Source organism: Prinia subflava, chromosome Z (assembly GCF_021018805.1).
Source record: "Prinia subflava isolate CZ2003 ecotype Zambia chromosome Z, Cam_Psub_1.2, whole genome shotgun sequence".
Lineage (NCBI taxonomy): Eukaryota > Metazoa > Chordata > Aves > Passeriformes > Cisticolidae > Prinia > Prinia subflava.
The window spans coordinates 62,639,502-62,761,397 of record NC_086283.1 but is presented as its reverse complement, the minus strand read 5'-3'; the positions used below and the strand labels follow the sequence as shown (position 1 = coordinate 62,761,397).

Here is a 121,896-nt window from a genome sequence, read left to right as displayed (position 1 = left end):
ATGCTACTTCGATTCCCTTTCCCTGTTTTTCTGCCCCTGTCCCTTGCTGTTCTGGCCAAACAGCAGGGTGTCCCAAATCCCTCCATTTCCTTCCCATCCCCATGAAGTAGTTTTACAATTATGCCTTTCTAGTTTTGTGTGTGTAAATATTGCAGATTCCCCTGTTTTCTGTTTTAGAAAGCAGAGGCCTTTTCAGGTCACAAGTGTAGATCCAAGGGAAGCAGTTTTTGAATTGTCTTCCTGTAAGGCGAGATTCAGTAGTGTAGACTATTGAATCTGTAACGCTTTTGGGTTTATGCTGTCCTCAGTTAGTTCTGAGGGTGATTGATAACCTAAATTGGTGTCTGAGAAAGTATTTGACGGTTTTTGTAGTTTTTTTTCTTTTGTTTCTCTTTTGATGACCTAAAACTGGGGGTCTTTTGTTTTGGTTGAACCAGTTGGAAAGTGAAAGGAGTGATTTGGCTCAGATCCGTGAGTGTCGGTGACTTGCTGTTCAAGCCTTACGGGAATTCCGTGACAGATCAATGGCAGCTTGAGTTGATTTAAATTCCTCACTGCCCCTGCCCGGCCCCAATGGGGGAACTGCAGCAGGCCACCTGGAGAATCTGAAGCCGTGTGTGGAGCCCGGGGAACTCCACGTGTTTTCCTGTCCCTGGAATGGGAGCAGAGGTCAGCGCCTCAGCCTAAGCTGGGGGCTGTGGTGGTCTGAAAAGCCAGTTGGAAAAGACTAGACACTATTAGGCCAGTCACGCTGGAAAGGCTCAAACAAATTTGTTAACTTGTTTCAAATCTTGCAATATAAACTCACATAACCCGTCTACTGCAATTACAAGGTCAGATCAACTGTTCACCTTATAACATAATCCTTACTGCAATTGTATTTAGTTTCATGCTGCAAAACTGTGTAATTACTGTTTCATTTTTTAAATTGTTAATTGTCATATGTCATATTTCTCTTCTCACATTTTAAAGAAAAAAAGGGTGACTTGTGGGATTGCATTTTATGGAAATGGTTTGCTCTGGCTCACCCTTGGAAAATGTATGGTTTATCCCCAGTCTGTACCCTCCCTGCAGTATCCTGTATCTGTAACCTCATTGGCTGGAGAATGTTACCGCGCCCCTTTGAACCTCTGTGATAAGAATGCTAAGGCAGAAGGCTCTGCCCCTCTTGCCCCTCTACCCCTGGAGGCGTCCGGACGCTCCTCTCTCCTCTCCCCCTCTTCCCCCTCCCCCCTTCCCCGCTCCCTCAGTGAATAAACCCTCACCTCATCAGCATCCCACCGGCATCTGAGTCTCTTTGCCTGCCAGCACGGGAACACCACGACCCCAAAAGACCCCGGGGGTCTCCGGGGAGCACTCCCCGGGGACCCCCCATAAATTTAAACAACAACACATATATGCTCACCTAGACACCATATTTTGAGCTCCAGTCTGCAGTGTCAGTTGCTTCTCTTGCAGAGGCCTAGAGGGGATTTTTCTGCACCAAGGACTGACCCAATCTAGCCGCAGCTATTCAACATCCAAAAGATCTCTTTTGATTTTATTGGCTGACCTACTTAGTTACTAGGAACTACGCCATCAAATGCATATTGTTTTCTTCTTTGAAGATTGACACCAGCTTTACAGCTTTTTTAAACACTGACTTTGGTTTGCTATGCTATTTCCAAGGATAGATACTTAAAAGGCATCTCTGCAGCGCTCACTGGGCCGTGAACTACAACTTCCATATTTTAGCACAGAGCTCATCAAAAATATCTTACTCATATCCTAATATTCCTCATAAAGTAATAACCAGATGAAAGAAGGGAAATCCATCCTTGGATAAAGAAATAGAGATACTTGGAACTTCATGTTCATCACCGACACATTAAGTTTCATGCAAAAACATAATGAGAGGAAAAAGCATAACTGGGCAGATTGGAGTCACCTGCAACTATGTCTTTTAATAGTCCCCAAATTCTAGATCAGCCTCACTTACAGGAACTTTCCGTCCTCACTTATTATTTGTTGCATGACTGTAAGCTACAACTCTTTCAAACATCTTAGTGATTACAAGGTTTTTTGTGTAAAGATGTAATTATTTCTAAACTCGTTTTTTAAAGATAATGCAGAGTGTAGACTCTTAGTAATTTTTGGCATGGTTAATATTAAATTAAATACCTGCAAAATATATCCTACTTGTAGTCTGTAACAGTCTGCCAAACTATGTGACTGCCCCTAGTGCCAGAACACCAAAGAAATTTTAAGACTAGAGAATGCTTCTAGCTTACCTGAAGTGAAAAAAGAGCAAATTAAGAAGGTCTGCAGTAACAAGGTCTCACTTAGGTAAATGATATGACTCCCTCTTGTGACTTTAGAAAGACAAGTCAGATTTTTAAAATGTAAACTAAAAAAAGATCAAGAAAGGAGAGCTGCAGAACAAAAATATTAATAAATTCCAGCAACTGAGAAACAACATAATGATATTAGGATAATAGAAGTCCATAGTTTGTAAATACTTATTTATCAGCACTTTCATTAGCTGAATTACCATTGACTCACTTTATACATGTAGGCAAGATTTTTAAAGTTGACAGAATAATGCAAAGATGAGAAGGAGTAGCATTTCTGGTGTGGCCCATTTGGATCCTGTCTGCAGCCCTAGGCAATTCAGTAAAATGGCTTTTGACTCAGTGAAATGGACCATGATCTTACAGCCATCTCTGCTCCCAAAGGTATGCACTTTTGGTTGTAACAGTCACTACTTTTCCAAATTTACACTAGGGCACAAGCATTTGAACTCCTTTTGGTGGAAAATGTAACATCTTTATCATCAGAGATGAGTGCCTGTCTCTCTGGAGGAAAAGAAAGGTTAAACCTCTGACAGAGATAGACTGAACTCAAGTGGTAAATCACTCACTCCAAAGGACAGGAATAACAGAAAGGTAACCAGCATGCTGTCATTCCCTACACAGTTATTCCAGGCAGTGCACAGACCTGTCTACAAGAAAGTCAAGCTAAGATGAAGCATATTGTGTGTGACTCGAAAGATTTGAATTCATATCCAAAGCAGTCTAAAAATGACTGATTGACCATTTAATGAACACGTGAAGAGCTACCAGGGTGTTTGTACTGTAAGACATAAGCAAATGTGATTTTGAGCTGAGAAGACTGAGTTAGCAGAACTAGACACATGGTAAATGAGAGCTGTGGAAAAGAACCCCCACAACTCAACACTGAAATTATCCAGATTGGTTATGTACTTATTTTGCTTCCATACAGTGAAAATAAAGAGATATGTGTGCATCTGTATTATACAGATAATCTGTAAAAGGTTTAATTTCAGTTCTTAGCTGTCTTGCAATTGATCTACAAGAAACTCATTGTCTTATTATTTATTTTTCTCCTTTTACCACAGATCACAGATTCCCATTTTCGTTTTTCAAGGAATATTTATCCTGCCAGACATCTTAATGAATAAGCATTGCTAGAGGAACAAAGTTAATGAGATCTATCCTGCTAATTTCCTGTCATGGTCTTTAAAAATGCTTTATGTTCCGAACATAAAGCATGAACATGCTTTATGAACATGTATTCTACGTAGGATTATCTCCTTCTCTCTTTGCCCTCATGAAGTGCTCCAGAAGGGAACCAGCTGAGTGTACCAGGGCCAATACCTCCTGCTGTGAAGGATTTTCTATGACATCATTTTCTATTATTTATTTTCTTGTTTTTTCCCAAAAGAAGTACCAGAGGAGGCTGTTGCTAAATATCCCCACAAAACCACACATAAAATCCCCAACAACACCTCCAAAAAGCAAAGAATTAAAACTCCAGAACAGAATAGAATATGAGGCACTTCATACTAATCTAGAAACTAATTTCTCCTCATGAATTTCTTTCTGTCCATCAGTTACAGAATTAGGTTTTTAGTTAAAGCCAGCAAATGCAGTATGTTGCATTCCACTTGGAAAGAAAGCACTGATTTTTCCATCTCATAACTAAAAATACATATAATGATTACACAGGACCCTTAAAGAATGCGAGTTCCAAAGCCGTTTCTAACATGATGGTTCCTTGCCACAGCTTTACTCTGAACAGAATTTTAGCAATTCACTTTCATGGACTTGGGTTTGACATCCAAGAAAAACGCTTACGGACTTTAGCTTACAGAGAGAACAAGACAAAAGGATTTAGACATTTCCTGATGTGTTGGTGGTTTTTTTTTTCGTGGGTTTTTTGGGGGTTTTTTTTTTGGGTTTTGTTGTTGTTTTGGGGGGGGCGTTGTTTGTTTGTTTGTTTTTCTCCTCCTCCTAGACTTAGGACAGAAAGCCTAAGGCAGAGCCGCAGAGATGTTTAAAAAACAAAAGAAAACCAAACCAAGCAACTCAATTAAGCACCCACCCATCGAACCAACCAACCAAAATAAAAAATGAAAAAAAAAAGAAACACAACCTGAAGGGTTCAAAGTCTATACAGTAAAACAACTATGGAAGAGGCAGTCTTGTTTTCCATTATTTAAATATAAAAGTACATGGGCAACAGATGATATTTTTACTTTCACATAGGAACTAGAAGAGTAAAAAACAAAATACTGTTTCAGAGTTTGGACTTGGAAATATTTAATCAGTAACAGTTCCCAGATGTTTACTAGGAAAAGTTAAATACCCTATCTCTGTTCAGCGTCTTTTAGTCTTTTATTAGTTCAAACAAAGAACTTCCTCATTCACTCACTTGTGCTGTGGGTTTCTCTGCTCTGTACATCTCTCCTTTTGAGAAAAGGAGAATATCCAGTTCCGCTGTAAAAGGGGGAGTTGGGGAGGATTTTTTTTTGGTAGATTTCTCGGACGAAACTAAAACGCAAATACAGCAATATTATACCTGAGAACCCTTTATTGAGACTAAAAAAGGTAAGTGTTCCTACCAAAAGGGAGAGAGAAAAAGGATCAGAGAGGGAAAAAGAGAGAGATAGAGAAAGAAATAGAAGAGAGGGACAGCGTTACCACAAGCCTGGCGCTCTGTCAGCGTCGGCTTGGCAGACGGGCCATGCATGCTCTCAGCCGTGATGTGTCTACAGAGCTCCCGTGGTGGGCTGGGCACGATTTCCTAACAGCAGCAGGCTGTGTGTCCCTTCCGTCGGCGGAGAAAAGGCTACAGTGGTTAAGGGTGCGCTCCAAGAGCAGCTGCAGGCGCATCCAAGAGCAGGGGACGGCGGCAGCAGCGTCCGGGAGCGCGGCAGGGGCAGCGGCACCCGCTCTGTCGGGGAGGCAGCGGAGCATGACGTCCCTCTGATGAGCTGGTTCGCTGAAAAGGTGAAGCAGAACAAAGCAGGTACGGGTGGGGAACCAGGACCACAGGGAGGAAGAGCGAGAGGGGGGAAGAAGGGCCAAGAGGACCCCCCGAGTGAGCCCCTCATCCCTTCAAGAAACGTAAAGCACAAATGGCTGGCCTGGTGCCGCAGCTATCTGCTTTTATGTGCTAAGGCTTCTCCCACAGCCCGACCACATTGGCTTTTTAGGTGGGCTTTCTTTGCGGCCATCCGAGCATTTGCCTCACCAGCCTGTGGGGGGTTTGCTCGCAGCCCGATCGTGGAAGTCTTCTCTGCCATGATCAGCTGTCAGGCGAAGCTCTGCGGAAACAGGGCTGTCAGCACATGTCAGCCCTTATAGGAATCCTTCACCTCATGTGTAACATACGTTGAGGCATAAATAAAAATCAGATTGGTCCCCCTCCGGGAAGTATCTTTCATCTTTCAGAATACGGCCCATAACTGGGCTAGCTCGATCAAATAATGAGCCTTTGGCTGTGTCATAGATGCAGGAAACAGGCAACCTGTTAGGGTAACTGTTTTTATTAAACGCGTTAGGTCCACCTTGAATTCTGCAAAACCACCTTCAAACTAAGAACAGGAGATGGCAGTAAAGTTCAGTCCCATTTGTCATTCCAGTCAGTGAATGAGTGAATGGCTCTAAGAAGGTTTTTATACCACTTTCTATTTAGAGGTCAAGTTTTCAGCCATGAGTTTGGTTTCAGGTGTGAGTTTTGAGTTTCATTATGTTCCCATTATAGTAGTTTGATCCCTTTTCAGAGACCAGTTTGGATAATGGCAGCTTGTAGAAATGCAAATGCCCACAAATCAGAAATAACAAACATGAGATTTTTTCCCCAGCACGTGAAGTGACAGAGAAAAACAACAGCAGTACAGGCTGGCCTTCAACATCACTCTCAAGGCCTGCAGAGTAAATCCATCAGCTTGTTTAGTTGTTCTGCTCTTTTTTTTCCTCTGCTGTTCTTTTTATTTTAGAATCGTTTTTTTCCAACGGGCTGGTATAAAGAATGATTTATATAGGTCCATTGAATGAAATCAGCTTGTGAAATGCTGCCTAATAGCAATAAAATGCTATGTCAAACTAAGGTAGCAATTTGTCACAGTTCCTGCATTTGCAGGAGCATTCAGGTTGTTTGAGATAAAAACCTTGGCAGACACTCAGGCATTCATCTACCAGTAAAATTGAGTTTTCTGTGTGTTATTTGGAACAGACTTTTTGAGGATCAGACATGCATCACAAAGCTCAGTATCATGCACTTGTAATATTAAAAGTTGATTTTTTTGAGTCAACTCAGACTCTTCCTTTAGTTCAACCTTCCTCCCATTTTTATAACTATATGTCATGTCCAAGTATTCTCAGGCAGAAACACAGACTGGGCAGGTCTGATTGCATTGCCATGGATGATCATACTGTAAGAAAATGATCAGCATATTGGTTGATCAATGGGCTCCAAACAACTCTATTAAAACAAAACAGTACTCTTTGTGCAATTTTCTTCTTTTTGTTATAAACGTTAAGCCAATTCCAGATTAATAAATACGTTTATTAATTATCAAGAATCAACAAAACAAAATTTAGAATAAGCCAACAATCGGAAGTTCAGTGTTGAGTTCCCGAGATTGGCACTGGGTAAACCTTAGCTATGGCCTCCAGCACACTGTAACTCCCCCTTTCACAAATCCAGTCTTTCCTTAACAGTTTAGTTAGCTGGGGGCAGAGTATTTCTCCACATCTTTGTCTTTCTTCTTTTCCTTCATATTCAGGGGAGTTCCTCTCTGCCAGCTGGTCTATTAAATGGTTCTGTGAGTATTAATTCAGTTTCTCAGAAATTGTGAATAGAGAGGCGTCTCCCAGATGATGGAGCGAGATCCATATTGGTCCTAATGGCTGGATCCACCCAAGAAGACCCATCTGTCTCCGGACCCACCTTCTTTTCTATTGCTAATTTTGTATTTCCTGGCTTCCCGACAGGGGTATTGTTCATCCCAAATTCCCAGCAAAGGCAGTTGTCCATCCTAAAAATCTGTCTGCCCCAAGCCCGACCGATTTTTTCATACATTTTACAGAACATTTCTTAACTTGTATTTTATATGCACAATAAACACAAATTATCCCATGTCGTTTATCACATTTTTGTACCGATTTTTGTTTTCTGCTAGGAAAATCTAGCACAGGAATGCTTAATAAAATGTCTCCTGTCAGTGAGACCTGCTTATTTACGGAAATCAACTCTCCTTCCTAGGCACATGCACTCCCTCAGAAATTTAGTGACAAAATCTGCTGCGGTGCCTGCTTGAGGTGCCTTCTCATGCCTGCCTGGCTAGCTATGGCACCACAGCGGCTTTTGGTACGGCCAGCAAGGCATGCAAGTTGGGCCAACCTGCTGAGTCCTTGTCCTGAACAGCACTGGAGGACACAGACAGAAAGGTAGTGACAACAGCAAGGAAGAGAAGGAAGGACTCTGCAGAGCTGTCACAAGAGTGTACTGGAGTCTCTTCTGAAACCTCCTCACATCCTTCGACCTGCTCAAGCAGAGCCAGCTTACAGCAACTTTTATGGAGGGGTGGGAAAGCGGAAGGAGAAAGGTATCAGCCTATCTATCAGGGGTGACTTGGGCGTGGCTCTGAGGATAAAAGGCATTTCCAGGAACCAACCCAGTAGGAGAAGGAGGTACTTCCTCTGGTCTTGACCTGTCACTCGGTGCCTTCCTCAGAACTTTCTTGCTCAAGGGAGGGGCCCCAAGATGATGGGCAGACTCTAGAGGAGGGGAAACAGAGGAATGACAAGCAATCCAAGGAGGGGGAATTCCGGGGTAAAACCAAGTGAAGACAGGCACAGGGGTATATGGAACAAACCATTCAACTTCATGAACATACATGAAATAAATGAACAAAACCACACCACAACAAAAATCATAGATGCATATTGGAATAAGTTAGCCGAGACTCTCTTATCTTCATGAAGGAAAAGCCAATTTTTTATTATCACAACACATTTTATACAGTTTTTACAGACCTCATGTGCAACTTTAATTGGTTAATAGCTTTCTTGCCAATTACTCTATTGGTTAGTAAATGGTATTGTCCATCAAATCTCTATTCATGGATTGTTATCTTTACTGATTCTCATGGGACAAATCCCTTGTTATTGCAGGTGCATTTGTTTTTCAGGAATAGGTTATTATGCTAACGAGTTTTCATACTAAGATTGTTTTGGCGTGGCAACTTGGAAATTACTTAGAAATGACAGGCTAAATGTGGCCATTTAGCAGAGCAGGCCTGATTTTATGAGGCCTTTCATTTATAAATCTTTTACCTGTCACGACAGAAGCAATAGAATGGTTTGGGTTGGAAGGAACTGTAAATGTCACCTAGTTCCCACCCTCCTGCCATGGGCAGGGTCACCTCCCTCCCTAGAGCAGGTTGCTCAAAGCTGCATCTAGTCTCTCCTTGAACAGCATCCCTGGGCAAACTGTTCCAGTGCCTCAGGAAGCTGATAGAACCTGTCTTCTTTCAGTTTAAAGTTATTATTCCTTGTCCTATCACTACAAGCCCTTGTCCAAAGTTTTCTTGTAGGTCCTGTTTAGGTATTGCATATCATCATGTTTAAGAAGGACAAATGCAGTATATTAGATTATTAGGATTTTAAGGGTTTTAAGAGTTTTTCAACTAGTAAATATCATTTGTTGCTTCAACTTGATCATAGTTCCTTAAAAACTAGGCAATCAAATAAATAGATTACTTTGCCATAGTACTGGTATGGCTGGGAGTGGCAACTGGGACATCAGGTGACTTAATGCTTGGACTTAACTCTGCATGACTCACCTGTGTGTGTCCCTGAAGCTACTGGTTATGAGAGGTCTTGGACTGCACTGTTAGCTTATTTCTCTGATTATTTTCAAAGACAAAGCCTCAGAAAGCTTGAACAGGTGGTGGAATAGTTAATAGTTATTTTGTTAACATAATGTCTTGGTTTGAAAGACAGATATCTGCTAGGAAGGGGCAGGACTTCTCTAGAGGTGGAGAATTCAAATCTCTTCCTTTTAAATTATTCTGATTAAAAGAAACTTAAAGGAGCTTTCAGGTAGAGGTATGGGGGTAGGAATAACAGTTCTTTACTAGTATATATGACAAAACGACAAACAAACAACAACTACAGTATCAATAATAAACAGAACCAAGAACCTTGAGGGCTTTCTTTTACAAAAGCCCAGAGCAGTTTGATCTCGGTGCCCCTGCAGGGCTCCGAGAGGCTGAGCTGGAAGGAAGGAAAGTCTCGGGCCGGTGGATGAGATGAGGAGCTCTGCGCTGGCAGCTGGAGCAGCAGGGGTGTCCCGGCAGGGCTGGGCAGTGCAGGGCTACAGAGTAGCAGGAGAGCCTCAAAGCTCCGAAGAAGCAGCGGCGGTGGGGGGAGAGGCTGGAGAAAGCGAGTTCAGGATTCCCGGGTACACAGCAGATGACGATAGATTTCCCAGGACGAGGCAGAGGCAGAGGGCAGCCTGACCGTCCTCCTCGGCGCTGAGAGCAAGAGTGCCTCCCCCTCCCCCAGATCTGTCTTTTTGCCTTTCCCAAAGCTCATCATCTCTCCTCTCTGAGGGACACTCCCAGGGACTCATAAACAATAGGTGTAGCCTCGTGCTGCTATATCTCTCAAGTACTCCTTTTTGTTCTGACTAAGCAGTCATCAAGGCTTCTTGGAAACTTATGGGAAAAAATTCTGTGAGAAGAAAAAAAAAAACAAATCTAACCCCCAACACATAATATAAAGTGCACATACATTTAGTTTACTAAACACTTGTCTTCTGGGAGAACAATGGAACAGTTTGTGGAAACATCTGATTTTCACAGCTTGAGACCAGGGGAGGCTGAAAGACAGAGACCATGAGTGCACTCCAGCACTCATGGTGAGACACGGCTTGGATAATCCCTCACAGCTGACTTTAAACCTATCTGCAGACTCAGGAGGTCTTCCAAACATGGGCCAGAATCTTTTTACTATCACTGCATCCACTGATTCTCTTTCTACTAATGAACATTGATGCCAGTGTGTAGAAAACAAATTGACAGTTTGTCTAAAATGACAAGACTGCTGAGCCAGAAGCTACCAGCAATAAAGGATGCAGCTTCGTTCAGTTCGGTCCCAGCCACGTTGATGTTTTGCTGCTCCATTCACATAAAGATAGGTGTGTTCAGCAAGCTCCTTCCTTCATTTGGTGAAAGTGATGTCACTTTTTAGAAGCCCATCTCTTGTTATGAGACCTTTCTAGCGCATGAGCTGGTGGCTGCTGCCCATTGCAAGTCAGAAAGTAACATGAAACGTGCTTAACACTGAACAAAAATAAAGAAGAGTCCTGATTTACAGAGCTGACTGACCTGACAAGATTTTGTGGTGCTCTAGGAGTATTCCAGGACACAGCTGATATGTTGTAAATGCCAAATTTCTTCAATGGTATGGTTTTGGTTTTATGTTGTTGTGGTTTTTTTTTTTTACTTTCAATGGATAGAGTGTGATTACACCAATAGAACCCTGCTGTTTATGTACCTCTCCTCCTAACTACTGCTACCCTTTGTGCCATATTAATTACTGAATTGTTAGTAATTACCTACGGTATGGCTTTTAGAGGTGTGAGTAACGTGTGGCTTTTACTCTGTCAGAATAGGTCCACTTCCCAAAATGCATCCATCAGGTGGGTGACACCTTCACATGACCTGTCAATTTACTTTAACTGCTCTAATTGCCATGACATATTAAATACAATCTAAAGTTTCAAACAATAAGTGTCATCTGTTCTCTGTCAGATCTATTTTTTTTTTTTTTTTTTAAATCCGCTTGGTTTTCACCCCATCACCTGCAGCATTTGCCTCACTTTTATTTTATGCTCTCTACAAGGACTGTGAAGAGCAGTCTGGAATAGAAAAGGGAGGCTGAATCCTGCTTTGCCATCATATTGAGCAGCAGCAGGAAAAAATCATCCTATTTATGCTGGTAATGCAGAGCTGAGACAACATGTGCAGTGCAGCAAAGCATGTGGGCTGCAATAGCCAGTGTCACTTCTGCCCAGCTCCTTTGCTTCTCAGCTGATGCAGGGAGGTGGCTTCCTCTTGCTGTTCAGCTTTTACTACTGTATGGAATCAGGATAGGGAAAATGAGGGAAGAGTGCAACAACATTCTATAGGAGGGTTTCCTACGGTGTTTTCCCCTGACAGAACAGGTCTCTTCTGGCCTTGACAAGGGGATTGTCAACAGCAGACTGAAGATCCTCATCACTGCTGGACAGCCTCGATAGGCTGCTGTGGTGGCACGCCCACCAAAACACTGGACTGGAGGCACTGCTGGCAGTCCCTTGTCCAATGTCCCACTCAGAGCCAAGGTCACTTTGAACAGGTTTTTCATGTGTTTAACAGAAGTTTCCTGTACTTTGTGTCCAATTGCTTCTGTCATTGGATACCACTGAGAAAAGTCTGCTTGTTTTCTTCACTCACCTCATTAAATGTTTATACGCAGGGATAACATCCCCTATTGGCCTTCTACAGGATAAACAGTCTCGTCTCTTTCAGCTTCTCCTTGTGGGAGGGATGCCTTGGTTCATTCATCATGCTTGTGGGCCTTTTCTGCATTCCTCTACTCTGTACTTTCTCGTATTGATGCGCCCAGAAGTGGACATAGCACTCCAGACATGCCTCACCAGGGCTGATCACAGAGGAGAGATCAGCCCTTGAACTGCTGGTGACACTCTTCTTAGTGCAGTCCAGGAGGCTTTTTGACATTTGTCATGAGGGCATATTATTGGGTTGTGGTGAGCTTGGTGACCACTGGGGTCCTGGGTCCTTCCCTGCCAAACTGCTTTTCAGCTGGGTGGCTCCTGCATATATAGGCTGAGTCTGGTCCTCTCAGTTGCAGGACTTTCCATTTCCCTTTATTCAACTTCATGAGCTTTCTCTTCATTGAGCTTTCACTCAAACTTTTGAGTGCCCTCTGAATGGTGGCACAGCCTTCTGGTGTACAGAGATGCACATGCTACCCTGCAAAACTTCCTGCTGCCTTTGCCATTGGGTTTCCTTCAGCTTGCCAAGTTCCTCAGTTTCCCTCAGCAGCTGTTTTCCAGTTACTCCATTAGTCCCAGCATCTCTAATCTTCAGTCCTTCCTCATGCCAGAGAGAGACCTGTGAAACCCAGCTCTCTTACTGGGTTGGTCTGGGGGGGGCGGGACTGACAGTGGGATATTGAGCCAAATGATTGAGTTAGCAAAAGAAGATGATAAGATTCATGTACACCTCTGAAAGGAAAAGGACAAGGTTATTGGCATGTGAGCTTATAAAACAAAGACAATTAAAGGGATATTTGCAGTTTTTCAGTTTTGTAGAAACAGCAATGAGTATGTTCCTTTAGATTTTTTTAATGAATGATTGACAAATATATTGACGTTAATTGCTTTTTACTTATGAACACGATGAGCTATTTTAATTAACCAGTAATTTAAGTACACACTTTGTTTAGAAATATATTCTGTACATGCTTTGTTTAGAAATTTATAAAAAGGGAACACACAGCAAATAAAAGAGAAGCTTTTGAGATGCTGCATGGTGTGTCGTGTCCATCTCTTCAATGACAGGTTGTCTCTACAGTGCCATTCTTAACCCCAATGCTCCTGCTCTTCTTGAGCTCAATACCTGACTCATATTAGGTACAGTACTTTTACATGTAATTATGCGCATATATGTGCTTATTTGTGCTTTAGCAATGAGGACAAAGAGAAGAATGCAGTTGAGCTCCCAAGTCTGTATGCTGGAGATAGTTTCTATTGCCCTATTAGACCTCTTTTCCTCTGGGCAGCCAAATTCTAACCGAGGCTCTTGAGTTTTGTTTTTAGGAGACAAAACTTTGCCTTTAACTGGCTTGGTGCTACTTACCTGTCATTCGTGGACACTCTTCGGAGTGTCTCATCAGGAGTCAGGTAAAGGACATCATAAGGCCCGTGAGTTACCCAAGCTCAAATATTTGACAGACAAAAACCAGCAGGCCAGCTTAGCTAAGGAACGGCTACTCACATGCTTCATCTGCTCCCACAGTGTTGGTTAGAGGCTGCCAAGTTCGCACTAGCATGACATTTGGTCCATTTTTCTTGGTGTCACACTGGTGACAGGAGGACTGTGAAGCTGGTTTATTGGCAGTGATGGATCTCACCTCTGAGTCCAGGGAGCCTGCCAGGGAATTCTGCTCTGTGGTATGAAAAATGTGGTATGCATTTTTCTTGCTGAAGAATTAGATGCCAAATAACTAAACAACACTTCTGCATTGTTACGTTTATTCATATTCATATTTGTATTCCATTGCTTCATCCATTATGATTGGTTTGGAAAGTAAACTTTCCTTTTCTTTTAATGACTATAACAGTTAATGTTGGTCCCTCTTCCCATACAGTTGAATTATTTTATAACAAACAGAACAAAAAAAGTCTGCGACAAACATGACATCATTAAAAAAATTACCACACCAAACAGAGCTGATGCATGAAGGAAGAAAGGAATCAACCATGTATTTCTTAGAAGAAGCATTCCCCTTAAAAATTACCAAAATTTTAAAAAAAGTATTTTATGGGAAAGAGCAGGGAGTGTACATGTGCATATGCTGATGCTTCCACATCCATAACCCCAAACACACACATATATATACATACATATATGTGCCCATGCACATACACACATGTATTAGATGGGATAAGTAATTTATTTTTTCTCTGGGAGAAAATTATTATAACTTTTAATTATATTAATTACATCTGTCTTTAAAACAGGAAAACTTGTTAAAACACAGAACAGAAACTACTTTAAGAGCTCTAACATATTTGGCTAAACCTTGGAAATCATTGCTTATTTAGCATAAAACACATGAAAAAAATCATCTTTGATAACTTTTTATTTAAATGTACACCATCACCAGGTTGTTAGTGCTGACTTGGCTTGTTTTGCCTTTGGAATAGTCTCCATAATTATTAAAAATGTCTTGTATTGAATTTTTTTCCCAATATATAGGAAAAATATCTAAATACTGACCACTTGTCTATACTGGGTGCCCCAGTGTTATCCCCTTTCTAAAGCTCATAGAGCATGCTTCACTGTAGCAATCATATTTTTGTTTTACATGCAGTGACTCCTGTTTTGCTGCTCTTGCAAGTACCTCCTGCTCTCTTGTTTATAGTCTTCTGAAGAGATGACAGCCCTTGATAGTCTCTTTTCAGAGGGCAGAGGTGAGAGGTAGCCCTTCTGGCAGGCGAGAAAGCTACTTTTTGTAACAGCGCTGTCCTTGGGGAAGCAAAAGGAACACTTGAAGGGCTGAAGGCTGTCTCTGAGACCTCCCATGCAGAAAATGAGAAACCTCAAGAACATGCAGAGAAGGTAAAAAGTGACAGGAAGGAGTAGCTTTTCGTGAGGGGACCCCAAAATGTGGCATTTATTTAACCCAAAGGTGCTCCAAGATCCTTTTAGTCTGGTGTTAATAGAGACTTGACAAGAGTGGCTTCCCAGCTACCAAGAGTATCGTTCCCTGTATCCTCTCCACAGACAAGGAATTCATGATCACCGGGGGCTCTGTTCACCCATTAAGTTTCTGCACATCTTGAGTTGATGTCTGCAGGTTCCTGTAGAGTTACACGTTATCTGTTTTCGTCCTCTTTCCTTGCCTCATTCTTAATGAATCCATCCATCAGGAGAATCAAATAACTTGCAAAAATGTAGGTTTTGCAGCTTTAGAGCCTGAGATCTTGGAGAAAATTAGTAAGTTTCATAAGTCCCCAGCTTCTGTCAAATCTGATAGAAATCATCAATTCTGCTGTTGTGGATTAGTAAAAAAACCCACACTTTAAAAGACCCTGGGATTCCATTGATCATAAAACCCAAGGGAGGTTATGTTCAGATTTGTTTCTTATTACAACTGTCACTAACCTATGTTCACACAAAACAGAAGTTCATTACAAAATCTCCTATTACAGAGACAATCAATGAAAGCTCTTAAGTCTTCAGCAACTGAAGTCAAGTTTGGTGTCATAGAAACTTTTCACAATCTTTCATTACTTCAGAGTAATGCTGAGTTTCAGTCAGTTGAAATTATTCCTCTATAAAGGCACTATAAAGTGCCTTGAAGCTTAACACAACAGCATCTTTAAAGCTAAGTATCAGGGGGGAAAAATTATGTAAGAAAAACAAAACCTGATTGAAGAACTAGAAAAGGGATTTAAAAACCACAACAAAACAAAAAATCCAAACAATCACCTGTTTTCTCCCTCTCCTACCAGCACCTTTCCCAAACCCAGAACAGTACAGAATGCTGGCATTATTAGGAACATACATAATAATAATAATATCAGGTAGAAAAAGCATTAACAAGCAAAGCACGATTCTCTTTGTGGCCCTGAGTAAATTACCGATGATGCTGGAATCCTTGATCACAAGATTCAAGAGGAAGCAGCCTTTCTGTCTATATGAGAAGGGGTAAAATGATACTATTAAGTAGTGGTGCCACATTCTAAACATTTGTATTTGCTTATCAGCTACCACGGAGTGGAACAGGAGAAACGGCCCATGGCCCCTGACAGCCAGGTGCTGGCTGAATAGTTGTGCTGCAGAAGCAAGAGTACCTGTTGGGAGACTTTCAGCAGAAGGCCACACCTTGTCAAGTGAAAGAAGGAATCTCCATGTTCTTCCTAGCAGAATAAGCAACCAAAACAAGAACATTTTTCTCTCCTTTGCAGCTGGCTCATCTTCTGTGTAATAACAGGCATTTGCCATTGCAGGGATTTTGGCCAGGTCAAACACAAATCCTCTAGGGTTCAACTCTGCATTTCACTCTCTGCCCCATACAGTGTGCCATCTCAGAAAATGAAACATAGGGGGTTTTGGGGAAAAAACAGTTTAAAAGAAGAGGAAAACTCCAACTGATAAGATTTGTATTCACAAAATATATGCATTCACAAAACGGTAACTGAGAAAAAATTCTGTCTAATCTTCAGACTGATCTACAGTGAATAGTCTCAAAACAGCATATGGTAAATAGTGTAATAAAATGAAGACTAAATTATGCATAAACTCCCATGGTTTTCAATTTGTGTTGTGATTTTGATCTTTGTGCACTAAATTCCACACCTTTGCATCTTTCAAGTGCAGCGCTGCCCAGACTGAGAACACCACATGGCAACTGTCCATGGTGGAAATGGAATTCAAGTGCACTGCATCAGCTACAGCTCCATCTCAAACAGCCACAGCCCAGACACTTTGGAGGAGTTCAAGAAACCCTTTATGAGCAATCGAAGTTGTAATTCCAGGCAGTCGTCAGCTACATGAACCACCCCAAAGAAGTCATATTTTTCATCTTTAAAATGAGGTAAGCTCAGAAGTAGCTGTGGCAAAGAATTCCAGAAGCTAGTTATAATCATGCAGAAGTGCCAGAAATCATCAGTGTGTGAATTCCAATCCCCAAAGAATTACCTGATTGCAAAGACTACCAAAGGAGGTAGGAACACTTAGCTCCACCCCCTTGAAAGAAAAGGATAATGCTGCTTGTGTAGTTCTAGAGATGCAGAAAAGACCCCATCATAGGTACACCAAATGCTGACAGACAAAAGCACTTTTCCCAGCAAGAATTTTACAAGCCCTAATTTAAGCAAGCAGGCAAGTAAATCAGAATGTGGTACGACATTAAGCTAGAAGATATTTGCTGTTATTCTTTAGTGTCTGCTACCCCTCTATTTCAAATGTTCCAATGACTGGATATTCCATGAGATTTTCTTCTGTTTCTGTCTCAGAAGATGTAAACATACCTAAACTTATTTGAGGAGAAGGCAGCAACGGGGTTCAGCACTTACTAAGGAAAAAGTAACTTTTTATAATAACCCAAGTGTGCAAAATTCATTACAAGGCACAGAATACATTGATGTGTTCCACTTGATTCCCATTTATTCAGAAGTATTTCTCTTGAGATACCTCTGTTAAGTATCACTTCCATTTCTAATTTTTTTTTCTCCAGAAGAAAGCTTCCTCAGGGCATACTTGGTGTAGAAGACTTGATTTCCTGCAATGGATCCTTCCAGACTGTCCCTACAAGTGCTGATTAACTTGGATTAGGTTCTGGAAAAAATATTGTGTTAGCCCAGTGTACAAAGTAAGTCACATTGCTGGGCATAGTTTAGCTGCAACAGAGACCTTCAATTAGACCCTCTTGCTCTAACCTTTTTTTTACTACTCATCTTTACTGTATCTTCCTGCAAGTTACTTAAATTCAACTTATTTTTCTCTGAAAAGATGCAATTTTAAGGTGATTGAGAAAGATCCTTTTCCAAAGCGGATAGAAGGATGTGAAATTACACGACAGATTGGTGTACTTCATAGGGTACTTCAGGAAAACGATGACTGTAGCTGGTTTTTTTATGTAATATAGAGATACTGTGAACATTTGCTGTCAGTCACAGCATGAATCCAGGGAAAATACCTCAGCACTGCAGAGCTATATCTGGATCCTTGTTCACATAGTTGAGATCAGAAACCTTCCCATTGTCATTAAATTGTGAGTCACAATGAAGCATAAACTGCCTGTTCAGCTGAAAGATGTGGCTGTCTTCCTAGAAACGCAAGGCCTGCTGGCATTTGGGAAGGGTGGGAAAGCCTTGGGTGACCTGGAGTGGGGTAGGAGGCATTAAACGCTAAGTCTTCTTTGATTCCAGACCCTCTTAATAGTTGTTGGAGTTAGGAAAGAAAGCACATACTAAGAAACAAAAGGAAAAGAAAGCAAGATTGCAGATTTCATTTCAAAACAATGTCTGGAGGTCAGCCCAGGGACCTGAATTTCAGTAAAGCTTTAGCAGCAGGGGCACTGTCTGCCATTGTTTGTGGCTGAAGAGGTTTTTATCCCTGATAAAGGAGCTAGAACTGATATGATTCTTCTTTTTCTCAATAATCCATGTTGCTCAGATGAGGTTCCTAGCAGCATATTTAGGTGTAACAACATTGACACTGGAGAGAAGCATTTGTGACAGTAACTGTGGCTCCCAACTTTCCTGCTTTCAGGGATTAACAAGCAGGCTCAGTTCATAGGAGCTGTCAGGTTCTTGAACTTTGCAGTAGGAAGGAAATTGGACTTTGCTTGTTTTCAGTAGGTATTTTTTAGTGACACATCCTGGTTGTCATCTCTTTCTGTAAAACAAGAAGAAGAAATAAAAAAACAAATGGCATTTGTGATAAAGTGTGCACAGGCCTCTTCACTGTTAATATTTCTGCAACTCTGCAAACTCATGTGGTTTTATATGGCACCATGTTTCTGCCCCTCTCTGTCACTTTCAAGGACAATGAACATAACTGGCAAGTAAAATATAGCATTTAGTCACTTTTGACAGCTGTAATAACCTAATGAATCCCTAGCCATGTCAAGTAAATGGTGCTACATCCTGCTTCCCCAAAAAATAAATCAACTATAAATGCCAGAAACCTTTTAATTTAATGTCAGAAAAAGGATTCCAATCATTCTCATTGAATCTGCAGCCATTTGGAGTCCTAGATACACCTTCTCTGCCTAGTTATTTCTGCCTACCCACAGGCACAAAGGGCACAGGAACACAAACCTTGAGTACTTGACCAGAGCTGTGGCATTCATCTCTACGATGGGGTTTTGGACCATTCACAGACTCCATTAGGAACTGGGGTTTGGGATCCACATAGGATTTTATTTGATCTGATTTACAAGCACTCTGATACAAACTCTTTGGTAAATGGCTGCCCCTTTCTATAAAATTTCGTATATTCAGCAAATTTTCTGGAAAGGCATTATCTGACCAACAGCCATCCACATACACCAGCATTTACCTTGGAAAAGCAATTGAGATTTACCAAGTTATCGGAAGTCTCTGAAAAATCTCTTAGCTTGCTTGAATATTTTTTTTATAATTTATAAGGTTATTAAGATCTAATGCAAACGGCTTCATGACACTTTTGTAACTGTATCTTACTCTGTGTTGAACAGACTATTTTTCCACCTAGAATCCTACACATAATCATGGGACTTTTCCCTCCCTTTCCAAACCTTTAACTAACTTTTCTTTCTTGTATATTTATCTGGCATTACTTGTTATTTGTTGCCATGCATATAACAGAATGGAATGTTGTAATTTGTTATAAAGACAATGGTAATTAGTCCTGGAATTTATAAGGTAATATGTGATCTCCACACTGATATATACATTGAGCTGAATTAGTAGTGGCTTCTCTTCCAATTTGTTAAAGATGACAAAGCTGACTGTTCATGGAAAAATCTGTTTCCTTCTCTCCTTAAATGTTTTGGGGGTGGGTTTTGGGTTGTTTTGGTTTTTTTCTTAAATAGTTTTTAGTGATAAGGTTTATTTCATTAGAGCAACAAACACCAAATGCAGAACTAAATAAAATTCAGCACAGTGTTGGACAGCTTCCTACTGAAGATTAATTAGGTGTTAATGCATTTCAAGGCAGCTTTTATCTTTTCTGGCCCTAAATTTTACACATACTCAGTGTCTGCATGTTCCTAGTATACTTCCTATGATCAAGGCTGATAGATCTGTGAGGTGGAACACTGCAACTTCCTTCTGCATCTGCTGCTGAACAGTGATTTTCAGTCAGACTGCATCATCTTACCCTGTTATAAACACAGTCCAGGGACTAATGCAGACCATATTAGAGCCATTGTAAACTGGGCCACCATCCTTCAGACACAGTGGGAGGCAAATTGCAATAGCAGCAGAGGTAGGAGTTTAGATATGCATAAATGTGTCAGGAAAAGGGCAGAGTAGGAACTTAGAGGATCTGTGCATAAGATGTAAACCAGAGCGTTTTGAACCAGTTTGCCATGACAGCCATGAAGCATGAACCTATTATGCCATTTCTAACTTCTCTCTAGAGGCAGAATTTATGTTTTTATGGTAATACAAATTCTCCCCAAACCTCTCTCTCCCTTAATTTCTTAGTTTTGGTGGGGTTTTTTTTGTTTTGGTTTTTGTTGTTGTTGTTTGTTTGTGGTTTTGGTTTTTTTTTTTTTTTGGTGGTGGTTTTGTTTTTGGTGTTTTGTTTTTTGGGTTTTTTTTTGTGTGTGTGTGTTTTTGTTTGTTTGTGGGGGTTTTTTTTGTTTGTTTTGGGGGGGTTTTTTGGTTATATAGTTACATCCACAGTCTTCTCCCTAGATCCTACTTCCCCACCCTGTCAAGTGAACATTACTGCAAATGGGTCTGTAACTTTCTTCCTGCAAGGCCTTCTGTCCCAACAGCTGCTTGGCTACAGTTTTGAAAATCTCAACAAAATTGTAAAGTCATAAAAATGTTTAACCTTAAAAAACATTGATATCTCTGATGCATAGAAACATTCTCTGTATTGATATTTATGGTTACTGGTAAATGAAGGGCACACAAGTACAGTCACATTGCATTCCTGCATATATGTCCTTGAGCTTTTACTGATTTCACCCAATGAGAGTGAATTAGATGTGCTTTAAAAAAAGAAAAAGCCCATGATTCCTGTGAGAGTGAATTGGTGCAAGCCTTGCGGGAGTGACACACTTCTACTTTTTTATTTTCTTAGAGGAATTCACAAAATAACCAGGAAAGGGTTTCTCAGAGATACTGATATAATTTGGATGCTGGCAAAGAAAAAGTTGGCTTCACTCAAAATGCTGGTGAGAAGGAGAGGAAGGGTCATACCTCCAGTGTCCAGTCTTGGCTGGGTGGCAGCATGAGGCATGCTGTGTGCTGCAGAGCCTGCTGCTGAGCCTGTTACTGAACAAGCTGCTCCTACTTGCCAGACTCTGCCCGCTCTGAGATACTTACCTTTAAAAATTAACTACCCACTCTTCACAGAGCATGCTGGCATATCTCTCACTGATTCTGATGGGCACCAGAGAAGTTAGCAGACAGTCCCCCCTCCACTTAACTCTGAAGAACAGTTTTGAAGAACTCTGAAGAACAGGTTTGAGGGAAACCTCACCGAGGAACTGATCCTTAGTTATTCTGCTGCTGCATAGCCTTAGGTGAGCACTATCTTTAACACAAGTTGAATGTTCTTCAGAGTCTCCTGAGTCTTCTAGGGTTTGTGCTTCTCTGAAACGTCACTATTCATTTTAAATTTGGAAAGGTGTAGAAGTATGTTCTTGACTAACAATTATCAATTAAAAGCACGTAAGAGTATTTCCCAAACACGGCAAACAACAGCTAGCTATCAACTGACTACTCTGAGAAGGCAGGAGGACTGGAAATGCTCTTTGCCTTAAGGTATTGTGATACCTAGTCCCAGCTGGATATTGAATGAATATAATTCCCTAGAAAGACTAGGGAATCTGAAAATCAAACACAGAGACACTGGCACACATAAGCACTTGAAAACATACTGAAAACTTTCAAAGTCTTTCTGTGCTTGTTAACAGAAACTCTCCATACCAGAGCTTTTGATAGGAGGTGCACTTCCTCTTGAAAATTAATTACAAGACAGTCCAGGGCATTATTCTACATTGCTACATTCAGACTTGTTCCTGCTCTCAATTCTGGATTACACAGTTAGCTCAAAAAAATGAAGGCAGAAGTAGATGCTGTTTTTCAAATCCAAAATCCAAACCAGAAGCCTAGACCCATTTTATGTGTTGAATATGGCCAAGATCAGTAAGTGAGGAGAATTTAACATGGAACTTACTTCTAAGGAACATAAAGAGAAAAATTTGCTGTTCTTTATGGAGTCCTTGAAGTATCTACTTACTCTCTAGAATTAATGCTAACAAGCCACTCTGTAAGCATCAGGAATCTCTCTATTTTGTTAGTATTTGTGATTTCACAGAAGAACACATTCCTGAATATTTTTCAGGGAGTACCAACTTGATTTCACAGATGAAGGAAAAAATGAAACAATTAAAAAGGTGATCAATATTTATATCTGAAGAATGTCTGTTCCTCTCCCCTCCATAATGCTCCAACATAAATTTCAGATATATTCAGCACATAAATCTACACCTAATTATTTTAATTTTTACTCCTTAGTTCACCTTTAAATGCAGCAGAAGAATGAAAAATGCAACATAGCCAGGAGTAGCTGAGGAAATCTCTATTTAATATGATAAATTTACCTGTGGTAAGATATTGATTGCATCTGAATGGATTACTCAACAAGAAGAATGAGTTTCCCATAAAGAATTATGTTCTTCTAAGAAAATTCTGTTTCTATGCTTATGGGAGTATAATATATAGCTGGCAAAACACAAGGCAAAACCCCTTCAAACAAACATCACCTTTGTACCAGTATGTAATAGAAGCCAGAGGGTCCTCCTTCTCAAAAGCTAACGAAAAAGTAGATGAAGTGAAAAAACAATCTAAATATAGTATTAAAAAAACAGTATAAATAATAATATTCTATAAGGATACTATTCTTATCCCAGCATCACTGGGACACACCTTATATATTACACCAGAAAAAATAATAAATGTGATAATGACCTTCACTAAAAAGCCCGTGTTATTTTAAAGACTCAAATCCTCCTTCAGTGCCTGGGTCCCATCCTCACTTCCAGTTCTCCAAACTGAACCAAAGCATGGCTTGACATTCTCAGCTCCTCCTGCTGCCAGTTAGTGAGCCTAAGGATGATGTGGAAATATCTTGTTTTAACCCTCTGACAACTTTTCTAAACATAGTGAGGTTTTTAAATGTATATACAAGTGTGTCAGCAGATGAGTGGATAGAGAAACAGCACTGCCTGCTGACAGGCAGGGATACCTTGCCTGGAGGCACCCATCAGCCTGGAAGACCTGACCAAGTGACCAAGAGCAAGGATATGCCAGCAGTGGGCACCATGCCAGATCCATTTGCCAAGCTTACTGACTACAAATACTGCAGCAAAAACAAAAAACAAAAAAACCACCAAAAAAACCAAACCACATAAACAAACAAACAAAAACCCCACAAACACCAAACCACCAAAAAACCTGAAACAAAACAAACCCCCATTGCCCAGCGTTAACCATAGTCTCACAGGAACTTAGGATCTGTTTAACCATCCTGTGAAGAAATACAGTGTTGGGCAGAAAGGTGATACACAAACAGGCCTTGCGGTTTATGGACCTGTACCAGCCTAATCCAACCTGATCTGAGATTCATGAGTAGAAGGCTCTGCTGAGCAAACACAAGCATCATTGGGACACATCTTACTCCTCCCTACCCTCATGGACAGAAAAGCAAGCCACAGCCACAGGGATGCTATATGCACACAGAGAGGCCCATTGATGCACCAGTGCAGCCAGTTCACAGTCTTTGTAGTTCAAATCATAACTGCAGATTAAGCAGATGAAGGAGAGAAAGATCTGTTCTTCAGAGCACAAATGGCTATGACATCTGCAGCTTCTTTTGCTGCTTTCTTCACAAACCTCTCAACAGCTAACAAATCATTAACATGTGGACAAAGCACTTTGTATCCTGGTGACAAAAGAAGCTATTTACAAGTGTATGAGGTCTATGATCCCATGCTGCACAACTAATCTGTATTCAGACAGGTTGATGAGGATAGGAAAGCTGACAACAGAATTGTAGCAGTAAAGTCATATACAAAACTCCTTTTTTTAAATGGAAGTTTTAGTTAGAAACATGCCCTAAATAGTAATTTAGAAATTGTTCTCGCCAAAGTTAGTAAAAAAAATTCCTCTACTTCTTCCCTTCCCTTCCCCCTCTCTCTGTATACTGACTGAAAAAACCACCAACAGACTGGTTATTTTTGTCTAGTGGGTATATTGATCATTCAGGTATTTCCTTTGTTAGGTTTCACAATGTCTTCCACTTGAATGAGTCTCAATTATCATGATGTGCAGCATTAAATTAATCTCTCAGACAATCTCTTTAGCTTCAGGGTAGTTATTTTGAACCTAAGGACAGGCTGACAATAATCCTGTTTGGTTTCTCCTGAATTTGCTTGGTAATGTTTGCAGGACATAGATAATACTCCTGTCTGCAAATGTAATGTCTTATCACTGATGGCAAAGGTATTTTATCAACTGACTGCAAGCAGGAACAGGATCAGGAAATTACCCTGCCAAGTACACCTGTGAGTAGAGTTAGACCCAGCTAGATACAAAGAAAGGCATTTGGATGACAGACTTGCTTAAAATTGTCATAGTCCAATGAAGTATTTTCACCTTCTGCATGTTTTTGTCTTCTGTAACAATAAAACAAAACTTGGGTTTAGTGTACTTTAGCTATTAAATGCACTTGAAATGTGTTGCTTTTCACACTGAAGTAAATGCATAGCGAATAAGCAAACACTACAACTATCCTTAACATAAAATTTTGCTTCACATTTATCAGGAGACATGGTAGTTCTCTAATGTGAACTACAATTTTGTTGCATATAGTAGGTATTTTGCATAAATTATTCTATACACTAACAGATCTAATTAAATGGGACAATAAATGCATCTTTCCTACTTTCTTTTTTCTTTTGCAGAACTTCTAAGTTCATGTGACATGAGATTTTTTTTTCCCCTTGACAGTTAGAAAAAGTGGGCTTGCTGTTTCTGTTCTTTGGTTCATGTGGGTTTGGAGAGAATAAAAACAGTTCAGTCCAACACTTATTAAAACTAACAGAGTCACTCAACAAGTACAGTTCAAATTAAAAAAACACAGACTTTTAGTTAAGTAAAGCAGTTTTTCTGAAATTTCTTCTTAATACTGTATTCACGATTGCCTTATGACAGCTAGCCTACTGAAGGGAGCTGTTAAGTGCTGAAGAAAGGAAAACATAGGCTTTTTTTTTAACAGTTTACCAATATCTTGCTAGGAAAGTCCTTCTGTCTTGAGTTCAGCAAGCAAAGCAGACAACGCCATAGAAATAGTCACTGAAAATGTGTGCCAAAAAATCAGAAAATCCAGCATGGCAGTGCACCTTAAGGCGCTGCATTCTTCGAGCATCAGAGTTGAGAATTCTATTGTTTTTAGCAATGTTAAGTCCTAGAGGTCTCAATTTCCTTCTAATTTCCTGCAGGAAATGGAAAAAATGGCATTTATGTATAACTGGTTTCTTCTTCAGTTAGTGATCAGATTCATTTTTTTGAGACATTCTCACCACTTGTACAATGTACAGAAAATCCTGTTGGATATTAACAACATAACTGGACTGGGGCAGGAAATGCTAGGTTGTCTGGATTTTTTGGTTGATTGGTTGTTTTTTTGCATTTCTGAATGAAAAAAACACCCTGTTTTCTAGTTGGCAGCAGTGACTAAACACGTCTGAACAAGACTAAAAGTTACATGTTCCCTGCCCAAAGCTTAAGCCATCCACACACAACAGGCAGCACACACAACACACAGGGAAGTCTGGAAGGATAAACAGCCGGAGGTATCTTTAAAACAATGTCTTAATATTACTGTTGTCTTGCTTCTTCTAAGTGCTGTAACACAGGACACCTTGGAAAGGTCTGAAGGGCTGTACTTTGATGACAATGAGCAGCAGTATAAAAGTAAAACTGGGTAGCTATAAAGGACAGTGACAACAAGAACACAGTAACTATAATGAAATTAGGTCTCCTGTACTCTTGAGCTCAAACTGTCCTCTGCTGACTGGCAGATAATTTTTATTTCAGACTCTACTGATCTGTGCGTACATTCACTGCTTTCATGAAGATTGTTAGTGGATATACAAAGAATATGGACTGGAAAAATGCAAATTCTAATTTTCGCCATAAAGATAAAAAAATAACTAAGCAGACAATGCAGAATTTTGAAAAAAACCTCAGTGAATTAAAAAAGGAATACTTTTATTTTAAAATATATTCTTGAAAATTTTGTCTGCATAAAAAGTCTCTTGTAATCATCCTGTTTTACTCAGCTGTGCTTCATCTGAGTGTGCCTGTGTCAAAATGCCAGTACTTTGCCATGTTTTACTAGACTTGCTACAGCTGAGTTTTCCACTGTGAGTACTGATTGAAGCTAGTGCCAGAAGTGTTATGTTTATAGTATTTCTACTACATCTATGGCATTTCTGGCATTTAATTGCCTGATGAGCGAACTTTTTTTTTGTGGTATAGACAAAGATGCAGCAAAGCTGCTCATAATTTAGTGAAAAGACATTAGACATATACCAGTAGCCACCTTGGCCTCATGTATAGAGGCAGAATGACATGAGTTACAGAGCTGGGGGCTGGTATTTATGAAGTCTGTAACCTTGGAAAAACAAAAAGCATAAAAGTCACTATATGACTACAGTACTGTTAATCCTGAAATAGATACGAGACTTGACAGAACTTGTGTGAAAACAGACTTCTTAATTTGGTTTCTTGACTTCCATGTTATAGTTACTTTTAAGCGGTTCCAAATATCAGATGAAAATGTTTTCAGAAAACAATCATGCTGTGTAGCCAATGGAAGCTTTTACACTGAGAATAATGAGGCAAGAAAATCCTAATGTCCATGTTTATCCTGCAGAATAAGTCCATGCTCATGGTGGCAATTGCCAGCTTCACCATTTTTATACACTCAGCTCTACTGATGGTCACCACTTCCAGCCCTAATTCCAGCCTGTTGCTACTGTGGCTGATAGTCTCTGCATCTAAATGAAACCAACATTTCAAAAGTAAGCACAACAGTGCACATAAACAATATCCTTCTGTACTTTTTGTTATTCAAATATAACTACTACTTTCTGATCTTCCAAAAAAATGTTTATAAAAATTACTTCGAGAAAAAGCTCAATGTTTTCATAGGATGTGATTTATATTTAAAAAACCCCAACAACTTGAATATAAGCAAAGCAGATTACTATTTTCTACTGTCTATTACTCCTGACCTCAGAAGAGAATTTCACTACCCTCAACAGTTTCCAATTATTTAGGAATCTGCTGGGAAGGGAACTGATTTGCACTGCTATCAAACTAATAGGAGTGGGTTGGACTGAGGTTCCCTTCTCACTGGCATCTTTAGTTTAAAGGCCTCCTCACCAACTTGTCAAGACTATGGCCAAAGATGCTCTTCCCCTCCTCTGACAGATGGACCCATCAGCCTGCAGCAGATCAGGTTCCTAAAAGCTCATTCTCTTCCCATTTCAACCAGTGTAACTCCTAGAGCAACAGCAAAGCAAATCAGCAAACACCAAGTTAAAGAACACAGAAAGCTTTGGTCTTCCCATTTCTTTCGGATGTGGTAAGGATACAGTTTGCTGCTGAAAGCAGGAGGTAGAACTAAGAGCAAGCTCTTCTCTTGGTACAATTCTTACTTTGTGGCATCAGTGTACTTTGCAAACACTGTTGAATTCAGGCTCACAAGACTTCTGTCAAATGCTAAATATTTTTTATATTTCTTGTAAGAAGACTGATGAAGAGACCTATTACCCAGAGATAGGCAAAAAACCTAAAACAAAATTAGAAACACAAAGTAAGTCCTTTATTCAAGGGAGCACACATGGCTTAGAAGAGGATGCTTTGTACTGGGCCTTACTGGAAGGGTTTTGGTGGCAGGGGGCTAGCAGGGTGGGTTTACAGTGGCAGAAGGTCATGTATTGTCCTGTGCCAGCCCTCTGCTTCCCCTTGCCTGCCCCTAACACCACTGCAATAAAACCACCATGTGCCAAAATTTCTGCTAGAGAAGCACATGGTGCCTCTGCTCACAGATATTTAAGAAAGCAGCAACTGTTAAAAGGAGAAGACAAATGGTGGCACTGTTGGGATGTGTTGGAGACATTGTTGGAAGCAAGGACCATGTGCCAGAGCAGACGCAGCCCTGAAGGGACTGTGGGTCATGGGTGCACACCAGAACAGGGACACTGTGGAGGGACTATGTCCCACAGTAAACCCAGCATGGGTGGAGAAACACAAGTAAGAAGAAAGAAGCAACAGACACCTCCCCAGTCTCCTGCATTGCCCTTCATTTCAGCAAAGGGATTAGGAGTATCTGAATGTAGCCTAGCAAACTCAAGGTGAGTGGAGACCTGGAAGCAGAGAGAAGTTTTTTACTGAATTAGAGCCCAGGGAAAAAAGGTATTTCTTTGCCAACTGTTTTGTTTAATTATCTTTTTTCTCCTCAATACACAGATCAGTAATCAAAAGTTTTGTTAACTGGTAATAAATTAAGTAAACTCTATGAACCAAGATTGTTTTGCTCATGATATGCTTATAAAGTTACATGGTATATTTCTTAAGTCCTACATACTGTAGAATACATTGTCGGAGGAAATGCATCACAAGAAGGAAGCAGAAGGGCTATACTTGCTGTAGCCGTGCTAATGTTTGAACAACTAATTTATGTGCTGAGGCAGCTGCATAAAGATAGTCACTTATAAGTATATTTAGAGGCTGTGTTTGAATTTTGACAAGCTGTCACCTACAAAAGATGAAGGTGGGATGGAGGTAATAGGCACCCCCATGCCTATGGTGTTTTGGCCATTGAAAGAGGCTCAGAAGCGAATTAAGGTGAACTACTGAGAGTGAGAAATTAAGTTGGCCGCACAGGAAATGGAACAAAACAAGTAACACATCTTAAAGCTAAGTATGTTTCCCCACAGCCTCCCCATGGAGGGATAATTTAAGCGGTCTTCTGAGAGCTCTCATAGTGCTGCCTTGTCAGTCTGTTGGCTGCAGAATAAAAATCATACATTTTGAGACAACTTCTTTTTCCCTAAATTAACCAGATGGACATGTGTTTTTTCCTCAGGACCCTCTGTGGGGTCAGTAACTATGTCAGTTTCCTCATTTGTCCGCATATATAACAACTCTATGAAAGACTCAAGAATCTGTCAAATTAACCTGCTGATGGGTATGGGAAAATGACATATAGCATTTTAAACTATAACCACCTCTTTGACTGCAGAAAGGACAAGTTATGCAACCCCCAGATGGGAGGGAGAACCCTATTTGAATTATTTGCTTCATTGGATTTTATAACTGCTGCACTGGGTTGCAAAAGTCTGATAAAATCTATTTTAAACATAGACCATAAGTCTTGCAGACTAATATTATGATTCATCTACTGCCAACCTCCCCAGTTATTCTCCCTTCCTTAAGTTATGCTGATAAATCAGTTGTCTTTCCATTTATTAAAGCCTGTGGCAGTCTGTTTATTTAATCATCTCCTAGCCCATTTTCTAATTAAGGGAGATAATGCAGGCTCATTTCCTGTCATGGTGAACAGGTTGTCTTCAACTACCATATTAAAAATCAGAACTGTTCGTAATGCCTGCTTTGTTTGGCAATTCCCTCCCTTCTCCTTGCTCAGCTGAAGAGAAAAATACAGGTATGGGGTGTTTTTTTCTGCATTTCCACACTGCTGACACCCACCCAAGTCAAGGACAGGAAGAGGAAAGTGGGTGAAACATTTATTTGGGAGATAGTGAATTCCAGCAAAGTTAATAATCATACAATGATCCCAAGAAAAACTTTGTGAAGAGAGGAATACTAAAGGACAGCTCACACCAATTGGAGCACATTCCCATCTTGCTCTGCTGCTGGATTTGAGTAACCCTCCTGCACCACTCCAGCCCCTTCTTCATGTGTCTTCAAACCTTCACGTGTCAGCTTTGTGCAGGGGTATTGATACCCACTAACTGCAGAATTAAACCATTTTTGTCCCCTCTGTATTCTAAAGCTCTTGTAATAGACTTAAAATCACTCTGTTCCTATCTCTGAGATATTCTGATTTGTATCAGGCTTACGATTCAACTTCAGTATTTAATAGCTACAGGCTAACCTAGCATCTGGCAGAAAGTCTCTTTAGCAGGGCTGCCTTCTACCCCTTAGCACATATTTATACAGCATATTAAATTCTCCTATGCAGAAAATAGCACAGATACATCTCAGCTTATCAATACAGGCCAAATGAAATGTCTTTAAGTGGGCCTTGCAAACTGTTGAAAACAAGGTGATATATTTTTTCTTACTTCACAGACTCTCCTCCCATCAGTGTAAGTATATACAAGAACCACACCTGCAGAAATTCCTGCAGAAATGCAGGCAAACATCACTTTGCCACACTTTCAGAATTGTTTCGTATCAACTGAGCTACACATAGCCTTGCAATGTGCCTTTATGTGCAGCACCTAAAACATGGTGTGGTCCTGGGTACCCTTTCTGGGTGACACAGCGATTTGGACTACATGATATCCACAGGTGCCAGCCAATACCTCGGCTGTCCCGTGATTCTGTGTTAAAAAACAAAAAACAAAACAAAACAAAACACCAAAAAAAACCCCCAAAAACCCCAGTGATTCCAGCACTTTCTAATAGTCTGTATGATACAGTATATTCCAAACTCTACCTATGGAGAAGCGTGTCCCTGATCCCTTTCAAAGTTGGCTAAACACCCAGAGTGAGGATTTGAACAGCTTTCTGAATTATTTCTTACTTTTCTTTCTCTGCTTGTACTTGTTTAATTTGCATTTGCAAGCAACAGCAGAAATGTTTCCATTTCTGGGCCCTTGCTTCTGGAAACAATGATTTTCATTTTAATCTATTTCAGTCCACAAGGAAGTGTCTGGTTTTGTTACACTGCTAATTATCTGAACCTCTGTCTCACTTCATCTGTCTCACTTAGATTCAGAGTGTTCTCTGGATCCAACACACTCAATACCTTCACAAACACCTACTTTAACACTTAAATAACCTCACAATTCACCTTTATAATAATAGCTGTTCCCTTTACATGCATTTAAGCGACTGCTATGACTTACTGCCATGCTGTTACTGACCAGTGAAAACAGAATAAAGTTATATACTAAATATATAGTACAGGAAAAAGCAGAAGACAAATGAACTTCTATTTTCAAATGCCAGCATTCTCCACCTTGTATTTTTCCATCCAACGTACGTTGCACTTCTCTCTTCCTACAGGGCCTACTGAGGATTTCACAAGTACTGCAGCAGAAAGAATGGGTCTATGCAGAGGCAGAGTTCATCCCTTTAAATCATCTGCGTTGAATGACAGATATTGTTCCTAAAGGAGACTCACTGCAACAAGGATGAGAATGTCTTGGTGAAGGGAGGAGGAAAATTTCCTAGAGCTTTTGCCCAGATGCCACACTTACCAAAGGCTCTAGTTCTTTGCGGTCTATGAGGTTGAGCTCTGTCACAAAATAATAAAAATGCTTGTAACAGGTGTTGACATGGGCCTCAGCCCCCATAAGGATGATACGGTCGAAATGATGGATGTAGACATGAACGAACACCCGAAAAAGCCGACAGAGTATCTTCTTGCAGATCTGGAGAAAGTTCTTTGGAAAGGGAACACCTGTGAATAGAGAATGCAAGGTTATCATAACCATCCTCTCTCATCCTCCCAAGACAAAAGCTTTATAGCCAAGTGTGAGATTGTAACTGCAAACTAGGTTATGGCTTCCTAGGCCTCCTTTCCAATCCAGAAGATCACTTTATGCATGCATTTACTTGACAGCTAGCACCAAAGATAGCCAAATACTTAAACAACTTTAGTGGCTCAAGACTGACAGGAACAAGTTCTTTTTTTCCCCGTGTATAATTTAATGAATACATCCAGTATTATAACATTGAGAAAGGTGATTTTTCACGGCACACTGAACTATTCACATCAGTGGATTTACGTCATGCAATAACTGTTCCCCAAAGTGATACATACAGAGAACTTCTTAGAATTAACACACTTTCTGCTCAAGTTACTCAACAGTGGCATTTCACAGCATCAAATTTAATAACAAATTTGAAATAACTGACGGAAGTACCCTTTTGCTTTCAACTTCCTCCCAGTTACATGTACCAATCTGATTACTCCTTTAATAGAAAATCTTTTAAAGAGATACAGGAATGGTCTTTCAAAACACTTTTGACGTTACACTACTTTATACTTGGAGACTCCAAAGCAGCTGCAAAAGCACTGTTTGCTAATAAACTATCAGGCAACAATAATGGGGCATGAAATATTTCTTCAGAACTGCTCTCTATTAAAGACTGATCTTGCATGGAGTTCTGTGCCACTAAGCTGTCCCCAAAATCTTAAAGTTTCATCTCCTTCTATGATTGTCTCTCAGACATACTGACTTTAGTGCCATGCTCAGAACCTTACTGCTACTCTGCTTTGTTGCAGTCTCCTGATTTTTCAGTTATCTAATTCACGCTTCAGTTGGATTTAAACCACATAAATACAGCTATTGATTCTTAAAAAATAAAAAAAAAACCCTCACAGTCAAACATTTCCATACTGCCTAAAAGCCCAGTTCAGGCTCTGAACAAGAAAAACATTTATTACTGGCAGAAAGAAGGTGGAGGGACTAAATTAACACTTTTGCAAGCTTTCTAGTTTTCAAATTTTAGTCTCCTGCTAAGTATTGCTCAGCACTCGTAAGAGCGGTGAATTGATGGACAAATTGTCCAGTTTCACTGAGGGTGATGTGAGGACATACGTACTAAAACCCGATTTTTTGATTACAGATGACCTAAATTATCAACTGTGCTGTAACCAGTTTGCATCTGATCAGCATAAACATGCATTCTTACCAGGAATCCCTGGCCAAGGATCTGTCCACTGTGGATACGAACACTGGTGTGTCCATCAGCATGTGAGTAGAGAAACACATCAGCCTGCAGAAGTATTACTGAACTGCTTCTACATTTGCCATTGTGGAGGTGCAGATAATGTTGGGAAATGTCTTGGGTTTTTTTTTGCCTGTACTGGGTTCACCAGATATTTCAAAATCCTTTTGAAACAATTTTAAGTAGCTTGTAGAGATGCAGTGCTGCTCTTCTTATTCCTGATGTATAAACCAAGGATAGAAAACTAGCTGCATCCACCAAAGCACAGCTACTTTATCTTCTTAAGAAATGTTTGCTTTTTGTTGTCAAATCCATTCATTTAGATGCTAAAGCTGTTATGGAAGTTCACAGAGGAGAAGGCTTGAATGCTCAAGCCATGAACTGAGACATGGCTAAATTGCAGAAATGACAGTATGTACAGATGTCTTGGCAATGTTTAAATCGCAACTCCATACAATTAGCCAAGCACCTGGATTATAACAATTGTTGTTATTTCCAAAGGCAAAATAAACATAATCTATCAAAAACATTATAGAAACTCCAAATAGTTGCTCATTAACAAAGGGGATCACATTCACATTCCAGACATCAGAACATGGCTAAATTCAGGGATGATTATAGCAGCAACATTTTGCTTTACATTTCTGTAAAATATATTCACACCTGTCATGGGCTGACATTAGACAAAATGCCAATGCACCCATGAGTGTATATTTTACCTAATGAACTACTGTGAGATGTGGTCAAGAACAGAGCAGAGCAGGCCTAATACTTGAAACAGACAGACAATTTATTATACTACATAACAATGGACAATAGAAAAGGAAAGAAAAACCCAGCCACCCAAAAGCAGAAGAGAAAACCTCCCAAAAACACTGCTTCTCCTCCCCCCAATTTCCATTCCATACATGCTCACTCAGTTGACTCCAGCACATTACCTTCATCTACTTGCTTAATCCCTCAACAACCCTGGGTTCCTAATCCAAATCATCATCCTTTAAAATTCAGACAATCCACATTCCATCCAGGACGAGAGGAGTCTCTCTCGCACCACAGACCCCCCCCCCACAGGAAACAGGTCCACCATCCCGTGTTCCCACGTCACCCATGGCACTGCCTGGAAGGGTCTGCCAGGGTGACACCCTCCTTTCCATGTCCAGCACTCTCACTGCCGTCCATGGACCTGAACTGCAACAGGGCTCTTTTTAAGGATGTTTTGGCCAAGTACCAAAAACCAGCCATCTTCTCATTTTGGGACTCAGGTCCCCCCCATTTACCCCTGGGGCCGGGGGCTCCAAGAAGCAGGCCAGAACGTCTCTGGGTTTGAGCCAAAAACATCCACCCAAACACAGTCTTATTTATAGTCAGGAGGGTCCAGGGTCCGTCTATGGCTATCATTATGCAGGAAAAGTCCGGCCCAATAGGCCACTCCTCTTCATTCCGGCAATCGAAGGGGCTTCTTTTTATCTCACATTACCCTCTCGGTCCCAGGCTGTCCTCTCTCTTCTAAAACCACCAACTATGAGAATTCAGCGTCCAGGGATAACTCTCTTCTGCCTTAGAAAGAGTTAAAAGCTTTATCTCCCACCACCAAGGTCAGGCACAGGCGATCGCAGACACTGCAGTTCTCACAAGCAGCTCCAACTCGGCACCTTCTCTCTGTGGGGGGAGGAGAGAGACGGGACCGGGGGGGGGGGGGAAGGGGGGGGGAACGGGATGGGACAGGGAGGGGGACGGAAGGCACCTCCAAAGTTCTCCCTCCACCCCTCCATTCTAGATGGAAGCTGGACCAGCTCCACTCCAGCTCCCTCTGTTCCCCACCCCGAGGCCCACCTTGCTCAGCCAGGCCCACCTTGCTCCCCTCCCCCACCCGGCCTAGCTAGGCCTGGGCAGGGGAGAAGAGAAGACGCTCCCTCTCCGAAAGCAGAGCAGGGAAAGAGAGAGTCCTGCTGGGAAATCCGGCTTTTAACCCCTCGTGTCCTCAGAGGCGTGTCCAACCTCTTAGTGGCCAACAAAGGTGCCAATACTCAGACCTAAGGACTGATTGGTTTGACCACTACTTCCAAAAAAACTCACTTCCCTTCAAACCACGACAACACCAGAAATTAAAAAATATACCCAAGAAAATTTCAAGTCTTAAAAAAGGGGGAAGGGGAATGTAATGGTTTTGGTTTGGTAATTTTTTGTTTCCTGGCCAATGCACCCAATAATGTAGTGGGTTAAACACCTGCTAGAATTATTTACTCTTTTTCTGCTGTGAGATAGGATTAAAAGAAAAGCAAAGAAGGCTCAAAGTTTTCAGGGTATAAAGAAAGATTTATTAACAAAACTCTAAGAGGGTAAAATTAATAAGAATCAGAATAAAACATTCAAAATCTTTCCTCTCCCTACAAGCTTCTTTTCTTTCTCAGTGATAATGTGCAGAGACAAAACTTGGAACTTAGGTCAGTTTATCACCTCTAAAATAGTTTTTAACAATTCTTTTAGGGAGAGGAGTCTCTTTCGCTATATCATGGAAACATCTCCACAAGAAAAAATAGTTCTCTCATGACTTAAATTCTCACAAACACCAGCCACCTAGGAATCTGCATTTGTGAAGTCCCTCCCATCTCACACAGCCTTCCCACAGCTGTGTCCATGGGCTATGGCAACCTCATGGGGTACTACTTTAAGGATGAGCTATTCAAAGGCAAAGGTTCTCTTCATCTTTGGGAACAGAAATCTTCTCTTCCTCAGGGCAGATCTTCATCTTCATCTCATCTCTCTCCCTCTCTCTGTTCAAGCTTCTCATGGAATCACTCAAAATTTACTTGCTTTAATACAAATGCCTTTGCTCATGTCTGTAATTGAAAAATTCCATCCCCCCATATTGTTTCCATACTGTTTAAAGGGATATTCTAATAATTCACAGTCCATCACAATAGCCTTACAACAGAATTTCAGCCTAAAACCAAGGCATCTCCTCATTCTCCTCCCATCTAGGACTTGACTCCTTCTTCACTGACCTTGGTGTCTTCATGATGTCTCTCTACTTGTTTTTACTCTGTCCCGTTCTCTCACTAAAGAGAAGATTAGTGCTTTGCAAGTTTCATCTGTGCAAGGAATGAGTTGCTATCTCGCCCAGGGCCTGCAGAGGGTCATTGATGGTTTCTGCCAGGTGGTGGCTGAAGCAGTCATGATGATGGACTTCAGGCTGCACCAGGGGCTGTGCCAGGATCTATGGGGCCCAGCCAGAATGGCCACAACCACTCTGGCTGCATTCAATTTCAGCTGCAGGGCCACTCTGCATGGCTGCAGAGCCACCCCTGATCTCAGCTGCATGATCTCTCGTGGCGCTGGGACAACCTCTCAGCAAGATGACTGGGCAGTGGCGGCTGGAGCTGTTCATGGTGAAGGATTCTTTGGAGGCCACGCTGCAGGGGGAAGGAGGGAAGCAGCTAGGATCTCAGCAGCAGTATGCCATGCGGCTGGGGCCCCCTTCCCCTGCCCGGCAGCCACTTGGGCCCGGCCTGACCCGGCCTGCCATGTGGTGGAGCAGGGCCGGCCCCACCGGCACCCTGTTACCTGTTCTTAAGCTGGAAACAAAAGAGAGCTTTCCTGGGGTTTGCTTGATTTTTAGCATGTGCGTTCACAGAGTTCAGCTTTCTAGTGGTTTAACAAGGTATTCAAAACTGGTCACTGATTGGCGCTGTCAGGCACAAAGGAAGCTGTTGACAGCTTCTCAGAGAGAATACTTCCTTCCTCCCTTTTCACCAAATGCCAATAAATGCAAGCCCAGCAAATAACTGGCACTTTTCATTGCAAGCTGTTTTGCTGAACTGAGAGATGAATTCTTGAAAGCACTGTATTTTGTAATCCAGAACAGATATGTTCCAAAATGCAGAATAATTAGGTTCATCTTCCAAGGGTTGACACGTAATCATTACTGAAGAATGTTGCTGTAATGAAGAGATTCCTAATTCTGTATTAACTGACTAAAACAATCTGAATAAACCAAGCTGAAAAATCCTTTAACTTCTCTTCAGACCATATTCCCAGTTGACAGTGGCTCTCTGATTTCTTTCCCATTCTCGAAAAATTGATTTACAAACTGACACAGTGTCCTAAAAGAGTTAAAAAAGCATCTCCTAGCATCACTGACAGCAACTGATAACTGTGTAGTGAGCTACCTACACTTCTTAGCTTTGGAGAGCCTGTCAGTCTGTCTATCTGCCCCTGGAGCAGAGAAGAGCCTTGAAATCTGGTCAGCCTCAACGTACAAATGCACATATTGAGGTGCATGCATCCCTATTTTAAACGTACACCTGCTGCTCTTTGTGCTCAAAATTAGATAAAAGAGAACAGATTCTGACCTTAATTACAATAGAATTAACTCCAAGTAATGCCATCAAAACTGAAAAAAATCAGAGTAAAATGATTCTAGACTTACAGTCTGAGGTCAGAATTTGGCCTAATGTTTTGTTCCCATTGCAACTCTAACGTTATAAATAAGTCAGCCGCAGAAAAGAGTTATTACAAGTGTCTCTTGGGACTGGACTAACTTAGATATAGATGATTTGATATGTTAAGAAGCCTGTTCTCTGTCCTTCATCTCAGTCACAGCAGTCTTTGCCTTAGAATCATCAAAATTGGAAGAGACCTACAAGATCATCCAGTCCAACTGTCCACCCAGAACAATGACTGTAGTCCCTAAACACTAAACCACATCACCAGCACCAGACCCAGATGCCTCTTGAACACTTCCAGGGATGGCAACTCCACCACCTACCCCAGGCAACCTATTCCCGTGCCTGACCACTTACTTGGCAGCGAAATTTTTTTTTCTAATTACTGATCTGAACCTCCTCTGTCTCAGTTTAAGGCCATTGCCTTTTGTTCTCTTACTGCAGGCACAGCAGGAGCAACTAATCCCCACCTCCAGTCAGCTGGAACTCCTCCAGTTAACCTGGACTGCTGGTAGATGATTGAGAGGGGTTTGGCAAGTTCTTCTTGCCTGTTCCCTCATTACTATGGGGTGGATCCCATCAGGCACCATAGACTTGTGTCTAACTGGCACAGCAGGTCACTAACCTCCTCCTGGATTATTTGGGCTTCATTCAGCTCCCTGTCCCTAACTTCCAGCTCCAGGGGGCTGCATATCCTGAGGACACCTGATCTTGATATTAAAGACTGAGACAAAAAAGGCATTAAGTACACCAGCCTTTTCCTCATTTTTTGTCACTATGCTACCCCTTGTTTTCAACAAGTGATGGAGACTCTTCTTGGCCCTCCTTTTGCTGCCAATGTATTTACAGAAAGATTTTTCATTGTCCTTAACTGGAAGCCAAATCAAGTTCTAGCTGAGCTTTGGCCCTCCAAATCTTTTCCCTCCATCATCTCGCCGCATCCTGATAGTCCTGTGAAGTTACCTGGCCCTCCTTAGAGGACAATAGATTTCTTTTTCTCCCTAAGTTCCAGCTGAAGTTCTCGGTTTAACAAGGTCAGTCTTGTTCCTGACAACTTGTCTTTCTACATGTGGAGAGGGCTGCTTCTAAATATTTAACAGATCCTTTCTAAAACACATCCAGCCTTCCTGGACTCCCTTGCTCTTCAGGGCTGAGTCCCAAGAGACTCCTGTCAATCAATTTCCTAGACATGCCAAAATCTGCCTGCTGGAGGACCAAGGTGAAAGTTCTGCTGGTGCCCCTCCTTACTTCACCCAGTATTGAAAACTAACATTTCACGGTCACTATGCCCAAGACAGCCACTGACCACCACGTCACCCACTAGGTCCTTTTCTGTTCACAGTCAATCAGCCTAGCAGAGCACCTCCTCTAGAAGGCTCATTTACCAGTTGTGTAAGGAATCTGTCTTCCACATACCTCAGGAACCTTCTAGACTGTTTTCTCTCTATGGTATTGCATTTCCAGTAGACATTTGGCAAGTTGAAGTTGCCCACAAGTATTAGGGCTGGAGACTGAGACTTCTGCCAGTGCTTGTAAGAATGCCTCATCAGTCTGTTCATCCTGGTTGGGTAGTTTAACAGACTCCCACCACCCACCCTGCAGATCTTTGCCCTGATCTTCATCCACAGGCACTCAACCTTGTCATATTCATCATCATCACTTTCAATACAATCAAAACACTCCCTACAGTTCTACCCCAACTCCTCTGCTGCTTTGCCCATCCCTTCTGAGGAGTTTATAGATATCTATTGCAGCACTCCAGTCATGGGAGTCAGTCCATCAAGTTTTGGTGATGGCAAACACATAATAGCTTTCCTGCTGGACAGTGGTTTCCAGCTTCTCCTGTTTGCTACCCACATGCATTGGTGTAGGTGCACTTCAGCTGGGCTGTCCATTGCACCAACTCTGGCATGTCACCCTCAGGCTCATCTCTGACGAGCCTGGCCTTATCCCCTTCCCCTTCTAACCCAGTTAAAAGACTGAGTGTATTACTACCTGCAACGTGATACTGAAAAGAGACAGAATGTAAACCCATCAAACTAGACTGCTCAGTTATGGTTGTTAAAAGACAAACAAAGATGTTACTGAAATTTTTGAGCTAGCTGATCTTTCTGAAAGAAGTATTTCTAAGTGAGTGAAATGACAGCCTTGATGCATATGTAGGATGAATGCCAGTGCTGCCATAATGGAAGAAAGTAACAAGAGGATCCTTTTGATTAAGTTGGCATTTGAAATAGTAGAGTTCCCCAATATGTCCCAAGAATGTGCAAGCAGCTTTTAAATGTTCCAGTCACATAGTGGAGGTTCCTTTAACTCAGAATTACATATGCAATTGAGAAATAAATACTGTGGAGCTTAGATAGGCATGGTATTAACTAGTAAAAAGCACAGTGAATATGACTGTAGCAGTAGCTCTCAGGATTGTGGACCCTACATGCCACTTCTGTACTAAGGATGATGTATTTCTGCAGAAAAGCTGCACCCATATACTCTGATGACAGATCACAGAATCACAGAATTGCTAGGGTTGGCTGCCCCAACCTTTATGTTTTCAATTGGTACCTCCTTATTTGTTAATACAAGGTTCAGCAACACACCTTTCTTTGCTGGCTGCTCCACCATTTGCATCAAAAAGTTTATCTTCAATAAACTGCAGGAACTTCCTGGACTGTGTGTGCTGGTCTGTGGTGTCCCTCCAGCAAATACCAGGGTTGTTGAAGTCCCCCAGGAGAACCAGAGCCTGTGACACAAAGCTATTTTTAATGGCTCACAGAAAGCTTCATCAACTTCCTCCTTCTGACCACGTAGCCTATGGTGAACACCCACAAGAGTGCCACCCAAACTGTGTCTGTCCCTCAATTCTTACCTATGAATTCTCAGCTAGATGGATGTCGGAGTCCAGGACATCCCTCTGGCTGCCCTGAAGGGTTTGGAGACCAGACAGGGGGGTCTGGGATCTGTACAAGGGTGTCAGCCAGCCTCACACAGAGCCCAGGAGGACACTGCCTCTGATCCCTGTCCATGGGAGTGAATGCCCACATTGTATGAAGAATCACGAGCTGAGAGAATTCAAAATAAGTAATAGTGAGATAATCACAGAATGTAACTGTAGAATCTAGGATTTTTAGTATATGGGTTTGAAGAGACAAGATGGAGGAATTGAGGAGTGGTCCTGTCCTCCTTGTTCTTGTTCTCATCCCCCATTTTCTGCTGAGTTGGATCTCATGGATTGGTTTACAGTAGAAATGACATGTTAACATAGGTAGTAAGCATTGGTAAAATTTTTTAAATAAAAAGTACATTTTGGATGGTGGTTGGGAGAGGGAGACTGTACATAAAATCTGGGACCCTCTGACCCGCCCAGTCTGCTGCGTGTCCTGCTCTGCTGGGGACGCCTTGCAGAGGTGAGAGATAATGAAAGAATAAACAACCTTGGAGGCACAGACTGGCAGACTCAGTTTGTCTGCTTTGGCTCTGGCGCGGGACCTTTCAAACAAGAAAAGCTCGAAAACTGTATGTATCTCGGGGAACAGCAACCCCGAGGAGAATCTCAGACTCTGTGACCTGTCCTTACTAAAAAGCAGGCTCCCATCATATCCATCCATGGCAATATTTCAATCATGTGTACGATCTCACCATGTCTCAGCAATTGCAATGAGATCATGGCCCTGAGAACACATACATTTCCAGTTCTTCTCATTTATATATATTTATATATAAAATAGATATAAAATAATATAATCAAGAAATCATGTTCCCCATGAGGGATGTAAGAGGATTCACTGTAAGCATAAGCACCCACTATGTTTTCTGCTTCGATACTCAGCTCCAGCAGCAGTCAAGGAACATCTGTCTTTGCACTGGTTGCTATGACCTGCTCCCCAGGAGCAAGCAATGGCGATCATTGCCACGTGGACCCTGCCTCCCAAGTCCTTCAGTTTAAAGCTCATCTCACCAAACCAGACAGCCTGCTGCCAATGATTCTCTTGCCTGTTTTAGCCAGGAGGATCCCCTTGCCCCATAACAGGCAAAAATCATAAAGACACAACCCACAGTTTTAAAAGCCAAAAGTTTCTTGATGGCACCAGCCATGAAGCCAGACACTGTGTCTTCCTCTGGCTGTCCTGCTTTCTCCAACAGGAAGGACAGATGAGGAGATGACTTGGGCATGGGGATGACTTGGGATTTTTTCACCAGGGCTTTATAGTCTTCCTTGATCCCACCTATGTTTTGGTTTGTGGCATCATTTGTACCCATATGAAAAAGTAATGGCGTAGTGGTCCATGACAGGTTAAGTTACCCTCTTGGCAACACCATGGATCCCAGCTCCTGGACGGCAGGATGCCCCTCATGACTGTCTATCAGGCTGGCAGATAGACAACTCAGTTCCCCTTAACAGAGTCATCCAACTACAATTCTGTATTTCTTTTCACAGTAAAGTGCTGCTGGTGAGGTTCTCCTTGTTGGCCTTCATGGACATAAAAAGCCTTTAAAGCATCATATCTGTTTGTGCACCACAGCAGCATAGTAGAACAACCCTATTGTTTCCCCCACACTCCAGTCTCCCCACACTCCTTTGATTTTTTTTTTCTTCTGTTGAATTGCTGGAAAGGCTACTCACAGAAAGCAGGGCTCTCTACAACTTACAAAACTCAACTGGCCCGATACATTTCTGAAGGTCTTAAGAAAGACTTAAGGTCTTTCTTAGAAAGTAATGAGAAAATAGAGGGATTTTCCCTTTCTTTTTGAAATCAGCCATATATCCATGACTCTTAGTGGCTATCAGCTTCATTCCTTACATTCTCTGAATTTGCTGTCAGGTGATCTGCTTCTGTGCTGGAGTGAGGATCCACATCTAATCTATCCATCATCAAACAAACATACAGCACAGTGCTAGGAAAGTGGATCATGACATTGATCTTTTGTCTTATTTCTTTGCATATTCCACCTGCCTAACTGCAGAGAGTGTCTGGCCTACCTCTCATGACTCACTCTCCAAAGGCACAATTACAACTCCTATCTGCTCAAAAAGCTGGTCACAATCACATGGAAATACATGCTGAGCATCTTGCACAGTGATTACCAGTAAGATAATGGTCTGCTGGTTTAAAATACAGATGTTTTAATATCATGATTTTTAGGATGAAAGTACTAATTTAAATCCTGTTGATACAAGAAGTGTTCTTTGCATGATGAAAAAAAAAGATGGATTAAGAGAGAGAGATCAAAAGTTAAAGAAATTAAATTAAGTGGGGATAAAGGAGGGTAACTAAAGGTCTGAGATGAATGCCACAGGCAAACAACTTATTTGACATATAAATCTTGAAGCTTCTTACTTCAATATACATCACAATGTCCCTGGAGTAGGTCAATTGCACAGGTGAGAGAGGAAACAGAAGAGAAGTCATTATACAGCTGGTCTTTGTTGCCTGATTTTCTCTAGGCAAGAATCAGAATGCATAAGGTCACAGAAAGACAATGCTGAGGACCCAGAGAAAACAACCTGACCTTTTATCTGCCACTCTACCTGCAGTTCTCAACTGGCCCACACTCCTGTCCGTAACATGCAAAGAAAATGACTGAAGTTGAACCTTCAGTGATCCAGGCCCATGACAAATTTTACCTCCTGTATTTGTGTGGTTTGAGGTCTTGCTTTACTCAAGAGTAGCTGTTAAGTCCTTTGGCAATTGTGCACAGAAGTTTTGATGCACATTTGAAAATCCTTTTACAGGCCACAATCATAATTCATTCTTTTTAAAAAATACATGTGGTGGAAAAATGTGTTCTCCATTGTAAAAAAGATTGAACACAGGGTCTCTATTGGGATTGGAGACAGAGCAAAACGCAGATACGACCAGTGTGGTTATAACATACGTTCTCCCTGTTTATTCCCGAAATGGCTGGTTTTGTACAGTGTCAGATAGTTTACAGTTGCAGGTGCATTTCTATTGGCATTCAGCATGAGAAAGAATGCAAACAATCTTACCTTAAGGCAGCCATCGTGTTTCTATTCTGTCTTAGCTGAAGCATGCACACACCTTAACTTAATTTCTAACTGCGCCACAGGTTTATCTACTACTACACGGGCCCAAATCTGAGGCCTTGCAGGCCCAAATCTGAGACCCAGTTTGGGATAGCTCAACCTTCATTCCATAACACATCATGCTCTTGCTACAAAAGATTGACACAATTCTATTGCAAACACAGCTTAGAAATGTAACAACCTGGTAAAGTAAGAACTGTTTCCAATTTAATAATAACTATCAAGAAAACAATGTTACAGAATCTAACAATGTTGAGAAGTTAGCTGAACCAAACCCTTCCACTCTTCCTCCTCCCGTGTACCCAAAGCACAAAAATTTGCAAAAGATGCCCTTTGCTGCAAAGGCACATGAGCTAAGCTAACGTGTAAGGTGGTCACAATGTCTTAGTCAAGGAAGCGTCTATCTCAAAGGCCAATGAAAACAATGTTAGTTTTGCTGGACTTTGTTCCTCAAATAAGTAAGTCAAGAGCTGCAAAATATTAAGGATAATCTACACTACCATGTACCTACACTGTCATGATACTGCCCTCCCTTCTGCTGTCAAATCAGAAGGAGCAGAAGGAAGGAAAATACTCTTGAGATTATACGGCTTTCTTAGCAAAGTGGTGTACTCCTTTCTTTTTAAATGGGAATGCCCCTAACAGTGTTACTCTTCAGTAACATAAATCAGCAGGCAGGTCCACTGTCAGTTCTTCAACAAAAGTATTCACGTACTGTCCTGGAGAGAACTCTAAAGGCAATAGCTTACAAATCAGAAAATTGTTGGTAGCACTGCATTGATGATACCAAAATTTGCCATTTAATTGTCAATTTCACCAGAAGACCAATCTTATAATGCAAATACTGTGAAACAGTATGCATAGCACCTGCACTGCATAAGCCACATCCCTTGGACTTTAAGCAAGTTTACAGTGGTTCTTACTTGACTGTAATCTTACCTCCTCCCCTTTACTGATTACTTCTGCTGCTGTTGCTTCAGAGGAACAGAAGAGAAACTCTGCAATGCCAAAGAGCAGAACACTCTTGCTGCCTCTTCCAAGGAATGGTAGTTTTACTCCAGGCAATAATCAGCCTGATAAACCCATCAGAACAGCTCTGTAACTCTTCAAGGCAAAGAGAACACTGCTGTAAAAAGCTGCAGAGTCATAATTACATGTCAATATATACATCTGCCATGGAAGATCCATTTTCGCCATAGTAACAAAATTAGGTTTGTTGGATCGCTGCATTTGAGCAAGTCTGTATGGCATTTACATATATATATATTTTCTAAATTCCCTTGGAAAACCATTAGAATACTTCAGAGAGCAGAAACCATAGTGCAGGTGAACAAAATGCAGCCTCTTCTGGGACAGAAAATATAACAGCTGTTTGGCAGTGTAACAGCTTAGGAAGGGAAAAGGGAGTTCATTTACCGGGTTTATTAACCCGGTAAATGAACATAAGGAAAAAGTATGTATGTTTGTACAACACTGGAGCCTGGCCAAGTTATCAACTGAAAAGCATTCCTCCCTACTTGTTAATAGCCTTGTTCATACAATATTTACCATGAAATGACAATTTCTGGGTAATGATGTGGTTTTGGCTTTCCATGCTGAGTGTACCACAGCACAACTTTTACTTTCCTCAGCTCCTGATGTCTTCAGTAAATAAACAATTTGGTTGCCCATTAATTTCACAGGGACACTGAAAGACACATGCTATTCTAAGAGCTCCTCTCCTGAGGGGCTGCAAGATGCAGCAAAATGAAACATTATCAGAAGTAGCAAGCAGCACAGTCTTGGTGATGCACTCAGAACCAGACCTCCTGTCTGCAGCACACAGATATTCCAGCAGTTAACTGAAAAACACAGACCCCACATCTGACAAAATTCAGCATGATATTAACAAGCAGCTGTAGATGACAGCTTAATATTACAAAAGAAAGTTTTGTTCTTAAGGTGATTACTATGCTAAATTCATTTTCAGCTGGCCGTCAGAAGAAATAGGCAACTCTAACTCCTCACACTGCAGCCATTATGTCCTCTAATGCAAGGTGTTTTCTGACCCTTTGTGCTTACTTAGGATGCCTTTATGTATATGAGAATATTCTCAGTGCATATCAAGAGATGATTCATAAAAGGAAAGCCATTTCAAATCATTCTGGAAAAGAAACCAGAGTACACAGGGCTTTACACTCACAGGTGACAGCACTTTCCAAGAAATTTCAGGTTATATCACCAGGCACACACACGCACACACCCACACACACAGATTCAAACATAGGCATACAGGGAAGGCTGCAGAAAAGCTATCATTGACTGACAGATTTTGAATCCAGCATAATTCCAAACCAGGAACAAAAACTATATAAAGAGAATTGGAATATTTTTATTGCGTATGCCCCATATGACTTATGTTTACTGTTAAAGTATAGGCCAAAGATGCTTGGATTTACAAGGCACTCAAAGCCTACTATTGTCTGTGCAAAAAGAGCTACTATCATTTAAACAGATTATTCCAGTATGTCATTAATAGATAAGATCTGACTTCTCAGATGCCACAGGGTGTATCTGGTACCTGGAAGTCAATGAAAACTTAGCCACTAATTTAATTGAAAATAAGTGTGGAAAATCATTAAGCAAAAATATCCTACCTCTTTCAAAGAAAAAAAACCTAAGCAGAGTAAGAATGTATTAATGTCATTAGCAAAGGACAGTTACAGAAACAATTTCAAAAGATGCAATAACTTAACCTACACCAATGACTTTTGTAAGATACATTAAGGGCTAAGTAATATTTTGAAGCAAAGTAAGTCAATAAATATCAAATGCACAGCTGGATCAAAAGTTTTGGAAGAGAACAAATGGAAGGGTTATTTTAAGACATAACTAGCCAAAAATTAGTTGATTGTCTCTATGATCAAATTCAGCTGAAAAAGAGAGGCACCCTGATTTCATTGGAGTAATTTTTTTTCTGTTTTATGGATTAATTACAGGGTTAATACAAACTGAGTCCTTCTCTAAGTTGGCATCCATCATCCAATTCTAAAGTAAGGCAACAGTAAGAAAGCTAATTTTCCCATTCCCTGCAGTAGCACCTCATTAATAAGAATGCTTAGCTTTTTCTTGAATGACCAATTTCAGTGGCTACTGAAGCTGGAGTACAACCTATTTCAGCATTCTCTGGGTTCTTGCTCTTTATTCTTTTAATTCACCCACTCATAACACCTTGGCCTGCTTGGCCTTCTTTGGCAGTTATTCCTTTGGCAGTTTAGCCATTTTCTGCTGGTTCAACTAAGTGCTCAGGTGTATTGCATCACCAAGAATAATCTGGTGCCCTCGGTGTGTTAAGACTTTCGTAAACATCTCCTCCCACTTTCAAGATCACAGAGAAAACTCTTAAAACTTTCCTACTGCCCTTTACTTTATTTCTTCAGGCAGTAAAGTTTTACCACACTCCTGGAAGTTAATGCTGTGTATGGCCTTAGATTGAGATCATCCATTGCCCTGAATCATGTGCTGCCTCTTATACATTCTCAGCACCCACTGTAAGGCTTATCCAAGGAACCTCATGTTTCTGTCATTCACATAGTCACATGATCAAATCATTAATAATTTCTGAAAAATTAAAAGCTCCAAGCTTTTCCTTTTCCTTTGAGACCACCAACATTAAAAGTAATCATTAGGAGAGTTTCATGCTTCTGCTTAAAAAAGAAAAAAAAAAAGGAAGAACACAATTCAAAATGCAGATGACCTTAAAAAGCAAGTGAAATATAAATTGGAAGCTTTGTGAGTATCTCTTTTGGAATAACCATGTTAGAAAAAAGCATTGTGTGGATTCAAATGTGGCATGCAGATGATAAGTTTAATAGGTATCTTTAAGCACCATTAGGTAATTGTACAGCTTGTCCCTGGTCACAAGCGGAAATGGGCCATTAAAGGTGCAGTACCAAGAAAGAACCATCTGTCAAAGCCTGTAGAGGCGGGCTGTTTGAATTAGTGGCTGGGGTCTGCAGCTGAGAGGCCTCACACTCATGTGTTTGTCTGTCAACAAAAATTAACAACTGGAAGTTTAAAAAAGAAAGCAGTGTCCATTTTGCCCTGCAAAGAGTATTGGAAGTTCCCCTAGGAAGATAAATTACTTGCCTTTTTGGGATCATATTATGACAAATAGATTGTTAGTCAAAACTTTAGTAATTTTGTAACAGAATTGGTGGTGGGAGATAACAGCTTTAAACTCCTATCTCGCTGAATACACCTAGACCAGATGAATATATACATTGTAGAGGAGAATGCTGGGAACATACAGCAGCCAAGAAGAGAGAAAATATAAACAAGAGAAAGACATTATTTCTTGCATTCTAGAAGAAAATATTATGAAGAAAAAGAAAAGCAAAAATAATCTGAAACTAGTAAGCCCGATCTTCAGTATTCTAGGTTTTGTAGTCAGCCATAGTACAGTGAAAGCAATTTTCAGTTTTAAATAATATAAAATTTATCTGTGACTTGATTAACAATCTGTATTTCCATCTCATCTTTTTCTCTTTGCCTAAAAAACGTATCATCCAAATGTATTTTCTGAACAAGTAAGTGTGTTTAAATAGCTGCACTCTGAGAGGTTTTACAGAAATGGATTTTGCATGCTACACCTCCTGTTATCCCTCCCCAGAGCCACCAGACTGTGTCTTCCAGCAGCTGTCACCTCCACTGCCTCGAGGGGTTTTGGAAGAAGGGGGTTGACATCCACCAGATACAACAGAGAAGATTTTGGCAGTCAGATTCAGGCTAGTTTGCCATGTGGGGTTATACCACAAAATACCATTTAAAATGTAGTTACATGCACATCAGAAATTGTAATACTTGCTCTAACTGACCACATTATAAACATTGATGGAATGGTTAGAGGACTGCAATGAACGGATGCAGGCTTTTAAGGAAGGAGAGGCAGGTGTGGTTATGTAGGGAATAACCTGCTGCAGGAGAGCATTTGAAATGCAAACAGCCCTGGGGCCAGGACAGGAGTCAGTGAAGAGCTTCAGCATCAAGATTAATGGGCACATCAACATGGGCACTGTTATGATGGGAACATGTTATGTCTTGCCTGCTCAGGAAAATATAGATAATGCCTTCAGCAAGCAAGCGGAACTTTAAGAATCACAGCCTTTGGTCATCAAGGGGACACTTAACACCCTTAAGATCTACTGGAAGGACAGTCCAGCAAGACTCAAGTAATCTAGGATACTTCCTGAGCACATTGCAACCTCCCGGAACATATAGTGGAGGAGTCAAGAAGGAAAGGTGCTCAGACAGGTCTGATACTTAAAGAATATGGAAGAACTGTTGGGAACCATAAAGTTAGAGGCTGCCTTGGCTGCAGTGACTACAGAGTGGTGGAGGGCAGATCCTAAAAGGAGATAGGAAGGGAAAAATCAAGACCACAGCCTTGGATTACACCAAAAGCCATTTCCATCTCTTTGGGGGTCTGCTTGGAAGAATGCCATGGGATAAAATCCTGTAGAGAAGAAGGTTCCAGTAGGGCTGGCTGATATGAAAGGATCACCTCCTGAAGCTCAAGAAAGGTCTGTTCAGACAAGTATAAAATCAAGCAGGATAATTTTCCAGAAGGGCTGCATGGATGTGCAGTGAGCATCTTGCTCCTAACAGGAGCTGAATCTTGGAAGGTATATGAACAGCAACAATAAAGGATAATACAAGTAAACAAACTGCAAAAGAAAAACAAAGGAAAATACGAGTCTGCTGCTGAATGGAGTATGGGAACTGGTAATACATGACACAGAAAAGTCATAGCCTTCCTATGCTCTATTTTTACTAGTAAGATTTGCCTTTAGCATTCTAAGACTTCTAAGACTAAAGGAAAGGAATGGAAAAAAGAGTAATTACCCTCAGTGGAGGAGAACTGCTTTAGGGGAAGGTTAGGCATATCTGATGGGCACAAATCCATGAGGCCTGAAGGGATGCACCCAAAAGTGCTGAGGGAACTGTTACTAAAAGGACACTCTTCCGTTTGAAATTTTATGGTGATTGAGGAATGTTCCTAGAAACAGGGAAAAAGCAAAGATCACTTCTGTCTTCAAGAAGGGTGAGTTGGAAATGTGGCAAACTCCTGGACACAGAGCCTCACCTTGGTCTCTGGCAAGCTGTTGGGAGAAAATCTTCCTGAAACACATTTTTAAATACATGAAGGACAAGAAGAGAGCAGTCAGCATGTATTTATGAGGGAAAAACACACCTGTCAAACCTGACAAACCTGATAGCTTTTACAAGGAGGTCACTAGCTAGGAAGATAAAATGGGGAGAGCAGGGGATGTTCTTTAACTTGACTCCTGTGAAGCCACTCAATCCCTGCCATCACGGACAAGCTGACAAAGTGAGGGTTAGAAAAGTGGACAATGACATGAATTGAAAATGAGCTCAGCTGCTGGGCCCAAAGTGTTACAGCCAGTGGCTTGAAATCCAGCTGGAGGCAAGTCAGTACCTGTGTATCTCAAGATTCAATACTGCGGCCAATACAGTTCAATCTTTTCACTGATGATCTGGGATACTGGGTCAGAGTACGCACTCAAGAAGTTTGCAGATGACACAAAGCTGGGAGGAGTGACTGATAAATCCTGTGGGTGCAGTGCTGTTCAGAGAGATCTAAACAGGATGGAAAAATAGGCAGGGAGAAATCTCATTAAGTTCAGCATGGGTAAATGCACAGTATTGCTCCTGGGGAGAAACAACTGAGGCACCAGTATATTCTAGCAGCTGAGTAGCTGGAAAGCAGCTTTCCTGAGGAGGGTATTTGGCTTCTGCAGACCAAGCTGACCATAGGTGAACAGTATGCTCTCAGGGTGAAAAAGGCCAACACCATCCTTGGCTGCATTAAGAGCACTCGCAGCAGGTCAAAGGAGGTGATCCTTCCCTCTACTCAGCCCTGGTGAGGCCGTACCTGAGTGCTCAGTCCAGTTCTTGGGCTCCTCAGTGGCAGAAAGGCATGGATTTAACTGAACAGTGTCAAGTGCAGGACCCCAAAGATAATGGATGAAGGAACTGGAGTATCTCTCATATGCAGAGAGGCTCAGAGGTAGGACTATTCATTTGGAAAATAGAGCAGTCAGGAGATCTTATCAATATGTATGAGTAGCTGAGAGAATGAAGATGAGGGGGCAGATTTTTCTCCACGGTCCAGCTGGCAGGACAAGAGACAACCCGCACAAATTAAGACATGAAATACTACCTGACCACAACAAAACTATTTTTTGCTTTGAAGGTGGTCAAGAACTGGAACAGTTTGCCCAGAAAGACCGTGGACTCTCCATCCATGGACTGGACAACCTGCACTACATGGCCCTGCTTTGAGCAGGGAGGTTGGACCAGATGATCTCAAGAAGTCTTTTTGAGCCCAAATTATTCTGTCATTCTCTAATTTTGTCCAGTACAGCCCCAAATGTGAGGATCATTGCCAGAGAGCTCACTGTCTTACCATGCTGCACTCACAGCCTTTAAGGAGCATCTTTACACCAGAGCTGCTAGGGTGTGATTTAAACATGATCACTTTAGGAAGTGAGGAAGCCTGTTCCCATCAACCAACCTGGAGCTGTACTGTACAGCTCCTATCTGGACTTATATGGCTAGAGGAGTACTTTGACAGAGTAACTTAGGTACCAGACCTAGACCAAAAGATTAATTACAGGTATCTTGACAGGTTCACAGAGTGATTCTTTCCCCAACAGCAGGAGAGGAGTGGACACACACTTGTACTTCACTCCAACGGCACAGCCTAGAGACTGGAAACAGATTCAGGGATGCAGACAGCTTGGGTACACGCTCAGCCAGGTACCTTGGTGAAGGCAGAACACGTCTTTGACACTGGACAGTTTGTTTTCTCATTGCTGGAAGAGAGAAAGCTAGTTATCACTGGAAACATTTCTAAGTATCTTATAGTCTGGGGCCAGAAATTTAGCAGGGGACAGTTTACATTATTATAATATGTAATATGCAGCAAGACTGAAAAGACTTCTTTAATTCAAAAATGTAATATCCCAAAAGTCAAACTTTTAAAAGAAATGAGGACTCTGAATTCTCTAAAGGAACAGTATTTTAATAAGACCTTTAAATCCATTTGTGGCTTCCACAGGTATATATTCCCATGATGCTGAAAGGAGCTACAGTTCATTAGTTGTTGCTATTTCCAGTGAGCTTTTATGGGTTTAACTGCAGGATAAAGCAAGAGTTGACATAGCTTTCAAACATGGCTGTATTTTTTTTCCATGATCTCTGCAGCTGCCTGACACTTTTTGTTAAGCAGAAATCCAGTTTTGTTGCCCCATGCATAAACAGGGTTTGGCGAGCACTACAGTGGTGCTGGTGTGCATCTGAGGATCCCACTTGTTCAAGAAGTTTCCTGTGACCTTTAGGACAATTTTGGCTAAGCAATCATTTAGCCAAAGTGCTAAGTGGCACTAACTGTGAGCGGTGGAAAGAACTGCTATGGTTTTTTTCATCTATTTTTTTGTTTTTGCCTATACACTCTGAAATACTTCCAGTGACAAAAATCATTAGTTTAATGCTCCCAGTTATGCCATAAAGAATCAGACTGTCTTAAAAAGGTTTTATAAAAGACTCAGATTTTAAATTCAAAAAGCTCACTGAAAGTCAATGATATTTACAGCCTGACTCTGTTTCCCCTATATTTATGAAACAGACAAAAAATGTCAGTTGAAGTTGCACTACCAGCAAAACAGGACCCTGATACAAAAAATATAGCTTTTGTTTATTAGCCCTATAAAAACACACATACAGAAAAGCCTGCTCAAAGAAATCAAGGAAGGTCCTGTTGTCACCAGCATTCACTCTGAGAATTAAAAGATTTTTATGGTTTATTTAAAGAGGAACTGTTAAGACATATTGTAAATGGAATGAAAAGAAGTTTTGTGTGCTTTAACAGCTGAGGTCTTATAACAGGAGACATGCTATGGTAAGCTTGGGCAGATGACAGGAGAGATTAGCAAGGAAAACTTTCATTTTAACTAAGGCTATATTCCATGTGATAATTTTTCATCTTAAATATATACAACATAGTTTGCTTTACTGTCAAACTTATCAGCTCACACACAAGCAGCTGAATCTTTAGAAAGACATCCTCAGTGTCCTGCAACCCAATTATCTGCAGGAGGCACAAACTATGCAAAACAAAAACTATCACAATGCTGGTGGCAAATGTCCACGTGAATGGAAAACCCTGGTTTCTTTGACTCAACAAGCTTCAGCTGTGTTTGGTTTTTTCTGTCTTTTCTCTTTTTTTTTTTTTGCTGTTGGTTTCTCAGAAGACAATTTTTTTTGTTTTGTTTTGTTTCTTGACACCTTTTGCCATGCCTTGGGACATTCACAAATGTCTGCAATCTCTGTGGCAAAAATATATCTTGTTAGTTAACTGATACTCAACCAGCTCCAGTTACAACCTATATACAACACAATACTAAAATTAGCATTGCTTTTTGTTCAAAAAATTTGGGTCAGCATGTGGCTGCTACTGTGATATAAAATGTTTTCAACATATGCCTGCCCAAAGACAATCAATCAACTGCTCTTCTGTTTGCCAGGAAAATTCATGGGCAGAAATTCTCAATGTAGCCCAAAACAGTAGAAAATTGAAATGCATAAAACAGGAAGTCACCATGAAGATAAAACAGTAAGATTGTCATTTGTGAGATTTTCATTCTTACCAGAATCTCACAGATCAGAGAATATTTTGACTTCTCTGAGACAATCTCTATCATGTGGATTGCTGGAAACTGGGAAATTGCATCTTTCCCTTTTCTTACATTCTTCTCCAATGAACGTCTCCTGTCTGGCTGAATGGACCCTTGCTTTGACCTTTACAGCCTTGCTTCTGCAGATTGTGTGTTGAAAAGCCAGGGATCTGGAGCCAAACGTTCAAAGAAGTGTAATCTTGTAGGTCCTGGGTACATAAACATCTAGGCAAAATCTTTATGTTTGCTCTGCAATTTTAATTCCCCTCAAAACTTCATCAAGCGTTCTTGGAAGACTAGAAATGCATGGGATTGGGAGTATTTCTAAAGCCTTTCAGTTTTCATTCTCTTTGCTATAATTGCATATACAGAGCTTGGAGTTTAGGAACAGATAAAGAGTACACTTGGCACCACTACACTACCATGTGTTTATGATCTGTTTCTGGATCTACAAACTACTGTGAAATTCAAAAAAAAATTTTCACTTAGAATTTCCTACCCGAACAGGTACTGATACACTGTGTAGACTACTTTTAGTACCTGAGATTTGGTGTTCAATGTGACAAGTGAAATAGTAACATTTACCCTCCCTTATAGGGCTGCTGAAAAATTATATCTCATTTAAAAAAAAACAAACAAACAAAACCAAGTCCTAAAAATCCAAAAGAAAGGCAGTCATGATACACAACTAATTTTAAAGCATGTAAATTCTAAACAGATGTATTGTTGTATAATTCCTAAATATTCATTGGCACTTTTCTAAAAGATATGATGTCATCCAGAATGTGGTTTGGACATGTTTCTGCTGCTGAGTGCTATAGCAGCTTCAGGGATTTGTCTACTGGAGGACTGAGTTTTTTCTGTTGAGTCTGGTTAGAGTCAACGCTGTACAAATAATCACTATTATTTCACCATGCTAATGTTGACAGTATACATTTATTGGTAAACTGTAATGTTTCTCAGTTCACCTGAACATAATTTTAAAAAACAATACTTCTTTCCATATCCGGATGAGAGGTTAGTCTGTCAAAGACATGCTGTTCATTGTCCTTCCTTTTCCCCCTCAAGTATTAATTGACTTTGATTATTCATTTCTTGATTATCTCTGATTCCCGCTGATTACTCAGCAATCATCCTTTTGTTTCTAAATGAGTCAATGTGCCACTGATTATGAGAAGGAAATACAAGTCTCTACTGTATATTTTCAAGCATATGAAATGGCACTACCTTCCTGAAATTCCTAGACATGATTCACTGTGAGATGGAAAGAAACAAAAAATCCCATGTGTCAGCACTGTCGATAAAGCCTGTTTCACTCCATACAGTTACTGAGATGCTCTGAGCATTTGTCATGTCTTTTCTAATCTTTGAGTTTACTGCAAGTGTTATTTTCTGCTCAGTCATACAAACCAGTCACTGAACAGGTATCACACACACCCCCTATGCCAAGGATTCTAAGTGTGACTCAGAGGATTTTCCAAGTGAAGCAAACTTCTGGAAAGGGAGACACATGAAACACTACAGAGGTCTGTGTTTCTGGGAAATTCCTATATCCATTTCCACATGGAGGAACAAACTGCTGTGGTAAATCATCTGCTGGACTGCATCTTGGGTGAGTCTTCAGGGAAAAGGGAACAATTTACGCCTTAGCCTCTGTGGTTTTTCTCTACAGTGTCAGTCACTGAAAATTATTTTATATTTCCACAGTCTGTAAGATGCACATGTGAGTTTTTTGGCACTGTAACTGAAGAATTTGTACTATAAGGGTTGTTTATCCCCCTGACACAGAGCTTACAACTCAGCTCAAGAATGACTGTCAGGCTGCAGAGCTGTTCTCTGGGGAGCCTGTCATTAATGTGATAACAGTGTTACAATAGTTGCCTGGCATCTCTCAGTCACTGCTTAGGCACACAGAATACAATGAACATTAGGGTAGGAGAAGTAAAGTTTATTGCTTCAAGACAGCTTATGCAGACCTATCCACATGGCTTGCAGAAGGTAACAGTGAATGCAGCTATTTACATTTCTTTTACTCATCAGATCTGTTTGTAGTTCAAGCACTTGTCCTGTCACAGATCCAGTTATAAGACTGGCCTTCATCTTTTGGCTTTGAATGCCAAAAAACATATGCAGGATGCACATTTTGTTTCCTGTTTCACTGCAAGTAGTTTCTGGAATGTGCTGGTTGATGGGTTTTTGTCAAAAGTGCTCAGTTTACAGTCAGTTACAGCATTAAGAAGAGAATGAAAGAGAATGATTAAATTCCAGATTATGTTGTATATCTACGCAATTCCAGTCAAATAGAAAATAGATTTTTGTGGAGATAACAGATCTACACAGAGGTAACTTATGGGCAGATTGGAGTCTGTAGATGAAGTTCCTCAGTGCTTAAAAACCATGACCCTATAAAGTTGTGCACCTCCCATGAACAGTCACAGGATGAAAGTTTAAGGGGCAAGCAAGCAAGTCACATAGAAAGGCCTGTACTGGTGGACTGAGAAAACACAACTCACAGTTATCAAGGACTCACCACCAACTAACACTCACCACCTACAGACATTGTCATAATTATAGAAGCGCTTGCATTGCATCTCTGAAAACCCAAGACTTCTGCTTTGATTTTTCCAGGACATTGAAAAGGTGTAAGAGAGCATTTTATGCTTTCCTGGATAGACTCATAGAAACAGGAACGAATAGCCTACCCAAGCTTCTAAGTTTTTTTTAGGTTTTCTGAAGCCAGGCAGTCCCCCAGCACATACCAGTTTTCCGTGCTAGAACCAGAGCAGACATTTGTCCTATTTAAGCACAGAGCATATGCTGGTGAGTATTCATTTTTGTTGAGTTGTTCTAGTGTTTTCAGATACTTTATTTTCTACCACTTAGTGCAGATCTATGTATACTTAGAAAACTTTTCTGCTGTTTACTTTTTGAAGTTTTTATTAGCTAGGATGTTGTAGAAAACATGGCTTGGGAGTATTATAGTAAAACCAGCTAATATGAACAATTCTATGTTCAAACCCCATTTTTGACAGGAAAACAATTATCCACTTAAACATACCTGGCTCATTACTGGAACATTAAATGAAGAGATGTGTTTTACAGCAGTGTCACTAGCATTTGTGTTCACAGCACCAGCTGTGAATCGTGTGTGGTGCTAATAGTTTGGCAGCTATGACAAAGACATGAGCAAGCTCTCCTCCCATAGCAAATCAGTGATGACTTAAACATGCTTTCAAGAGTGTATCAGCTCTTCCTGAATGTAGCACATAAACTCAAATCTGTTCTGTTTTAATGAATGGCTGAATTACTCTGTCACCGTCTTGCAGAACATATATGGCAAGCCTTGGGTCCCTTTGCTAAGGGCAAAGGGACAGTGAATAAGCAGGAGGTTTGTGTGTACTGTAGAAAAGTTTTCTAACAAAATGAACATTGTCCTTAACAGTTCAAAGACTGACAATGGTGCAAGACTGACATCTGCTTTTTTCTTCTCATCTACCTCCTAAGCAATCCTACATGTTCATGTTCAGGATTGCATGCACTTACATTTTTCAAAAAGAAAAAGGAGACTGTTGTCCTTCCTACTTGAAGTTATCTGTTAAGGTCCTAAGCCCTCACAACCCTTAATAATCAGTACACTAGAAGAATTATAGCTATCTTTTCCAAGATCACATCATAGTCAAAATTGTGACTTGTTTACCTTGAAGTACTGAGTAGCTAAGGAACAGATTATTGACAATCCTTTGCATAAGGGACTACAGTGGCCCACATACCACAAAAATAGTGAATACAACAACCATAGAGCTAAAGGGAAGCCACTCAGAGTCTCCGAAATAAACTCCCTTCAGAATGACCACCATCATCCCTACTTTTCACTTTTTTCGTATGGCCTTAACACATCCAAACACACTCATAAAGAAAAGAAATACATAAGACACATCATGTGGACAAAGAGTACTCATGTCATGTGAAGCGATACCAGTGAATGTTCAGCTGAAAACACTAACCAAACTAATATGATGCAGAAAAATCTGTCCTAGCGGAAGCCATACTGAACAGCTTTTCTCTGGAAATTCAAGGATTCAAGGTGAGCCTCACCACTGCCAAATACAGAGGGCAGATCACTGCCCTGGTCCTGCTGGCCACATCATTTTTGACACAAAGGCTCACACGTGGCTTTTAGCCACACAATGGTTTTTTATCTATGTATTTTCTACATACAGATTTTACTTTCTTCAAAAAAATACCAATAAAAGACATGAGAACCTAATTTAAAAACAACTAATAAATTTTGTCCTTCCTAAAGTTTCTGATTTTGCTCCCTTTACTTATCATGAATTTAGAAGGCAAAAATTCTATTTGAAACAGGATGGAGAAATTTAAAGATAGTATTGTTATTTCTGATTGAAGCAAAGCCCTCCTCCTGGATTTAGGCCTTCCAAAAGTTCTCTAAGAGCCACACTGTGGCTTTCCAGCCATTCAACAGTGAAGTCAAATTGAGATTGTAGTTTAAACAAATTAGGACTAAATTACTTTGTTTTCTTGCCTCTATGATCACACTTCATTCTGATGATTGGTACCATATATATGGTGCTGCTGATGATATCCTGTCATACATCTCTTCCCTTGGCCAGATTGTGCATAAAGCATGCCCCAAAGTACCAGTGTTGTCCTCAGAAGATTGACCTTAAGGATGCAAATACATTTCTCAAAGTAGGAACTACCATGAATTTTCTCCAATATTTCTGAGCTTAAACGACAATCTAAATTTGGCAAAAAAACATAAGCAAAAAGTAGTCACTAAGAAAACTGATTCCTGTGAATCTTATTTTGTTCATGTTCCAAATAATAAACTAGCAAAGTAGTCATGGTATCTAAATTCTTCTCCTACACACTTTTCTGCCTTGCAGCCTGTGACACAGTCTTCTTTATAAGGTTTCACATAAGAAGCTATTCTTCTTGTTCACCAGAGGAAGGAATTCACACACAACTGCAGAATGCAGAGTACTCAGTTCACAAAAACCCACTTTGCAAGGTAAAGCGTGTTCAAGGTATCACATTTCCCGTGCTTTTTGAGTTGGACACAAGCTCAGCCCCAGACATCGGCTGTGCTGTCAATGTGGGTAAAGAGAAGAGGCCACAAGTTCAGTTAGGTAGAAGCTGTGATCATGGTGTTGCTGATTCTCTGAGAGACTAATTTAAGTAGTGTCCCACAACATATGTAATGACAATGTGCTGGAAAGCTGAATTCCTCAAGAACAAGGGAGATGGCAGATATTGGACAGACCACCCCAGTTCCCACAGGGGATACCACTTCTTGCAGGTGTTCTGTACTTTCTTCCTCCAAAAACAGCATCAGACTGAGCAGAGATCCTGAAACCTTTGCAGAGTCAGTTAACACATCTCTCTCCTCTTAAGTTTTCCCTCCACCACCATTCATGCCACCGATTAAGTTGATTTCCTTTTCTTTTCCCTCAAGTTTGAGAAATGGAGAATGGAAGAACAAAGCCACTGAGATCTGCTTTTTAGTCTGTTAGCAAAAGTGCTTTTTAGCCCTTAATGACTACCATAATACTGAAAACACATCACACAAGGCATCAGACTCCCAGTACACATTGTCCAGGTAAGACATTGTTCTTTAAGACCAGCAGTGCCAAATCCTTCTCATCGAAAAGCAGAGAATACACTAATAGATTTGCACTTACTTTCTACTGCACATATTTTCTTCTATCATCAGAACTAGACTGCAGACTGGGTTAATTCATATGTCTGAGCTGGCAGTGGACCTTCCTGTACCTCAAATGGTACACGTTGCAACAGACCAGTGGGGTACACTGAGGAAGGCGTGTGAAAAGGGTAACAGTGGTACTGCTTGAGGACTGCCTCGCCTCTTCCCAAGCTTCAGTCCCCATTCTTGTATAAGACCTAAACTAATCAAGACATTTTGGATATCAGATACAAATAAGGAATCAAATTCCTCCAAGATAAAATCAGTCAGCAAGAAAGTAATGCGATCCTAAGAAGACAAGATAGCTAGTTTCTAAACTGCATCACTCACCATCCAGATGGACTTAATGCAATTTTCATCAATCTTTTGTGATGATACTCTTGAGGAATACTAGGTTTGTGGGCTGGTTCATCTGTCACCTTAGGTTACTTACAATCACCTAATAGATCCATAACCACAGGCACAGGAAAAAGGTGTGATGAGGAGGAAGCTCAGATGTGCAATCTAGTAGTAAAATATCTACCTGATATTTTCCAAGCACATATATTTCAAGACACCAAACTCTCTAGGAGGATAGCTGTGCTGCTGCTGCTGTAACATACATGTAAACACACAATTCATAAAGTTTAATGACTCAAGAAAAGCTGCAGCCATAGAACAGTCTGTGTCTTGCAGAATTTTCTTTATGCCATTGACACAAAGAACAATTCAAAGTTCTTGGCAGGTACATCCATGTTGAACAAGTGATCAAGAAAGGCTAGCAACAAGGGCAAGAGATAAGCTTTATAAAATAAAACCCTTCTATAGACCAAATTCATCAACAGTGTGACAGGTGCAAAGATCAAGAAGATCTTGGATTTTACATTAATCTTCAAGTGGTAGACTACAGTTATATCCAGCAGTGCGTGTCTGAATTACCGGTTAACATCCAGCAATGGTTTGGTCCTTGGCAAAGCTTTGTCTTAAAAAAAGGACATATTCCAGCTATAGCGATTGTATATGTTTTACAGCAGGGTGGGAGTGCATGAAACAATGGCAGTTCCTAGATAGTGCAATTGCAACAGAGGGGGGAAATGAAGAAAAAGTATATGCAGGAAATGCCAGCAAACACCACTTTTCCCACACTATGGATACTTCCTCATACTTCAGAACAATAATACAGACATAACCATAAGAAAAGGTCAGTGATGTCAAACATGCTCCCCACATTTCTACAGGCTATACTGTGAAGAGACCTTTGCTCAGTAAAAGTAGTTGAGCACAGTCTACTCACTTCTACCTGACTCCTGCCGCTTCAGAAAAGTGCCTCAGGCAGTAACTATTATAACTGGATAGAGATCCAGAAAATTCCTACCACAATATTAGTAGAAATCCATAGAAAAATCGGAATCATATCCACAATGCCCCTCCAGAATCTTGGTCTACTTTTGTGGGTGCATTGTGGTGACATACTGGGCTCCTTTCTTTTTTGAAAGCAGCATCATGCACATGCTCTGTGCAAAAATTAAAGCTGCTAGCTATCAAAATTTACTGGTCAAACACGGAAGAGTCAAAGCATTGATAAAGATACATTAATTTTTCAGATGAAACCCTAGGCTTTAAATATGTTTGAAATATTTTTTATTTTGATCAGCCATAACTAGGTTATTTGATTACATTAATAACTTTTAAAATCTTTTTATACAAAAACTCTGATAGCTTAGAAGTGATTTTCTGCTCCCTTTAAATGTCAACCTGTGGTTTCTTAAACTGCTTAATGAGGTTTTAATCAATTTAGCTCTTTTAGTTCCTTAGGCAGCCTGGCGGTGCTGAAATTTGAATTAAGAATCACAGAATAATTAAGGGTAGCATTGATTTTGAGAAGACTGCATCTCATCAGATTGCGCAAGGCTTTATTCTGCCTGGTCCTGAAAACTGTGAAAGATGGAGGTGGCACAACCTGTGTTCTCTCTCAAGTGCTTTGTTTTCTTCATTGGGAAAAAAAATCATTATGTCAAGCTGTTAATTTCAGGAACATTTTCTGTTGTTTGACCATCTTCTCATATGTGTCTGTGGGTCTGATGAAGAAACCATGTGGTGATGCTCTTTGGCCTGTGTTATGCTGGAGTTCAGATTAGAATATGTGACATAATGCCCTGTGGCCTGTATGTCTTTTCCAGTGACTCTTACAACAGAAAAAAACTCAGCATTCCATTCACTGAAAATCCAAACAAGGCATAATTACTGCCATTTTAAGGCTGCAATGAGTACAGGAAAGAACCTAAAGCAAATTAATTTATCATGCTTGGGTATCAGGATTTAAAGAGAGCACAGAAGAATAGAGATACTTTCTTTCTTAGCTCCTTTTTTGACATTGCCAAAACTCATATGGTGAAAGCTGACAATTACAGTTCAACAAAAGCTGCATCTGTTCCAAGCATCTACTGCTTTGCTCTGCAAATTATTTCTTCAGAATGTTTACCAAAAGCTGAGAAATATATTCCTTGGAAAGTGTTAAACAGTGAGACTACTAGGTGTCCTAAGAGCAGCTAGTATTTACCAAAGAATTTACTCTAAAGCTACATAAACAACAAGCACATTACAAAAATTCATGTTGAGGATGGATGGCTTCACAGTAGTGGCTGAGCAGGCATACATGGTTGTATTACTGCATTCTAATTCACTGAGGACTGAGACAGATCGCTATGTGGTTACTGTCGTAGTTGCGGGGGGAGGTCAATTTTTCCAGGGGGATGTGGGCAGGCCAGTCAGTGATCAGCTTTTCTGCTAACACCTGGATTGGTCACTCGGAGGTTTAGACACGCCTCTGAGGACACAAAGAGTTAAAAGCAGGACTCCAGGGGGGTTCAGCCTCTTTTAGATTCCGGTTTAAGCGGAGAGACGTCTCAGGCCTCCTTCCCCTGCCCAGCCACGAAGCTAAGTAAGAGAGAAGAAACACGTGGTCGGGCTCAGGTAAACCGGAGCCCCGGGGGGGAGAAGAGAGTAGACAGGACTCTGGAACTGAGCTGCCCCGTCCAGGATGGAGGGGTGGAAAACTGTGGAAGTGCCTTCTGTGTGTGCTCACCCCCCTCCCCCCCCAAACTCCAGGAGAAGGTGCCCAGCCAGGTGGGATTTGCCCAGCCTGGGAGTGCCTGAGCCTGCAGCCCTGCCGGGAGCCAGAAACTGTTAACTCTTGCTTGGCAGAAAGAAACTTTTCTTAGACATTGATTCTCATGACTGGTGGTTTTGGAAGAGAGAGGGAAGCAGCCTGGGACCGAGATGATAAAGCACGATTGGAAGGAACCCGATGGGCAAAGAATGAGAGGAGTAGCTTTCTGAGCTGGACTTTTCTTGCATAATGTCAGCCATGGACTGAACTTAAGGCTCTTTTGAACATAAAACTGCATTTTTGGGTGGATGCAGCTGCCCCTGCTTTTGCTACAGTGACTGGCACTTGAAGAGTGGAGCGAGCAGAGAAGAGAGGGGGAGGGTGTGGTGGCGCCCTCTGCCCTCAGGGCAGACCTGCTCCTGGAACCCCGGCCCCTGGGTGAAAAGGGGAGAGCTCGGCATGCAGCATCCTTAAAAGAGCCCTGTATGCAGCTTTAGACTATGGACAGCGGTGAGAGCGCTGGACATAGGAAAAAGAGAGAGTCACCCTGGCAGACTTCTCCGGGCAGTGCCACGGGTGACATGGAAACACATAAGGGGTGGACCCGTGTTTTCTGAGGAACAGTCTGTAGTGCGAGAGAGACTCCTCTCTCCCTTGCTAAATTGAAGCTTGGTTTGTTTTTTTTTTTTGAGTGGTGATTGTTTGATCTAAAACCCAAAGGTTTGGTCTGTGAAGAGTAATGTGTGGGGGGTGGAAACTGAGAGAAGAGAAGAAATGTTCTGAGAAGTTTTTATTTCTGTCTCTGTGTGTGTTTAAGAGTTTTTCTGTCTCTGTTCTTATGTAATATAATAAAGTTTTGGTGTTTTTTTGTTTTCAAGATTTAAGCCTGCTCTGCTCTGTTCCTGATCACATCCCACAGTAGTTGTTAGAGAAAAAACATATATTCATGGGTGCATTAACATCTGGCCAGTGCCAACCCATGACAGTTACCTACAGAGCTTGCTTCCAGAGCTGTCAGCCTCTTACATGCCTTAAACCCACTTAAATAGATAAAGAAGTTGGTAATAATGGAAATGATATAGCGGAATAGAACATAATCATGTCTGAAATCCTCCACAGACTGTGAGGCCATTTTACAAAAACAGTCCTTGGAGTTTTGCTATACAAAGAAGTGGTCTTGATACTCAGCACCTGCTTTTACCACCTGCACATAATTCCTGACAGTTCTTCTGTTTCCCTACAACCAGCTCCCTATAAGTGTGACAGTGTTTGAGGGAAGAGGCTCTTTACCGGCAAATGAATAAACCAGAAGTTCAGGGGAAAGCAGAGAGGAAATACCAGACCACAGGTTGACTGGTAAGAGGCCAAAGGCAATTGTGCCAGTACAAACACTGAAAAGGTTAAATGTAACATTTATAACAATTTATAACTCAATTTAATTTGTGGTTTGTTTGTTTGTTTGTTTGTTGTTGTTTTTTTTGTTTTTTATACCACATAAAAACACCACCACCACACAGCAAAGTGAAGATCCCACCAAACCTGGCTATGCCTACTCTGAAATGATTTTCCTTGAAATTAGCTCCTCAGTGAAAGCTGCACTTAATCAGTTCTTGAAATCTCTCTTTAGACAGTTTGCATGAGATATGCCAAATGAAAGAGGAAAGGTTTAATATGATTAACTGAGAAATGTGTGTTCAGGGTTTCTGTGGACAGGTCTTACTAATCCAATTCCAGATCTCTTCGTCAAGCTTATTTGCTAATGGAAACGTCAGCCCAAATACCATCTACTGGACACTATTTTTTTTCCAGGACAATTATTTTTAGACTAGAAAGATTCAAAGCAATTAAGCAATCTGTAATTTACAGCCATTCAACACTTTAAAACTGTTGCTTATAATAGTAAGGTCATACATACACCTGCATTGTTTCCTGAGTGTATAATCTTTCAAGATTTATTTCAGCTGCTTTGAATAATGAACAATTGTCATATTCATCGTCATTAATTTATATGAATGAAAACAGAGATTTTAATTAGTACTATGCCTATGGTGCATACAACCAAAGACTGCTGCAAACCTAACACAGAAACAAAGGTTCCCTCTCTGATCACTTGTGAAATGCCCATCAGGTAACATACACATGCTCAGTGACTGCATTTCATTCAACAGCTTTAGAAGCTGCACTCAGATAGGCTGACAGGTGTATCACATCCAAATATGGGACTGATGTGAAAATAATCAAAAAGATTCTTTTGAAAGGCCACTTAGCCCAGGAACAGATCCAAACTTCCCTTTGACTGTTTTGCGTCCCTAAGTAGGGACTTGCTCACATGAGAGATACCCAGAACACCAATTCGACAGAGCATATATCTGCTACTGAACTGAAAGATCTAAAGCCTCCCAAACAATTTTATCAACAGTTTCATATGACAAGTGGTAGATCAAAAAGATAATGAGAAGTATGCAGGGGGCCAGCACAGTATCTGCAACAAAGGCTGAAGAGGAGGCGAGAAAGGAATAGGGGTACAAGTGCTGCTCTAATAATGCTCTAAAGGTATCTACAGAATCTCTTGATAGGACTACCCAATAATCTCAGTCTATAATACGAATACAGCACAGTCCAATACAAGCAGACTTGTCCCTTTCCTTTGGGTCAGTTCAGAGTGAGACAAAGATTTTCATGGACATTGAGCTTTCCTGTTTGACTTTTATCAGAGTCCAGCACCATTTAAGAGACTAGATGTTTTCCCCCTTATTCAGTTTCTTCATGTTTGATTTAATTAAATTAAATCTGCTAGGAGGAGAAGTAGACTGAGAACACTTACTGATTTCATGCTTAGCTTACAACAGGTAAACCATCAGGATAAATGTTCCTTCAGAAATATCTTATTATGAATATAATGGGGGAGCATCTAGGGCTGAATACTTGTGTGTTAGAGATTATTAGCTGGTTCAGTAAAACCCATCAGCACACCAGTGTGCTACCTGCTCCCATATCTGCTGACAGACAACACTTTCTACATATGCAAACCACAAGAAAGCAGAACTATATTAGAATACTCCAAGGTAGCAAAGTGTTACAACAAAAGCCTGCAGAAATACCAGTGGAAGCAAAATCACCTATTTCTCTGCAACTTCTACTTCAACTCCAAAAATCATTTACCCTGAAGAAACAAAAAGCAACCAATGCCTGAGAAATTAAACCCATTTTTCACTACATGAAATATATGATATTTCTTTCTCTGATAGTCTCCTTCTTCTTGCCATGTTGTCAAAGTCCAGATTAAAAATGTAGTTAATGCATCCTTTCTACGTATTAGAGTAGAACAGAAAAGTAATAGAAACTATGAGATGAAACACAGGTTTGTCCAGATAAATAGCCATCAAGTCCAACAGGAAGGTATTTCAAAGGTCTGGAAACACTGATAGACACAGCCTCTTGATGCATCATCTACCAATTAGTCGCAGACCCTAGCTGCCTATAAACTCCAAAACATTGGGCTGTACTAATCTAAACATATGGCATTCTTCTTGTTTGTTACTCATCTGGGCCAACTAATGTACAAAAATTTACATTTCTTACAGCAAGCTCCCAGCTTTTCCATTTGAAAGCAGTAAATCAGGACCCATTAATTAAAACTGCTAAAAATCATGCAAGTACATAACATTTCTAAAGTATAACTTTTTGTTGTTGTTGTTGCATGCAGCCACAGATAAATATTTATGCTGTCTACACTACACTTTTTACACTTTTTTACACTGTCTATCAGCAAGGATACTTCAACCTAATTGTGCCGCTCTTCTGAGAGAATATTATAAAAGCAAATTTGTGAAGCTGTTAATAGCTCTCTTATCTGGGCTGTCTGCTTATATAATAGCAGTGCTTATTAGGTATATGTTGTACTGAAAACAATACTTTGAAGAATAATTCACTTCACAACTGGTGCATTTTGGATAAGAAATCAAGAGAGGGTGGGAAGGCTAAGTTCACTGCATTCCTGACTCTCCACTGTCTTGTACATAGATGCATACACTAGGCAAGCACTTCAACTACTTTTGCTTTCCATCCATTCTGTTATCTAAGTAAATGGATAAAGTGTAAAGCCATACAAATTTGATTAGCTTTCAAAAAGGTATTAATGCAATGCTGATAATCCTCAGTGATTAACCTGAGAGGCTCATCGGGGCAAACATTTAAGGCTAACACACTACCATACCTAGCAACCACAGTTAACATTGCATCCACTGCAGACTATTTCTAATCCCTCCTCCTCCCCTGTTAAACCTGCTGTTTAACAGCATTAATGTCCCTAAATATGAGGGAAGCGAACATGCCTAGTACAAGAATGAAAGGCGGTTTATGCTTTAGGGCTTCTTCTTTACACTTACCTACACTTGTAGGAAATATATCCTCGTTGTTGATTTGCACTTCGATCCAGTCCATGAGAAGATTCATATATTGGGGTGCTGGCAATGCTGTGGGCTTCTTGTACTTCAAGTCATCCTGCCACCGGTACTCATACTTGGGGCCTCCAGACATCACTGGGCATGTCCTCTCTGTGCAGAACTCACAGATAGTTCCATAAATGAGGTTGATCCTATTGAAGAAGTCAACAACATGAACAGCCACCCAGTCATTCTGGTCTTCTCCACTGGGCAACTGCACCGCTGCTTTCAAGTCCACACCTGAGTTGAGAGATGCTTGTGCTCGTTTGTGAAGTTCAAACCTTTGGGTTCCAGGTTCAAACTTGCGTTTTGGGCGGAAAGTCTTATCTTTATTAAAGACTTGCTTGAGTGCTATGGACATGTCTGTTAATCTTCTGCACTGCAGCAGCTGACAGGAAAGCACGTCTGAGATTTAGTGCAAGTATCTGAAAACAGCTGCTCTCTATCACCGGCTTTCCAGCCCTGCTCTTTTTCCCAGAGAAGCTTGTATCAACTTCAGAGTAATTTATTAGCTCTTCCTCTTGAAAGCCTCCCTGAAAGGCTTCATTTCCCTAAGGATATAGAAACAACACACATGAATGGCAAGCTCAAGTCTGGTCAGTTTGCTACTGCTTTACCAGAATTTTCTGGCAATTATAAGATGAAAAATAATATATAACAAGATATCCTTAAAAACTGCCCAACCCCTAACTTGAAGATTTAATTTTTTTTAAAAAGTGCCTCATTTTTCGGTGTATTAAGGTATTAATTTCTCCACTCTTTTTAAATATCTACCCAAATAGAGGATATTAAGTTATAAAGATGGGATTTCAATAAATCTTGTATGAGCTTCAAATTTTAAAACCAACTTTTTTACTTTGCTGGATTTTTATAGTCACTGCATGACATTCAAAATGTGTATGTAAGTTCAGTAAAAAAAAAACTATGTGACAAATTAGAATCTTTATCTAACTGCTCCTAGAGCTACCAGAGTGGCCTCTAAGCATTTACCATAGCTTCAGTGCTCATCTCTGTCAGAAAAAGAAATCAGCAAGCAAAATTTATCTATATTTGTTCTCTATTTTAAATTATTGAGGTGTTTGCTTTTGCAAACCACATAAGAAACCTACTAAGAAGTGTAACTACAATACTGCACAGAAATAATTCTTGTTTCCCACAAAACTGTATGAGATCATTACCTTTCTTGACCCACCTTCAGAAATTCAGTAGTGAACCTAAATTTCTATTGGATTGCGTAGGACTATTAGCAATTGTGAAGCTGCCACTTTTTTATAGCTCCATTCATCTTTTTTACAGAGGAATATTTGGCATTGTTCTTACAAAAGCAAGAGCATAGACTTTGTGTTGTTCCATCTAACCTAAACTGGCAGTGAAATGGTTTCAACAGTGAGTCTGACTGAACAAATAAATTACTGCATGACAGCTTTGTTTGCTCTCATATATACATGAAAAAGTATATTATCACTAAATGTATACACTTAAGAGTGACAGGATAGACAGGTGCTGTTTCAATTAGATTTTTGTCTTAGTACTGAAGATGTTATGAATAAATATAGAAAACAAACCTTTAATTCTGTGGAATATTTAAATTAAATAACACAATATGTGTTAAACCTACACAGCAGTACAAAAATACTCCCCTATCAGTTGCCAATTCTTATGAGATTATCTGTTTCCACCGTTTCCCTTAACAGAAATCATAAAAATTTTACTAGGCAGTGTGTGCCTAGCACTGAATTCTTCTGAAGACAGTTGCCTGAGGCTTTGCTGAGGGACAAAAAGGAAGAGAAAAAGGTATTGCTTTCTTCTTAATAACCACAAGAAAGCAACACCTACCTTAGCAAAGAGAAATCGGGTATGCTAGACCTTGTGTCCACAGAATAGGATGTAAATGCCATAAAAAAATTCTCTTCCAAATATGTGAAAGCCTGGCATGCAGGCTAATTTGCTGGCAAGCAGCAGGCACACAGAATCAGCAGAGAAGTGCTTGCTCTAACTTTTCCTTACGGCATGATGGAAGGATATTCCAATCATGACCTTACAAACAGTCATTTTTTCTATTTCTGCAAAATCTTGTAAGTTTTGGAATGAACTCCAGGGAGATGATTGTCATATCTGACATGCTCCTTGAGTAACATTCAAAGACTGAGATCCTGAATATTCCAGTCCAGAAATTGACCTTTGTCAGGGAAAGAAGATTTTAAACAAAAGTAGCCTTGGAACAACTAAGTGTCATTGGCAGGAAAAGAAAGTAGTTCTAAGTAGTCAACTTTGCCCTACAATTTGTTGTTTGTTTCTAAGACCCAAAACTTCCAGCTCTCTGGAATACTCTGTGGCAGCCACCTGTTTATTTAAAAGCCCTTAAAAATATAGGTGAGCAGTGCTGCATAGACTGAATCTGTGACTGACACATTTGGAGATGGCATGGAGCCAATGTCCCAGTTTGCAATAATAAGCAGGTTAGGTCCAGTGTTTTACAGCTCAGCTAACCACTTTCTTCCCCACATTAATACACTTAGTACTCATGTGGTCTGACTCCCTTCATCACCTGCAAATATTCACCAGAACATGCAATGAGTTTTATTTAAAATAACAAGCAGAGCACCAAATAAAACTCATCTTCAAAAGACACATTTTGAAGGATAGTACTCACTGCAATTAAAGCTCCTGCCAGAAAAACAGAACACACTGTATTTTGTAAGCTGTTCTCTACTAAATAAACAAACATAGGTAATCACATTAAATAATGTTTCCCACTCCTCTCCATATATTCAGGGAATCTGTATAAAATCAGTTGATTTAGAGAAAATTCAACCAAAACATTCAGCCAGCAACCCATTATCTCAAGTCTTATGTTGATGTTGAAGGTCTCTGTGGAAGCATACACACAATTCCAGTCAAATTCACCTTAAAGACTCATCCTAAAAGATTACTGTGCAGCCAGGTGAAACTGTTCTTTAACTCACCAGGGCAAAATCAGAATAAACAAGAACTTCCTATACATTTTGTGTCCAGAGAATCTTCTGTTCAGTATCCTGCAATAAAAGCCAAGGCTCTTCCTCGTTCATTTTTCAGTAACTTTACAAAATACAAAAATACAAAGCTACCTTGTATCTCACTGCTTAATTTCTTTTAAGAGATACAGCTCTGCTAAGAGTATATTTTTTTTCCTCTTTCTCTGTTTGGAAATGTGACTGAAGTCTGTGCAATGCCAGAGGATGGACAGACTGGCTTTTTCATGTATTTTCACATTCAAGAATGCAAAATAGGAAAGTATAAGACCTGACCTTCACAAAAATACTGCAGTGAATCAACCCAATGAAATACTTTTTTTTTTTTTTTTTTTTTTTTTTTTTTTTTTTTTTTTTTTTTTTTTTTTTTTTGTATTCTGGTTCTTGATGGTATTTGCTATCTAATTAACCATTCTCTTTACCCAAAAGCTAATAGAAATGAACAATGAAATAAGAATTTAGGCTTCTCTAAACATTCACAAACAACATCACCACTACTTCTTTGGAATAAAGAAGCTTGCCCTTTACTCACAGGAGACAAAGGAAAAGGCTCACCTTATTTTCAGTAGAGATCAAACACAGACATTTCAGGTCTGGACATCCTTCAGAGACCAATACTAATGGGAGAACTCTAGGCAAAGTCGTTGGGCTCTGAGAGCATCTCTTCTGCTTAGGCAATAAAGTGGCAGGTGTTAATGGTAGGATGGCCACTCCTTTGCTTAGGCCTGAATCACTAATCCATTGCAGGAACTCAATTACCTTTAGACTTCCAACACTTCCTGTACTGTGTTTGAATCAACAATCATGACAAGAAATTTTTCATTTCATCCCAAATCACATAGTGTCAATTAAAACTTTGTATGGGGGACTTAAAAACCAAAGCTATTGCTTCAAAACTGCATAACATTAACAAAATGAGAACTCATCAAACAGCTTCAACAACAAATGATAAACAAACTCTCACCATTTTTAAAGAACTGAGACTATAACTTGCCTTGCCAGCCATCACATTCACTTCTATGACAGTTTTCACCTTACAAGAATGACAAATGCTTCCAGTTTCATGATCTCAGCTGGTCTTGGGAGACTTGCTTCAGGGCTGAAACATTGACAGTATGGTGTGGGTCAGACTGAATCACAACTCCTTGAAATCTGTGGTACAGTAGCACCTACCCTCATTCCACATAAAAAATAAATTTGTCTCTTAATAAGAGATACTTCACAGAGTAATGCCAGCAGAATTGTTCCTGGCTTATACCTGTGTTAAAAGTGATAGAAACTGATTTCTAATCTTTTATGACAGGTTCTAACTATACATAAAGGCATAAAGAATAAGGTTACCACTCATGGTATTTGGTTTAACAGTATACTGGGACAGTGTGCTGCATGGGCCTCTGAACTAAATGACTGTTCTGGTATGAGCAGCTCAGAGAGGTAATTCCTCCCAATGATTCAGTTCTTCTTTTTTTTCAGAGCAATGTATTTCTGGGACAGTGACCAACATCGTTTCCTGATGGACTATTTCACAGCATGTATAATGCACTAGGTGAATTCCCTTGCTGGCAGAGCCATGCCTGAGAATGGTAACCACAGATATGGAGTTGATCTCAGGAAAACCAGACATCATAAGCTTCATCCATGGCATCAGCACCACAGCAACCAATGCTGTCCTCCAGATCGTGCACAAACAGAGACAGAAACTTGGCCTAAAATCAGGTATACCGACATCAGGAAATAATAAACCAGTCCTACCCATATAGATACCATGAAAAAAAAAACAACAAACCCACCCACAAAAAGCCACACATCATGACCAGCATCATATCAGAGTCACTGCTGAGTTAAAAGCATGCTATATAATTTCCCTATGTATTTGATATTAAACCACAGGTAACAAGAATGTTAAATGACACGCTGTTTATAGACATATACCTTTCATCATATTCTAAGAAGAGTTACACAAGCTTTAGAGGTCTTCTGGAAAGGTAGCTGATATAAATCCTGTTTCATTAAACCAGACAGTGAGGAAATATGACTTCTCCAACAAAAAAAGCACAGACAGAGATGTCTATCCAGTGATACACAATATGAAAACCAACTCTGCATCAGATGACTCCTACATTTTTATATTTTCCTTTTTAAAATCTAAGTCTTCATTCCTCATTTTTTCAGGAATGATACTGGTTGAGTGGCCATTTCCTTTCCTCTAAAGCTGCTGGGATTACTTTATGCTAACCACAATAATGACACTGCAGACTCAAGACACTCAGGTGGATTAGAAAGAGGTCTTCTCACAGTCAGAAACACTTCTGACATATAACAATATCCATTCATTTGACATGCATTAACTATCCTTTGCTTTGTCTGGGCATGGAAAAAAAGGGAGCAAGTGATTTTGCAAGACTAACAAAACCCCACAGTTGTAAACAATCACAGGAATTAGCATAGTGTTTCCATAATCAAAGTGTTAAGGCCCAAAGAAACAAATATAAATAACCTTTGATACTTTTTTAAGGTACAAGACTGGAAAGGGAAAGCAAGATACAATAGATCTGTCTATATAGCACTGTGTAGAAAACCGTGTGCTTTAAAAATGAATGCAGCTATGTAACAAGAGATAAACAATTGCTAAATTGGATCAGTCTGAAATAAATGATGATTTATGATTCTGCAAAAATACTGAGGTTTTCAAAGGATAAAATTGAAAAAATAATTTTTGCTGAAGAATACAATCACTGTCATGATTGAGTAGGAATGGCTTGAGCTTAGATCAGGGCACAACACATGATGTTTGTAGTCATTTTTACACTAATGCCCTTAAACATAGCATTGTATTTTCCATGAGCATGTTAGATAATGTTAGGTAGAACTACTGCATTTATGTATCCCAATACTTTATTTACAAATATTTCATTCCAATTCTTTCAATTACGTGCCCTTCTATACAGATGCAGAAGCCCCTCCTTCCTTTTAGGAAAACTGGTTATACAAAACAATTAGAAGTTGACTTCAACAGCAGTCATTTGATGAAGTGCATCTGTTCAACAGCAGTAGAATCAGGTATGAGTATTCAAATCTTAGATGATAAGTCCTATTTATTAATGCAACTGAAGCATGTTTTTTTCTCAATGGCCACTCATCTGGTATCATTCTAGTGCCTTTTACAAATCTTAAATCCAATTACGCCTTATCTGAAGTTCTGCAAAAGTGCACTGACCACTATGAAGGTACTGAAAGTACCCTGACACCTAAAGTTTATATTGATTACAGCATCCATGGCATTCTAGTTAGGAATCTGGACTTCCTGTAGCATATAATTTAAGGTGAACTGAAATAAGTATCTCTCAGAACTACAGTAAAGAAACTACAAAAAACACATTACTTAGATTACACTGAAATTCAGCTTATGCTACCCTGTTATCCAGGAAAATGAGATTTTGACCCGTTATAGACTGATAGTCATGCAGGGGTGTGTATGGCTACCTTATTTTTCTGAAAACTCAGTGCTACTTCCTCTTCTCTCATTTCATGTTCCTACCTTCTTGACATCTCCCTTATGATACCTGGCCCAGGAATTTGTACATCCGCTTGCAAGGAGCTGTATGAGATTTACGTGTAAACTGTAATAATTAAAAAAACCCACAGATTTTTCATCCCAATCAACTTCTTTGATCCCATTTGGTCACACAGAACAGGGAAAAGGAGAACCTAAGAAAAGGTGTGTGGAAGGCAGAGGATGAGATAGATTGACTAAAAGGGAGTGGTTATTTAGCCACAGACACTTAAGTGAATTACAGTGTTTGTCACGACAATTTCAGACCTCCCAAACTTTAAAGCAGATTGGGAACTCCCTTTAGCTCAGGCGACTACTGACAGACTGACAGATCACCGTGGAGCACGCAGTTCTGACATTCCCTTTGAATGCTGTTTTTCTAATTGCACACAGGTTTTTCCAGTTCTCTCCCTGGTTCATAGGCTTTTTTACTGGTCTGAGCTGTTGGTAGCACAGCTGCAAGCACAGTGAATCCTGTGCCACTAATCCTGAATCACTAAACCACATTCTTCATTCTTTAAGCACAAAACCAGCCTCTGCTTTCAGTTATCAAGGCCCTGTTACCTGCTGTGTCCCTCCACCACCAATAAAGCAAAGCCTTTACAGCTGTACGTGGCTTGTTTCACCAGCTGCTGTTAAAATCACTGCTCTTGTACACAGCTGACCATATTGTTGAACTGGGTGGGTCAGCTTACTAACTGTGGTATGAAGACCAATAGAACCAGCTCACTAATGCTGCTTCTGCCAAAATCTCCCCATCTCTGTGGACAGAGCGTTCATAACAACAGAGGATGTTCGGCTTTAGTAGTATGCATATTGGAACATCTGCTGCAACAGAGAACAGTTATCCCTCATTCCTTTAAAACCAATATACTGAGATCAGGTGAAAGGAGTAAGAGTATTTTAATAGCCTTGAACGAAGTTACATTTTAATTCTCTATTATAATATAATATTTGTTTCCCCCAGCTGGCCTTATTTCTGATTTCAAGCCATTCCAGAAGATGAAATGTTGACTAAGCTGCATTCAATGGGAGCTGTGATAGTGAATTCAGAAAACAGAGCTAAAATTTTACTGTTACACTCTGAAAACTCTCCTTTACAAAACAATAATATGTCCTTATCAAACTGTAGTTGAACTTCAAAAATCTCAGTTCTGTTCAGCTTAAATCCTAAATCTACATTCTGGCTTTTAAAAGCACTGGCACAACTGAGTAAACTCTGAGAGAGTTAAAATATTATTTCCTGCTCTCTCCAACACTATCAGATCATCCACACAATTCCCATATGAAAGCCCAAAATCAAGTCCACTCAATTGCATTGAAAAAATGCTAGTTAGTTCATATGAGCTATAGGGAACAGAAAAATGTGAAATGAGACCTGATGTCAGGGCCCTTCTGCTAAAAGCAAGGGGTCTACCAAGGCCTATCTGCTAGAAGCCAGTAGCTTATATGCCCTAGAATTTCAGGTGCGCTAGTCTGAATGCCCTGGCCAAACTCAAGTTTTATTTTTGGTCCAAATCTTAGCTTTAGGAAACCACATACGAGTTTTACTTTAAGAAAAATGTCTAAATCATACGTTCCATCTCAGTGGCATTTCAAATACAGACACTTATTTTCTTGTCCAAACAAAGCACACAAAAAAAACCAGGGATACAATAGCAGAGTCAAGTTACAAACACTATGTTGGCAGAAACAAATAGCTAACACTCCACGGTGAAAACAGTACTTCCCACAAGCAAACTCACTGAAAACAAAATGTAAAAAGTTCACTGACACCCATTCTGACGCTTTAGCCTTAGTCTGGCTTCTACCAAAGCTCAGGTTAATGTGGCAAGATGGACAACAGAGACACACTATTGGCGACACAGTGCCTTCAGCAACTGTCCCAAGAAATTCATTATATCAGAGGCATTTTTCAAAGCAAAGATCTGCAAGGAGGCTATGATAACCTTAGTTGGTGCACTGCACCCTTTCTTAACAATCACTGATATATCTGAACATGAACATGATGATTTTCAGCTACAAAAAAATTACCCTTAACTCCATGTTGCTAAGAAATAAAACTCACCTAAAATCATGTGGGATTCAGTGCAGCTCCTCAAATTAACTGCAAATAACTCAAAAGTGATAATTTAATTGTGAATATCTTCCAATTATTTATACCATAAATCTGTAATCCTGTCCCGAAATGGACCTTCAGCAGCTGTAGGACCCAATCTATTAACTTTAAAACACAGCTCTGCACAATTATCAGAAAAGCTAAGTGTATGAACCAACACCAGAAGTCTACTTTCCACGGTTTGGATCAAAGCACTCAATATAGAATACACAAATCACCAGCAAACCACAGCTCATTCTCACAAATCACATGAGTAGGAAGGGACCAATCAGGATCATCATGTCCAGCTCCTGGCCCTGCACATGACATCTCCAAGAGTCACAGCATGACCCTGAAAGTACTGTCTAAACCCTTCTTGAACTCTGCCAGGCTTGATGCTGTGACCATTTCCCTGGGGACCCTGTTCCAGTGCCCTTTGAGTGAAGAACCTTTTCCTGACATCCAACCTAAATCTCCCCTGACATAAGTTCAGGCCATTCCCTCAGATCCTGTCACAGGTCACTCCAGAGAAGAGGTCAGCACCTGCATCTCCTCCACCCTCATGAGGAAGCTGTAACTGTAATGAGGTCTCTTCCAGTCTCCTCCAGGCTAATAGACCAAGTGACCTCAGCCATTCCTCATACGGCTTTACCTCAAGGCCCGTCACCATCCTTGTGCCCTCCTTTGGACACTCTCTGACAGCTCCATGTCTTTCTTATGTTGCGGCACCCAAAAAGCACTTGAGGTGAGGCTGCCCCAGTGCAGAGCAAAGCAGGAATATCTCCTCTCTCGCCCAGTTGGCGACGCTCTCTCCCTGATGCATCCCAGGATGGACATTTTCAACCTTATATCAAGGAGACAAAGGCAAGGTACTTGTACAGATGTCTTTTGAAGAAGATTTCATGATTTCACAGATTAAAGGTCAAGGGCATGGTGTAGTCATAGCCTGCAATTTTGGCAAGTGATACGATGCTTCAGCAGCATGCAGTCACGTGGCATAGACTCTGCAAGTGGTGGTGGGATCATAATTGTCTAGTTGCAGCACTTGTGCTTTCAAAATTCAAAGAAATAAATCATCCACAGTGTTGATTTAATTTTCAGTTTTGTTTGGTCTTTACTTGGAGGACTGAACTGACTTGATGGCTGAAGAAACTTTTCTCTGGAGAATAATTCTGATCCCCACCATGTAAACTTTAGCATGTTCAAGCTTACCATTTGGCCCAAAAGACCTCCTACCATGTACAGGGGGAAAAAAGGAGAATCTGCTAGATGGAAACAGAAATCCTGGAGTGGAGCAACCATCCACACTCGAGAGCTCTAAATCAGTAGTCTTGAAGGACTTACTTGGAGGAAAAACCTGTTTTCCTTGCCACACATGACACGTGAAATATGAAAGCAAGTAAAAGAAGACAGAGACATCATATATCAAAAAACAATATTAGAAAGAACACTTGAGCATTATAACTACCTCCTCTGAGGAGTAACAACCTCCTTTCCAATGACACTACAACTAACTGTTGCTGCAACAAGGATTTTTCACCAGGGGAGAGTTTAGGATAGCAAAAATGTGCTGCCCTTAAATGCAGTTTAGCAGATAGTAACTAGCTAGCATTGTATTGACTGCATAGCTCTGCACAGACCACAAAGTACCAGCACTAGAGGAGCAATGCCCTAGCACTATGCTCCAGGGAACAACTGTGGAATTACCTTTTTCCCCCTACACACCAAAAAGTAATTTCACAGTTTATGACTGCTTTACCTTTCTAGTGAGCTAAACTACTTCAAAAGCCTTTTCTGCATACTGTTTAACCCATGGTGTGCTTCAGACGAAATTTAACAAAGCAAACAAAACTAATCACAAACTGATCTGAATGAACAGTTTGGGTAGTTTTTAATATAAATTGATTCCTCTCGTAAAGTACTTTATAGGCAGAAGTACAATATTTGATTACTTTTTACAGTTTGTGGTCAGAGCAACTCTCACACAGTACAAGCTCTCCTTCTAACCGTACATGCAAAAAATTTACTGTAATAGAGCTATAGCACCAAGCTCTTAAAATGTATAAATACATGAAAACTACCTTCACTGCAAGTTACAGATCTTGCATTTCAAACAAAGTTACACACAGCTGTGGCCAATAAATACCCAATACTACTAAAAAAGGAACAAAACTCATTATTCATACAGCATACAAACATAACCAGCAAGAAGGGTTAAGATGAGTTCTTTCTCCTATAGCAAACAGTTTACTCTGAAGCAAAATAAATGAGTGCTTCTTGTCCTCTGTGTGGCCACAGCTGCCAGCACACAAGGAAAGCACAGCTGACAAGCTCTGGAAGGTGCCATCTGCATTGCACTGGTTCCCCACAGCCTGGCAGTACTCAGTTTAGCTCTAAACCAAAGTAAACTGCTGATTTTTATCAAAAATTGTCTGTAAAGGTGGCATAGTTTGAATGCAGGAGTTGTCAGGTGGCTAAGCTTCCTCCTAACAGAACTCATTTAAGCAGCATGTTTCCCACACTATATCCCCAACAATTTCTGACCAAGAAAAAGGAAAGCCTGGTAGCTTCTTGTTCCTACTTGTACATTTGTGTGCAACACATGCTGTGAATCAACAGGAAGGTCTTTGTCTGTCTCAGATCCCAATCAGAGTACACCATTAGCAACTTCTGTTTTCTGCTCTTATTAAAAGGTCATTGGAGGGCTCTGCAGTGATGTTTTTTCAGGAACCCTTGAAACCTTAAGGCAAATTTCTACCATATCTCATCCTATGGCTTCACAGAAGAATTTTAGTGGGAACTATTACAAGCATCAAAATCTTGGCACTTTCTAAGACAGTGTAGACACTGGGAAAATATACTACAGGACAGGCTGTCTTATCAAAGGCACATCCAAACCAAAAGGTGTTTCTGAGGTGGAAGAATTCACAGCATCCTCAGTATATCACTAAACCATGCATATAACTGATTAACCAGTAAGATTCCTATCCTCTCAAAGTAAGATTTTGAAAGACTGGCATACTCACATGACACTTAAAGACGTCAGAAGCAGAGGTTGGTTCAAAGTAATCACGGCAAAAAAAAAACCCATAGCAAAAACAACCACCACTAAAACCAACAAAAAGCACCAAACTCAAACTGACAAACAAAACTACCCACCGAAGACATTGTCTCCCTGTTGCCATGAATTTTCCTGGTTTGCTGAGCGTTCATATTAAAGGAGAAACGTGCAGTTTCTCACGCTGGTGAATTGTAAACACAGCACCATGTTTTGTAAATATTGGCAATGTTATGAATACTTTCTCCAAGACAAGGGGAGGTTGAATGACAGCCTCCTGGACCAATGTGACAGGAGAGGTGGCGATACCCTTCTCCAATCCATGGTCACCTTGCCACAGGTATATAATGGAAAAATAAACTAAGGGCAGGTCTTCTGCCCTGCTGCTCTGTTGCACCCAGATCTGTGTCCCCAGTCTGTGTTCCTGGTTGGGCCTCCACGGTGATAACTGGCGCCTATACGTGGTCAAGTTGCAAGCTAGTGAGGAAAGAAAAAAGAAGAAAGAAAAGAAAAAAAAAATCTGCCTTCTACAGCTGCAAAAAGAAGAAACCCACGATGTTCTCAGAGGAACGATTGATGATGGAACTGCTCCACTCCTTTTTGTTGTCCTGTGACGCTGACTTAACCAGGAAACACGTGAGAGAACTATTTAGCTGGGGAAAGAAACTTGGAATTTTTTATAGTGCTGAAAAAGCACTCTCAATCAACCCATGGAAAACCCTGGGGGAAAAACTTTTTTTATCCGTTCTGAACGGAAATATGAGAGCTAGCGCTCTCTTAAGGACCTGGGGAACAGTCTTCCCACTTCTAAAAGAGGCTGGGGAGGACTTTGAAGTTGATTCTGGGTTTTCGACACAGAGCAGAAGCTCCCCTGCGAGCTCCGTCGCTTCTGACGAGGATTGCTCTGATGCAGGGTTAGAGCCGATGCAGGAGACCCCCACTCCCATGTCGGGGGTTGGGCGCGCCCAGCGGGGTTTTTGGAAGGGCGGAGAAGCTTTTTTCGGTCCGCTCCCCGCGCGGTTTGCCGGGCGGGGAGCTGGGGTGCCGAGGGGGCGGAGCGCTCGGCATCGGGTCCCATGCCGAGCGCGGGGGATCGCCCGCGCCGCCCTGGGCCGCCGTGCCGCCGGCCCCGCCCCGCTGCCCGCCACCGCTGCGGGGTCCGCCCTGCAGCTGCCGCGCGGAGCCGCGCCGCCTCGGGCCCCCTGCGGGGAGCCGGGGGGGCCGCCGTGCACGCCGCCCCCGGCGCTGCCGGCGCCGCCCCCTGCCGCCGCCTCCCCGGCCCGCCCCGCCCCGCCGCGACCTGCTCCGCGCAGGATTCGGCAGGCGAGCCCGGCGGGGACGGCCCCTCCTTGCCCCGTCCCCCCGCCGCGCCAAATGCTGTACGCGGGGTCGCCGCCGCCGGCGGTCCGTGCGGTGCCCGCAGCGGAGCCGCCGCCGCCGCCCGCCGCGCCGCGCCCCGCCCCACGCGTCCGGTGCCGGTCCGGCGCCGCGGGGGGAGGGCTGGGCGCAACGCTGCCCGCTGCTGCGGGGCCCCCCGCGATGGACAGCCCCCCCGCGCCGCCGCGCGGCCCCGCCGCATGCCCCCTCCGTTCAGAGGGGACGGGGCCGAGCGCTGGAGCCGCAGAGCTGCTGCCGGCTCTGGCCCCGGCCACCGACCCATCGGCTGATGGAACAGGAGCTGAAAGCTGTGGCCGATCGGCCACGCCTCTCTGCCCAGCGCGACAATCGCCCCCCCCGCTCAGAGAGGAGTCTGAGCGAGTCACTGTCCCCGCCCACCCCCCCTACGGGGCCGGGTCGGCTGTGGGAGATGATAACGGGGAAAAAGCGTTGTCTGATGTGCACGCTTTTCCTGTCATGAAATCGGATGAGGTTTTTAGTCCTGCATCCCAGCCAAACCAGGCTGCTGACCTAACGGAGCTGCTGCCTGAAGATGCAGCTTTGCCCGAGCCAGTTCAGGGACCTGTGGACGTGGGTCCACAGCATCATAGCCATGATGACCCATCATGGGCAGTCCCGTTTCCCTTATCAAGGGACGTGGCAGAAGATAATACAAGCTTCACTGAGGCAATTCAATGGATCAGTGCAGAATTTGAGAATCTGATCTTTCCTTATGTAATAAGAGGTCTTGCAACAATGATGCTTGAACCTCAACAGGTTTTTACCTTTGAAAGAAATTGGAAATTCCTAGCTGGACAAATGGCTGTCGAAAATAGCCACCTGCCTCGAGATGATCCCTTGTTTGGGGTCGGAGTTGACCTACTTATGGGGAGGAGTCAATATGCTTGCCCTGATGTGCAAGCTGGCCTTTCTTTCATTGTTTTAGATTCGTGCAGATACATAGGGATATCTGCATTGATAAAAACCAAGTTATCCTTCTCCCCAAAGGAAGACTTCTTAGACATAGCACAGAAGCCAGAGGAAGCTTTTAATGAATTTATATCGCGTCTGATGCATTTTTTAAAGACGAGAGTCAAGGATATAACTTTGACAATGATAATTTTGGAGCAATTAGCAAGAAGCCATGCTAATTCTGCTTGCCAGAGGCTCCTGGAAACCATTCCAGAGACTTCTACTGTCCTGGAGATGGTCCAGACCTGTGCAGTTCTGAACACCTGTGAGTCTATGGTGATGACCCCAACAGCTGCTTCACAGCCGGCAGAAAAGAGGCAGAATGATGGACATGAGACACAGGCAGATATTCAGCCTAGTGGAGAACAGGAAAAGGAGGCACAGAAAGTGACTCCCTTGTTTCTCTGCGCACAGTGTGGGGGTTCAGACCATACTGCAGAAACTTGCAAAGCAGTGGGTCATGCCGAGCCCACGCCAAGCCCGAAAACTCGGAGGCGAAGAAAAAGACGAAGACGTCAGGGGGACGAAACAGTTTCCCAAGCTCTAGAACAAGAGCAAAATTCTCTGGCTGGTTTACAGCCAGCATCTCAAGTGTAGGAAGTGTTGATGTTGCCACATAGCTATGGTCAGTTTTCCTTGGACCTTGCAGTGGGTTTCTACGTCCACATCCTATGTTGCATGCATTCTTTGAGAAAAAGTCAATTGCTCAATTTGTGTTTTTTAAGTTCTCTATCCTCAGGTTCTGGGATCTTTGCCATGGAGGTGGCCGCTGAAAGTCTGCTGAGCTGCCTCAGGTGCATTGGACTGATCCTGAAACCTTGTGCACCCTGTGCCACCCTAGTGCCACCCATCAGAGAAGCCTCTTCGAGATCTGATTAACATGGACACAGACTGGCATCTTCTCTTTTCCTATATGGCCTCCATAGAGACTTTGGATCCTGTGGAGCTGCTGGACAAGGACAGACTGAAGCAGTGTGATGCTGAGAGCCAGCGGACTGTTAATCATGGACTCAGAGGAATTGTTTGCTATGGCTCAGTTTTATGTATGGTAGCCATTGTGACCTCTGTGGGGAAAGGGCACGTTGTTTGGGGGTTGTGGTTTTGGGACAGAACTTTTGGGGTTCAGAATTTTCAATTGAGTGGTTAAATCTTTCTTGGAATGCTCCTGCCTTTTGCACCGTATATTCCCTTGTATCTTATAAAAATTTAAAAATATGAGGGTGTTGGTTGAATTATGTTAGACTATGCTCGAGATATTTTGAGCAGGTTATTGCAAGGGGTTCAGGGTGAAACCCTGGGTAGCAAAGGCAGAATCAGACCAACATGTAGCCCTCACACCGTCACCTAAATGAAGGTCGGTGAACTTTATACAGGTTTTTTTTTCTTTCTTTTTTCCTGTCATAGAATTGTTCATTTTTCTTTTTTTGTTTTCTTTTTAATATACTCAAAAGGGTGAGATGTTGCCATGAATTTTCCTGGTTTGCTAAGCGTTCATATTAAAGGAGAAACGTGCAGTTTCTCACGCTGGTGAATTGTAAACACAGGACCATGTTTTGTAAATATTGGCAATGTTATGAATACTTTCTCCAAGACAAGGGGAGGTTGAATGACAGCCTCCTGGACCAATGTGACAGGAGAGGTGGCGATACCCTTCTCCAATCCATGGTCACCTTGCCACAGGTATATAATGGAAAAATAAACTAAGGGCAGGTCTTCTGCCCTGCTGCTCTGTTGCACCCAGATCTGTGTCCCCAGTCTGTTTTCCTGGTTGGGCCTCCACGGTGATATCTCCCTACTCCACTCCCCTCAAAAAACCAAACAAAACCTCCAACCCCCAAAAAGTTCAAAAGCCAGAAGATCACTGAAGAGAGAAAACATGTGAGATCAGCAGGAAAAGCCACCAAAAGGGTGGAGAAGTCATTGGGGTAAACAGCCCTGTACTATCTGCACTACCTGCACCCAGTCTTCTACCTTACTCTTTTAACAGGTTGTAATCAATTTGAGAATCTGAATATATGGCACCTCATTATGAGTTAATATTCCACTGGCAAAACATTGAGCTAAAAGAAAAACCAGGATGGCTTCAAAATATACCCTCTGCAGATAATTTGGAGAACTTTACAGAAATTGTAATTCATACATTCAATTTAATTGTCTTTAACTGTAGAAAAACAACAACAAATAATTTCCTCCCAAAACATCACTTACTGCCTGATTAGTGCCTGATGTTTCTATCCTACTGCAGTCCTCACTTCTGTGCATTCTTCCAAATGGGAAGCACTTGGATCAGCAACAGATTTTTCACCCGTCCATCCAGACCGTGGCCTAGATGCCATGCCCTGTCTCACTTCGTAACAGAAACAAGAGTTTGTTGTATTTTTGAATGTCCCCATGCCCAAGCTCTTTTCTCTCTTTCCCTCTCCTGCTTCCTGCCAGAAACACACATTCTTCAACACATAAAAATAATGGTGCTAGATTTTTTTTCATTATATATTTAGCACTTCTGTTACACAGCTGTATTATATTTATTCTTAAATTATATTTTATCCATTATAATTTGGTGGAATCTTTAACAACACTGAGGATACTGATTAAATTCACACAGACTTTAGGGCTTGTAATTTATGCCTGGATTGGCACGAACCCAAAACAACCTTAGACCTACTTCCCTCTAGGATGCTTTCATCATTCTAATTGCTACATAACAAGTGGTTAGGAAATTGCATTGCTACCTTGCCATTCTTTATCCCATTTCAATTACATCTTTTGACACTCATGCATTCCATATGTTCATGGTCGTGATACAGTCCCAAATTATTTGAGTATAGCCAGCTGTATCACACACAAGATCTGCTATTAGAGAGGCAGATGCCATCAGAATTTTTGAGGCAGCAATCACCACAGATCCCAAGAGTACTCCCAAATAACAATATATCTGGTCTCTGAAAATAATGCCACCCAGGTGATATACTGAGAAGACTGAATCCCCATTCTAGTACAGTAGGGACCGAGGTTCAAACTTTCTTTAGAAAAATGACTGAGAATGAAGGATAACAAGCCACAAAACCAAGTTTCTAAGCAAGCAGTTTTTCGAGCCACTGTCATTGTATTGAAGACCACCACTCTGGTGTCAGCAAGACTAGAAACATTGGCTATGGGTATTTCTTTAGAAGCCACCAATAATGCCTGAGTACCAAGGTACAAAACACAGGAGGTATATCTGCAGTTGTCATGATTACAGCCAGTTGGATGGTAATGAATAAACACACTGCTTCACATGCAGAAAACACACATCTCACTGATGCTGTAAGGTCAGGCCAAATTTTGAAATGCTTTCCTCCATTGTTCTTTGTGAGAAACTTCTGTACCTTCTATTCCTTTCTTCATTTCAAAACACTCTTTTCAATGCCTTAACACTTTTTCTTTTTTATCTTCTTCACTTATCCAGGAACTGCATCAGACTTTGGTTTAAGTGTCAGCTAAATGACAGCTCAGAAGAATGACAGGCAGACACTAAAGGAAAGGCTGTTGGTCACACCCAATGTTGTCTCTACTGGGTTTCTAACCCTAGGTTCAACTATGGAAAACAATCAGGAATATATAGAAAGTTAGTGTAAACCCTCTACATTTGCTGCCCTTTACATAATCATGTTCAGACAGGTTCAATTATTAAATTATTGCATGTATGTGGGAGTATATGCAATTAGAGGATTCTTCTTCTTGTGGACTTCCTGTTTTAACAACAGGACAACACACTACAAATTAGACAGCCTGTAAGACCAGAACCTATTGTGCAATTCTTCACTTGCTTGCTCTAAAATAAAAGAACATTAGCTCCTTTTAGGTCAGAGCCATACTGGTGTGGCATACGTGGGAATTCAAGATAAAAAACACTACTTATCCTGTTATTCATTCTTTAACACATCTGCTTAAACTGGCATGAAAAGTGTAGTATAAGTGATACATGAATTTAGAGAACATGGTCACTATAAAGCACTGAATATAACAGTTATAATTGCAGTGGAAAATCTACTATTGCCAGAAAATCAGGATTTTCCAAATTCTGCTAAGCATCATCATTCTTCTGTTTTTTTCAGCTCCAGCTTCTTTATTGTAAAACAAATATGGACACTAGCGCTGTATTTTCCACTACTTAGAGAAACAAAAAAAGAGGCAAAACAACAGACAAAACTTGTAATGTCCTAAATATGGAAAAATAAAGACTTATACTTGAAAGTATACATTCAGATTCAAATATATTTCAATCACTGCAAGGAATAGAAACAGACAGATAAGGATCACAGCAGTAAAATGGTCATATCTGTATTTCAACAAAAATAATTTTTAGAAGTCCATCCAGACCTATCTAATGGGTTAAATGAGATTTACTTTATTATAAACATACTTATAACTCTTGTGAATACAATCAAAATGGAAAGTAAGAGTGCTTCTGGAAATCTGTAGGCCCCATGCAAACGATACCATTCCAAGTTAACTTACTGAAGCAGATTCTATCTACACTCACACAGATTTAGCATAGCTGTTCTGTCCCACAGAGATATGGCACATGCCTTTCCATTCTATACATTTCTTGTAAAGCTTGTAAATTTGATGTAATTTCCAGTTTTCCAGGAGACCTACCCCTGGAAGTAGAGCGTAAACCTTAACACAGGTACGCACCCCTAAAGCCAAGTGACACAATATCTGCAAAACTCCAGTGAACAGATGTCATCTGTGTTACCTTGGACACATAAAATATATTTGTTGACAGTTTGGATAAACTGACTCATATTTCAGCTCTGTGGCAGAGATACTGTACCTAGACCATGAAACTGCATACTCCATGCCTGAACTGTGCCTTTCACAAAAGAGATTTCAACATACGGCTGCTAAAGGGTAAGGGGTAACCTTATATGCTCGCTTCTGATCCCTCACATCCATTTGTCATTAGAACTGTTGGATTAATTGCATGGTTTATTCCAGCATCAGGCAGATGTTACAGCACAGCTTCACTGAAAAAATGCAGGAAACATTATGTCAAGCTTTATGCTTCTTGTCTGCTTAAGACTTCATAATATTTTGGTTTCTAAGACATTATCAGATTAATTAGTCTAGGGTGCAGATGGTGCACTGCTGTACTACTGTTCACAGGAGCATCAAAAAATGAGACTTTGATGGAACATATTCCAAAGTGCATGCAGCAAGCCAAACAAGTGAATTTGTTCAACTGCACCTCTTTTTTTTTTTTGTGTGTGAAGGTCTAATGAAATGGACCAAGGAAAAGAGACATCTATGGGGAGTAGAAGGAATTGTTTTACTAATCCAGGCCCCAGTATCCCAGAAAATTAAAATGATCCCTACTGTTATCCTACTGCCTACTTTTGAGTTGAAACACTAGCATGCTGACAGAAAGATCTTCAGGAATAAACTTTGAGTATAAAGACAACTTCTCATTTAAGCTGTAAGTGCTCTAAGCAGAGAATAAGAACTGAGGCAAGCTTTTTTTCCTCAAGACAGCTGTGAAGAGAAGCACAGAACAGCATAAAACTGTCTTGTGAAGACTTAAACTTATGACCCAGTTAACACCTTAAAGTACAGCAGATTGTTTTTTGTGTGTAAACATGTTCCCGCACTAGGTAAAAATTCAAATTAATGTTTTATGTCTGTTTTTGCAGACTGCATATCAGTCTTCTTTGCTATTATACCCATAGCACATTCTGTCATGTTTACAGATCTGCAAAAAATATTTGTTAGTAGTGGAACATTAGCTCCAGAGGAAAACTTGATGACCCTGTAGAATCTAAATAGTAACAGTCCCTTTTACCTATTTCTGTTTAAGGAAAAAAACAACTCTGGAAATACTTTACCTTCAGCCATGAGATGCAATGGGATGTTAAGAACCTCCTATGATGCTTTAAGAAACAGTACTCAAAGAAGAGGATTTAGCATTTCAGAATTGCTCACAATTGCTTCTTTTATAGTATCATTCTAAACCGGTCCACTAATGATAATTCTACCATTTTCTTTCTACATAAGGGGTAAGAGAGTAGTCCGCAGGGAAAACAAAGATTTGGCCTTCCAATATGAAAAATCATGGCAAAAATGTATTTTACGGGATCTGATTTTTTTTGTGTGTGTTTCCCATGAAGTGCTTTTGAAATAAATCTTGGAATTCAAGAGTCTGAGACACGTTTAAAAAACATTCTTCTCATTAGATGAAGTATATGAGACCTTTGCACCTCCCTTTCTCTAGTTTAACTAATAAAACTAGTCTGACCTGTCTAAAGAGAAAATTAGCTTTTACAATGAAAAACAGTGAGTTTATGCTGAATGTAGAACAAATGCCTGATAGTATTACTGCAGCTATATAAAAACAATCATCAGGACATAATTAAATCCCACAATTTACAAATGAAAGGGCAATTTGAACAACACAACAATGTAGTATCCATCAGCTTAATTTACTGCATTGCTGAGCACAAGTCCATATTATGAGCAGCTAATGGCCCTGCCTTAGAAATATAATGATTACGAAGCAGCTCAGCAACTTTACTTTTCTAGACTATGTCAAATTGCGTGACATAATAAGCAATCACACATATTACAACAAATAAATGCATGAACAAAGTTCCTAACAAGCAACCTAAGAAACTCTCAATTATCTATCAGTATTTCAATTCAGTAGGAAACCATTCACGAAAAACAGAAACTAAGACAATTATGCCCCTGGACTAACATGGTCTGAAATGGACTAAACTCTGAAAAGGCATAGGACTGAACAAATTTTGACTGTTTGATTTGAAAGGACAACATTACCAGCCAGGTAGACAATTCCACAGTGAACACAGCCTGACCATGCAAGCCAAGAGACCTAGCCAGCACTGATGCTTCATCACTGCACCCGCAGGACATAAAAATGTATTGGCTTTCTGGTTACCAGTCCAGACCAGATCAGACCAGTTCTCAATGTGTCACTACATTTTGCTCCTCAAAGCATGAAAACCAGGGAAGCCTTCTGGCCCGTTCAAGCACACTGGTCCAGCAGTATGGTCAGGCTAATCAATGCTTCAATAATGTACAACATTTGTGGATCTGGCACAAATAAATACAGTAGTCCAGCAGGACCAAGTGCAGATGCCACTGCCATGACTAGAATATGGCAAAAACTAAAGCTTTCGTATAAGCTATGTGGGTTATTTTCATAGCAAAGTACATAAACCTGGAATATTTGTTTCTTCTTGGATAAAGCATTGGATAGTGGTAAGATAGAGGGGATTACGGTTCAAACCAAGGCAATTAGCAGCTTGAAACGATCTTATGTGGCTTCCACCTGTATCATTACCGGCTCCTATCAGTCACCTTGGTTTATTTTTACTATATTTAATATATTGACATGAGGCCCTAGGCACTAAACTAAAAGGCTCTAACCAGTTGAATTCAGATTCTCAAAGCTAAATTCTTTATCTAATAAATCATATTTATTCCCTATTTTGGTGTGAAGCTTTCTACTGTGGTGTAAATTAACTTCTTATACCTACCTTACTTTGTCTTAGAAGACATTGAGTTTATGACCATCTGTATTGGATTTCTATGGCCTGGTTTTGGGAATGGCAGGGGCAGTGGGGAAAGAAAGGGAGGGATTCAGAGGTGGCTTTTGTGAGAAGATGCTGGACACTTCTTCCATGTCTTACAGAGCCAGTTCCTGTTGGCTCCAGAGACAGATGTGCCTCTGGCCAAAGCTGCACCAATTAGAAATGGTGGTAACACCTCTGTGGTAACATATTTAGGAAGAATTTAAAACAAAAAGGGGTTGTGTAGTAATAAGTGTGACCAGAGATGAGCAGAGTGAGAATATGTGAGAGGAAAAATGCTGCAGACACCAAGGTCAGTGGAGAAGGAGGGGCAGGAGGTGCTCCAGGCACTGGAGCTGAGATTTCCCTACAGGCTGTGGTGAGACCATGGTGCAGTAGCTGAGCCCCTGCAGCCCATGGGGATCCATTAGGGATGCAGAGATCCACCCACATCCATGGAGGAGCCCCACGCTGGAGCCGGTGGATGCCTGAGAAGACCTGAGTAGGTGGATGCCAGAGATCTGACCCTGTGGGTGACCTGGGGAGAGAGGGGCCCTGCTCCCAGGCTGGAGCAGCCTGTCCTTGATGGACTGCACTCCAAGGAAGAGTGACCCACACTGCAGCAGTTTGAGGGGGACTGGTGCCTGTGGCAGGTATTCACATCCAGCAGGTCACAGGGAGGTGTTGCTGATGAGATGGAGCTGCATCAGAGAAGTTAATGGAGACCTGTGTCCTGTGGGAGGGACCCCACTGTGCAGCAAGGGAGCGACTCCTCTCCCTGAGCAGCAGGAGCAGCCTCGGGTGATGAACTGACCATAATCCCCATTCCCTGTCTCCTTGTACCACTGGGGTAAAAGGTAGAGCCGGAAAGAGAGAGAGGTGGGAAGAAGGCATTGTTAAGGGCTCATTTTACTTCTCATTATCTTACTCTGATTTTGTTAGTAATAAATTCAACACATATTTCTAGGTTGAGCCTGTTTTGCATCTGACATTATTTGATGAGTGATCTCTCTCCTGGTCCTTATCTCAACTCAGGAGCACTTTGTTACATTTTCTCTTCTCTGTCCAGCTGCAGAAGGGAGTGAGTGAGTGAATGGCTTTGGTGTGCAGCTGGCATCTGGCCAGGGTCAACCCACCACACCATCTTTTAATCCTAACTAGGTTCCTAGATAAGAACAGAGTAGGACAGACTTAGGAAAACAGAAGCTGTGCTGGTGATGCACAGCTCTCTCTCAGGCCTATATTTATTTGCTACGTTATGTTTTGTTAACATGTTAGGTTACAGTATGATGCAGAATACAGTACATTGAAAGGAGGTTATCAGTTACTGAGGTTATCACAGCAGACTGATTCCTCATGCTATGTGGATTCTGCAGTCTGTCTCAATGGAAAAGCCTTGAGAATTTTGGAGACTCCGGAGACTGCAGAAAACCTATCTGGTTGAGTGGGAGAGCTGGGTTACACAGGCATCTCCTAGCTTGTGCTCCAGTTGCACTGCTAAGAGATTGCTTATTAATAACTTGCAATTCTGCCAAAAAAAAAAAAAAAAAAAAGTGACCTGGGGATTGCAATTGGGTGATTGTATTTTGTAAAGCAGCACACACCAGAACTCAAGATTGCCTGAAGGAAAAAGAAGAAAGAAAGTTCTGCACCCTTCAGACTCGTCATAAAAGAGAGAGAAACTGCTTATATATGTAGTTAGGAAGGAATGCAAAATCCCTTTACTTGCAAAGGATTTTGCAAGTGAAAAACACTAAAGAAGAACATTAGGGGAGGTAAATCATATACCTCCTGTGCTGTATCCTACAGATAACAGCCACGACTTAACTTTGACAATCCTTGTGGGTCCCTTCCAACTCAGGATACCCTGTGATTCTGTTTTTTAGCAGCTTATCCTTGACTTTTCCTCCATTACTGGGGACAAAATTCTTCAGCAGAAGGCTTTTCAACCTAAGCACTTTCATTGCAAGACAAGATCTCTTAAAGATAATGTGAAATAAAGATTTTGTTCAGAGATTACAGTGGACTGCCAGCAATATCTTACATAGCATATATTACACTTCTGGATTCTCTCATTCCATGGATCCCAAGGAAACACACTGCCCCTGCAATCTCCCACATTTGATGACACTGTAGAAACCAGTACATTACTAATGCAAAGCACAACAAAAATGTAGAAGTTAAGAAATTACAGTTGCAAGCATAATGGGATATACAATCCAAGAGAAATTTTCCTTCTTTATAATTCTAGAAAGGTCATTAATGCAATTAAGTTGTGTCTGGTAGCTTTATCAGCACAATAAACAAATCAGTTATGAAAGCTACTTTATTTTAATAGTGACAGATCAGGTTTTCAAATGACTGCTCTTTTTGCCCTAAGATATAACCACAAAATTCTTATCAAAACCACCGTCTCATGTAAAAAATATGTCTCTTCAAGTGCTTTGGGAACAGCAGATGAAAGAAAGAAATATGAGAACAAGTCATTTGTCCAAGGTCACAGGCCTGGCCAATAGCAGACCAAGGAAGGAAAATGCAGTTGCCTCATTTGGAGTTGCCATCTGTTCATAAAGCTAGACTCCAAACACATTCTTTAAACTTGGCCCCTCTGTTTAACTCAGCTTGAACTTGCTCAACAAAACAACATATATCCCAATTTCCACTGAATAATGGAGTTCTTTGGATCTAATTAATTCACAGTGGAAATTAAATTGCTTAACTTTAGGATGCCAAAAAAAAGCATAGGACAGACTTGACATCTTTTACACGTACATTCCATATTCATCAAGGTTTTAAAACCGTCCTTCCAATAGACTTTGAAATAAGCATCACAGTGAACTGGTTCATGGCTTCAGCACATCAAAAGTTATTGTGTTCAGAAGCTGCCCAAAACATTGATCTGTCATATGCAACCCTCTTCAGCTGCCTTTCGTGGCAATTCAAAGCAATTTCAAATTTGGCATGAGTGCCAATGACCAGTTACTAAATGTCACAGATTTAAAAGACTTGTGCTAATTCACCAATTCTGGAAGTGATCGTCTCCCGTATAGTCCAACTGCTTACTTAGCAAAGACTTAGAAAGGGCTTAGGAATCCACGTAAGTTCTAGGTTCTGTTCAAGATCTCCACAGACAGACTTCTGCCAAATTCTAAGTAGCAAGCAAAACAGTACCAGTAGTTTTCATTCTGGAGTCACAATCTACACAGCAAATGAACTGAATATCACTGAATTCACTGAGGGTCTTCAAGCAGGAAATTTGAACGGTTTCTGATACAGTGTGAAGGAACCCTGTGGAACCCACCGGGTCCCTTCCAGCCTTACCCATTCTGTGATTCTGTGAGACTGGATGGTATTGTAGGCACTTCTCTGAACATGGGAGAACAGATACAGTCATATTTTCATGGGGCTACATGAACTATTCCCAAGCTGGAATCCATCCTGTTACAGGAACCTATCTCATGACACATTCCTAGAAAGGTTTATGAGAACCTTCAGAACAACTTTGTTACTTGGTAATACATCAACCACAGAGTGAAGTGTTCCCACAATTATTTGGCATCCTTTAGCCAAGAGCATTAGCAAGGCAGGCTTTTAGAATTGCTGGTTATGTCCATTTTAGTGACAGCTCCCCAGGGAAAACAAAGCTAATCTGAAACACTAACATTTGAGGGAGGGGCAGGACACAGATGCAAATGACACAATGAGATGGGTACACAAGAAAGAAAAAGCAACTAAACACAAAAGCCCCAAACAAACCAAACAACAACTAAAAAACCCAATAAATATGCAGAATTTGGCATTTGGTTATTATGTCTGTTGCCAAGCCAAGCCAGCGTAGACATTCTTGGTTCCCACCTTATTTTACAGTTTTTCACAAAATGTCCACAGCCACAACACTTGACAATAATTGCTTAGACTTGTTTAGTTCTCTATGCATGTTATTAAATTTTAAAATCTTCTTAAGGGAAAAGGTGTAATTATCTCTCTATTACATTTTTTAAACTGATTTCTTAGAAACAAGACTCTACACAGTCCAAAATGTCAGTCTTGCTAAAAATAACTTTACAAACTATCATCCTCCTACAATGATATTTGAAAGAGCCATTTAAACCTTAAAAAAAAAAACCCACAAAAAACCACCAAACAAAACACCACAAAAACAAAAAAACCCACCACCAACAAAACCGCCACACACCCTCAAAACAAACTCAGTCCTCCAGAGCACACAAAATTAGAAGCTGAATGAGGATGAAAACAAGCCTTCTGACCAACAAAGGAAAAACCTAATCACTCAGCACACAGAAACATAAAATAGTTTGGATTGGAAGGAACTTTACAGACCATTCAGTTCCCATCCTCCTGCTGTGGGATGAAACCTTCCACTAGATCATCAAAGCTCCATCCAGCCTGGCCTTGAATACCTCTAAGGATGGGGAGTCCACCACCTCTCTAGGCAACCTGTTCTACCTTCACAGTAAAGAGTTTTTTCCTAATATCTAGCCTAAACCGGCCTTCATTTAGCTTAAGGACATTCCATTTGTGCTTGAGACTACCCTGACCCAGGTGCAGGACCTTGCATTTGGCCCTACTGAACTTCACAAGGTTCAAACAGGCCCCCTTCTGAAGCCTGTCAAGGTTCCTCTGGATGACATTCCTTCCTTCCAGTGTGCCAACTGCACCACTCAGCTTGGCATCACCAGTAAACATGCTGAGGGTGCCCTTGATCCCAGTGTCTTGAGTAACCAACAAAAATATTAAAAAATGTTTGTCTCAATACCAGCCTCTGAGGAATGTCATTCATCACTGTTTTCCACTTGGACCATGAGTTGTTAACCACAGCTCTTTCAGAGGAACCACACAGCCAGTTTTTTATCCACCAAGTGATCCACCCATGAAACCACAGAATCTCAGAATATTTTGAGATGGAAGGGACCCACAAGAGTCATCAAATCCAACTCCTAAGTGAAGGACCCACAGGGATTGAACCACAGCCTTGGAATTATTAGCACCATGCTCCACTCAACTGAGCTAATCTCAGGGTCAAATCCATGTCTCTCCAGTTTAGAGACAAGGATGGCTGTGTCAAATGCTCTGCACAAGTTCAGGGAGGTGATGTCTGGTTTTTTCCCCTCAGCCATCACTGCTGTAACACCACAGAAGGATGTGGAGTTGGAAACTAGTTACACTATGTCCTCTGCTCTACCTTTTTTGACAAATCACAAGGAAAAGGTGTTGGGAGAATAAAATGAAACAGGTCAGGAATTAGGCTTCATTAGTTCATAAAATAAAATTTTAAAATTTATAAACATGCCTGGCACATATAATTTAAGTCTTCATCTCACTATGATAGGGCAGTTCCACGTCACTATTTAGTTAATAGTCTCTTTACAGCCATGCTGCATTGTTAGGACATTTCTCACAAGTTGACATAAAAAGGATTTGTCAGCAATACAAAGATGTTCCCATTATATCAGCATAGTATTTGCTGTCCATCCAACCTGAAATACTGTTATTTGTTATTATGAGGATGATGTAAGATAGCCTATATGCATATATGTATTGTGGAATAAAGTTATGTTCATGATGTTAATATGGAATAACATATGGAATAACACTGGTGCACATTTGTAGTCTTCAAGAGTCATATAGGCTCTTACATACAACACAAACTAACTTCTATGTGCCATCAACCCTTTAAGAAAGAGGTCTGTTGTACACATATAGTAGTCAGGAATCTCAGGTTAAATTGTTATGCTTTTTAGCTGTTCATTAATCTGACTTTAAAAGGTTTTGAACTGCTCTACATTCTGCAGCCAGTTTCACATCCAAGTACTAGAGATGAAGCACTGAGACACTTTGAAATACAGCCAACACTTCCCTCTGTGGATGTCACGATGAGACAAGACCACGTGATTACTTCAGGTTGCCTTCTACACAGCACAGGTCCTAAACTCAGAATTCCAGGTTTCTAGCCTCTTAGTGTCAAGTCTCCTTTTGAAAAAAGATCCTGCTCCCATACTAACAGATATCTTCTTCTGGTCATCCCTATGTGCCAGCTATGAGGTTTACTCTGATTAGCCAGTTCAAGGTAGAAAAACATTTTTTGTTATCACCATCATTCCTGCCCAGAGAAAGGAAAGGTGATTAGCTTTCCAGTCACAGTATTTTTCCAAGTTGGAACAGTATTAATGCCAAATAGGAGAGAAAAAGGACCAGCGCTTTCGATATGAGTTAACCATTGGATCAATTTGGTTGTGTGCAGTAAAACTTCACCTTGAGCTTGGGATCATTCACGGCCTGTTAGAAGCTTGCTCCCAGAAGTAATTTGGCTCATGGAATTCTCTTAAAATACATTCAGTGTGAAGTATTTCCTCTGCAGTTGGGGCTAAACAAGTCAGTGGAGCTTTCCCTATCATGGATTCTGTGATTCAGGCACAAGGGTTTTCCAGAGGAATAAGAAAGTGATGTATGCCCTCTTCCCAGAAACAAAGACACCATTCAGCAGGAAAACCAAGCAAATCTAGTCTGGCATTTAGGTTCCTTTTTTAAACATACGACACCTCAACTTTAACTAGACCAGACCTAACTTGTACAAGTGAGAAAGCATTAGGAACTTCATATCCCCTATTACTGGGGTAGTGTTTTCATAACCACTCTTTCACTAGCTGCCAAGATGACCTTCTTACAGACGGATGCACAATAACATTAGTCTAACTGTTTATTACAATTGATTGTAAGCAGATGAGAACATTAGTCACAAAAATCTAATCCAAAGAGTCAGACAACGCAGCCAGATGGAAATTCCTTTGGAAAGTCAAACAGTCCTTCACCCAGGAAAACACTTAGAAATGCAGTTTATTGGGAGGGCATAATGCTCTTCAGGTCACAACAGAGAAGAGTTTTGACCAGCTGCTGTTTAAACATGACAAGTTCTTTTCATCCCTGTATTTTCACAAGCATTTTCCTTCCCAAACAACCCAGTTCTATTACTTTCCCCACCTTTGATTTCCCCCTAAGCATGATATAATAAGTCCTATGTAACCTTGAAACAGTCTTCCTCTGTACTGCTACGTGTCCTCTATATCCAGGCAGCAAAACCAGGAAGTCTGTGAGGTGCTCCAGAACGACTCATGTTGATGCATTTCTCTCCCATGCCATGGGGATGAGGCTGCCCCAGGACAATGCTGGAAGGGGCCTTTCCTCAGAATCCTCACATTGGGTCTCTGCCTGCCACCGTCCCTTGTGCTCCTCCAGGTTTGAGGAGATACGATTCAGTGATGGGGCTGGGAGCAGCTGCAGAAAGGGTTACTAAGGGCCTCTCCAGAACTGCTAATGTTTCTCTCCACTTTGTGGAGCACAGGCAAGTTTTTGTCACAGTTTATCACTATTACTTGTTATGCAAGCAATGCTGAGGGAAACAAAGATTATATGGAAGTTAAGCAGCATCTCTCTCAGAATTTAGGGTTGTCCAAAATCAAATACGATTTTTCAGGCCTCGGCCTTTTTTTTTGTAAAACTATGTAACACCCCAAGATATGTAGTAACTAGATATATCCACTTTGTAAAGAAAGATGTGTTAAAATATAGGAAAACTAAGAAACTTGGAACCTAGGCGAATTCCTTTGGGTGAATTCAGATCTGAGATCTGAGTGCCATTCAGCTGACTCCTAGTTCTTTGTACTAGACCTTCAGCTCTATCCTCTGGATTTTGTTTTCAGCTCTCACCTGAGCCATAAAATGTTCATATAATCATCTGCTTTGGCACAAAATGGGATCCTCAGTCCAAAAGTTCTTTATCCTTCACTGAAACATGACAGGCTATGTGAGCATAACTATAAGACATTCTGATGCTCACACTTATTACGGACATCCAAAATCTGTGACAGAGAGATTTTAAAAATTATTATTAATGTTGTTGTTGTTGTTGAGAAAAACAAACGACAAAAGGAAGCAACGAAAAATCCCCAAACCCAACAACCATATTCTATCTCACTAGACAAAAGAAAGGGTCTTTCAGCAACTCTCAGTTCATCCACCAGACCTCAGAGAAGTATTTAGGAGGCAAGAACACAATGAAATGCAAAATCCTGAAGCACTGAAACCAAAGCACAGATGCATAGCTTCTGACGTACTCATTCAAGCCACTCTGCTCATTCCCACAGGAAAAGTATTCCTTTACTTACAGGAAGAGATAAGGAAAGGGCCAGTGTGGGGTGCTTGGTCACAGGGTGGGTGGTTTGCACTGCAAGGTAGAATTTGTGCATCTTCCTCTTCTGTTTTCAGGAAAGAAGAGTTCTAATTTAGAAGATGGTACTCTCCATGTGGGTCCTCAGATGTCTCCAAATTAGGGGGGTTATGCATAATATTAGGTAGACACAGCTCAGCTACTCTGAGAAGCAATTGTCCTGATTTGTTCTTAGATAAGCTGCACAAAGCCAACAGGTCTCTGATCCCTAACCCTGACCTGAAGGTTCTTACACAGTATATTCTCTCCTTCATCACCTACAATCATTGCATACTGCTTAATCTCCCCTTGAAATTTTAATTTCTTTTTTCACAACAATCAAACACTTCATGGGTCTCCTATGAAATGACAGTGGAAGGAAAAGAGGGATGACAGTATAAACAGAATACAACCACTGAACAGTGAATCAGATCCACCTTGTCACGCAGCACTAAGCTGTTTCTCATGCTGCTTTAATAGATGAAATGACTGGTCCTTACTTGATTTAAATCAATGTTCCATTTAATGCACAAGATCCATACACATGTACACCAAATTAAAATTAAAAAGACATCTGTGGTAAATCAATGCACTAAATCTATCACAGTTCTCCTGGTTTTCAGTCTTTCAAATACAAAACTATCCCTACCACAAATTTCATTCATAAACTAACTTCTCGGAAGACCTCTGGGTGTAGATGATTTTTGACAACACCAGAATATAACTACAGCTGTAGCATCAGCAGAAGCAAAAAAAAAAAAGAATAATCATGGCAGAGTTCCAATATTAGTAGGATACTACTGTGTAACTGCTGAAGTCAGTCACTGGTTTGCTAAGGAAACTGCTTATCCCTAGCAATCTTTCACTCTGTCAGACTACAACAGGTCCTCCCAAGCATCAACAGGACTTATTTTTCCTTTAACAAAATACTTTCTAATCTCAAGATCATTGTGGAATTCCTTCACTGCTTGCATCTGTCACAGCTTAACCCCAGCTGGCAACCAAGAATCACACAGTCATTCACTCACTCCTCCCCCTCCTCCAGTGGGAAGGAGAATCTGAAAGAAAAGTAAAACACATAGGTTTAAATAAGAACAGTTTAATAAGTGACACAAAATGTAGTATCATCATCATCATCATCATCAACAACAACACAAAAATAGTGATAAAGAGGAATAACCCCAAAAAACCAAAAGTGATGCACAATACAATTGGCCAGTGACAGATCTGCAGCTTGTGTACAACTCCCCTCAGTTCATATAATGGGCATGATGGTCTGTGGTTTGGAATATCCCTTTGACCAGTTCAGGTCAGCTGTCCTGGTTGGATCCTCCCTTCCAGCTTCTTGTGCACTTGCCTTCTTGTGCATTGGCAGAGCATGGGAAACAACAGTCCTGATGGCAACAGCCAAATCATTAGTGTTTTATCAACACTATCTTCTTGCTGAATCTAAAACACAGCATGCAATTAGGAAAAAACTAACCGCATCCCAAACAAAGTCAGGACAACATCAAATATTTCTGAGCTTATATATTTTCCATATTATTTTTCAAATATTCCTGTAATTATGCAGACTGAATAACATAAATGTAAATCACATTGGTTCACTTTTAGAAGTAGCAATCCATAAAGATTCCCACAAGAAGAGCAAATGTGCCTGCTAAATACTTTGTAAATTTTGCTTATCCTAATGTTCAACTCAGTCTTCCTTTTCAACCACCAGTGACTTTGCATAATGTGATTACAGGAACCAGTTCAAAGGGCTGGTACTGCACTAGAGGTAGTCAGTGATACATAGAAACATGGCACTTTGTTAATGCATATTCAGGAACCAACCCAGCACTTCAAGCCACAGTGCTTATGTGGCACTTTCTTAGAACTGTCATTATCAAAGGTTCAGACTGATTCAGACTCTTACAATTCATCCAGTGCAGTCCTACTATAACCTGGCCCAAAGACCTGATAGTCAGAGAAGTACTTCAGCCAGACCCAGAAAAATTTCAGCATTACAGCAGCTGGAGTAGTCCTGAAGATGGGACATTTTGCTACCAACACAAGTGAATTCAGTCTCCTTGAGAGCTTGTTTTCATGGGAGTGATGTACAGGTATTAGAAAGATGAATTACTTGCCCATAGAATAGTCTTGTTAAGGTTTAGGGTTTGTCATGCTTGAGTGATCACAGACCTAGCAGGAGGTTAGCGGAGCTGAGGGAGAAGGATGCACCACTGAGAGTGGACACAAAGAATGCAGAATTTATAGGCCACAAGGTCATTTGGCAGAACTCCCAAGATAAGTAAAAAAGCCAACACTTCAGCTGGGTAAAGGGTAATGTTTGCAAGAGAAAAGAATGACCACAGATTCAAGAAACCCACTAACTCAAAGAAGAGAAAGACTGAGCAAGCAGACTAATTAGAAAAAGAAGCAAGAGAAGACAGAATACTAATTAATAACAGAATTATGTAACTTGTAACAAATGAACATTAATGCCTTTGTTTGCTAAAATGTAGAAATAGTAAAAAGTTTTGATAGTCTGTGCCACATTTGTCACCCAGCACCCCTTTCTGTGCAGACCTGTAAATAAATACCTCAGCACTGTACATGGATGAGCCTCTTGCATTAACAGGTGAAAGAATCCGTTTTGGGACAACCATCTTATTGACACAAATGGGATCTATAAAGCCTTGCCTTCCCTGGATCATCTTGCTGTCGCCAGCAAGGAAGAATCACGTCAGATAGGATTTGGACCAGTTTGATTGGAGACTTTATCGAATCTTCTCCAGCATCAAGGTGGTGAGCAACTTAAAGGTGTAACCCTCCAGAGGTATTTGAGCAAGGGCAAAAGTGGTATGAATTTCTGGACTGGGGAGTAGCAAATTTCATTTTGTTGTAACTGAACAGTGTGATCAGTCCTGGGCTGACCAGTGGGACTGATAGCTGAAAACTTCAAGCTCTGTGTAAATTGGATAAGGAAGACTTGGAACAGTGACTACTACTGCACACAACAAAACCAGTGTGTGAAAGAGGGGAGGTGTCCTCCTATCTTTGCTGACACAAGGTCTGAGCAGTGTGTAAAAACAGGGGACCAGAACTGGGAAATAAAAAAATGCCTATGCTTTAAAATTGTTACACACAAAACTGAGTGATGTGAGAGAGAGCTTTTCCTTTCTCTGACAACAAGGAGCTGGAGCAGAGAGTAAAAAATTACTTGTATTATAGGTCTGGACCTAAGGATAAAGGAATTGGGCAATTAAGTATTGGTAAACCAATCTGCAATTCTACCCTGTAGCTCTTGGGGTTTTATTTTGAAAAGCTGGAGTAAGCTGAGGAAGATTCAGTGACTAAAGATAAAAATAATACATATTGTAAGCAGTGGTGGACAACTTACAAATTGGAGAATGGGGAAAATGGGTATTTGAGGTTTTATTTTGGAGTTGGTGCTTTGTTGCTGACTCAGTAAATGGGATCAGTGTTGGTTTATTATCACGCTTTTGTGACATTGTAGAGACCAGGTATTCAGCAAAAGTGTATGTTGAGAGGAGATATGCTGATGTCATAGGATAAAGTACATGTACTAAGGATAAAAAGGCAAAGACTGTATTGCAGAGGGGATGAGGCAATGATGTGTGAATGTTAGTTCACTCCTTTTTACATCACATAACATAGGAGTGGGGATGGATGAAGAGAACATGCATCAAAATAAAGAGCACATGCAAAGTAAGGATTTTAGTCCTGTTGCTGGCCAGACTCAGGGAAATAATCAACCACTGATACAGGCATCTTTAAAACAAGCAACAAGGGTCTGCCATACATGTCTGTATTATACATGTCCTCTTTTATATTCATATTTGTTGAATTGGAAGTGATCTCTTGGTTTGTACTGAGAGAATCTTGAAGGACTGTATCAACTTTTGGAAACTGTTAACCTAACAGTTAGGTTACCCTAACTGTGGGCATACTTAGGCTCGATTGATTACAATGTTACTGTGGAAAGAAAAGAGACTGGCATTACAAAGGTTAAAGAAAAATGATAAGCAGGGGGCTTGAGGCCTGAAAGGCCCCTACTTCCCCTGCACAAACACACACACACACTTTTAGCCTGAATCAATATGATATTTGTAGGTAGTAAGGGTCATTGAAAAGATTGAAACATTATGATGCTGGAGAATTTTTTACAATGAATTAAGTGACCAGGGGAAAATATCAAGGAATTCCCAGGAGACCCTCTAGTTCCAGTAAAACCAGCAAAACAATGAATTTTTGATAAATAGCAGAGCCACATATTCAGTAAAAACTATCTGTAGGCTAAATAAAGTTACAGCACTGATTTTTTGGGCAGCTTTATGGCCATTCCTGCAACTCACAAAGTGGCCAGTTGGTGACATTAAACCAACTCATGAGCTTCTGTATGCCAGAATGTTGCTGTCCTTTGTAGGATGAGGTTTATTATGCAAGTTAAATGCTTGAGTCAGATTCTATATTTCTCACAAGAAATGCCATAGAAGGCTCAAATCTGTTTACTAATGACCCAGACCTCAGAGGAGTAAAACAGTCAGAAGGAACAGGATTTAAGAGCAATAAACCAAATATCTGTGGACAAATACTTATTTGACTGGTTTGAATTTAAAAGATGCTTTCATTTGCATTTCAGTGGACAAGCAGAGCCAGACTCTCTCTCACACCAGGTAAAAGAACTCACTTTGAAACACAGCAGGAGGCTTCAGAACGAGAATTTTCTTACTCTGACATGTAAGGAATTCCTCTTTTTTAAGGTAAAAGCATGCTTTCCTGAATGGATCTAAAAATTGAGGCTGATTCATCAAGTAATAGAGTAAAACAAAACTTCTCTGAACAGTGAACTATCAGAGATCTTGGAGAAAAAGAGATGTGTCTTAAGAGTTGTATATACTTCTTTTTTTGCCAACATAGTCATAGCAACATATGCCCCTAGTGAGTCAATGCTTGTGTCAACAACAAGGTTATTTTGCTAATAAAATTTAAGCCATTGCCCAAACAAAACAATTTATCCTAGTAAAAAGAGATTTGCTCTTAAATCAATAAAATTACATCTTGCTTTGATTGCATATCTGTTAGCCAGGGATGTGATTATTTTTTACAGTCCTTGCCAACTTAAGCATAAAAGTAAAATTTTTCAAGCAGGACTGTCTTTTCTAGTAAGAATGTAAGAAGATGAAATGCTCTTACCACATCTAACCTGCCAATATCCTCTGAATCACTAGACTGACTGATTTACTCATTTTTCAATTAAATACAGTCAAAGCAGAAATGAGCAAAACCTTTGCAACTGTGTGAAACCGAAATAAACAGTAAACCTTGGCAGGACCATAGTTGTTAGAAAGAGCAACTCCCACACAGTGAGTAATACCCAGCATGTCATACAGATGAAATAAATTCAGAGATGTGAAAGAGAAGCATGTGAACACGACAAGACAATCAAGAAACTGCAAGGTTAGGGATCTGCAAAACGGAAAGGAAAATAGTGCTGACTGTTTCATTAGCATGACCATTATGGTTCAGAGAACTTTACTGCAAATTTGCATTATACTGGCATTGCACATCAAAATCTCACGCTCAGTTTGCATTTTCCAAGGAAACAAAGTGAACTACCATATCATGAACTTTCTGTGGAAAATGGGTGATTATTTTCCTCAGCAGTGTCTCAGTGAAACAGCTGATTTCAGATTCCCCATGGAGATTACCAAGGTCACACAGAAGAACATCATAAGGATCATCTATGAGTTCCTTCAACAGATCTTCCAACTATTTAGCAAAAATCTTCCTGTTGATGCTTGGAATACCAGTAAGATTGAGAACTTCCAAAATGGAATTCATCATCAAATTGAAGAACTGGAGATATGTTTGTCAGAAGAACAATCAAAAGCAAAAAACAGTTTTCAAACATGGATCCTAAAAAGCTCTACAAACAGCATAAAAAAGTACTTTCAAAGAATCACCAATTTCCTAGAAGATAAGAAATACAGCCATTGCTCCTGGGAAACAGTTCAAATGGAACTGAGAACATGTCATATAATTTTGGACAGTCTCTTGAAAAAAAAACCTACATAAAGAGGTAAAATCTTCTATGTTTTGTTTCTTTTTAATAATACAATAATTTCCCCCTTCTTGATAGGTTTATCATTTCCACATTGTAATAATTTTCAAATTGACAGTTGGGGCTTGTTTCCAAAAACATTCAGTGCTCTAAGTTGAACATGTAGAGTACTCAAATGAAAGGGCACTTGGTATCATTGCTTCTGTAGAAGGTCTCTAAAAATACAAGTGGATATTGCTCCTGTATTGTCTCTTTGCACTATTAAAAAAAAAAAAAAAAAAGGTTTTGTGGTCTTTTGACATAAAATAACTGTTGTTTTACAACCTAAAAAATTTACATACATTACTGCATAGATTTTATTTTTGCATTACTTCACTAACTCAGGACAAAAGTACAAGATGCAGAAATGCATAAGAAAGACAGACCTTCCTGCAGTCTTATAGACTATGAAAATCTTAAATTACAAAACAGATGAGAATTTAATACGACCAAGACATCTTTAAACTCAAAAAACAATGATAGGTAGTCCTAATAAGAAAAGTAAATTACCAGTTTTGATCTTTATTTTGCAAGTTTAATTGTCTCCATAATCTATGGAGATATGCTTATATATATGAAATATATATTTTATATATTATATATATGTGAAATATCTATATGTGAAATATATATTCATATATATGATATATATACACAGATTTATAAATAGCTTTCTATACAGCATATTGAATACCTACAGCATAGAGTTTCAGGACATATTGATTCACACTACTATGTAAAATGTGTAATATGCATTCAATGTGCTTCAGGTTCATAAGCAGACAAAATTAATCTGAAAAGAACTACTGTATGAGCACAGATATTAACAAATTTCTTTCATTCCTCTCCCTTCTTTCTTTCCTTCATTCAGGCAGAACCAAGCAGTACTTCAAGTTATCATCTTCATCAGTTTACTGTTACTCAAGACACCTTGAATACCCTGCGGTCTCTGTATCACTCCCTATACATTAGAAAACTGGATGACTTCTGACATGGATTTTTTTCCACCTCAGATTTCATATCTCTTCAAGTATATCTCATTTCTCATATATTTTTTATCGTAAATGGAATGTGTCGAATTTGAATGTAAGAAGACAAAAGTTAAAATACATCCATGACTTCTGGAACTGGGGAAGAAAAAGGGATTAATTTGACAAAAAAAAAAAAAAAAAAAAAAAAAAAAAAAAAAAAAAAAAAAAAGCGCTAATGCACTGTTATCATTACTTGAGGACAGAATCTCAACATTTTGCTAAGAAGTTTGAGAGCTGGACTGTAACTCAGGTTGCCTTCCTTTCCTTAATTCAAATGAAACATATATCTAAAAATCCCTTACCACACTGGAAAAAACAAACAAACAAAAACCAAAACAAAACACAAACAAACAAACAAACACCCCACCAAACACCTGATTCTGTATGCAGCTATTGTAATGGGTGGGTATAATTCCTTATTCCAGGAATGCAACAACAGGATATTTACAACTGCCTAATTTTAGGCATCCAAATTACAGAGAGATAGCCAAATACAGGGAGATCAGACCCACCCACTCCCCTCTCACATGCTCCTGCTTTACACAGACAGGAAGCAAAAACGTGTTTCAGACTCCTGAATATAATTCTGCTTTCAACCAACAGGAGAGCTCACTTCTTAACAGGTTGTATAAGGAACATAAGAGCAGTTTGGCACATAGGTAATATAACATTCCCAACTTCATTAGTCAGTCTCTGTTTTATTAATTTAAACACTTTGCAACTACATTGACACAGAAGTGTGTTTGATGTCTGCAAAATATGTTCAAGTACACTTATTTCCATTTTTGTTTTTAATTTTTTGCTTTTAATGTGTGGTTACCATGGGGAATTAACATAAACCGACTTTGCATACCAAGCTCAATGAAGCTGATGTACTGAAGGCCACGACCTTGAGGTTTCCTTGTGCATAATGTATCAGACAAGATGTTGTAAGGTTGTATCAATGTATCTATATTTATATTGCATTTTCTTTGCTCTGTTCTGCACTTGGATTCCAGTCTCTGAAAAGCCAAGAGTCAGCACAGGCTTCATCAGGTACAACTGGTACCAACCTTGCACAACCTACTGGATTCTAACTGGATTCTATCAGTTCTTCACGGGATCACAGCACATTTTGCTTTGGTATGACTAAATGTCCAGCCTATCGCTGGACAGTGTGGAAACATTCACTTCCTTCATCTGCTCTTCTGAGGAGGTACTTCCATGAATATAAAGCAGATATTCCTATTAAGTCATGCATTCCTTATTGTCAATTGTGACTCACACTTCCAACATGCGGGTTGGTTGGGTTTTTCTGAAAGGGGGAAATAGAGACCTCATTAGATGATAATCTGGGGTATCCATGTAAGCTTACCTAACTGATACCAGCTAAGCATTTATTATAGGGAACACAGCTATTAAGAACTGCCTATGCTAGCTCTCTGTTAAAAATCCATGTGTTTACAAGTTAAATGTAGGTGTATCTTATAGAAGAAAAAGAGAAGTAACAGTAACCACTACTATATTCACATTTCTCACCTGGAATTCAGTCTTAACTCTCCTTGAGGAAACAATATGCAACTTTCTACTCCTGAGGAAAGAGTTGCCTTTTCTGAAACTGAATATGGTCTTCTACTATTTGAAGTCAAATACCTAAGTCTTGACTTTTTTCTTTACATGAGTACTTAAAAATTAGTACTGAATGTTCCTATGAAAAATTCTAAACTACTGCTGTTACATAGAACTCTTACAATTAAACTTTTTGTAATTTTTGGTGTATTGGCTTTGATGTATCTGTGAAGGGACACCAATGTCTATCTTAATCAAGCACTCTAATACCATGCCAGTGGGAACAAGACCAATGGCACGGGGGGCAAGAAGGGAGACACTAAAATGGGAAAGTGAAAATAGTATTCTATGATTCTTAGAATGAGTAACAATTTCAAAGCCACTTAAAATTTGTTTTAAGGAAGAAAAAACTACATTTCAAATTCCTTTTGATATTTTTTTCCTTGTTAAAAGAAAAAAAGTGAAAGTTCATATTCTGCAGGGAAACATCATCTGAAGTGATCACTGCTAGCATTTGTACTGATGAATGATTACTTTGAAATACAGACAGTTGTGAGCTGGAAAAGATAAATAGGAATTCTGCCAAGATGAAGAGCTGAAGTAAGGACTGAATAACCAAAGGGCAAGAAATCAGCCCCCAGTCACACTTTTCCAGTTTCAACACACTGGAAGTACCACCCAAGTCAAGGCCTGGTGTCAAGGCTCATGAATCTGCTTTAAACACCTGTTCAGCACACTCTCCAGTTACTGATTCAGAGACTGCACTCTTCTATCTGTTAGAATTTGCTTTAAAACTGTAGAGAGGCATAATGGTGGTTTGTTTGGGAGTTTTTTGGGGGGGTTTGTTTGTTTGTTTGTTTGTTTTTCTTTTGTTTTTGGTTTTTTGGGGTTTTTTTGTTTGTTTTTTGGTGGTTTTGTTGTTGTTGTTGTTTGGGGTTTTTTTGTTGTTGTTGTTTTTTGGTTTTTTGGGGTTTTTTTGGGGGGGTGGGGTTTTTTTGGTTTTTGGGTTTTTTGGGGTTGGTTTGTTTGTTGTTTTTTTTTTTTTTTTTTTTCTCCTGAATGGTAGCAAGTGCAAAATCACAAAAAGAAAAATCCGAAATCCAAAGCTAATGTTCACTACAATGGAAAGTAAGTTATTTTTAAGACAGAAGTGGTCATCTACCACCAACCACCTGGATATACTACACACTACTATCCACAGAATTTACTGAAGTCTTTCTAGATTAAAAACCTACACCTTTGTCAGCATAAGGGTATGCTGGATCTTCAAAATGAAAAAAAAAAAAACTCTTAAAAAAAAATTATTGTACTGGTGTGGTAAGCAAATGTCCTTAACAGCAGAAGCAGCACATACCTTAAATTAAAACTGACAACAGATTTCCTAGACCAAACATTTCTTACAAACTCTTGGGCAAAGAGTCCCCTGCTCTTTGAAAGTGTGTTCCCATTAGCTACTTGATTAGGCTAAGTCCCCTTTTATCTTTCCAGGGTAAATCAAACAACATTGATGGTTCAGAAGACAGTCTGACCCAGTTTTACATCCTTTCTTCCTCCCTTTCCCTCTTTCCAACCTCACATCTTCATCCTGCTTTAATAGCTCTAGAACTTTTTCCTGGGCCCATCAGACCAACAGAAAACTATCCAAAATACCCAAGCAAATAAAATCCATACTTTTGTTCACAGGTAAGGATTTAAAATCAGAGAATACCCGCTGCATATGAGAACCAGCTCAAAGGAGAAAGGGAAGTGTGGCAGCAAGACCGGGTAACAAGAACAGTGAGCAAAACCTCCTGTGCTTTTCTTGTCTGGTCCAAATCCCTTTAAAAGAACCTCTCAGTTACTCTGTGTATAACTGATCTTCAGCCATACCTGCAGTTCCTTTGTAAGTATTTCCCCTTTAATATATTAATATGCTACCTACCCATCACTGTAGTGGAATAGTACAGTGTAGTTTCTCTGGAAATAATTTTACTTCTACAGAACTTAGCTTAAAATTCCAATTATATCTTACTCATTTTAGATTTCTCTCTCCATCTTATCTGGGCAGTTCCTGCCTAAGTCTCTGGCTCAGAAGAGGCTCACAAGACATTCATCTATCTGTCAAAGGTACTGAAGCATCTAATCCTGAGATAATACCCTAAAACAGAAGAATGAAAATAACATGTTTTGTCTAAAAAAAATCCATCTGAAATCTCAGTTTACCTAACTAGTGATAAAGACTAAGCATTAAACAAAGATGAGTATCATGTTTGTCCTGTAACATCTTTAAGCAACTGCTATTCCAAATGACTCAAAGTGCTGTGGTCCTTGTTCCCAGGGCACTTGGACTTCTCTGTTTCTTTCAGTTTCTGTTCCAAAACACAAGTACCTTCCCCAGGGGCCTAAGGATGCCAGGCACTGTGATGGTAGTTAATAAAGAACATTTTTCAGGAAAGAAACACCAGCAAATAAACTGAAGTGATCTGGTCCAGTCCCAAGTCTCACATCACTCACTAATGCATTCTAAGCAGCATCAGCTACTACACCAACACACCAGCAAACTGCATAAAATCATCATTGCAAGAGGCTTGATGCCAAGCAACATCATGCCATTCTGCACCCACTCCTTTCCTCTTTAGCACTTTCTGGAATGTGGTAATGCTTGACAGTACCCTACCTTGTGCTCCTTTTCTTTCTACCCTACATCCTGCTTTCAGATGTGCATACTGTCGGTTAAAAATACCATGTTTCCTCCTTCTGGTGTTTTCTGTTTTTTTGGGGTTTTTTTGTGGATTTGTTTGGTTGTTGTTTTGGAAGAGTTGTTTGTTTGGTTGGTGTTTTTTGGTTTTTAAGGTGTTGTTTGGGTTTTTTTTGGTTTTGTTTTGGGTTTTTTTGGGGTTTTTTTGTTATGTTTGGAGTTTTTTGGTTTTTGGTGCTTTGTGTTCCAGGAATGATCTTTTCTGTGCCCCATGGAGCACGGAAGCCTAACTATCACAATTATCAGCCCACTCAGAGAAGTTTGCAAATCTTGAATACCATGATTTGCTGTGGAAAAGAGGGAAACAGGCTCACCTCTACATACTGCAGTGTAACCAGCCTATAAATTCTTCAGTTAGGTATGTCCAGAACATTGTCTCACAAGTATCCCCCATTAAATACAAACAATATCTGTGTGTAAAATACAACTAAAAAACTTGGAGAACAGCAGCCATCTTGATACTTATTTAAGAAATTGCTGAAATTTAAGCAGAGGTGGGAAGGGATAAATACCTTTATCCTTTTGACAATCATAGAGCTATTCAATCAGAATATTTTATTTATGACAGCTGTCCACAATCAGTCCCAGAACAGGCTGATTTGACCATCAAATGGAAACAAGAAAGCTTCTACATCTTCAAATGCCAGCTGGCAGATGTTCTGCAGGGTTAAACAGCTTCGTGCAGGACTCTCCAGGAGCCTCTGCCTGCACTTGCACTGCAGTTCTCTTTTAAGCCAACAGCGGGTACCTCTAGAGCGTTCGAGTTCTTGCACTGTCAATTACTCATTTCTCTGTAATAAGCCCTGGGTCAGCCTCTGAGAGGCCAGCTGTCAGGCTGTCACACTGTGACTGCAAAGACTTTGCAGGGATTTCAGATACCGTGTTCCACTAGGGAACAAGGAGTTTAACACAAACCATTTTTCCTTGAGCCACCTTGCAAACTAAAAGCAAAATCCAGCACCCCGAGCCTGTGTCTCCACAACAGACCCAGCAGATCAGCTGCACAGCACGTTTCTTGACACAGGAACTCCGCCCACATCATTAAAGAAAGTGCAGCAAAATAGGCTTTTAAAGAGGCTGTGTCTCAGCGTTTGCCACGTAAGACGACAAGCTCCCAGCTGAGTCTCCCATCCCTTTGCTCAACACGGTTACAGCAGGACCAGCAGGTAGGGCTCCGGCCCTCGCCCCCTTGCGCCAGAGCACAGCGCAGAGAGGCTGCGGGAGTTTCCGCCCAGCCCGGCCCTGCTCGTCCCTCCCGCGCTCGGGCACTCGCCGAGGGCAACAGGTCCAGAGAGCCCGCGGCTCCCGGGCAGCACCCAACCGGCTCCTGAAGCTCTGGAGGAAGCTGGCAGCGACCTACCTCTGACAGAAGGGATAGGGAAAAGGGAAACGAACAAATAAACAACACCCACCCACCCCACCTCCCTCTCCCCACCCCACCCCCCCCCCCCAAAAAAAAAAAAAAAAAAGAAAAGAAGGGGGGGAAAAATGAAAGAGGAGCACTTGAGAAAGCGCACCTTCGTGCGGGCTGCAGCCCAGCCGCGGCTGCTCGGAGCGAAGCGCGCTCACCAGCACCGTGCCGTGCACCCAGGCAGCGCCCAGCACCTGCCGCTCCGGCCAGGACAAGGGGCAGGCTCTGTCCCCGCCCGCGCCTGCCGAAGGAGGAGGCCCGGGGGCGGCAGGGCACTGCGCCCGCGGGGAGCAGGAGCCAGTCCCCGCGGGGCGGGCACCGGCCGAGCCCTCGGGCACGGCAATCCCCGCGGGGTCGGAGCCGCTGGGCACGGCTGTCACCTCCGCTGGGTCCGAGCGCAGCGGGGAGAGGGCGGGCGGCTGCCGCGCCGCACACACGTCCCGCTCACGGCAGGAAGTTTGTGGGCGGCGGGAAAGACCCCATCTTCGCACGCACCGCCCTGACCCATCGAAACTGCCCCCGCCTTACCTCCCACTGCTCTAGGCGCCGTCGCCGCCCCTCCAAGTGCCTTCCTCGCCTGAGGGCAGGGAAAAGAACGCGACAGCCTGGCCAGGCTCTCCCGCATATGCTCGGCTCGGCTCGGCTCGGCTCGGAGCCCGTCTCGGAGCCCGGACCGCCCTCCCCGGGCACACCCCCGGCGGCCCCGGGCAAAGCGCTCCGCGGAGGGCGCCCCCTGGCGGGCGCTGCGCCCCTGCCCGTGCGCGGGGTGTAACGGGCCCAGTGCCCCGCGCGACCTCTGGACAGACTGCCTCTGGACAGACTGCCTCTGGACACACTGCCTCTGGACACACTGCCCATGGACACACTGCCCATGGACAGACTGCCTCGGGACAGACTGCCTCGGGACAGACTGCCCATGGACACACTGCCCATGGACACACTGCCCATGGACAGACTGCCTCGGGACAGACTGCCTCGGGACAGACTGCCTCGGGACAGACTGCCCATGGACACACTGCCTCGGGACAGACTGCCCATGGACACACTGCCTCGGGACAGACTGCCTCGGGACAGACTGCCCATGGACACACTGCCTCAGGACAGACTGCCTCGGGACAGACTGCCTCGGGACACACTGCCCATGGACAGACTGCCCATGGACACACTGCCTCGGGACAGACTGCCTCGGGACAGACTGCCCATGGACAGACTGCCTCGGGACAGACTGCCCATGGACACACTGCCTCGGGACAGACTGCCCATGGACACACTGCCTGGCCCCAACACATATGGCAGTGTCCGAGGGTGAGCTGTCGTCCCATGGAATCACAGCGCATCCTGAGCTGGGAGGAACCCATCTGGATCATCAAGTCCAGCTCCTGGTCCTGCACAGGATGTCCCCAAGAGTCACAACATATATCTGAGAGCTTTGTCCAAATGCTTCTTTCAGGCTTGGTGCTGTGACCACTTCCCTGGGGACTCTTTTCCGGTGCCTAGCCACCCTCTGGGTGAAGAACCTTTTTCTGACAGCCAGCCTAAACCTCCCCTGATAGAAGTTCAGGCCACTCCCTCTGGTCCTATCACTGTCACCAAAGAGGAGATATCAGTGCCTGCCCCTCCTCTGCCCCTCACAAGGAAGCTGTAACTGCAGTGAGGTCTCCCCTCAGTCTCTTTTTTTTCAGGCTGAACAGACCAAATGATCTCAGCCACTCCCCACACGGTTTCCCCTGAAGGTCCTTCACCATCTTTACACCTTCTCTAATGGCTTTATACCTTCTATTATGACACCCAGAATTGCACACTGCTCAAGGTGAAGCTGCCTTAGTGCAGAGGAGAGCAGGACAATTACTTCCCACAGCTTCTGGGAAGTGGCCTAATCCTATTCCATACTGGTGCAGTGTTGGGGGAAATCTTAACTTCAGTTTAGGCAACAAATGTGAAACTCTGACCACTCATGGAACCTGTAGCAGTAGGAGGAAAAACCTTGACACCATGACCCTCTTTCACAGAGCTCCTCACAGACACAATGCTCTGGAGGAGTTTGCCCTCCATAGCAGTTTCCCTGCTTTGAGCCCTGATGTGAGTCATCAGCATAGACCATGGATCACAGTGCCTTATCTCAGGGTTGCCAGATAGAATAAATAACAGTATCCATGTTACTGTTTTATCAGCTAATAAGATTTTTGGTTTATCTGATCCATGGCATTTATTGGAGTAGGTTGATACACAGCCATGTGTACAGCAATAACCACCTTCACGGTTCCATTGGACTAATTGTCTCAGTAGGGAAAAAACCTAACAATAACAGACATTCTCCCAGCTGACTACATATATATATACACACAGCCTGGGAAAAAAAGTTCTTTCTTTTTCATGCCTACAAAGATTTCTTACACCTTACCATCTGACCCATCTTTTCCACAGACAAAAAAGAGACGGGAGGTAGGAGGGAAGAGAGAGAATAACATCAGAGACCCATTTCAGTGACACCCAACTAAAAGTAAGGTGGTTATACGCCAAACTCTCTGTTCTTAAGTGGAAAAAATACAAACCCAACAGCAATATTAGTGGGTTTGGGAAATCCTGATTTCACTGAGTGAATAAAACCCAAATTCCCCTCTTTTTAAACAGCAGAGACCCACAAGGGTACAGCCTGACAAAGATACAAGACAAATAATCATGCAAAATTGAAGTTGTTCTGCGAACAAGAGTAGTATGGCCAACATTGACCAAGATCTGCCCACTTTATGGTTCACAGGAAATAGCAGAAGATCAACCATCTTTGTTGAAGACTACTGTGCCACCTTTCTCACTGTGAAAGGCAAAGGAGGGGGCCTCATGCCCTGCTATGGATCCCAACTGTACTGTCACAGAAGGGCCTGACTTCTGTCTCTCTTCAAATTGGAGATGAAGTGAGATAGCAGCTTCCATGTCAAAGGAAGTCAAAGCAGAACCTCAGCTGGCCTGAGCAAAGGACCAAATCTGTGGCCTCGTAAATAAGAGCTTAGATTAGGAATTACTGGCTGCCAAACCAGAGAAGAAAAGGGGGATGGGTACCTAAGAAGCTGCCAGCATGTTGTGACTGAGCAGGAGATTGGTTTGCTTGGAAGGAAATACTCTATTGTGACTGATTAACTTCTATTTCCAAACACCTGTAAATAAAGATAATAGAAGTAACCCTTGCACCTTCACAAACTCTGTAAGAAAAGCCTGAAAAGTAACCCTTTTTGAAACAATTTTCTTGTTTTTATGAGGGAGCTGTTTCTCACAAAGACCTCTGAACAAATAGCAGTAGAAATAATGTGTTTTTTTTGTGATAGGAGAAATATTTAAGCTGGTGTAAGTCTCTGGTAGAACTGCTTTTTTTATATAATTACCATTTCCCTGCTTTCAGACAGTGAATCAGTTGTTTTTTCTGCCCTGCAGCCAGGTTTGACACTGACATTACTGTGTTCCATATCTCTGTACAAAATTAAAGACAATAAAACATGCATACAGAGAGTTTGTGGGATCACAGCCCTAAGAAGGAGTAGGTTAAAAAAGAGAAACTGTCAAAACCAAAATTTCCTAAGGTATTTGGAAAGACCTAAACATAATACTAGGACAATACCAGGTCAAAAAATGGTGACATAATAAAATAATTTTCAGGCAAGCTCCCTGTTAAAACAACTGGACAACGAAAACAAATTACTGTCTTCCCATTGTGCCCAAAAGTTAAAAGTTTTCATGCCTCTAAATGCTCTGTAGAATGATGTTTCAAAAAAAATGCAGCAGGTGTAATTGACAAGATCCATTTGGTTATGTACACTCAAATAAGAACAGACAGTGCTTTGAGGACAGCATTTTCTTTTCTGTCATTTGTAATTATTAAAGCATATGAAGAACCTGCCAGCTTTGCTTGGGAAGACCCTGTTTTTGGTGACAAAAGAAGAGCCCAGAAAGGACAAACTATAGACATAGTTCTTTTCCTGAACTTCAATCCACAACCCCTTTATTTTCTAACCATCAGAAATCACTAGAGTGCTTACATGCCATCAAGGATAGCTGACTCTCTGAACAGAAAGATGCCTGCCTCTCCATTTGCTGTAGTCATGTTGCACTATGGATCATTGCCATGGCTACATTCACCAGCATGCTTGATGGAAGTTGCTCCTTCGCTGCTGGGAGAGAAGCCAGAAACTAGGGCTGTGAACCCAATCAATTTACTTCAGCTGAATTTAACCAGGAATCAATTAATTAATCTATGCTGTATTATTCTAAGCTCATGCAGGGAAGATATGAAAGGATCTTTCCTCTTGCTACCACACAAAATACACAGTTCAAGAAAAAAAAAAAAAAGCAGCTCTTCAGATTAATTGTTGTCAGTACAAGCAAACTGAAATGCAATTTAATTCAGCATCAAATGATTGAGAACTGCTTAGTCTCTGCCACTGTTGTGAATACAGGACAGAGAATTACACAAATTGGACAAATCACATTGATACACACAAACTGAACTTACAGGACCAACATGTTTTGATGATGCTGTTTAGTGCTAGGTGTGCTTGGATGCTCTGAAAGAATCAAAGTTTTGTAAGTGGAGGTTGCAAGGGTTATTTTCCTGTGGCTCTTCTTTGCCTGTTTTTTGTACTGTTTTGGAGTCTTGTGCCTGATAGGACAAAATTCACATTGTCTCCTTGGTAGATGACAAAGTTTGTGTACATCTGTTTTTCTACCCTGGCATAACTATGCACAGGATTTGCTGGAACATACATTTTTTATATTTTTGTCCCTTAACTGCTTTTACAAAAAGGGCTAGCAAAATCAAAGTGGAACTGGGGACAGTGAGAAGAATACAAACATGTATGTAACAAAGATGCTTTCATAAACTCTGTTTTCTTGGGAAAGCGGGATAAAATTAGACCCTGCTTCATCCTCCTTCCTTTTTCAAGTGGCTAGCTTATGGTTTTGATTTGAGTCTACAAGAAATTGCTGTGGCTTCATTCAACTCAGTTTAAACTTAAAGATAATTTTTACTGCAAACTTCAAAGTACAGAATTTTTACTCCATTCTACATCAAACTTACTGGTTTCATTTTATGTGAAAGCCCCGAATCAGCTGTTCAGTTCCAGGTGCTGGCAGCAGACTGGACTCTGCGTGTTGCAATGCTCGCCTAGACTCAAGCAGGGACAGATACACAAGCACAAAACTCAGAGCAATGGCTAGAAGGCTTTTACTACCTCAGTCCTTTGGGTACCCTTTGTATCTGTAGAGATCTTTGTCCATCTTTAGGAGAGTTTTCCTTTTTCATCACCAGCATGACTTAGCTTCCCTGCGTTATTTATAGGAAAATGATAAACATGAAAAAACGAAAGCAGACAAAAAATTCAACACATGCAGACAATTAATGAAATTCTGAATAGCTTCAATGTATGCAAATCTAAATATATTTTCTGTAGGATTTTATCTTCCTACACTCTTTCAGCTGGCAACCCAGAGGGTACTTCACATCAGTATCCATCATGGTTGACTCGCGTTTCTAACAGCTCTTCACTGTTCACAGCATGACCATGCTGTACATGGCGTTAAGTTTTGACTTAACTCCACCTTTCTACACAGTGAAGGCCTGCGGTCACAAAGACACATTCAACACAAGAGTGCTGTTTCACACTACACCAGATTATTCACGGCATACCATATCCTTAAAATTCCTGTGTATGGCACAGATCTAACACATTTGCTTCTTAGATGGTTCTGGAAATATGCAGAGTGTTGACCAGCCCAGGCAAGGCCACAACAGGCAGTCAGATGGGCTATGGACAGTTGTGGCTGAAAAGAACAGGGCATATGCCTTTATTAATATTCAGCTCTTTATTAAAGTGATCAGCTCATTATTAAAATCATCAGCAGGATTGCAAAGTCCAATCGGAGTTTTCCACACTACTGCAGCCATCTGAAGGAGCAGGTGCTGTCCCAGTGGATGTTGAGTCCTTGTTCCCATAGAAACAGCTGGCAGTTCTCTCTGGTCAACCATCAGAAGGCAGAGCACTGGCAATCAGCTCTTTGCCCTCAGGGAAAAGTTTCAAGAGTTTCCCATTCTCTGCATCAGTCAGCTCAGCTGGCCAGTTCCCATTCCATTCAGGCTCCTCACAGGTCATGGCCAATCTTCAAACCAGGCCAGGAGGTGCATCCACTCCCCGCTCAGCCAGGGCACTATCCAATTCTCTTCTGACGAATCCAGCTTCCTGTCCCGGGGTGCAGTATCCCCCAAAAAACCTCCCAGGATCCACGGGGGCGGCCCTGCCCTATCTGCATATCCAAATGCATATGCATTTGTCCTGGTCCTAGCCGAAGTTACTCCTGCTGAATGAGGTAGTTACAAAGGACAATAGGGCTATCTAGGTGTGGGCAGCTTCTTTTCACATTTCAATTAGGTAGGGAAAAGTTGCCAGGCAACTTTCCTTCAGGGCAGCTCTCCCTGCTCAGATTGTCTGGGGTGTGGGGGGTGTTACTCTAGCCAGGAGAGGGTCAGTTGTGGGGTGGTTGTTTTGTTGTTTTGGTTTTTTTTGGTTTTTTTTTTTTTTTTTCTTTCTTTCGTTCATAACAAATCCTTCCTCTATTTCTTTGATCGGGCTGTAGCCCGCATCAACTTGCAGCTTCCTACTGTGTATCCTCTCAGTAGACACTGCTCAAAGAAATTTAGGAGTTCTCTAGGGGAATTGCCCAGCGGGAGACTGAGCAGATGTGGGAGGGGTGCCTTTAAACTTGGGTTTTTTATCAGGAATTAAGACACACTGGATAACAATTTAACTAGGGATAGGTCTCTTGGTCTCTCAATTGTTATCTACGTAGAAGAGGTGGCAGGTGGTCCTGTTGGGTCTGGTTCGGCATCAGGGGCGGTACTGGTCCTGTGACTCCGGTAACGTGGGTCTGACTTCTCTCTGGAGTTCGCACTGCGGTATGTGTGGTGAGCAGCACCTGGAAGAGACTTTCATAATTTTCCTCTTTTTAGTTACAGAATTACAGAATCACTAGGCTGGAAGAGTCTTCTAGGATTAAGTCTAACTCTAATTACACGATGTCACTAAGTGCTACATCTACTCTCTTCTTACACACATCTAGGAATGGTGACTTTACTACTTCTCAAGGCAGATTTTTTTTTTTTTTTTTTTTTTTTTTTTTTTTTTTTTTTTTTTTTTTTGGCACCGCTGAAGACTGTGTCTTCTTGTTCTATCAGTTGCTGCTTGAAGAACAAGACTCACTCTCACTTTACTATAACTACCTTTCAGGGAGTTGTAGTGATAATGTTACTTCTGAATCTCTTTTTCTCTAGGCTAAACAACTTCAGCTCTTCCAGCTAGTATTTATAGGGCTAGTGTTCTAAGCTTCTCACTAGCTTTGTTGCTTTCTTTTGACACGCTCAAGCATCTTAATGTCTTTTTTAAACTGAGGGGCTCAGAACTGGGCACAGTACTCAAGGAGTGGCCTCACCAATGCTAAGTGGCCTCACCAATGCTATGTGTAAGGAAAGGATGACCTTTCTGCTTCTGCTGGCCACATTATTCTCAATACAGCCTACAATATTGTTAGCTTTGGCCATCAGGGCATACTGCTGGCTCATATTTAGTTGGTTATCACCTAGCACTTTCAGGTCTTTTTCTGCTTGGGTACTGTCTAGCTACACTACCTTCAACTTGTAAGGTTGCAGGGGGTTATTGTGGCTAAAATGCAACACCTGGGATTTGGACTTATTAAACGTTATCTTCTTGGATTTTGCTTATCTATCTAATCATTTTAGGTTTCTCTACAGAGTCTTCTTACTCTCTAACAGATGGACACGTGCTCTCAGCTTAGTGTCATCTGTAAATTTACTAATGAAGGACTCAATACTTTCATCTGTGTTATTAATAAATATAATAAATAGAACTGGCTTCAGCACAGACTTTTGAGGGACACCACTGGTGGCTGGTTGCCTGCTGGATGCAGCACTATTCGTTACTACCCTCTGGGCTTGGGTATCTAGCCAGTTCTTAACTTAGCAAAGAGTGTTCTTGTATAAGCTGTGGGAAACAGTGTCAAAGACTTTGCTGAAGTCTAAATAGACAACATAAACAACTTTTCATGTATCCACCAGGCAGGTCACCTGGTCAGAGAAGGAGGCTAGTGGGGTCGAACACTACTTACTTCTCTTAAGCTCATGCTGGCTGGGTCTGATACTCTGTTTATCTCATCAGTGCTGCACAATAGCTCTCAGTATAAACTGCTTTATCATCTTACTCGGTACTTTGGTCAGGCTAACTGGCATATAATTACTAGGCTCTTCTCTACTCTTTATGAATGGGAATTACATTGGCTAGCTCTCAGTCATCTAGAACTTCACTAGTGAGTTGAGACTGTTGGTAGATGATAGAGTGGCTTTGCAAACTTATCAGTTAGCTCTCTTATCTCTTTGGGATGGATTTCATGTGAGTGGGCATTCAAGCAAATTACTACTTCTCTGACTACTTTGTTTTTGATAACAGGAGGACTATTCTGTTCTTTAAAAATATCTACTGACTTAGTATGACCACTGTCTTGAAGACAAGCTGTCTTCTCACTAAAGACAGCAGCAAAACAAAGCATAAAGCACTTCTGCTTTCTCTTTGTCTGCAATTACTAATTTTCTTCTTACTTTGAATCATGTTCTAGATTGGCTAGGGGTTCTCTAGCGAGAAACTGCATAGAGTGATTAATTCTAAGTCACTTGTGTTCATTATTTTAGAGTCAGTCAACTAGTGTTAAGTCTTCTGGCTTAGCAATTTTTCTTTTGCAGGATCAACCTTTTAGACTTCTTTTATTAGGGTAGCTGTTACTGCAACTGTTTGCAGGCAAGTTGGTTATCTCTTAACTACTGGGTCTAGTAGTTTTGAGAGGTAGACCGTAGACTTTGATTCTCACTATCAGGGATCTATAGTCTCATGCTTTGCTTTTTTTTTTTTTTTTTTTTTTTCTTGGTCTGAATTTTAGCTGGTGTCTATTAAGGGCATCTTATGGTCTCTTGGGTGTCACAGTCTATTTTTTTTTTATTTTTGCTATCTGGACTATCCGGGCTTCTTCTGGAGTGAACAGAACTATTAGAATAGAGTTTAACTCTCTCTAGAAATAACTATTTGGCCTCAGAAGCTGGTCTAGCTGGTTAGACATTCCAATGGGGTCTTCTACTAAACCCTCTCTCTTTCTTAGAGTCTTGGGCTTCAGGGGCTGTCAAAGGTGCATTTATAAATTTTAATCTTTTTAATTAATCTATAGGAACTTTTCTAAGGGGAAAGACCTCCTCTGTTCTTGGTGCTTTGGATTGGGTGTTGTAATCTGTCTCTTCCTCTAAAACACCAGGTAGAGGGAGCAGTAGTGGAGACAGGCCAAGAGAAACACTGGGCAGGGGTGGTTCCCACTCCCAAGTGGGGAAGTGAGGGTATCACAATTGGTGAAGGGAAACTGTTGGAGAGGTTAAGGAAGAGACTGGAGGTACAGCTGGGGTAGGAGGGAGAGTTTGCATATTTTCACATTTTCATTACTTATAGTTTTCTAGCCAGCAGGCTGCATAAGATAGTGGTTTTACATCAGGGTCTTCTTGGGCTAAGAGATGTTGGTTTAAGTGGTTACACATTTACTGAATTCAGGTCTTACACTATGACTACTCTCTTTGTAATTTTAATCTCAGCTATATTCTTTTACTATAATATGTCATCTTAACTTTATCTGGACTCTTTGTGGTCTTTTAAGGATATTATTGGTCTGACAATTGTTCTAGGGGGATGTTAGGGAGAATCTTCTTTACTGTCCTTTTGGAAGGGTCTGCTTGTTTACTATAACATCATCTCAGTTTTTAGGCCTTAAAATAAAAGGAAAAACGAAGTACTTTAACAATGCTTCAATCTAAACTGGAATATTCTGATTGGCAATCTAAACTTTAAGATAACTAAAGGTTGTCTGATCTCTCACAACTAAACATTCTGAATCTCTTTGCTGAACTTTAAAGGGTCAGAATATAATTTCTTGGCAACCTACTTTTGACACTTTTTGGTCTGTCTCTTTTTAAAATTCTCTCTTGGCTATGACACTTACTACTATGAATCACACCCATTGTTTTCTGCTAAGGGTATCTCTCTTAACTTTTCGACTTAAGTCTGAACTTCTTTCTAGGCTTTCTAGGCTTGGACCCCTGCTGAGTCTTGTTTGAACTCTCTAACTTCACAAGGCTTAGGAGGCTTGAACTCCCTGCCAGGCTGAGGTCGAACGTCCTGCCGAGCCTCACACCTGAACTCCGGCCAAGCCCCCCTTGCCCCCTAGGCTTAGGAGACTCGAACTCCCTGCCGGGGTGAGGTCGAACGTCCTGCCGAGCCTCACACCCGAACTCCGGCCGAGTCCCCTTCGCCTCCCTTTTTGTTTATCTGGCTACTCTTTTTGTTTGCCTTTTTTTGCTCATAAATCTTGCTTGCCTTCTTGCTTGCCTGTCTGCTTTCTTGTCTGTTTCCTCACCTTTATGCCTGCTTTCCTGCTTGCTAATGATATCTTGCTTGCCCAGATATGCTTTAACTCTCTTGGGGACAGCCCACCTGCCTCCTGGGACATCATGCCCTATCCTGCCAGGGGCTTCCCACTTGCCCTATTAGGGATCTTCCTTGCCTGCCTGTCAGGGCATCCTGCCCTGCCCGAGACTTTCTACCTGCCCTGCCAGGGACTTTTTCTCACCTGCCTACTGGGGCATCTTGTTTTGCCATGCCAGGGACATTACCTTGCACCTGTTCTGCCGGGGATCTTTCCTCGTCTGCCTGATGGGGCATCTTGCCGTGCCAGGGATCCTCTTTCAATTCCCTTCTGGAGCAGCCCTGCCAGGGACCTCTCACCTGCCCTGCTGAGGATCTTCTCTCATCTGCCTTCTGGAGTAACCCTGCCAGGGGCCTCTCACTTGCCCTGCTGGGGATCTTCTCTCGCCTGCCTACTGGAGCATCTTGTCTTGTTATGCCAGGGACATTACCTTGCACCTGCTCTGCCGGGGATCATCCCTCGCCTGCCTGATGGGGCATCCTGCTGTGCCAGGGATCTTCTTTCACTTGCCTTCTGGAGCAGCCCTGCCAGAGACCTCTCACCTGCCCTGCTGGGGTCTCCTCTCACCTGCCTTCTGGGGCAGCCCTGCCAGGGACATTACCTTCCCTGTTGGGGATCTCTCATCTGCCTTCTGGGGCAGCCCTGCCAGGGACATTACCTTCCCTGTTGGGGATCTCCTCTCATCTGCCTTCTGGGGCAGCCCTGCCAGGAACCTCTCACCTGCCCTGCCGAGGATCTTACCTCACACCTCAAGAGCCTTTGCATGCTCGATGGGGCCCTCCCCCAAGGAGGCGCCTCAGTCACTCTTCTATGCCATTCGCTTCCCACCCGTTCTCGGCCGGCACCCTCTCGGGAGACCGGAAACGCGATACTAGGGGGTCCACTCTCGCTCTGGGGGTCCGAGCTGCCGGCCCCCATCTCACTCAAGCACTCATTCACTCGCCTCCCATTTCCGCCACGGATTTATCTCACCCATCTGGCGTTCTTCTGCTTTGCTTGGTCTCACGATGATCCCAGGGCCGATCCAGCGCTGATCCCAGGGCCGATCCTGCGTTCTTCTGTGCTGCTTGGTCCCACGCTGCTGCCAAGGTCCGGGGGTAGCCAGCGATTCCCGAGGATCCCTCGAAGCAGATGATCGTCTTCTTCGGGGGTGGTCCTTTGTGGCCGTGGCTATCCCGGACGAGTCCCCAATTGAAAAGAACAGGGCATATGCCTTTATTAATATTCAGCTCTTTATTAAAGTGATCAGCTCATTATTAAAATCATCAGCAGGATTGCAAAGTCCAATCGGAGTTTTCCACACTACTGTAGCCATCTGAAGGAGCAGGTGCTGTCCCATTGGATGCTGAGTCCTTGTTCCCATAGAAACAGCTGGCAGTTCTCTCTGGTCAACCATCAGAAGGCAGAGCACTGGCAATCAGCTCTTTGCCCTCAGGGAAAAGTTTCAAGAGTTTCCCATTCTCTGCATCAGTCAGCTCAGCTGGCCAGTTCCCATTCCATTCAGGCTCCTCACAGGTCATGGCCAATCTTCAAACCAGGCCAGGAGGTGCATCCACTCCCCGCTCAGCCAGGGCACTATCCAATTCTCTTCTGACGAATCCAGCTTCCTGTCCCGGGGTGCAGTATCCCCCAAAAAACCTCCCAGGATCCATGGGGGCGGCCCTGCCCTATCTGCATATCCAAATGCATATGCATTTGTCCTGGTCCTAGCCGAAGTTACTCTTGCTAAATGAGGTAGTTACAAAGGACAATAGGGCTATCTAGGTGTGGGCAGCTTCTTTTCACATTTCAATTAGGTAGGGAAAAGTTGCCAGGCAACTTTCCTTCAGGGCAGCTCTCCCTGCTCAGATTGTCTGGGGTGTGGGGGGTGTTACTCTAGCCAGGAGAGGGTCAGTTGTGGGGTGGTTGTTTTGTTGTTTTGGTTTTTTTTGTTTTTTTTTTTTTTTTTCTTTCGTTCATAACAGTGGCTGCACTGCTGATGTGTGCTGAAGGCAGGATGATTCTGATGTTGCTGAGGGAGTGCCTGAAGTACAGTGGAAAAAGAACTGCTCTCTTCGGAGCTGGTACCACCACAATATGGCATGCATCTGCTGCAAAAACAAATGTGTTTCTTCCACACATTCATTTCTAGCTTTATTTCTAGTCCCTAGCCATCCTCTAGGGATGGCCAGAAGAACTGGAACCCAAAAGTGTTGTCTCTTCCTCCTGTTCATGTGGGGCAAATAGACAATTTACCTTCCCTAAAATACACATACCCTACTATGGCTCCCTATGTGATTACAGATAGAAAGAGACTGTTTCTTTCCTATAAAAAGAAGATGCAGGAT

At 41.2% G+C, this 121,896-nt stretch overlaps 1 protein-coding gene across 2 annotated transcripts; it reads right to left on the bottom strand.

Annotated features, from left to right (window-relative positions):
• Positions 1-6,827: 6,827 nt before the first annotated feature.
• On the bottom strand, positions 6,828-109,715 carry MOB3B (MOB kinase activator 3B). Of its 2 annotated transcripts, XM_063423792.1 has the most exons (5): positions 109,532-109,715; positions 70,279-70,413; positions 66,247-66,854; positions 31,344-31,546; positions 6,828-18,490 (listed from the first exon to the last, which is right to left on the bottom strand). In XM_063423792.1, exons 3-5 carry the CDS (start codon positions 66,662-66,664, stop codon positions 18,461-18,463), a joined length of 651 nt encoding a protein of 216 aa, XP_063279862.1. In that variant the 5' UTR covers positions 66,665-66,854; positions 70,279-70,413; positions 109,532-109,715; the 3' UTR covers positions 6,828-18,460. The 2 variants fall into 2 exon arrangements, with proteins under 2 accessions (XP_063279862.1, XP_063279861.1); XM_063423791.1 differs by lacking the exon at positions 70,279-70,413.
• Between the last annotated feature and the right edge of the window lie 12,181 nt (positions 109,716-121,896).

What these genes read in the sequence shown, in the direction of transcription:
- MOB3B (XM_063423792.1), bottom strand. Translation starts at nt 66,664, where the DNA reads ATGTCCATAGCACTCAAGCAAGTCTTTAATAAAGATAAGACTTTCCGC. An exon ending in TATATTTCCTACAAGTGTAG is followed by an intron (nt 31,547 to 66,246) that starts GTAAGTGTAAAG and finishes CTCTATTCACAG; the next exon opens with GTGTTCCCTTTCCAAAGAAC. An exon ending in GCAAAGAACTAGAGCCTTTG is followed by an intron (nt 18,491 to 31,343) that starts GTAAGTGTGGCA and finishes CTTGTTTTACAG; the next exon opens with AAAGAGATGACAACCAGGAT.